The sequence below is a fragment of the Oncorhynchus nerka genome, linkage group LG27 (genome assembly GCF_034236695.1).
Source record: "Oncorhynchus nerka isolate Pitt River linkage group LG27, Oner_Uvic_2.0, whole genome shotgun sequence".
In the NCBI taxonomy this organism is placed as follows: domain Eukaryota; kingdom Metazoa; phylum Chordata; class Actinopteri; order Salmoniformes; family Salmonidae; genus Oncorhynchus; species Oncorhynchus nerka.
Genome location: NC_088422.1, coordinates 54,415,166 through 54,559,344, shown reverse-complemented (window position 1 = coordinate 54,559,344; position 144,179 = coordinate 54,415,166). Strand labels below are relative to the sequence as shown.

General features: G+C 42.9%; 1 protein-coding gene and 1 non-coding gene across 2 annotated transcripts; both read right to left on the bottom strand.

Annotated features, from left to right (window-relative positions):
* Window positions 1-54,077: 54,077 nt before the first annotated feature.
* Window positions 54,078-54,132, bottom strand: LOC115112574 (U7 small nuclear RNA). The gene has a single exon (XR_003860949.1). It is a non-coding gene; the product is annotated as a U7 small nuclear RNA (small nuclear RNA).
* A 1,577-nt stretch (window positions 54,133-55,709) lies between these two features.
* On the bottom strand, window positions 55,710-117,424 carry homer1b (homer scaffold protein 1b). The gene is made up of 8 exons (XM_029638667.2): window positions 116,656-117,424; window positions 115,662-115,793; window positions 105,432-105,527; window positions 104,160-104,305; window positions 73,546-73,702; window positions 73,297-73,407; window positions 66,717-66,797; window positions 55,710-57,889 (listed from the first exon to the last, which is right to left on the bottom strand). Exons 1-8 carry the CDS (start codon window positions 116,962-116,964, stop codon window positions 57,701-57,703), a joined length of 1,221 nt encoding a protein of 406 aa, XP_029494527.1. The 5' UTR covers window positions 116,965-117,424; the 3' UTR covers window positions 55,710-57,700.
* Between the last annotated feature and the right edge of the window lie 26,755 nt (window positions 117,425-144,179).

Here is a 144,179-nt window from a genome sequence, read left to right as displayed (position 1 = left end):
TTGAGAATATACAGTGCCTTCGGAAAGTATGCAGACTTATTCCACATTTTGTTACATTACATTTTTGTTCTAAAATGTTTTAAAACATGAATTTTCCTCATCAATTTACACAAAATACCCCATAACGACTAAGCGACTAAGTCTACCTGTGGTAAATTCGATTGATTGGAATTGATTTGGAAAGGCACATACCTGTCTATATCAGGTCCCACAGTTGACAGTGCCTGTCAGAGCAAAAAACCAAGCCATGAGATTGAAGAAATTGTCCGTAGAGCTCCGAGACAAGATTGTGTCGAGGCAGAGATCTGGGGAAGCATTGAAGGTCCCCAAGAACACAGTGGCCTCCATCATTCTTAAATGGAAGAAGTTTGGAACCACCAAGACTATTGCTAGAACCCAATGGTTACTCTGACAGAGCTCCTGAGTTCCTCTGTGGAGATGGGAGAACCTTCCAGAAGGACAACCATCTATGCAGACCTCCACCAATCAGGCCTTTATGGTAGAGTGGCCAGACTGAAGCCACTTCTCAGTAAAAGGCACATAAACAGCCAACTTGGAGTTTGTCAAAAGGCACATAAAGGACTCTCAGATCATGAGAAACAAGATTCTCTGGTCTGATGAAACCAGATTGAACTCTTTGGCCCGAATGCCAAGCCTCACGTCTGGAGGAAACCTGGCATGGGGGTGGCAGCATCATGCTGTGGGGATTTTTTTTTTCAGCGGCAGGAACTGGGAGACTAGTCAGGATCGAAGGAAAGATGAATGGAGCAAAGTACAGACAGATCCTCGATGAAAACCTGCTCCAGAGGTTCACCTTCCAACAGGACAACGACACTAACTACACAGCCAGGACAATACAGGTGTGGCTTCAGGACAAGTCTCTGAATGTCCTTGAGTGGACCAGCCAGAGTCCAGACTTGAACCCGAACGAACATCTCTGGAGAGACCTGAAAATGACTGTACAGCAACGCTCTCCATCCAACCTGGTACAGCTTGAGTGGATCTTGGCACGCGAAATACAGGTGTGCCAAGCTTGTAGCGTCATACCGAAGACGACTCGAGGCTGTAATTGCTGCCAAAGGTGCTTCAACAAAGTACTGAGTAAAGGGTCTAAATACTTATGTAAATGTGATATTTCCGGTTTTTATTTGTAATACATTTGCAAAATGTTCTAAAAACCTGTTTATGCTTTGTCATTATAGGGTATTGTGTGTAGATTGATGGGAGGGGGGGGGAACAATTTAGTCCATTTTAGAATAATGCTGTAACGTAACAAAATATGGAAAAAGTCAAGAGGTCTGAAAACTTTCCGAATACACTGTATAATAATGCTACAGTGATGGAATCATGCTTCACTACACACTTCACCACAATCCCATTCAGAGTCCTTATTGGGACCTAATAAGTCAAGCTTTTTATTCAGGTCCAAGACAAGTGGATAATTACAGCTGTGGCTTTTAACACCTGCCCTTAATGTTAATTCTCTTTCTCTCTCTCTGAGACAACAGTCAACTCCACTCAAGTAATTAGAGAGGGAGTGAACTATCATACCTCTCGGTTCTGGCCTACGGCCTAATGAACAGTTGTAAATTGACCGGCTGGTTAAGAGACTAATGTAGCAACCATCAGAATAAGAGGTTGTTTTCACACTGCCTCAGGGAACTAGGAGAGACCAGGTCATACTGGTCCGCTCTCTCTGTGTCTGTCTGTCTCTGTCTGTCTGTCTGTCTGTCTGTCTGTCTGTCTGTCTGTCTGTCTGTCTGTCTGTCTGTCTGTCTGTCTGTCTGTCTGTGTCTCTCTCTCTCCTGTCCCCTTTATGTGTCTACTACACACACACAGTCTGTTTACCTTTCACAATCTGAAGTAAACAAACCATGTGACAGAGGTCCATCCCCAGTGGTGTGTCACTCCTTGTTAGAGTCTAGAGGTGTGTGTGTGTGTGTGTGTGTCATGTAGCAAACGCAGATGTGGCGGCTCCAGTGTGGCGGCTCCAGTCCACTTGCCATTGATTATTCACAGACACAGAACCGATGCTCTTTTACTGTGACTGAAGGGGCGGGAGGGTGCTCTAGAATCACCCACGAAGGCACAATGTATTAAGCCAGTCAACAGCAGGAGTATTTTACTGTATATTACACCCACACCAGATATTCCTCTTTAATGTCTGAGCAGGAGGTAGTAGTACTTACACCTAATGGACAGGTGTGTTAAAAATAAATGTGCAATGCACTCATCTGCTTGCACTGATGGCAAATGTATCTCACTGTGTGGGTGTAAACACTTGCAGTTTTGTTTTAAAAACCTCCTACCCTGGCTCTTTGGGAGAGTTCTGCACTGACGTTAGGATCACTGGAGATGTGTCATCCATACTGTAGCAAAGAGCACCAGGTGTTGTCAATCGTTCAAAAAAATCAGGCCCTACTTTGTAACCTGAGAATACTGATATAGAAATGCCAATTAAAAGGTCATTTGTTGTTTAAATCATTAACAATATACAAATGGCTATAGGACAAAACATAACCTACATTTTAGCCCATAAAACAGTTTCTGAAACTAACTTTATGTTGTTGAAAATGCATTTCCAGGGTTGTCAACTGATTTCATGTTCTTCACATGCTCACCCTTCGTTTGGGGAATTGAGGATAAAATGAACAGTGGACTGAGACTGTAGACTGTATAATTTAAATTACTTGGTCTGGGCTCCCCCTAGCAGGACAACTGCTATAACTACACACATCCTCACAAAACACCAACCGAGATTAATTACATTGGAAAGTTTTGATGATATCAAAACAACAATATTGAACTGAGCTGTTAGCCTATTTACTTTTGATAACCACATGTTTTACTCTAGCAAAATGGAAAATAGCTTTAATAAAAAAAAGTGTGACATTAATGATTATGTTGGAGCACATAGCAAATTAACTTTGTTCAAGAAAAACCGATGATGATCCATGATGATCTAGATCGGTAAGGTTCTAAAGTAAGGTTACAATTGTCTGATGTAGACCACACATACACAACATGAGCAAAAGGATGTGGACACCTGCTCGTTGAACATCTCATTCTAAAATCATGGGCATTAATATGGTGTTGGTCCCCCATTTGCTGCTATAACAGCCTCCACTCTTCTGAGAAGGCTTTCCACTAGATGTTGGAACGTTGCTGGGGGACTTGCTTACTTTCAGCCACAAGAGCATTAGTGAGGTCGGGCACTGATGTTGGGCTCGCAGTCAGCGTTCCAATTCATCCCAAAGGTGTTTGACGGGGCTGAAGGCAGGGCTCTGTGCAGGCCAGTCAAGTTCTTCCACACCAATCTCGACAAACCATTTCCATATGGACCTCAGTTTGAGCACAGTGGCATTGTTATACTGAAACAGGAAAGGGCCATCCCCAAACTGTTGCCACAAAGTTGGAAGCACAGAATTGTCTAGAATGTCATTGTATGCTGTAGCGTTAAGATTGACCATCAGTGGAAATAAGAGGCCTAGCCCGAACCATGAAAAATAGCACCAGACCATTATTCCTCCTCCACCAAACTGTATAGTTGGCATTGGGGCAGGTAGTATTCTCCTCGAATCCGCCAAACAGATTCGTCCGTCGGACTGCCAGATAGTGAAGTGGAATTCATCCCTCCAGAGAACATGTTTCCACTGCTCCAGAGTCCAATAGCATCAAGCTTTGCACCACTCCAGCCGACACTTGGCATTGCGTATGGTGATCTTAGGCTTGTGTGTAGCTGCTCGGCCATGGAAACTCCTTTCATGAAGCTCCCGACGAACAGTTATTTTGCTGGCGTTGCTTCCAGAGGCAGTTTGGAACTCGGGAGTGAGTGTTGCAACCAATAACAGACGATTTGTAAGCGATACGCGCTTCAGTACTCAGCTGTCCCGTTCTGTGAGCTTGTGTGGCCTTCCACTTCGCAGCTGTTTCCACATCAAAATAACAGCACTTACAGTTGACCGGGGAAGCTCTAGCAGGGCGAAAATTTGAGAACTAACTTGGAAAGGTGGCATCCTATGACAGTGCCACATCTAAAGTCACAATGGTGATTGCATGACTGTGTGCTGGATTTTATACACCTGTCAGCAACAGGTGTAGCTGGAATAGTCGAATACACTAATTTGAAGGGGTGTCCACATACAGTACCATTCAAGGGTTTTTCTTTATTTTCACTATTTTCTACATTGTAGAATAATATTGAATACATCCAAACTACCAAATATCACTTATGGAATCATGTAGTAAGCAAAAAAGTGTTCATGAAATCAAAATATATTTTATATAATTGAGATTCTTCAAAGTAGCCACCATTTGCCTTGATGACAGCTTTGCTCACTCTTGACATTCATTCAAGCAGCTTCATGAGGTAGTCATGTGGAATTATATTTCAATTAACAGGTGTGCATTGTTAAAAGTTCATTTGTGGATTTTCTTTCCCTTCTTAATGCGTTTGAGCCAATCAGTTGTGTATTGACAAGGTAGGGGTGGAATACAGAAGATAACCCTTTTTGTTAAAAGACCAAGTCCATATTATGGCAAGAACAGCTCAAATAAGAAAAGAGAAACGACAGTCCTTCATTACTTTAAGACACGAAGGTCAGTAAATATGGAACATTTCAAGAAATATGAAAGTTTATTCAAGTAAAGTCGCAAAAACCATCAAGCTCTATGATGAAACTGGGTCTCATGAGGACCGACACAGGAAAGAAATACCCAGAGTTACCTCTGCTTCAGAGAATACGGTCATTAGAGTTAAATACTTTACACCACTGCTGCAGTTAAGTAAAAATACTGGAAAGTACTACTTAAGAAGTTTTCTGGGGTATCTGTACTTTACTTTAGTATTTCTATTCTGACAATTTATGTTTACTTCACTACATTCCTAAAGACAAATATGTACTTTTTATTCATTTTCCCTGACACCCAAATGTACATTTTGAATACTTAGCGGGACAGAATACTGGTCAAATTCACATACTTATCAAGAGAACATCCCTGGTCATTCCTACTGCCTCTGATCTAGCAGATTCACTAAACACATGATGTCTGAGTGTTGGAGTGTACCCTTGTCTATCCGTGAATTTAAAAACCAAAATATTGTGCCATCTGGTTTGCTTAATATAAGGAGTTTGAAATTATTTACACTTTTGATACATAAGTAGATTTTAGCAATTACATTCACTTTTGATACTTAAGTATATTCAAAAACAAATACTTTTAGACTTTTTCAAGTAGGACATTACTGGGTGACATTCACTTTTACTTGTCCTTTTCTATTAAGGTAGCTTTACTTTTACTCAAGTATGACAAATGGGTACTTTTTCCACAACCGAACTGCACCTCAGATTGAAGCCCAAATAAATGCTTCATAGCGTTCAAGTAACAGACACATCTCAACATCAACTGTTCAGAGGAGACTTCGTGAATCGGGTCTTCATGGTCGAATTATTGCAAAGAAACCACTATTAACACCAATCAGAAGAAGAGACTTGCTTGAGCCAAAAAACACTAGCAATGGATACTAGACTGCTGTAAATCTGTCCTTTGGTCTGATGAGTCCAAATTTGAGATTTTTGGTTCCAACTGCCGTGTCTTTGTGAAATGCGCAGTAGGTGAACAGATTATATCCGCATGTGTGGTTCCCACCGTGAAGCATGGAGGAGGAGGTGTGGGGGTGCTTTGCTGTTGACACTGTCAGTGATTTATTTAGAATTCAAGGCACACTTAGCCAGCATGGCTACCACAGCATTCTGCAGCGATACGCCATCCCATCTGCTTTGCCTTAGTGGAACTATCATTTGTTTTTCAACAGGACAATTACCCAAAACACACCTCCAGGCCGTGTAAGGGCTATTTGACGAAGTAGGAGAGTGCTGCATCAGATGACCTTGCCTCCACAATCACCTTACCTCAACCCAATTGAGATGGTTTGGGATGAGTTGGATCGCAGAGTGAAGGAAAAATAGCCACAAAGTGCTCAGCATATATGGGAACTCCTTCAAGTGTTGGAAAAGCATTTCAGATGAAGCTGGTTGTGAGAATATTAACAGTGTGCAAATCTGGCATCATGGCTACTTTGAATAATAATTTGTTTAGCACCTTTTTGATTCTATATGTGTTATTTCATAGATTTGACGTCTTTACTATTCTTCTACAATGTAGAAAATTATAAGAATAAAGAAAAACCCTTGAATGAGTAGGTGTGTCCAAACTTTTGACTGTTAATTGATGTGTTTCTATTCCATTAAAAATGAAAAACCCTCTGCGTTTCAGTTAGGATGGAACAGAAAATATGGCGCTGTACAACGTGACACTCATGAATTCAGTGTTGTCAGTTTGTAAATTCGGAGCGCGCACTGGATGTTCGGTCTGAGGAGTAGGGTTGATTTGAGCGTTCTGGCCTTACAACGGCAGTCAATCACCCAAGATAACGTTGGCTAGCTTGCTAGCTACTTCCAGACATAAATGAGACCACTCTGACCATTTTACTCACCCTAGCAGAGCTGGTAAGGCAGTTTTCGTGTTAACCAGAGCGTTGGTGACTGTAACTGCACTACTGGAAACAATTTAATTACGCTTTTTTTGCCAACAATTACCGACACCGGCCATATTCAACGGGTGTTGGGAGCTGGTAAATGAATTATTCTGCGCTCTGTTACACTCAGACGAGAGGGCTCTGAAATCGGTGTAGATAGCCAGAGCGAATTTACGAAAGCCCCCGAATGTCCATTGAGAACGCACAATGACTATACCATTTAGCTAAGCTAAGAATGACGGAAATAATCATGTCAATAAACGTTGGGTAGTTAGATAGCCTATAGTTAATATACTGGCAAGTTTGATGTATAACTACTAACGTGAGGTAGCTAGCTAACATACTGGTACATACTGCTATAATGATATAATATGTGATTCGTAAGGACAGTATAGCTAACAAATTGTCAGCCAACATAATGTGTACGGTAACTTATTTGAAAAGGCATTACTTTATTACATTGAGTAGCAAGCTGCCCCCATGGTCGTTAAGGCAAATCTGGTCTGTGATGGTATGGGAGTTTTCACACCTAACTCCGCTATTAGCCTATTCTTTAGTAAAGGTTGAATAGTCTATTGTTCAGCTATTAGTCCCCCACCCCAACTTGCAACCAATTGTTGTTGTTCCCATCTCTTTCCTTTCCCTCCTCCTCATTCTGTGCCTGAATGGCTCGCTTGTGGGCATGCTGGCATGATATGGTAGCATTTTCGGTTGTGCGTCAAGAATTCTGCATACAGTAACACATTTGTATGACAGTGTGGTTATTCACAGGCAAATTGTTATATGCTATGAAGGTATCTGTGTCTTTTTGTCGAGAGCAAAACTTTTTTTATTTTCAATCAAAAATAATTGCTCTGAAAGCAACCTTTTTCCCACATATATGAAGTCATAGCGGACTCAGGTAAGCAGCACTGGGCGTTCTTTCGCCCAACTTTTACATAGCTGGTAGTTAGCGCCTACGATTCAGTGTCAGTTAATAACATTCTACTATATTACATACATACCGTAGAATGATAAATCAGGCAATTATTATTCTCAAGCTAAACAAAAGCATTTAGCTACGAACGCCTGTTCTCGCTATTTTCAGTTGAATTAATCTAACTTTATTTCATGGCAACTCATAAGCAGGCCATGTCATATGTTTCATAGTCGATATATAATCATATTTCATGACAGCATAACTGTCACGAATTCTACCGAAGTCGGTTCCTCTCCTTGTTCGGGCGGTGTTCGGTGGTCAACGTCACCGGTCTTCTAGCCATTGCTGATCCATTTTTCATTTTTTGTCTTGTTTTCATTCCCTCATTTGCTTTGTCTTGTTTTCATTCCCTCATTACGTGTTGTGTATTTAACCCTCTGTTCTCCCCATGTCTTTGTGTGGTATTGTTTGTTGTAAGTGCTTGTGTACATTGTTGTCTGGTGCGCAACGGGTTTTGTACCCATTCTTTATTTATTCTGGATGCCGGTGGTTATATATATATATTAAACTGCTCCGGTTATTACCCAGTTCTGCCCTCCTGCGTCTGACTTCGCTGCCACCAGTTACGCACCCCTTATAGAATATCACACCCCAATATGGGTCAGCAAGAGCAGGTGCCCCTGGTATGGGGGTCGAGGAGCGCGTCCAGGAACACACAGTGATCTCGGCACCACCATGGACCGCGTCGTGCAAGCTATGGACCGCCGAGAGAGACTAAGAGTTCCTCCAGCACCGCCACCAGCACAACAGGGGCCTCCATTACTCGCTCCCCTTGCACCCGGTTCCAGTGGGATTCGCCTCGCCCTCCCCGGGGAGTGCGATGGGACAGCTGCCTGCTGCCAGGGTTTCCTGCTGCAGTTGGAGTTATACCTGGCAACCGTCTACCCGGCTCCTTCGAGCCATGAAAGGGTGTCCGCCCTCGTCTCATGCCTCTCGGGGAAAGCCCTGGAGTGGGCCAACGCTGTGTGGGTGGAAGGAGATGCGGTGCTGGACCACTTTGAAGAGTTCACCCGTCGTTTCCGGGTAGTCTTCGACCACCCGTCCGAGGGTAGAGCGGCGGGTGAACGTCTTTTCCACGTGTGGCAGGGGACGAGCGGGATGGAACGCCGGAACGGGATGGAATGACAGGGCCCTGATCGACCACTATCGCTGCAGTTTGGGCGAGGACGTCCGTCTACAGTTGGCCTGCAGGGACACCACCCTCATCTTCGTCCAGCTGGTGGACTTGTCCATTCGGCTGGATAACGTCCAGATCGGGGTCTGTCTGTTCCATCCCCTGCGCTCAGGGAGACGGGAGGAGGTTCCGTCTCGTGCACCATCTGTGGCCACAGAGGTCACTGTGGGTCGAGGGAGCAGGCAGGGCACTCTGGCGTCACCCCAGGTGAGATGGCACCATTCTCACCCAGAGCCCTCTGTTGCACACATGTTTTTGTTCGTTACTTTTCCCCGCATTCCCAGCATAAGGTGCTCGGTGATTCAGGCACGGCTGGGAATTTTATTGACAGATCATTTACCATAGGTTAGGGATCCCCATCGTTCCTGTGGCTATGCCCTTCCCAGTTCACGCCTTAGATAGTCGACCATTAGGTTCAGGGTTGATTAGGGAGGCCACCGCTCCTCTGGGCATGGTGATGCATGGGGGGTCACACGGAGAGAATCAGTCTCTTTCTCACTGACTCTCCTGCGTTTCCCGTAGTGCTAGGCCTAGCCTGGTTAGCTTGTCATGACACCAGGGACACACGCCGAGCATGTGTCCCTGGTGCGCAGGGTGCGTGGGTGGTGTTATCCGGGTAGCCGGAAAGTAGAGCATTGCAGTAGTCTAACCTAGAAGTAACAAAAGCATGGATACATTTTTCTGCATCATTTTTGGACAGAAAGTTTCTGATTTTTGCAATGTTACGTAGATGGAAAAAAAGCTGTCCTTGAAACAGTCTTGATATGTTCGTCAAAAGAGAGATCAGGGTCCAGAGTAACGCCCGGGTCCTTCATAGTTTTATTTGGGACGACTGTACAACCATCAAGATTAATTGTCAGATTCAACAGAAGATCTTTGTTTCTTGGGACAAAGAACAAGCATCTCTGTTTTGTTCGAGTTTAAAAGTAGAAGGTTTGCAGCCATCCACTTCCTTATGTCTGGAACACAGGCTTCTAGCTAGGGCAATTTTGGGGCTTCACCATGTTTCATTGAAATGTACAGCTGTGTGTCAACCGCATAGCAGTGAAAGTTAACATTATGTTTTCGAATGACATCCCCAAGAGGTAAAATATATAGTGAAAACAATAGTGGTCCTAAAACGGAACCTTGAGGAAAACCGAAATTTACAGTTGATTTGTCAGAGGACAAGCCATTCACAGAGACAAACTGATATCTTTCCGACAGATAAGATCTAAACCATGCCAGAACTTTTGGGTTTGCAATCTCTCCAAAAGAATGTGGTGATCGATGGTATCAAAAGCAGCACTAAGGTCTAGGACAGAGGACAGATGCAGAGCCTCGGTCTGACGCCATTAAAAGGTAATTTACCACCTTCACAAGTACAGTCCCAGTGCTATGATGGGTTCCAAAACCAGACTGAAGCATTTCGTATACATTGTTTGTCTTCAGGAAGACAGTGAGTTGCTGAGCAACAGCTTTTTCTACATTTTTTGAGAGGAGTGGAAGATTCGATATAGGCCGTTTAGTTTTTTATCTTTTCTGGGTCAAGGTTTGGCTTTTTCAAGAGAGGCTTTATCACTTTTAGTGAGTTTGGTACACATCCGGTGGATAGGGAGCCGTTTATTATGTTCAACATAGGAGGGCCAAGTACAGGAAGCAGTTATTTCAGTAGTTTAGTTGGAATAGGGTCCAGTATGCAGCTTGAAGGTTTAGAGGCCATGATTATTTTCATCATTGCGCAAGGTTAAACTGAGTTCCTCAGTTAGGTGGTTGACTGATTTCTTCCTCTGACGTCCTTGGGTAGGCAGAGGGAGTCTCGAAGGGCATCAAGGAATCTTTGTGTTGTCCGAGAATTTATAGCGTGACTTTTGATGCTCCTTGGTTGTAGTCTGAGCATATTATTTGTTGCGATTGCAAACATAATAAAATGGTGTTCCGATAGACCAGGATTATGAGGAAAAACATTAAGATCCACAACATTTATTCCATGGGACAGAACTAGGTCCAGAGTACGACTGTGACCGTGAGTAGGTCCAGAGACATTTTGGACAAAATCCACTGAGTCGATGATGGCTCCGAAAACCTTTAGGAGTGGGTCTGTGGACTTTTCCATGTGAACATTAAAATCACCAAAAATGTGAATATTATCTGCTATGACTACAAGGTCAGATAGGAATTCAGGAACTCAGTGAGGAACGCTGTATATGGCCCAGGAGGCCTGTAAACAGTAGCTATAAAAAGTGATTGAGTAGGTTGCATAGATTTCATGACAAGAAGCTCAAAAGACTAAAAATGTATTTTTTTTTTGTAAATGTAAATTTGCTATTGTAAATGTTAGCAACACCTCCGCCTTTGCAGGGATGCACGGGGGATATGGTCACTAGTGTAACCAGGAGGTGAGGCCTCATTTAACACAGTAAATTCATCAGGCTTAAGCCATGTTTCAGTCAGGCCAATCACATCAAGATTAGGATCAGTGATTTGTTTATTGACTATAACTGCCTTTGAAGTGAGGGATCACAATGTGAGGTATCACAATCTCTTTCAATAATGGCAGGAATGGAGGAGGTCTTTATCCTAGTGAGATTGCTAAGGTGAACACCGCCATGTTTAGTTTTGCCCAACCTAGATAAGAGGCACAGACGCTGTCTCAATGGGGATAGCTGAGCTGACTACACTAGTGGCAGACTCCACTAAGCTGGCAGGCTGGCTAACAGCCTGCTGCCTAGGCTGCACCCTATTTCATTGCGGAGCTAGAGGAGTTAGAGCCCTGTCTATGTTGCTAGATAAGATGAGAGCACCCCTCCAACTAGGATGGAGTCCATCACTCCTCAGCAGGCCAGGCTTGTTCCTGTTTTTGGGTGAGTTCCAGAAAGAGGGCCAATTATCTACAAATTCTATCTTTTGGGAGGGGCAGAAAACAGTTTTCAACCAACGATTTAGTTGTGAGACTCTGCTGTAGAACTCATCACTCCCCCTAACTGGGTGGGGGCCAAAGATAATTACTCGATGCCGACTCATCTTTCTAGCTGAAGCTATGTTGCACTTGGTGACCTCTGACTGTTTCATCCTAACATCGTTGGTGCCGACGTGGATAACAATATCTCTATACTCTCTACACTCGCCAGTTTTAGCTTTAGCCAGCACCATCTTCAGATTAGCCTTAACGTCGGTAGCCCTGCTCCCTGGTAAACAGTGTTTGATCGCTGGATGATTCGTTTTAAGAACGTTCTCAGAACCCGTAACGGGAGGAGTAGAGACAAGAGAAGGCTCGGTCTTAGACTCCAACTCGCTGCTTAATGGGGAAAACCATCCGGTTTACTACCGGAGGTTTATCCGGGGTTTTGGTCAGGTAGCAGCTCCCATTACCTCACTGGGGGCCGGTACGTTTGCAGTGGTCGGCTGAGGCGAGCAGGGCCTTTGGTCACCTGAGGGCTCTGTTTACCTCTGCTCCCGTGCTGGCCCATCCGGATCCCTCTTTGGCATTCATAGTGGAGGTGGACGCATCCGAAGCTGGGATAGGAGCCATGCTCTCTCGGTGCTCGGGTACACCACCGAAGCTCCGCCCCCTGTACCTTCTTCTCGAGGGGGCTCAGCATGGCGGAGCGAAAGTATGATGTGGGGGACCGGAAGCTGTTAACTGTCGTCAAGGCTTTGAAGGCGTGGAGACATTGGATTGAGGGGGCTAAACACCGTTTTCTCATCTGGACTGACCACCGCAATCTGGAGTACATCCAGTCGGCGAGGAGACTGAACCCTCGCCAGGCAAGGTGGGCCATGTTTTTCACCTGTTTTGTTTTCACCCTTTCTTACAGACCAGGTTCCCCGAACGTGAAGGCAGATGCACTGTCCCGGCTGTATGACACAGAGGAGCGTCCCATGGATCCACCCCCATACTCCCGGCCTCCTGCCTGTTGGCGCCGGTAGTGTGGGAGCTGGAGGCGGACATTGAGCAGGCGCTACGTGCAGAGCCCACTCCCCTCCAGAGTCCTGCTGGGCATCTGTACGTTCCGTCAGCTGTCCATGACCGGCTGATCTATTGAACCCACACGTCACCTTCCTCTGGTCATCCAAGCATCGGTCGGACGGTGCACTGTCTGAGTGGGAAGTACTGGTGGCCCACTTTGGCTAAGAACTTGAGGGTTTATGTTTCCTCATGCTCGGGGTGGGCCCAGTGTAAGGCTCCTAGGCACCTGCCCAGAGGTAAGTTACACCCCTTACCCATTCCACAACGGCTTTGGCCGCACCTGTTGGTGGAATTATTTTCCGATCTACCTCCCTCACAGGGTAACTCCACGATCCTGGTCAATGTGGACTGTTTTTCTAAGTCCTGCCATCTCCTCCCGCTGCCCGGTCTCCCTACGGCCCTACAGACTGCTGAGGCCTTGTTTACACACGTCTTCCGGCACTACGTGGTGCCTGAGGACATAGTGTCTGATTGGGGTCCCCAGTTCACTTCGAGGGTCATGGAACGTCTGGGGGTCTCGATCAGCCTTACCTCGGGTTTTCACCCCGAGAGAAACGGGCAGGTGGAGAGAGTTAACCAGGATGTGGGTAGGTTTCTGAGGTCTTATTGCCAGGACCGGCCGGGGGAGTGGGCAGCGTTCGTGCCCTGGGCAGAGATGGCCCAGAACTCGCTCCGCCACTCCTCCACTAACCTCTTCCCCTTCCAGTGCGTACTGGGGTATCAGCCGGTTCTGGCTCCTTGGCATCAGAGTCAGACCGAGGCTCCTGCGGTGGACGACTGGTTCCAGTGCATGGAGGAAACATGGGATGCCGCCCATGACCACCTTCAGCGTGCCGTGCTGCACCACCCAGGTGCGGCCCCGGTGTTCGGACCGGGGGACCGGGTCTGGTTCTCGACCCGAAACCTGCCCGAAACCTGCTCTGCCGGAAGCTGGGTCCACGGTTTGTGGGGCCATTTAAAGTCCTGAGGAGACTGAACGAGGTGAGTTACAGGTTACAGCTTCCCCCCGATTACCGTATTAACCCATCGTTCCATGTGTCTCTCCTCAGGCCAGTGGTGGCTGGCCCCCCCTCCAGGAGTCTGAGGTGCGGTAAGTTCCTCACCCCCCTCTGGACATCGAGGGAGCACCGGCATCCTCCGTTCGTTCCATACTGGATTCGAGGCATCGGGCAAGGGGACTTCAGTACCTCATGGACTGGGCGGGTTTATGATCCGGGGGAGAGATGCTGGGTTCCGGTGGAGGACGTGTTGGAACCTTCAATGCTGCGGGAGTTCCACCGTCTCCGTCCGGTGTCAGTGCGCTGCTGGAGCGTCAAGGGGAGGTACTGTCACGTCCCCTGCCGAAGTCGGTTCCTCTCCTTGTTCGGGTGGTGTTCGGCGGTCGATGTCACCGGTCTTCTAGCCATCGCCGATCCATTTTTCATTTTCCATTTGCTGTGTCTTGTTTTCCCACACACCTGCTTTTCATTCCCTCATTACGTGTTGTGTATTTAACCCTCTGTTCCCCCCATGTCTTTGTGTGGTATTGTTTGTTGTAAGTGCTTATGCACATTGTTGTCTGGTGCGCGACGCGTTTTGTACCCATTCTTTATTTATTCTGGATGCCGGTGGTTATATATATATATATTAAACTGCTCCGGTTATTACCCAGTTCTGTTCTCCTGCGTCTGACTTCACTGCCACCAGTTACGCACCCCTTACAGTAACGGTTAGCTATTTTTACAAAAGGATGAAAGGTATTTTCTTTACTTTCAGAGAGAATGCTGATCAAGTGGTCGAAAATGTAAATATTGCCAGATGTTCACTGTCTGAGGAACAGGCCGTAGAAGCTTTATTGCTGGCAAAAGTGTCCATAACCAGAGGTAATTAAACTGTTCTGTGTTATTTTTCTCTCTTCCTCTCTGCCTGTCTTGTTGTACATGGAACCTGTCTCATATGCATCAATTAAAAAACCCTTAAGATGTCAACTGCTCATTTTCAGTTTTACACCACATAAACACAGCCATTTTCACTGGACTATCTGTTGCTATCTGTTGCTGCCAAGTCATGATTTCCCTGGGGGTTAGCCTTGCAATAACCAAGTGGTAGCCCTCTATTTAAACGTTTCAGGTATTCTCCGATAGGTGTCTGCGTCACATACAGTATCGTTTATTGACATTATCTTCTTTTATTTGTCCTTATGTGTCTCTTTTTCAGCATAAAGTACTCTGTAGCCACGTAGTGTAGACACCAGGTGAGACCACACACACAAACAGTCTCTCTCCTTCACTTCATCCCTCTCCCCCTAAATCCTCTAGGTTATATCGGCTGTTTTGGTGAACCCCTCCCGCATATGAACTGGCTGACACAGAGGGCACAGCATGATCATAGGCGAGAGGTCACTTGGTCGGGTCAACAGGAAAGTATTATTAACTAGAGCTACCCCCCTACTTTGTGCAATTTCCGCCTGAAGACATACCCAAATCTAACAGCCTGTAGCTCAGGCACAGAACCAAGGATATGCATATTCTTGGTACCATTTGAAAGAAAACACTCTGAAGTTTGTGTAAATGTGAATTGAATGTAGGAGAATATAACACAATATATCTGGTTTAGATAAAACAATGAAAATAACCATACGTTTTTACTTTTTCTTTTTGTATCATCATCTTTAAAATGAACAAGATAAAACAAACATTCAGATAGGATGATGCGGACAATTTCAGTGAAAAATATAAGAGGGCAAGAGTACTTGTGTAAAGTTTCAGAATGATAACTTCCAAAATGAGTGTGCTACATTTTGACAGTAACGACAATAACGTCGTCAATATAAAAGGTAAACAAGAAATGCACTCTCTCGGGATTGCGCATGAAAAAGCTCTGTGACACGTCAGGGTCCACTCATTCAGTCTTACTCCCTCATTTATAAGAATACAAGCCTGAAACAATTTCTAAAGATTGTTGACATCTAGTGGAAGGCATAGGAACTGTAAATTGAGTCCTAAGTCAATGGATACTGTAATGGCATTGAATAGAAAACTACGAAACCAACAAAAAAAATACTTCCTGAATGGATTTTTCTCAGGTTTTCGCCTGCCAAATCAGTTTAGTTATACTCACAGACACTATTTTAACAGTTTTGGAAACTTTTTTTTATCCAAATCTACTAATTATATGCATATCATATCTTCTGGGCACGAGTAGCAGGCCGTTTAATTTGGGCATGCTTTCATCCAGAATTCCGAATGCTGCCCCCTACCTTAGAGAGGTTAAACAGCTTGGAAAAATCCAGAAAATGATGTCATGGTTTTAGAAGCTTCTGATAGGCTAATTGACATCATTTGAGAGGAGGTATACCTGTTGTATTTCAAGGCCTACCTTTCAAACTCAGTGCCTCTTTGCTTGACATCATGGGAAAATCAAAAGAAATGAGCCAAGACCTCAGAAAAAAACATTGTAGACATCCACAAGTCTGAAGGTACCACGTTCATCTGTACAAACAATAGTACAAAAGTATAAACACCATGCGACCACTCAGCCGTCATACCGCTGTGGAAGAAGACGTATTCTGTCTCCTAGAGATGAATGTACTTTGATGCGAAAAGTGCAAATCAATCCCAGAACAACAGCAAATGGCCTTGTGAAGTTACTGGAGGAAACAGGTACAACATTATCTACATCCACAGTAAAATGAGTCCTGAACCTGAAAGGCCACTCAGCAAGGAAGAAGCCACTGCTCCAAAACCCCCATAAAAAAAGCCAGACTACGGTTTGAAACTGCACATGGGGTCAAAGATCGTAATTTTTGGAGAAATGTCCTCTGGTCTGATGAAACAAAAAAATAACTGTTTGGCCATAATGACCATCGTTATGTTTGGAGGAAAAAGGGGGATGCTTGCAAGCCGAAGAACGTCATCCCAACCGTGAAGCACGGGGGTAGCAGCATCATGTTGTGGAGATGCTTTGCTGCAGGAGTGACTGGTGCACTTCACAAAATAGTTGGCATCATGAGGAAAGAAAATGATGTGTATATATTTAAGCAACATCTCAAGACATCAGTCAGGAAGTTAAAGCTTGGTCGCAAATGAGTCTTCCAAATGGACAATTACCCCAAGCATACTTCCAAAGTGGCTTAAGGACAACAAAGTCAAGGTATTGGAGTGGCCATCACAAAGCCCTGACCTCAATCCTATAGAAAATGTGTGGGCATAACTGAAAATGTGTGTGTGAGCAAGGAGGCCTACATACCTGACTCAGTTTCACCAGCTCTGTCAGGAGGAATGGGCCAAAATTCACCCAACTTATTGTGGGAAGCTTGTGGAAGGCTACCCGAAACATTTGACCCAAGTTAAACAATTTAAAGGCAATGCTACCAAATACTAATTGAGTGTATGTAAACTTCTGACCACTGGGAATGTGATGAAAGAAATAAAAGCTGAAAAAAATCAGTCTCTACTATTATTCTGACATTTCACATTCTTAAAATAAAGTGGTGATCCTAACTGACCTAAAAAACAGGGAATTTTTACTTGGATTAAATGTCAGGAATTGTGACAAACTGAGTTTAAATGTATTTGGCTAAGGTGTATGTAAACCTTCGACTTCAACTGTATGTATATTTTAGGCCTATATTTATTTATTTTTTATTTCACCTTTATTTAACCAGGTAGGCTAGTTGAGAACAAGTTCTCATTTGCAACTGCGACCTGGCCAAGATAAAGCATAGCAGTGTGAACAGACAACACAGAGTTACACATGGAGTAAACAATTAACAAGTCAATAACACAGTAGAAAAAAAGGGGGAGTCTATATACAATGTGTGCAAAAGGCATGAGGAGGTAGGCGAATAATTACAATTTTGCAGATTAACACTGGAGTGATAAATGATCAGATGGTCATGTACAGGTAGAGATATTGGTGTGCAAAAGAGCAGAAAAGTAAATAAATAAGAATAGTATGGGAATGAGGTAGGTGAAAATGGGTGGGCTATTTACCAATAGACTATGTACAGCTGCAGCGATCGGTTAGCTGCTCAGATAGCTGATGTTTGAAGTTGGTGAGGGAGATAAAAGTCTCCAACTTCAGATTTTTGCAATTTGTTCCAGTCACAGGCAGCAGAGTACTGGAATGAAAGGCGGCCAAATGAGGTGTTGGCTTTAGGGATGATCAGTGAGATACACCTGCTGGAGCGCGTGCTACGGATGGGTGTTGCCATCGTGACCAGTGAACTGAGATAAGGCGGAGCTTTACCTAGCATGGACTTGTAGATGACCTGGAGCCAGTGGGTCTGGCGATGAATATGTAGCGAGGGCCAGCCGACTAGAGCATACAAGTCGCAGTGGTGGGTGGTATAAGGTGCTTTAGTGACAAAACGGATGGCACTGTGATAGACTGCATCCAGTTTGCTGAGTAGAGTGTTGGAAGCCATTTTGTAGATGACATCGCCGAAGTCGAGGATCGGTAGGATAGTCAGTTTTACTAGGGTAAGCTTGGCGGCGTGAGTGAAGGAGGCTTTGTTGCGGAATAGAAAGCCGACTCTTGATTTGATTTTCGATTGGAGATGTTTGATATGAGTCTGGAAGGAGAGTTTGCAGTCTAGCCAGACACCTAGGTACTTATAGATGTCCACATATTCAAGGTCGGAACCATCCAGGGTGGTGATGCTAGTCGGGCATGCGGGTGCAGGCAGCGATCGGTTGAAAAGCATGCATTTGGTTTTACTAGCGTTTAAGAGCAGTTGGAGGCCACGGAAGGAGTGTTATATGACCAAAAATCCCACAATACAGACAGCTCCATGTGCTGATCCAGTGTTGCCGTTCCACAACTAACTGCAGCTCTTTGTTATCTTCGAATCCCACCGTAACTTGTCCGCTATGCAATCTGGTTTCCGAGCTGGTCACGGGTGCACCTCTGCCACGCTCAAGGTACTAAACGATATCATAACCGCCATCGATATAAGACAGTACTGTGCAGCCGTCTTCATCGACCTGGCCAAGGCTTTCGACTCTGTCAATCACCGTATACTTATCAGCAGACTCAACAGCCTTGGTTTCTCAAATGACTGCCTTGCCTGGTTCACTAATTAATTCTCAGAGTTCAGTGTGTCAAATCAGAGGGCATGTTCTCCGGACCTCTGGCAGTCTCTATAGGGGTACCACGGGGTTAAATTCTCGGGCTGACCAATTGTGCTAGTTCTCCCACTTAAAAAGATGAGAGAGGCAATTTTAATCATAGGTACACTTCAACTATGACAGACAAAATGAGGGAAGAAATCCAGAAAATCACATTGTAGGATTTTTAATGAATTTATTTGCTAGTTATGGTGGAAAAAAAGTATTTGGTCACCTACAAACAAGCAAAATTTCTGGCTCTCACAGACCTGTAACTTCTTCTTTAAGTGGCTCCTCTGTCCTTTACCCGTTACCTGTATTAATGGCACCTGTTTGAACTTGTTATCAGTATAAAAGACACTTGTCCACAACCTCAAACAGTCACACTCCAAACTCCACTATGGCCAAGACCAAAGAGCTGTCAAAGGACACCAGAAACAAAATTGTAGACCTGCACCAGGCTGGGAAGACTGAATCTGCTATAGGTAAGCAGCTTGGTTTGAAGAAATCAAATGTGGGAGCAATTATTAGGAAATGGAAGACATACAAGACCACTGATAATCTCCCTCGATCTGGGGCTCCACGCAAGATCTCACCCCGTGGGGTCAAAATGATCACAAGAACGGTGAGCAAAAATCCCAGAACCACACGGGGGACCTAGTGAATGACCTGCAGAGAGCTGGGACCAAAGTAACAAAGCATACCATCAGTAACACACTACGCCGCCAGGTACTCAAATCCTGCAGTGCCAGAAGTGTCCCCCTGCTTAAGCCAGTACATGTCCAGGCCTGTCTGAAGTTTGCTAGAGAGCATTTGGATGATCCAGAAGAAGATTGGGAGAATGTCATATGGTCAGATGAAACCAAAATATAACTTTTTGGTAAAAACTCAACTCGTCGTGTTTGGAGGACAAAGATCGCTGAGTTCCATCCAAAGAACACCATACCTACTGTGAAGCATGGGGGTGGAAACTGAAAATCATGCTTTGGGGCTGTTTTTCTGCAAAGGGACCAGGACGACTGATCCGTGTAAAGGAAATAATGAATGGGGCCATGTATCGTGAGATTTTCAGTGAAAACCTCCTTCCATCAGCAAGGGCATTGAAGATGAAACGTGGCTGGGTCTTTCAGCATGACAATGATCCCAAACACACCGCCCGGGAAACGAAGGAGTGGCTTCGTAAGAAGCATTTCAAGGTCCTGGAGTGGCCTAGCCAGTCTCCAGATCTCAACCCCATAGAAAATCTTTGGAGGGAGTTGAAAGTCTGTGTTGCCCAGCAACAGCCCCAAAACAGTCTATCACAGTGCCATCCGTTTGTCACCAAAGCCCCATATACTACCCACCATTGTGACCTGTATGCTCTCGTTGGCTGGTCCTCGCTTCTTATTCGTCGCCAAACCCACTGGCTCCAGGTCATCTATAAGTCTTTGCTCTGTAAAGCTCCATCTTATCCCAGCTCACTGGTCACCCACCCGTAGCATACACTCCAGCAGGTATATTTCACTGGTCATCCCCAAGCCACCATCTTAGCCAGGTAGCAGTTGTAAATGAGAACTTGTTCTCAACTGGCCTACCTAGTTAAATAAAGGTGAAATAAAAAATAAAAAGTTTTGCAGTCATTTCAGTTACTGTAGTAGGTGACGTGTATAGTGTTGAGTCGTCAGCATACATAGACATACTGGCTTTACTCAAAACCAATGGCATGTCGCTAGTAAAGATTGAAAAGGGTAAGGGACCTAAACAGTTACCCTGGGGAATTCCTGATTCTACCAGGATTATGTTTGAGAGACTTCAATTAACCTCTCTGGGATATGTGGGATGCTAGTGTCCCACCTGGCCAAAAGCCAGGGAAAATGCAGAGCACCAAATTCAAATAAATTACTATAAAGATCAAACCTTCATTACATCACACATGCAAGATATCAAATTAAAGCTACACTTGTTGTGAATCCAGCCAACATGTCAGATTTAAAAAATGTTTTTAGGCGAAAGCAAACAATGCTATTATCTGAGGATAGCACCTCCGTAAACAAAGAGAGAAACCATATTTCAACCCTGCAGGCGCGACACAAAACTCAGAAATAAAAACATAATTCATGCCTTACCTTTGACGAGCTTCTTTTGTTGGCACTCCAATATGTTCCATAAACATCGCAAATGGTCCTTTTGTTCGATTAATTCCGTCGATATATATCCAAAATGTCAATTTATTTGGCGTGTTTGATCCAGTAAAACACCGGTTCCAACTTGCTCAACGTGACTATAAAATATCTCGAAAGTTACCTGTAAACTTTGCCAAAACATGTCAAAATTATTTTTAGGTATGTTTTAACATAAATAATCAAAAAAATTGAAGACAGGATGACCTGTGTTCAATACAGGAAGAAAACAAACTGAAGCATGCTTTCTGGTCATGGGCCTCTATCTAACAGTACACTTCAAGTGACCCTCGTTCAAGATGGCCGTATTTCTTCATTACACAAAGGAATAACCTCAACCAATTTCTAAAGGATGTTGACATCCAGTGGAAGCGATAGGAACTGCAAGAAGGTCCCTTAAATCTGGATTCCCAATGAAAACCCATTGAAAAGAGAGTGACCTCAAAACAAAAAAATCTGAATGGTTTGTCCTCTGGGTTTCGTTTCATTTAAAGTGCTCCAAAGCTATTTTACTATCATTATTTAAATCATTTGTTTTTGTTTCATAGAATAGTTTATATTTCTTATTCTTTAGTTCAGTCACATGATTTCCCTCTCAATCATAAAATTGTTCAATTCCTCATGATAGTTTCGCATCTATAACTTTCTCACTCATTATTATTCACGACACAATACGTTATTTACTATTAATTTCTATTGTGCACAAAATAATCTAAAACACAACCAAAACAAACAGCAAATGCATCCAAAAAAATTGTAGAGTCACAAGCATGATGTAGTGCTTGATGTAGTGCTTGATTGTGCTATGAATATGGGACCAAACATGTAACCTTTTACCACTTTAATACACATGTAAGTGAATTTGTCCCAAAACTTTTGCTCCCTTAAAATGGGGCGACTATGTACAAAACGTGCTGTAATTTCTAAGTGATTCACTCGATATGGTTGAAACGCCTACTATTTAGAATGCAAGTAACAGTTATTCAGACATGGCCATGCTCAACTCCTCTCTATTGGGCCTTGCTGTGCCTCTACACATTGTTGGACCATACTCTGCTGTCATATAGTCTGCTACATTAGCTTGTAACACTGTTCACTACATTAGACTAACTGACAATAACACATGGCTGAAGTCTACATCATCTCATTTTACAGTACACTCCATTAGGCCCCATTAACTTCCATTAGCCATGTGTGTGTGTGTGTGTGTGTGTGTGTGTGTGTGTGTGTGTGTGTGTGTACCCGGTCTGTGGGTGTTCTTCCACCAGCGTAATGTGTCCTGCTCATTGATGGCCATGAGAGTGTTTTGAAGATCATTATACACGGCATTCACACTGGGAGAAAGAAGGAAAGAGGGGGAGAGAGAAAGATAGAAAGGGGAGGGAGAGAGGGGTAATGAGAGATCAGGGCACGTAAGAGATGAGATAAAGAAAGAACATCCATATCTGCACACACCCTTCTAGCAACAGTCTGACAAGAGGTGTAGCCTACCTCTCATTATTGGTGACGTCAGTTGCGGGTCACTGCTGATCCTTTTCCTCTCCTCCTGCTGTGATTGGTCAATGTAGTGAGGGGTGTAGCGGGTCACCTCCAGAGCATTCTCAAAGTGGGCTCACACCATTGGAGCAAGAGTTACACATTATTACACACTCCCACATACATAGTAGATAAAGGCAAGTTTCCAGTAGAACTGCCTTACCCCTATTTCTTGAACTGCATTGTTGGTTAAGGGCTTGTAAGTAAGCATTTCACAGTAAGGTTGAATAACTTTTGTATTCGGCGCATGTGACAAATAAGAACGCACTTGCCAGTTCACACAACATGGCTTACTTCAATGAAGATCCAGAGACACAAGTGATTGTAGATTGTAGTCCAGTTGGGTTAGGGGCTATCTTGAGTCAGAAGCAAAAAGATGGTTCACACAGGCCAGTGTACTATACTAGCCGTGCTCTCACAGATGTAGCACAACGCTATTCTCAGACTGAAAGAGAGGCCCTCACCATAGTCTGGATGTGCGAGAATTTATGTGTTTCATATGGCAAAGACTTTGTAATGGTAACTGGCCACAAGCCCTTAGATTCAATTTAAACCACAAGCGAGGATGGAGAGATGGTCACTGAGAATGCAGCCTTACAGATTCAAGGTTGTATACAAGCCTGGGCCTCAGAATGCAGCCGACTCACTGTCACGGTTGACTCTGAACCCTCCGGCATCTCTACACTACGGGGACGACCACATCTACTACGTACCCAAACAGCATCTCCACACTACGGAGACATACATCTAGTACAAACACGCAGTGCCATGTGCATTCACCCCATGAGAGCTGGAATAAATGTCAGCAAAGGACCAGGTTCTCGTGCCAATGGCAAAGTTGAAAGAGAACAGGACTCTTATCAAAGCAATCCCCGCTGCTCAATGAGAAGGGAAGGATTGGAGCACAGAACTACAAATGTTTCTTATGGCCTACAGGAAGGAGTACGCCACACTCAGTCACAGGCCGCAGTCCAGCTGAACTTTTGTTCAACCGCCAAATTAGAACCACACTGCCAAAGCTGTCAGCCGACATGCAGTCAGGAGCTGAACCACACGACAAGGTCATGATCATCTCTCCATTCTCCAGTCGGCTGCATTCTGAGGCCCAGGCTTGTATACAACCTTGAATCTGTAAGGCTGCATTCTCAGTGACCATCTCTCCATCCTCACTGGTGGTTTGGATTTTGGAGAATAAATTGAATCTAAGGGCTTGCGGTCAGTTACACGGCTTGCTGATGCTGAAAGGAAGGAAAAGGGCCGACAGATTTAGGAGAGCAACTGGGAGCACAATCCAGCAAAGTGACATTGTTCTGCTACAGCAACCGAAGCAGAACAAGTTGTCAACTACCTTCGAACCAGAGCCATACACTGTGGGCAGGAAGGGGAACCATGGCAAGAGGGCCATGCGACATGTTTATTTTGTAAAACTGTGGATACAACCACAGTCAGGACAATGGACTACAAGTGACAGAGACACTGACTGGGCAGAACCTGACACACTGCTTAGACAAGTGCCTGCACCTGACGAGGCTTTCAACTACAGCCTCGATCCTAAAGACTCAGACAACAAGCTATGCATCTGAAGGACTATGTTAGATAGACGTTGCCATAATAGGGCAAAATAATCTCCGTCAGAGTCTCAATGGCAGGTCAGTCTACCCCTAGCCATCACAGAAAAGTTCTGGCAAGAATTCTTGTCAAATAAACATTGTCAACAAAATAGTTCCATAAATGTAACCAGTATCATGGTTGGTAGTTTATAGAAAGTAAAAGTAGACATTACAGTATGTTGTTTAAAAAAAATTTGAAATACTGTATATGAGAGAGAGTTTATTTTGAATACTAGATAACGTTTTGTTACATTATAATGAATAGATCTACAGTTTGGAGATGTGTTACTTAGGGTCCTCTAAGAAGAGGAGGGATGTAGTGTATTAGCGACACCTGGTGGTGCAATACCAGGGAGGCACTATGAAGCACATATGAGGACGGATGGAGGCTATGCTTGGAGTATGCAGTTGGATGGGTTTTGAGACGAATAATGAACAGGTCAATGATTCCCATGAGTCTGAGTCAAATCGATACATTACACATAGTAATACTAACATTAAATGTGAGGTGGTGGTGGTCTAGGCGGAAAGGCAGGAGCCTGCAGTGGAGGAGTGGCTGTGGATGTTGAGGTGGTGCCCATGTCAGACAATGCCCGAGGGCCTGAAAGAGCCGAGTAGATAGCAGCTGAGCTAGACTGCTCTGCCCTCCCTACAGACACTGGTAGAAGCAGCAACAACAACAGATCCAGGAATAGGTGAGAAATGAATGAGGGAGGACGATATAAAAGAGAGAGACATACATGGACAGGTACAGTACTGTACTACAACAAGCAGGCTTAACATCCCCTCCCCAAAACACACACACCCACACACACAGACATGCATTTACTTATTTACACAAGGCTCATTCCATGGGAAACTAAATGTGTAAGCGTATTTGATCAGACCCTCTTTTGAGAAAATGTTTGAAGTTGACAGTTAGTCTGCAACTACCAGAAGATGGTAACATCTTCTTTCATCCCATCCTGACTGATGTAACATGCCTGCCTTTTAAACTCGTCTCCCACCCATTTTCTCCCATCTTCCCAACTATAGTCCTTGAGTATGCGCAACAGCACATAATTTGTGTGGTAGTCCTGGTTGTGGTCAGAAGTTGTGGTCATGGTCAATAGTTGTGTGGTTGTTGTCAGTAGTTGTATGGTTGTGGTCAGCAGTTGTTTTGTTGTAGTTACTAGGTGTTGTAAGCAGTTGTTTGGTTGTGGTCAGTAGATGAGTGGTCAGTAGTTGTGTGGTCAAAAGTTGTGCTGTGGTTGTGGTTACTAGATGTTGTAAGCAGTTGTGTGGTTGCGGTCAGAATTTGTGTGGTTGTGGTAAGCAGTTGAATGGTCAGTAGGTGTTTTATCATAAGTTGTGTGGTTGTGGTCAATAGTTGTGTGGTTGTAATCACTAGATGTGGTAAGAAGTTGTACGGTTGTGGTCAGAAGTAGTGCGGTTGTTGTCAGTAGTTGTGTTGTTGTGGTCAGAAGTAGTGCGGTTGTTGTCATTCGTTTTGTGGTTGTGGTCACTAGATGTGGTAAGAAGTGTGGTTGTGATCAGAAAGTGTGTTTGTGGTCAGCACAGCTGGATGGTCAGTAGGTGTTTTATCAAAAGATGTGTGGTCGTGGTTAGTAGTTGTGTGGTCGTGGTCCGAAGTTGTGGTTGTTGTCAGTTGTTATGGTCACTAGATGTGGTAAGAAGTTGCGTGGTTGTGGTCAGCAATTGAATGGTCAGAAGGTGTTCTATCATAATTTGTGTGGTTGTGATCAGTAGTTGTGTAGTTGTGGTCAGAAGTTGTGTGGCAGTGGTCAATTTTTTGCCCTCTGTCTTTTAAAAAATTTAACCAGGTAAGCTAGTTGAGAACAAGTTCTCATTTGCAACTGCGACCTGGCCAAGATAAAGCATAGCAGTTCGACACATACAACAACAGAGTTACACATGGAATGAACAAAACATACAGTCAATAATACAGTAGGAAAAAAAAGAAAACAGTCTATATACAGTGAGTGCAAATAAGTTCAAATAAGGGAGTTATTAAGGCAATAAATGGGCCATGGTGGCGAAGTAATTATAATACGGCAATTAAACACTGAAATGGTAGATGTGCAAAAGATGGATGTGCAAGTAGAGATACTGTGGTGCAAAAGGAGCTAAATAAATAAATACAGTATGGGAATGAGTTAGATGGGCTGCATACAGATGGGCTATGAACAGGTGCAGTGATCTGTGAGCTGCTCTGATAGCTGGTTCTTAAAGCTAGTGAGAGAGATGGGAATCTCCAGCTGCAGTGATTTTTGCAGTTTCTTTCCAGTCAGTGGCAGCAGAGAACTGGAAGGAAAGGTGACCAAAGTAGGAATTGGCTTTGGGGGTGACCAGTGAGATATACCTGCTGGAGCGTATGCTACGAGTGGGTGCTGCTATGGTGACCAGCGAGCTATGAGATGGTGGGGGTTTACCTAGCAGACACTTGTAGATAACCTGTAGCCAGTGGGTTTGGCGACAAGTATGAAGCGAGGGCCAGCCAACGAGAGCGTTCAGGTCGCAGTGGTGGGTAGTACAGTGCCTTGCGAAAGTATTCGGCCCCCTTGAACTTTGCGACCTTTTGCCACATTTCAGGCTTCAAACATAAAGATATAAAACTGTATTTTTTTGTGAAGAATCAACAACAAGTGGGACACAATCATGAAGTGGAACGACATTTATTGGATATTTCAAACTTTTTTAACAAATCAAAAACTGAAAAATTGGGGCTTTGGTGACAAAACGGATGGCACTGTGATAGACTACATCCAGTTTGCTGAGTAGAGTGTTGGAGGCTATTTTATAGATGACATCCCCGAAGTCGAGGATCGGTAGGATGGTCAGTTTTACGAGGGTATGTTTGGCAGCATGAGTGAAGGAAGCTTTGTTGCGAAATAGGAAACCGATTCTAGATTTAATTTTTGATTGGACATGCTTAATGTGAGTCTGGAAGGAGAGTTTACAGTCTAGCCAGACACCTAGGTATTTGTAGTTATCCACGTATTCTAAGTCCGAGCCATCCTGAGTAGTGATGCTGGATGGGCGGACAGGTGCGGGCAATGATCGGTTGAATAGCATGCATTTAGTTTTATTTGCTTTAAAGAGCAGTTGGAGGCCACGGAAGGAGAGTTGTATGGCATTGAAGCTCGTCTGGAAGTTAGTTAACACAGTGCCCAAAGAAGGGCCAGAAGTATACAGAATGGTGTCGTCCGCGTAGAGGTGGATTAGAGAATCACCAGCAGCAAGAGCGACATCATTGATGTATACAGAGAAGAGAGTCAGCCTGAGAATTGAATCCTGTGGCACCCCCATAGAGACTGCCAGAGGTCCGGACAACAGGCCTGCTGATTTGACACACTGAGCTCTATCAGAGAAGTAGTTGGTGAACCAGGCGAGGCAATCATTTGAGAAACCGAGGCTTTTGAGTCTGCCAATGTGGTGATTGACAGAGTCGAAAGCCTTGGCCAGCTCGATGAATACAGCTGCACAGTAATGTCTCTTGTCGATGGCGGTTATGATACCTTGAGCGTGGCTGAGGTGCACCCATGACCAGCTCGGAAACCAGATTGCATAGCGGAGAAGGTACGATGTGATTCAAAATGGTCAGTAATCTGTTTGTTAACTTGGCTTTCGAAGACCTTAGAGATGAAGGGTAGGATAGATATAGGCCTTTAGCAGTTTGGGTCTAGAAATCTCAGACGATACGAAAGAGGTTGAACAGGCTAGTAATAGGGGTTGCAACAATTTCGGCAGATAATTTAAGAAAGAGAGGGTCCAGATTGTCTAGCCCGGCTGATTTGTAGAGGTCCAGATTTTACAGCTCTTTAAGAACATCAGCTATCTGGATATGGGTGAAGGAGAAATGGTGGGGGCTTGGGCGGGTTTCTGTGGAGGGTGCCGGGCAGTTGACCGGGGTAGACAGGTGAAAAGCATGGCCAGCCGTTGAGAAATGCTTATTGAAATTCTCAATTATAGTGGATGTGTCAGTTGTAACAGTGTTTCCTAGCCTCAGAGCAGTGGGTAGCTGGGATGAGGTGCTCTTATTCTCCATGGACTTTACAGTGTCCCAGAACTTTTTTGAGTTTGTACTGCAGGATGCAAATTTCTATTTAAAAAAGCTAGCCATAGCTTTCCTAACTGCCTGTGTATATTGGTTCCTAACTTTCCTGAAAAGTTGCATATCACAGGGGCTATTCAATGCTAATGCAGAACGCCACGTCAGCATGTCACTTTTTGTCACTCTAAACTCAAAAACAGCTGTAACTTTTTATTGGTAGAAGCTATTACTAATCCTCTCTTTCCAACCAGAGGGGTACAGCCCACCCTTCTCTTTTGTGAAAGATAAACTAGCATTGCATGGCAACAGTAGCCTTGGCAACACTGCTGCCTTTTGGCTAAAGCAATAGAGAAGCATGCTAACATACAGTACGTTTGTGCTTTAATATTAACTAAATATTGCATTCTGACCATCAAAACATCTTTGCTAGATTCAAGCAAGGAAAGTAAACTTTATATTTTCAGTTGTTGGTAAATAACTAGTCTGCTAGCTTTTGAAATGATTTACTGCAGTTAGAAAGAGCAGTTGATGGGTTACTAAAACAGCTCTATCTAGAGATCGGTACACATGATTTCTAATCTGTTTTCAGATTTGACAAGCAGTGAAGTAGGCGAAGATTTTGTGAATACACTTGTCCAACTTGTTGGGTTAGTGGTCAAAACGGCAGTTGTTTGAATAAGTTGGAAGAAAATGGGGTAATGCAGTTACTAAAACAGCTATACTGTAAGCTCCGTAGACAAATATTCCATACACTAACTTTCTAATCCGTTTTCAGATTTGACAAGCAGTGAAGTAGGCGAAGAGTTTGTGAATATACTTGTCCAACTTGTTGGGGTAGTGGTCAAAGTAGCTGATTTTGTCAAAAGTTCCATGATTTCAAATACAGAGAATGGCAGTTGGAAGTGATGATGTCAAAATGGGGAGCTATAGAATGTTTTTAGAAAAAAGTAGAAAATATATCAAAATCTTGTATAGAACCAACTCGAGTGAGACCATGTTTTAAAGTTTGTACTACGTTTCTAGCTTAAACGGTGTAGGAGAGGTAGCGTGCTGAAGAAGACAAATAAGTAGTAGTAGTAGTAGGTTGAATATCTAAGCTGAGGCTTTTGCTGTGCAAGCCCCACAATTATTCCTAGTATAAATTGTAGCTAACTATATATTTTTTATCTCCTCAAACAGTGCATACCGGCCTCCCGAGTGGCGCAGCGGTATAAGGCACTGCAAAGTAGTGCTTGAGGCATCACTACAGACCCGGGTTCGATACCAGGCTGTGTCACAGCCGGCCATGACCGGGAGACCCATGAGGCGGTGCGCAATTGGCCCAGCGTCGGTTAGGGGAGGGTTTGGCCGGCAGGGATTTCCTTGTCCCATCGCGCTCCAGCGACTTCTTGTGGTGGGCCACACACCTGCAAGCAGACTTCGGTTGCCAGCTGGGCCGTGTTTCCTCTGACACATTGGTGCTTGTGGGTTAAGTGAGCAATGTGTCAAGAATCAGTGTGAATTGGCAGGGTTGTGTTTCAGAGAACACTTAGCTCTTGACCTTCACCTCTCCGGAGTCTATAGTGGAGTTGCAGCGATGGGACAAGACTGTAACTACCAATTGGGGAGAAAAAAGGGGTTAAAAAAATAAATAATAATGCAGTCCATACCCTTCCCTCCCCGTGCGTTGACTAGTGGGACTCAAATCACAATTTGCTACACTACTAAGTGTAGCCTACTGATTTTTCGTTGTTGTTGCCACATATACATTTCGCTGTTGTACAAAAGCATTTGGGATTTGAGATCAAATTCATGAGGCAGCAGAAGAGAATGTCACTTTTCTTTATTCATAAATAATAGTTTTCTCAATTTAAAGATGAAAGCACTTTGTGTCTTTTTACAACAACTTGTTAACATTCCAACTAGACAGAATGCCATCCTTGACTTTGTCATTACCCACCTAGAGGACTTTTATAGTACCCCTACAACAATGTCACCTTTGGGTCTCAGTGATCATAATATTGTAGTTATCACACCCAAGTCTCATTCTGTCACTAAAGCAACCAGGAAGAAAAATTCAACCAATGAAAGAGTCAAGCAGTAGAGCATTTAGTCAGTGGCTTTCCCTCCATAAATGGTTGGAAGTTACAAATGTGGAGAGCACACTGCCAATGCTATAAATGAAAAGTTATCTTCTGTCACCTCACCACTAAACCTGTCAGACCTACCTGCATTCTTGTCAGCTATGCCATTCTCTATTGATGAATCATGGCAAATGCACAAGAGACTACTCTCTTGTGATCCTGACCTCATCTGTGGCAGATTCATTAGGGAATATGCAGTTAAATCTAAACTATCTTGCCTAGCTAAGATTCTAGAATCACTGGCTATGTTCTTTTCTGCCTGAGAATTGTATTTTAAATGTGCATCAATCAGGTTTTACGCCAGGGTAAAGCACTGTTACTGCAACCTCAGTGGTTGTAAATTATATTGTCAACTCCTTTGGATGATTAAATTAAATGTGCTGCTTTGTGGACCTGTCAAAAGCTTTTGATACAGTTGAACATGTTATTTTATTGACTAAGTTGTGCTCAATATGCCTGAGGTCTGACGCCTGTTCATGGTTTCATGATGATCTTAGTCAGAGAACTCAGGCCATTGTGATTGATTAAGTCTGAATTTCTTGAAGTACATAAAGGTGTTCCACAGGGGTCGATACTTGGACCTGTTCTTTGACTGTTAATATAAATGCTGTTGGTCAATCTGCAAAAAATGTTTACATTTCATCTATATCCTGATGGTACTATCATATGCGCAATTGCCCCGACTGCTGACCTGGCTATGACAAGGCTAGAGTCCGATATTGCAGTTGTACAGGAAGCCCTTACTGATTTAAAACTCATTATAACTCATTACATTATATGGGCAAAACTAAATACATGTTGTTTCCAAGTTCTCATAAGGTTGTCTCAGATGGATTGCACCTTCACTCATCAGATGGTTCTATAATTGAACGAGTCCCTGTATACAAATACCTTGGTATTTGGTTTGACAATGATTTATTGTGTAAAAAAACAGAAGACTGAGCTTGTTAACTTCTTGGGGGCAGTATCGAGTAGCTTGGATGAATAAGGTGCCCAGAGTAAACTGCCTGCTACTCTGTCCCAGATTCTAATATATATGCATATTATTAGTAGCATTGGATAGAAAACACTCTGAAGTTTCTAAAACTGTTTGAAAGATGTCTGTGAGTATAACAGAACTCATATGGGAGGCGAAAACCTGAGACAAATCCAACCAGGAAGTGGGAAATCTGAGGTTTGTGGTTTCGTTTAAGTGATTGCCTATCCAATATGCTGTGTCTATCGGGACAGATTTGACATGTTTAACATGTTTCTGTGGACATTATGGAAACTATTTGGAATTTGTATTTGCGTTGTCGTGACCGCTCTTTCCTGTGGATTTCAGAACATAACGCGGCAAACAAACGATTAATTTGATTGCTTTTCTGATTTCCGTGACCAAGCTTCCTGATGCTAAGTGTACTTAATGTTTTGTTGTGCGATCGATACATTTACACAAACGCTTGGATTGCTTTCGACAGGTGCATTAACAAAAGGCTAAGCTGTGTTTTCCTATATTGCACTTGTGATTTCATGAATATAAATATTTATAGTAATATTTATTGAATGTAGCGCTTTGCTATTCAGCGGTTGTTGATGACACTTATCCTATTAGTGGGATTGCAGCCATAACAAGTTAAGAGCTTTGCACACGTGGATTGTACAATATTTGCCCATTATTATTTGTAAAATTCTTCAAGCTCTGTCAAGATGATCATTGCTAGACAGCCATTTTCAAGTCTTGCCATATATTTTCAAACCGATGTAAGTCAAACCTGTTTCTAGGCCACTCAGGATCATTCATTTTTTCTTGTTAAGCAACATGTCTAGATTTGGCCTTGTGTTTTCGGTTATTGTCCTAGTGAAAGGTGGATTTGTCTCTAAATGTCTGTTGGAAAGCAGACTGAACCAGGATTTTGCCGGTGCTAATAGCTGTATTCCGTTTCTTTTTATCCCTCCAAAAAAACTCCCTAGTCCTTGCCAATGATAAGCATACCCATAATATGATGCAGCCAACACCGTGTTTGAAAATATGAAGAATGGTTCTCAGTGATGTGTTGTGTTGGATTTGGCCAAACCATAACGCTTTGTATTCAGGACAAAAAGTTAATTTCTCTGGCACATTTTTTGCTGTATTACTTAAGTGTCTTGTTGCATACAGGATGCATGTTTTGCAATATGTGTATTCTGTACAGGCTCCCGTCTTTTCACTCTGTCATTTTGGTTAGTATTGTGGAGTAACTACAATGTTGTTTATCCATCCTCAGTTCTCATATTACAACCTTTAAGCGTACGGGAACTCAAGTCCTTTTGTTCACCCGATCTAGAATATCTCAATCAAATGTCGAACGTATTACCTCCCAAGAGAATTATCTTTGGTTATAGTCACAGCCGTGTATATTCCCCCTCAAGCCGATACCAAAACATCCCTCAAGGAACTACACTGGACTTTGTGCAAACAGGAAACTGCATATCCTGATGCCGCATTTATTGTAGGTGAGGATTTTAACAAAGCAAAATTGAGGAAAAAGCTACTGAAGATCAACACGTTGCCTGTAGTATTCACACTACAAAACTCGCTACCATTGTTACTCTCCCTTCCGGGATGGCTACAAGGTACTCACCTGCCCTCCCTTCTGTAAATCAGATCACAACTCCATTCTACTCCTCCCTTCCTACAGGCAGTGACTCAAACAGGAAGTACCCGTGCTAAGGTCTATTCAACACTAGTCTGACCAATCAGAATACATGCTTCAAGATTGTTTTGATCACGTGGACTGGGATATGTTTCCGGGTTGCTTCTGAGAATAACATTGACGTATACACGATTGTATACACAGGTGACTGAATTCATCAGAAAGTGTATAGGGGATGTTGTTCCCACTGACTCTGAAAACTTACCCAAGCCAAAAACTGTGAATAGATGGCAGTGCAAAACTGAAAGCGCAAACCACCGCATCTACCTATGGCAAGGTGACTGGGAATATGGTTGATTACAAACAGTGTAACTTTTCCCTCCGTATAGCAATCAAACAGGCAAAATATCAGTAGAGAGACAAAGTGGAGACTCAATTCAACGACTCAGACACGAGACGTATGTGGCAGGGTCTACAGACAATCAAAAGGGAAAGGGGAAAAAAAGGGAAAACCAGCCACATCGCGGACACCAACGTCTTGCTCCCGGATAAGCTAAACACCTTCTATGCCCGCTTTGAGGATAACACAGTGCCATCGATGCAGTCCGCTGCCAAGGACTGTGGGCTCTCGTTCTCCATGGCCGACGTGAGTAAGACATTTAAGCGTGTTACCCCTCACAAGGCTGCCGGCCCAGACGGTATTCCTAGCAGCGTCCTCAGAGCATGTGCAGACCAACTGGCTGGGATGTTTATGGACATATTCAATTTCTCCCTATCCCAGTTGCTTCAAGATGTCCACCATTGTTCCTGTACCCAAGAAAGCAAAAGTAACTGATTTAAATGACTATCACCCCAAAACACTCACTTCTGTCATCATGAACTGCTTTGAGAGGCTAGTTAAGGATCATATCACCTCCACCTTACCTGACACACAATACCCACTTCAATTTGCATAACGCGCCAATAGATCCACAGATGATGTAATCGCCATTGCCCTATTCCACCTGGACGAGAGGAATACCCATGTAAGAATGCTATTTATTGACTATAGTTCTGAATTCAACACCATAGTACCCTCCATGCTTATCATTAAGGTCGAGGCCCTGGGTCTGAACCCCGCCCTGTGCAACTGGGTTCTGGACTTCCTGACGGGCCGCTCAAGGAGGTGAAGGTAGGAAACAACACTTCCACTACAGTGATCCTCAACACTGGGGCCTCACAAGGGTGTGTGCTCAGCCCCCTTCTGTACTCCCTGTTCACCCATGACTGCGTGGCCACGCATGCCTCAAACTCAATCATCAAGCTTGCAGACGACAACTGTAGTAGGACAGATTATCAACAACGAGAAATCAGCCTACAGGAAGGAGGTGAGGGCCCTGGTGGAGTGGTGCCAGGAAAATAACCTCTCTCTTAACGTCAAACAAAACAAAGGAGATGATCATGGACTTCAGGAGAAAACAGAGAGAGCAAGCCCCTATTCACATCGACGTGACCGCAGTGGAGAAGGTGAAAAGCTTCAAGTTCTTCGGCGTACACATAACTGACAATCTGAAATGGTCCACCCACACAGACAGTGTGGTGAAGAAGGTGCAACAGTGCCTTTTCAACTTCAGAAGGCTGAAGAAATTTGTCTTGGCCCCTAAGACCCTCAGAAACCTTTACAGATCCACAATTGAGAGCATCCTGTGGGGCAGTATCACGCCTGGTACGGCAATTGCACCGGGGGCACACTGGTGAAATCCCTGAGAAATTTCTTCCTCTCCAGCAACTGAGTTAGGAAGGACTGGGTAGTGACAGTAATTCATTACTTCACCATGCATTTATTTTTTTATATATATTTTTTATTTACAAATTTACCAATTGGCACACTTCTTTGAGAGGCACTGAAAAACCTCCCTGGTCTTTGTGGTTGAATCTGTGCTTGAAATTCACTTCTCGATTGAGGGACCTTACAGATACGAATAAACACTGTGCTGCCCACTTCATTGACCTGTCCAAGGCTTTCAACACTGTGGATCACACCTTACTTATTCAGAAACTCTACGATTGGCTTAGATCTGGCTGTTTGTAGCTGGTTTGAGAATTATTTAAAAGATAGAACACAGTGTGTATTTACTGACGGCGTTAAATCAGGATGTCTAGACATTTCTAGACATGTTGTGTAATGCACCCCCACAACATGATGCTACCACCCCTGTGCTTCATGGTTGGGATGGTATTCTTCAGCTTGCAAGCCTCCCCCTTTTTCCTCCAAACATAACGATGGTCATTATGGCCAAACAGTTATTTTTGTTTCATCAGATAAGAGGACATTTCTCCAAAACAGTACGATCTTTCTCCCCATGTGCAGTTGCAAACCATAGTCTGGCTTTTTCATGGCGGTTTTGGAGCAGTGGCTTCTTCCTTGCTGAGCGGTCTTTCAGGTTATGTCAATATAGGACTAATTTTACTGTGGATATAGATAATTGTGTACCTGTTTCCCCCAGCATCTTCACAGGGTCCTTTGCTGTTGTTCTGGGATTGATTTGCACCTTTTGCACCAAAGTAAGTTCATCTCTAGGAGACAGAACGCGTCTCCTTCCTGAGCGGTATGATGGCTGCGTGGTTCCATGGTGTTTATACTTGCATTGTTTGTTTGAACAAATGAACGTGGTACCTTCAGGTGTTTGGAAATTGCTCCCAAGGACGAACCAGACTTGTGGAGGTCTAAAAAAAGGTATTGGCTGATTTCTTTTGATTTTCCCATGATGTCAAGCAAGAGTTTGAAGGTAGGCCTTGAAATACATCCACAGGTACACCTCCAATTGACTCAAATGATGTCAATTAACCTATCAGAAGCTTCTAAAGCCATGACATAATTTTCTGGATTTTTCCAAGCTGTTTAAAGGCACATTCAACTTAGTGAATGTAAACTTCTGACCCACTGGAATTGTAATACAGTGAATTATAAGTGAAACAATCTGTCTGTAAACAACTGTTGGAAAAATAACTTGTGTCATGCACACAGTAGATGTCCTAACCGGATTGCCAAACCTTTAGTTTAACAAGAAATGTGTTGAGTGGTTGAAAAACGAGTTAATGACTCCAACCTAAGTATATGTAAACTTCCAACTTCAACTGTACCAAAAGTACTTTCAGAACTAGGATAAACTGCCCTTAATTTTCATGCTCCGCAGAAATGGAATATGCTGCAAAATGAGCTCAACCTTAAACGCCTTGTGCCTTTAAATTAATTTAAAGCATTGATGTAGGATTTGCTTAAGGAGGAATATGCTTGTTGTTGTATTTGCCTGCGTTGGAGTGCTTCCATGTTTTTGTTGTGTTTTGTGCGCTGAGATTTTTAATAATGTAAACAGGGCACACTTGTAAAAGATAATATTTTTCCCCCTGACTATAAAGGTAAATAGAAAAATTGTGTAGCCAGCGGCGTAGCGCAGTTTTGCATGACATCACTGATAAGGGAATTTATATGTTTAAAGTAATAAGAAAATCTGAATGACATTTAAGAGTAATGACTAAAGTATTTCACCCTAATAGTTACAGAAGCGTAGAAAATGTTTTTAGACATAATACTAGAATATTGTGAGACAGTGAGAACATTGTGTTTGTGTGTGATAAAGAGGAACTGACAACATGTTTTTGTACTGTGAGACCAAGGACAGGAGATAAAGTTCCTCCACCCAGGGAGGAACAGATGCGCTTGTAGACTTGTAGGAGCTTGTAGGAGTTAAAAGGCTGTGCGCATTATATGATTTTTAGAACATTCTCGTGAATAAAGGACCATACCTTTTGCATAAGCTGAGTCTTTGCCTAATTATTATTAAACCCAGGGTCTTACAAACCTCGGGAATTGGTCAAAGCTGAATTGATTGATTGTCATGAGAATTTTCAATCCCAATGATAATAATCAATCACCCATGTTGATGGTGTACTGTATGTAATTATGTTTTATTTGATAATCATACTGTAAATATGGCATTATTATACATAGTAGAAGTGGACACCATATAGGGTTGAGTACTCTACAATACACATACGCCACACACAGAGAAAGAGAGAGATTAGAGTAATAATCTTTTATTTGTGATCTCTCTGTATGTGTGTGTGTGTGTGTGTGTCCTTTGAGAGTGATGAGGATATGTATCTGACCATCTGTCAGATTGCAGCATATGGCTGGGCTGGTGGGAGATTTGGAGTGAAAAATTAGATTATGCTTGGGCTCCAAATCTTCCTGGAAATCACACTACTGTGAGCCAGACAGTCAGTTAGAGTAGAGAGTATGCATTAGTGAAATACTCAGTGGCAGCAAAATGGCGCCCAACCTTAAAGTTGGCCTAATTTACCATCCATAATTATGTAAACAACTCTCCCACTCATAGGGCAGTTCACTTACAAGGACAGCCTACACCGGGTCCTCTCTATAGGAACACTGGTTACGACTGACTGAAATTATGTAAAAATGCAGGAAGTTGTTCCTCCCTCACACATATGAGTAGGCAATAGCATTGTAGGCTGTGAGGCGCTCTGCATTCCTCCTTTTTATCTCTCTCTCTGAGTAGGCATAGGCGTGGTGGCAAGCCCCCCCCACGCACACAGACAGACACACACACACGCACTCTAGAATTGCCATTACCTCTTTCACCAAAGATGTTCAGTTTACTCACTTTACTAAACCAGTACATCGATGATATTTAACTATTTTGCTTGTTTCTGTATCGATAACTTTCTTATTACTTATACTTCAACATTCAAATAAAATTATTCACCAAATATGATGAAGGGCACAAGTTTTCTATGATGAAGCAGCATACATGTAGACGTGTAGGTCCTAGGACCTGAACCCTAGGACCATGCCTCAGGACTACCTGACATGATGACTCCTTGCTGTCCCCAGTCCACCTCCAGTTTCAACTGTTCTGCCTGTGATTATTATTATTTGACCATGCTGGTCATTTATGAACATTTGAACATCTTGGCCATGTTCTGTTATAATCTACACCCGGCACAGCCAGAAGAGGACTGGCCACCCCTCATAGCCTGGTTCCTCTCTAGGTTTCTGCCTTTCTAGGGAGTTTTTCCTAGCCACCGTGCTTCTACACCTGCGTTGCTTGCTGTTTGGGGTTTTAGGCTGGGTTTCTGTACAGCACTTTGAGATATCAGATATCAATATATAAATACATTTGATTTGATTTTGATTTGAATCTGGGTTTGGAGGATGCCAGGAGAATGCAACCTGCCCCAATGCATAGTGCCAACTGCAAAGTTTGGTGAAGGAGGAATAATGGACTGGGGCTGTTTTTCATAGTTCAGGCAAAGCCCCTTAGATCAAGTGAAGGGAAATCTTAACGCTACAGAATACAATCACATTGTAGACAAATCTGTGCTTCCAACTTTGTGGCAACAGTTGGGGAAGGCCCTTTCCTATTTAAGCATGACAATGCCCCCATGCACAAAGTGAGCACAAATAACGCATCACAAATCACCCAGAAAAACAGGTACATTCCTCCACAAATAAGTCCCCGATCAATACTTTAAAAAATGCCAGAACAGCACCAGAATATCAGAATGAAATCTATTTAGAATTTTGTTGAAGGAATACAGTGCAATAAAATGAAAAGCAGATTTACCTAGCTTGGTGGAGACCTTAAGAAACTCAAGAGTTAACCAATCCTGTTAGGCAACTTAGGTGTCTGTACTTCAACATCATAGTTAGATAGGACAGACTTGTAAACATAAAGGGAGGAATGTAGAGATCTAAGGGTCTGTATCGAAGTCCAGCCAACCTTTTGATACTGGATGCAGTGATGAGTATCAAAATGTCACCAGTAACAAAATGAAGGGTACTATTTTAGATGGAATCCAAAGGTTTAAGAGTAGTAAAAGCTGTACTTTGTATTTGTATTCATATGGATCCCCTTTATCCCCTACTCCGGCAGTTATACAAACACTACAATATATTCATAACTGATTTCACAACACACTGTGTGCGCCCTCAGGCCCCTACTCCACCGCCACATACAGTGGGGAGAACAAGTATTTGATACACTGCCGATTTTGCAGGTTGTCCTAGTTACAAAGCATGTAGAGGTCTGTAATTTTTATCATAGGTACACTTCAACTGTGAGAGACGGAATCTAAAACAAAAATCCAGAAAATCACATTGTATGATTTGTAAGATTTGTAAGATTTCCCAATTCCCAGGATTTTTTTCCCATGTTTTTGCCTGCCAAATGAGTTATGTTATACTCACAGACATCATTCAAACAGTTTTAGAAACTTCAAGAGTGTTTTCTATCCAAATCTACTAATTATATGCATATTGTAGCTTTTAGGACTGAGTAGCAGGCAGTTTACTCTGGGCACCTTTTTATCCTAGCTACTCAATACTGCCCCCCTGCCCCAAAGAAGTTAAACAGACAGCACAGTGCTTTCAACATGTCAATACCTCTCACAAATACAAGTAGTGATGGAGTTAATCTCTCTTCCAATTTCAGCCAGGACAGATTGACATGCATATTATTAATGTTTGCTCTCTGTGAACATCCAAGGGCAAGCCATGCTGCACTGTTCTGAGCCAATTGCAATTTTCCTAAATCCCTCTTTGTGCCACATGACCACACGACTGAACAGTAGTCTAGGTGTGACAAAACTATTGCCTGTAGGACCTGCCTTGTTGATAGTGCTGTTAATAAGTTAGAGTATCGCTTTATTATGGACAGACGTCTCCCCATCTTAGCTACTGTTGTATCAGTATGTTTTGACTATGACAGTTTACAATCCAGGGTTACTCCAAGCAGTTAGTCACCTCAAAATGCTAATTTCTACATTATTTATTACAAGATTTAGTTGAGATTTAGGGTTTAGTAAATTATTTGTCCCAAATACAATGCTTTGAGTTTTTGCAATATTTAGGACTAAAACGTATTCCTTGCCACCCATTCTGAAACTAACTGCAGCTTTTTGTTAAGTGTTGCAGTCATTTCAGTCGCTGTAGTAGCTGATATGTATAGTGTTGAGTCATCTGCATACATAGACACACTGGCTTTACTCAAAGCCGTTCGTAAAGATTGAAAAAAGTAATAGGCCTAGACAGCTGCCATGGGGATTTTCTGATTCTACCTGCTTTAACGTTAGAGAACTTCCATTAAAGAACACCCTCTGTGTTTCGTTAGACAGGTAAAATCTTCATCCACAATATAGCAGGGGATGTAAAGCCAATACACATTCTTTTTCAGCAACAGACTATGATCGATAATGTCAAAAGCCACACTCAAGTCTAACAAATCAATTTCTCTCAGTCAATCAGTAATTTGTGAAAGTGCTGTGTTTGTTGAATGTCTTTCCCTATAAGCACCCTGAAAGTCTGTTGTCAATTTGTTTACTGTAAATTAGCATTGTATCTGGTCAAATATTTTTTTCCAAAGCTTTACTAAGGGTTGGTAACAGGCTGATTGGTCAGCTATTTGAGCCAGTAAAGGGGTCTTTACTATTTAAAATATATATATATATTTCACCTTTATTTAACCAGGTAGGCTAGTTGAGAACAAGTTCTCATTTACAACTGCAACCTGGCCCACTCCAATTCACATACCGCCCCAACTAATCCACAGATTACACAATCTCTATTGCACTCCACACTGTCCTTTCCCACCTGGACAAAAGGAACACCTACATGAGAATGCTGTTCATTGACTACAGCTCAGCTTTCAACACCATAGTGCCCTCCAAGCTCATTACTAAGCTAAGGACCCTGGGACTGAACACCTCCCTCTGCTATTGGATCCTGGACTTCCTGACGGGCCGCCCCCAGGTGGTGAGGGTAGGCAACAACACATCTGCCACGCTGACCCTCAACATGGGGGCCCCTCAGGGGTTCGTGCTTAGTCCCCTCCTGTATTCCCTGTTCACCCACAACTGTGTGGCTGTGCACCACTCCAACACGATCATTAAAACTTCTTATGGCTGCAATCCAGTTAGCGGGATCGATATGACAACAGCCAGTGAAAGTGCAGGGCACCAAATTCAAAACAACAAATCTCATAATTAAAATTCCTCAAACATACATGTATTTTATACCGTTTTAAAGGTAATTGTTGTTAATCCCACCACAGTGTCCGATTTCAAATATGCTTTACAGCGAAAGAGCCACAAACGATTATGTTAGGTCACCACCAAGCCACAGAATAAACACAGCCATTTTTCCAGCCAAAGATAGGAGTCACAAAAAGAACAAATAGAGGTCAAATTAATCACTAACCTTTGATGATCTTCATCAGATGACACTCATATGACTTCATGTATGTTTGTTTGATAAAGTTCATATTTATATTTAAAAAATCTGAGTTTACATTGGCGCGTTACGTTCACTAATTCCAAAAACATCCAGTGATTTTGCATAGCCACATCGATTCAACAGAAATACTCATCATACATGTAGATGATAATATAAGTTATACACATGGAATTATAGATATACCTCTCCTTAATGCAACCGCTGTGTCAGATTTTTTAAAAACTTTACAGAAAAAGCAAACCATGCAATAATCTGAGACGGCGCTCAGAAAAATAATCAAATTAGCCGCCATGTTGGGGTCAACAGAAACCAGAAATTACATGATAAATATTCCCTTACCTTTGATGATCTTTGACAAAAACTTAAAAAAGTTATATTACAGGTCGAAGAAACATTTCAAACTAAGTATAGAATCAATCATTAGGATGTATTTATCATAAATATTCAATAAAGTTCCAACTGGAGAATTCCTTTGTGTCTAGAGGAGCAATGGAACGCAGGTCGATATCATGTGGAATGCGCGTGACCAGGAAATGGCTCTCTGCCAGTAACCTGACTCATTCAGCTCTTATTCAGTCCCACAACACAGTAGAAGCCTCATTCAAGTTTCTAAAGACGGTTGATATCTAGTGGAAGTCCTAGGAAGTACAACTTCATTCCTATCCCACTGTGAATTCAATAGGGCCTGGGTTGAAAATCGACCAACCTCAGATTTCTCACTTCCTGTTTGGATTTCTTCTCAGGTTTTTGCCTGCCATATGAGTTCTGTTATACTCACAGACATAATTCAGTTTTAAACTTCAGAGTGTTTTCTATCCAATACTAATAATAATATGCATATATTAGGAACTGAGACTCAGGAGCAGGCTGCATCTGCACTCGGTCCAACAGGTAGTATTACATTTCATTACATTTCATTATAGTACAACGGTTTGATTTGTCTAATCTTATCAATTTCTTCTTAGCTAGCTACACAGCCGTCTTTGTTTCATAGATAATTGCGTAATTATCGTATTTCGTCGTCCTAACGCAGTCTACACTGCCCTGCAGCTAGCCAGCTAGCTAACGTCCACCGTTAGCTAGTCCACCGTCTACCGATTAGCAGCACAACTATTACACTCAACTGAACGACTTGATTAGTGTAGTGTTAGCTAGCTACATAGTTGTCTTTGCTGTCTTCGTACCCAAGATAATTGTGTAGTTTAGAGTGTGTAGTTTTATGTCGTCCTTAACATAGGAGACTCTGCTAGCTAGCCAACAGCTAGCCAACGTCTACCGAACAGAACTTCTGCACTCAACAATCCGGTCGCATTTCGCTTCGCTCCACAGGTAGTATCACATTTTTCATTTCATTTCATTACAGTACAACGGCTTGATTTGTTTGATCGTAGCTAGCTACATAGCTAGCTACACAGCCGTCTTTGTATCAAAGATAATTGTGTAGTCTAGAGCGATTTCCTAGGTTAGTTAGCCAGCTATTGTCGTTCTTTTAGCATAGCGTAACGTAATCAACACTGCTAGCTAGCCAGCTGCCCCGAATAGCAGCACAGTAGAAACTATTACACTCAACGGAACGACTTGATTAGTGTAGTGTCAACAACGCAGCCAATGCCAACTAGCCTACTTAGTCAACAACGCAGCCTCTGCCAGCTAGCCTACTTCAGCAGTACTGTATCATTTTAATCATTTTAGTCAATAAGATTCTTGCTACGTAAGCTTAACTCTCTGAACACTCGTGACGTGTAGTCCACTTGTCATTCAATCTCCTTTGCATTAGCGTAGCCTCTTGTGTAGCCTGTCAACTATGTGTCTGTCTATCCCTGTTCTCTCCTCTCTGCACAGACCATACAAACGCTCCACACCGCGTGGCCGCGGCCACCTAATCTGGTGGTCCCAGCGCGCACGACCCACGTGGAGTTCAGGTCTCCGGTAGCCTCTGGAACTGCCGATCTGCGGCCAACAAGGCAGAGTTCATCTCCGCCTATGTCTCCCTCCAGTCCCTCGACTTCTTGGCACTGACGGAAACATGGATCACCACAGACAACACTGCTACTCCTACTGCTCTCTCTTCGTCTGCCCACGTGTTCTCGCACACCCGAGAGCTTCTGGTCAGCGGGGTGGTGGCACCGGGATCCTCATCTCTCCCAAGTGGTCATTCTCTCTTTCTCCCCTTACCCATCTGTCTATCGCCTCCTTTGAATTCCATGCTGTCACAGTTACCAGCCCTTTCAAGCTTAACATCCTTATCATTTATCGCCCTCCAGGTTCCCTCGGAGAGTTCATCAATGAGCTTGATGCCTTGATAAGCTCCTTTCCTGAGGACGGCTCACCTCTCACAGTTCTGGGCGACTTTAACCTCCCCACGCCTACCTTTGACTCATTCCTCTCTGCCTCCTTCTTTCCACTCCTCTCCTCTTTTGACCTCACCCTCTCACCTTCCCCCTACTCACAAGGCAGGAAATACGCTCGACCTCATCTTTACTAGATGCTGTTCTTCCACTAACCTCGTTGCAACTCCCCTCCAAGTCTCCGACCACTACCTTGTATCCTTTTCCCTCTCGCTCTCATCCAACACTTCCCACACTGCCCCTACTCGGATGGTATCGCGCCGTCCCAACCTTCGCTCTCTCTCCCCGCTACTCTCTCCTCTTCCATCCTATCATCTCTTCCCTCTGCTCAAACCTTCTCCAACCTATCTCCTGATTCTGCCTCCTCAACCCTCCTCTCCTCCCTTTCTGCATCCTTTGACTCTCTATGTCCCCTATCCTCCAGGCCGGCTCGGTCCTCCCCTCCCGCTCCGTGGCTCGACGACTCATTGCGAGCTCACAGAACAGGGCTCCGGGCAGCCGAGCGGAAATGGAGGAAAACTCGCCTCCCTGCGGACCTGACATCCTTTCACTCCCTCCTCTCTACATTTTCCTCTTCTCTCTCTGCTAAAGCCACTTTCTACCACTCTAAATTCCAAGCATCTGCCTCTAACCCTAGGAAGCTCTTTGCAACCTTCTCCTCCCTCCTGAATCCTCCTCCCCCTCCCCCTCCTCCCTCTCTGCAGATGACTTCGTCAACCATTTTGAAAAGAAGGTCGACGACATCCGATCCTCGTTTGCTAAGTCAAACGACACCGCTGGTTCTGCTCACACTGCCCTACCCTGTGCTCTGACCTCTTTCTCCCCTCTCTCTCCAGATGAAATCTCGCGTCTTGTGACGGCCGGCCGCCCTACAACCTGCCCGCTTGACCCTATCCCCTCCTCTCTTCTCCAGACCATTTCCGGAGACCTCCTCCCTTACCTCACCTCGCTCATCAACTCATCCCTGACCGCTGGCTACGTCCCTTCCGTCTTCAAGAGAGCGAGAGTTGCACCCCTTCTGAAAAAACCTACACTCGATCCCTCCGATGTCAACAACTACAGACCAGTATCCCTTCTTTCTTTTCTCTCCAAAACTCTTGAACGTGCCGTCCTTGGCCAGCTCTCCCGCTATCTCTCTCAGAATGACCTTCTTGATCCAAATCAGTCAGGTTTCAAGACTAGTCATTCAACTGAGACTGCTCTTCTCTGTATCACGGAGCGCTCCGCACTGCTAAAGCTAACTCTCTCTCCTCTGCTCTCATCCTTCTAGACCTATCGGCTGCCTTCGATACTGTGAACCATCAGATCCTCCTCTCCACCCTCTCCGAGTTGGGCATCTGGCGCGGCCCACGCTTGGATTGCGTCCTACCTGACAGGTCGCTCCTACCAGGTGGCGTGGCGAGAATCCGTCTCCACACCACGTGCTCTCACCACTGGTGTCCCCCAGGGCTCTGTTCTAGGCCCTCTCCTATTCTCGCTATACACCAAGTCACTTGGCTCTGTCATAACCTCACATGGTCTCTCCTATCATTGCTATGCAGACGACACACAATTAATCTTCTCCTTTCCCCCTTCTGATGACCAGGTGGCGAATCGCATCTCTGCATGTCTGGCAGACATATCCGTGTGGATGACGGATCACCACCTCAAGCTGAACCTCGGCAAGACGGAGCTGCTCTTCCTCCCGGGGAAGGACTGCCCGTTCCATGATCTCGCCATCACGGTTGACAACTCCATTGTGTCCTCCTCCCAGAGCGCTAAGAACCTTGGCGTGATCCTGGACAACACCCTGTCGTTCTCAACTAACATCAAGGCGGTGGCCCGTTCCTGTAGGTTCATGCTCTACAACATCCAGAGTACGACCCTGCCTCACACAGGAAGCGGCGCAGGTCCTAATCCAGGCACTTGTCATCTCCCGTCTGGATTACTGCAACTCGCTGTTGGCTGGGCTCCCTGCCTGTGCCATTAAACCCCTACAACTCATCCAGAACGCCGCAGCCCGTCTGGTGTTCAACCTTCCCAAGTTCTCTCCGTCACCCCGCTCCTCCGCTCCCTCCACTGGCTTCCAGTTGAAGCTCGCATCCGCTACAAGACCATGGTGCTTGCCTACGGAGCTGTGAGGGGAACGGCACCTCAGTACCTCCAGGCTCTGATCAGGCCCTACACCCAAACAAGGGCACTGCGTTCATCCACCTCTGGCCTGCTCGCCTCCCTACCACTGAGGAAGTACAGTTCCCGCTCAGCCCAGTCAAAACTGTTCGCTGCTCTGGCCCCCAATGGTGGAACAAACTCCCTCCTAGGATAGGATAAAGTAATCCTCTCTCCCCCCCTCCCCTGAAAAGATTTAGATGCACTACTGTTCCACTGGAGGTCATAAGGTGAATGCACCAATTTGTAAGTCGCTCTGGATAGGCGTCTGCTAAAACTTTACTCAAATATTCCAATAAATGGACCGAACATACATAAAACAATAACGCACAAAAAACATGGGAAAAATAGAGGGTTAAATAATGAACATGTAATTGGGGAATTGAAATCAGGAGTTTAAAACAAAGACAAAACTAATGGAAAATGAAAAGTGGATCGGCGATGGCTAGAAGGCCCGAACAAGGAGCCTGAGAGGGACCGACTTCAGAGGAAGTTGTGACACCTATTCGCCCTCTGGAGGCTGAAAAGATTTGGCATGGGCCCTCAGATCCAAAAGTTTTACAGCTGTACAACTGAGAGCATCTTGATTGGCTGCATCACTGCTTGGTGTCAGAGGAAGGCCCAACAAATGGTCAGACTCCAGCCACCCAAGTCATAGACTGTTCTCTCTGCTCTTGCACGGCAAGCGGCACTGGAGCACCAAGTCAGTCCGGGTTGGAGCGAGCGAGCGGTCGCATCCGAGCGCTTCGGTCTGCAGGTAGTATAACTTTTCATTACATTTCATTACATTTCATTATAGTACAACGGTTTGATTTGTCTAATCTTAGCAATCTCTTCTTAGCTAGCTACATAGCCGTCTTTGTATCAAAGATAATTGCGTAATTATCGTATTTCGTCGTCCTAACGTAGTCTACACTGCTATCTGCCCAGCAGCTAGCCAGCTAGCAAACGTCCACCGTCTTCCGAATAGCAGCACTGTAAAAACTATTACACTCAACTGAACGACTTGATTAGTGTAGTGTTAGCTAGCTACATAGTTGTCTTTGCTGTCTTCGTATCCAAGATAATTGTGTAGTTTAGAGTGTGTAGTCTTAGAGTGATTATCTTAATTTACCGAGGTTAGCTAGCCAGCTATTTGTCGTCCTTAACGTAGGAGACACTGCTAGCTAGCCAACAGCTAGCCAACGTCTACCGAATAGAACTTCCTCACTCAACAACCCGGTCGCATTCGCTCCACAGGTAGTATCACATACATAGCTAGCTACATAGCCGTCTTTGTATCAAAGATAATTGTGTAGTCTAGAGCGATTTTCTAGGTTAGCTAGCCAGTTATTGTCGTTCTTTTAACGCAACGTAACGTAATCAACACTGCTAGCTAGCCAGCTAGCCCCCGAATAGCAGCACTGTTGAAACTATCACACTCAACGGAACGACTTGATTAGTGTAGTGCCAACAACGCAGCCACTGCCAGCTAGCCTACAAAGTCAACAAAGCAGCCACTGCCAGCTAGCCTACTTCAGCAGTACTGTATCATTTTAATCATTTTAGTCAATAAGATTCTTGCTACGTAAGCTTAACTTTCTGAACATTCGAGACGTGTAGTCCACTTGTCATTCCAATCTCCTTTGCATTAGCGTAGCCTCTTCTGTAGCCTGTCAACTATGTGTCTCTCTATCCCTGTTCTCTCCTCTCTGCACAGACCATACAAACGCTCGACACCGCGTGGCCGCGGCCACCCTAATCTGGTGGTCCCAGCGCGCACGACCCACGTGGAGTTCCAGGTCTCCGGTAGCCTCTGGAACTGCCGATCTGCGGCCAACAAGGCTGAGTTCATCTCAGCCTATGCCTCCCTCCAGTCCCTCGACTTCTTGGCAATGACGGAAACATGGATCACCACAGATAACACTGCTACTCCTACTGCTCTCTCTTCGTCCGCCCACGTGTTCTCGCACACCCCGAGAGCTTCTGGTCAGCGGGGTGGTGGCACCGGGATCCTCATCTCTCCCAAGTGGTCATTCTCTCTTTCTCCCCTTACCCATCTGTCTATCGCCTCCTTTGAATTCCATGCTGTCACAGTTACCAGCCCTTTCAAGCTTAACATCCTTATCATTTATCGCCCTCCAGGTTCCCTCTGAGAGTTCATCAATGAGCTTGATGCCTTGATAAGCTCCTTTCCTGAGGACGGCTCACCTCTCACAGTTCTGGGCGACTTTAACCTCCCCACGTCTACCTTTGTCTCATTCCTCTCTGCCTCCTTCTTTCCACTCCTCTCCTCTTTTGACCTCACCCTCTCACCTTCCCCCTACTCACAAGGCAGGCAATACGCTCGACCTCATCTTTACTAGATGCTGTTCTTCCACTAACCTCACTGCAACTCCCTCCAAGTCTCCGACCACTACCTTGTATCCTTTTCCCTCTCGCTCTCATCCAACACTTCCCACACTGCCCCTACTCGGATGGTATCGCGCCGTCCCAACCTTCGCTCTCTCTCCCCGCTACTCTCTCCTCTTCCATCCTATCATCTCTTCCCTCTGCTCAAACCTTCTCCAACCTATCTCCTGATTCTGCCTCCTCAACCCTCCTCTCCTCCCTTTCTGCATCCTTTGACTCTCTATGTCCCCTATCCTCCAGGCCGGCTCGGTCCTCCCCTCCCGCTCCGTGGCTCGACGACTCATTGCGAGCTCACAGAACAGGGCTCCGGGCAGCCGAGCGGAAATGGAGGAAAACTCGCCTCCCTGCGGACCTGGCATCCTTTCACTCCCTCCTCTCTACATTTTCCTCTTCTGTCTCTGCTGCTAAAGCCACTTTCTACCACTCTAAATTCCAAGCATCTGCCTCTAACCCTAGGAAGCTCTTTGCCACCTTCTCCTCCCTCCTGAATCCTCCTCCCCCCCCCTCCTCCCTCTCTGCAGATGACTTCGTCAACCATTTTGAAAAGAAGGTCGACGACATCCGATCCTCGTTTGCTAAGTCAAACGACACCACTGGTTCTGCTCACACTGCCCTACCCTGTGCTCTGACCTCTTTCTCCCTCTCTCTCCAGATGAAATCTCGCGTCTTGTGACCGCCGGCCGCCCAACAACCTGCCCGCTTGACCCTATCCCCTCCTCTCTTCTCCAGACCATTTCCGGAGACCTTCTCCCTTACCTCACCTCGCTCATCAACTCATCCCTGACCGCTGGCTACGTCCCTTCCGTCTTCAAGAGAGCGAGAGTTGCACCCCTTCTGAAAAACCTACACTCGATCCCTCCGATGTCAACAACTACAGACCAGTATCCCTTCTTTCTTTTCTCTCCAAAACTCTTGAACGTGCCGTCCTTGGCCAGCTCTCCCGCTATCTCTCTCAGAATGACCTTCTTGATCCAAATCAGTCAGGTTTCAAGACTAGTCATTCAACTGAGACTGCTCTTCTCTGTATCACGGAGGCGCTCCGCACTGCTAAAGCTAACTCTCTCTCCTCTGCTCTCATCCTTCTAGACCTATCGGCTGCCTTCGATACTGTGAACCATCAGATCCTCCTCTCCACCCTCTCCGAGTTGGGCATCTCCGGCGCGGCCCACGCTTGGATTGCGTCCTACCTGACAGGTCGCTCCTACCAGGTGGCATGGCGAGAATCTGTCTCCTCACCACGCGCTCTCACCACTGGCGTCCCCCAGGGCTCTGTTCTAGGCCCTCTCCTATTCTCGCTATACACCAAGTCACTTGGCTCTGTCATAACCTCACATGGTCTCTCCTATCATTGCTATGCAGACGACACACAATTAATCTTCTCCTTTCCCCTTCTGATGACCAGGTGGCGAATCGCATCTCTGCATGTCTGGCAGACATATCAGTGTGGATGACGGATCACCACCTCAAGCTGAAGCTGCTCTTCCTCCCGGCAAGACGGAGCTGCTCTTCCTCCCAGAGGGAACCTTGGCGTGACTGCCCTGTCGTTCTCAACTAACATCCATGATCTCTACAACATCACGGTTGACAACTCCATTGTGTCCTCCTCTGGATTACTGCAACTCGCTGTTGGCTGGGCTCCCTGCCTGTGCCATTAAACCCCTACAACTCATCCAGAACGCCGCAGCCCGTCTGGTGTTCAACCTTCCCAAGTTCTCTCACGTCACCCCGCTCCTCCGCTCTCTCCACTGGCTTCCAGTTGAAGCTCGCATCCGCTACAAGACCATGGTGCTTGCCTACGGAGCTGTGAGGGGAACGGCACCTCAGTACCTCCAGGCTCTGATCAGGCCCTACACCCAAACAAGGGCACTGCGTTCATCCACCTCTGGCCTGCTCGCCTCCCTACCACTGAGGAAGTACAGTTCCGCGCAGCCCAGTCAAAACTGTTCGCTGCTCTGGCCCCCAATGGTGGAACAAACTCCCCACGACGCCAGGACAGCGGAGTCAATCACCACCTTCCGGAGACACCTGAAACCCCACCTCTTTCAGGAATACCTAGGATAGGATAAAGTTATCCTTCTCACCCCCCCCCTTAAAAGATTTAGATGCACTATTGTAAAGTGGCTGTTCCACTGGATGTCTTAAGGTGAACGCACCAATTTGTAAGTCGCTCTGGATAAGAGCGTCTGCTAAATGACTTAAATGTAAATGTAAGTCTGGGACCAAAAGACACCTGACCAACTTCTACTCTCAAGCCATAAGACTGATGAACAGTTAATCAAATGGCTACCTGGACAATTTACATTGACCCACTTTTTTATCTATCTTAATTGTTTTGAACTGACTCCCTTGCACTCGCTCTATGTACACTCAGTAAACTCTACCCACACTCTCACACATACTACACTGACACACACACACACACACAATGCATATGGATGCCACACACACACTAACACACTTTCACACTTCACATACGCTGCTGCTACTCTATTATATATCCTGATTGCCTAGTAAATTTTACCCCTACCCACATGTACACACAAGTATTTAAAATTTGTGTGACTTTCCTCGTCTATCAGTGTCTCCGTGTTTTGTGTTTTTTATGTGGATCCCAGGAAGAGTAGCTGATGCTTCTGCATAAGCTAATGGGGATCCAAATAAACAGCACAGTTGTCACTGTATGACTTACTGTACAGATGAAACAATAACACTGGGTTGGGGAATCAGAAGTTCTTGAACTGATACTGTACAATAAACACACAGAGATGGACATGCTACTCAACTGCAACTTGTTACAAAGCAGAGCTTCATGACAAGCGTGTGAGCGGAAATCAAAAACTGATGCTAATATTGCCTGGAACATTAAACATCACTGGGAGACTGAACACACCTCAGTTCTCCTGCTGGAGGCTGTTTTATGCTGTTTGTGGAACACAACAGAGATGGAACACAACTCAGCCACTGTCAACAATTATGTGCTGGTTATTGATCCAAACTGAACTACCATATTCAATTAAGGACTAATATCTTTCCCAGACACTTCTGCCCCATGCTCAGAAGGTTTGGTGGGTAAAACATGGCCTTCCAATAGAAAATGTCTAATCACTCACCTCCCTTCAAACCTCCCTCCAAGCACATCCTATGTCTGATGAACGGTGCGACGCCTCACAGTTGCATGATTCGCCAAGATCAAATGTGACTCGTTTCAGGGAACTAGGCACAGGAGAGAAATTGGAACGTAAACGTTCATTTTTTTTATGTCGCATGCACACGGTCGCCAGGTGTACGGTGTTTCCTCCGACACATTGGTGAGGCTGGCTTCAGGGTTAAGTGGGCGGTGTCAAGAGGCAGTGTGGCTTGGTTGGGTCGTGTTTCAGAGAACGCATGGTTCTCGACCTTTGCCTCTCCTGAGTCCGTTCGGGAGTTGCAGCGATGAGACAAGACTGTAACTACCAATTGGCTACCATGAAATTGGGGAGAAAAGTAGAGAAAAGTAAGTAGTCATGCCCCAAGTGAGGTCGGAGAGCGTGTCAGACGGACGGAGCCGTCCCCTTCGCCCAGAGTGCATAAAAAGCCTTGGTAACAAAATGAACAATAGACCAGGAAACATGAGGCGGGAGCTAAATGTTTGGAATGGTTGGAACTTTGAAACTCAACATGAGAGATGGCAAGCTGCAGCTCATGTCCATTGTGGTCTGAATCCTGACTATCAACACGAGAGGAAGACAAACTCCCCTCTCAGACAATCACTGGTACAGATGATTATCTGTCCTGAGTAAAATATCTCAAACTCTTCCAACCATCCTACTACCCTTGTCAAATCACTGTAGTACACTACTCTCATCACCCCACTGGAACCATTGGCACGGCTGGCTTATCTTCAAATAAGCAACTTCAAGAGCGAATGGAACAGAGTGAAATCTGTAGTTCTGCTCAGGACTACACGATGGAGAAGGACACCCACTTTTTTTTACAGATGCATGAGGTTATGAGTGTTCAGAATGCTGATATGATGAGAAGTAATGATTAATAAGATGACTGTTTATCGATGAAATAGATATATACCTTTTATAGTTTAATTCGGGAGATGGCAACTCTTTAAACAACCTTCTGTGGTACCCAAATCCTAATGAGTTAATTGTTACATTGATTAATTTAGTCGGGTAACAAAACATAGTTAGTGGATGAAATAAAAAAGTCATCAGATTAATGAAAGTAAAGTCATGACACTGTACTGTACTGTATACCTTTGACTTGCAGCTCTGGGTAAAGTTGACTATTGGCTCTTTCCAAATCCGAATATGCACAATTAGAATGAACACAAAACTGACCATAGATCAGTGTCTTGGAGCAACTTCATCCTACTCTACCTGGACTCTCACACGGGTCCTGGATTTTGATTGGGCAGTCACTTCAGAAGTGCAACATGTTGCAGTTAGAGAATGAGTGATAAACAAATCTCAACAAGAAATGCATACATGTGATTGACCTAAACGGTCAAATTGTCTTTATTTGAACATTTAATGGTTTCACATTTATATAGCAATAGTTTTTCAAAAAATAACTTTTTTGCCTTTTCTCTGTTTTTCATATGTATTCAAAGCCTAATAAAACCTTGTATACCGAGTACTGAAGTTGCCTCTCATTCTGTGAAAAATTTAAATTGTGACATGTTTTATTATTTTGGCCTATATTTTAAAATTCCATTCATGGTGTTTTGTGTATTTTACTTATGTGTTGAATTTCCTGACATTCTGTGCAATTTTGTCAACGTATAATGAAGGTATGCTTCTGCAAACAGTATCACTACCTCCACCAGAGAAATACAAATTGACTCCATGGCAGTTATAGCCAGACCAATGAGAGCTATTATGTGTTTATAAAAGAAGCTACACAGTTTAGTCCATCAGCTGTTTTGAAAAATAAAACCCAACAATTTCCCAGTAGTCCATTCTCATGTCCATGGTTCTGTAAATTAAAGAAACAGACAGTGCATGGAACCCCTGAAATCTAAACCCAACATATTTCTGAACATGACCTAGTGAGCATACAATGTCATAATGATGTAATAGTTGTGGTTGAAGTCTGTTTTTTTATGTCAGATATCCAAATGTCTCAAGATGTCTTTTTCACGACCAATTGAATAAGTCTGGAAAAAGGATGGACATTTTCTTAAAGACGTAAAAAAAAAAAAAAATATTCCGCCTGTATACAACAACCAGAATATGTCAGCCTGATGTCATTTCAACCAATGTGTCACATTGCAAAGCTGGTCAGTCTAGAAACTATTTTAAGAACTTTACTTAAACAGTGATCCCTTCCTGTAGTATTATTATTACAAAATGGTGATTACAAAACTTTTGAAATAGTGTCAAAGCTCTGAATTCTCCATACAATTTGGCAAATTCATCTCCACCACAACCACATATTTCATCACAATTGCGTCATCACACCAGCAGTACACCCTGGCATCATTATCCAAAACCTACATCTAATTAAATAGCATCCTCAATTTTGTTCAAAATTACTTAAATAAAATCCAAAATATTGCCAGCTTTCTCACAGTTTTAAATACACTCATACTTAAAATAAGTACCATAAGTTACAAAATAGGATAACAAATTCTTATATCCTCTGCATTATCTCAGCAAAGCATTTCATTTACATCATTCATCTCAAAATTAAGATATTGATTTCTGTAATCCAAAAACATACAGCAAAGCAACAGAAAATTATTTTGCAGATTTAACCAACTTTATGGTTACACCCGAGCCCAAGTATAAAGTTATATTATACAGTATGTCTTATTTAATATACATAATATATACTGAATATAAAAATATATATAAACTAAGGACAGTTATTTTGTATTCATCGCAGTCCAGGTCCATGGTGAAGAACTGCCCACATGAAAAAATACTATAGTGTACTATGGTATAACAATACTATAGTATTCACTGTAGTGTTTTTTGCAAATTGTAGTATACTGTAGTATCTATTGCAGTGTTTCTGCAGACATTACTGTAGTATTTATTATAGCATTTTTGTATTATTATCTTTGACATTGAAGTGAAGGCTTTCTCCTTGAGAAAACCTACTGGAGAAATACTAAAAGAGAAAATGTTCCATAGCCTGCCTGCCAGTTCACCGCTCCTGCTGTTTTCTATACCCTCTAGTGAACGCATACTTGACATGTAGGTTTCTCATTTATGGGTAGCACAAATTGGGATATGGGGGTGGGGAATGGGCAGATATATGCTAATTATATACTACAGTATTTAATTAGTAGTATCTATATCAGGGGTGGGCAATTCCAGTCCTCGAGGGCCTGATTGGTCACAGTTTTGCCCCAGCTAACACACCTGACTCCAATAATCACCTAATCATGATCTTCAGTTTAGAATACAATTTGATTAGTCAGCTGTGTTTGCTAGGGATGGAGAAAAAGTGTGACACCAATCAGGCCCTAGAGGACAGGATTTGCCCACCCCTGATCTATATAGTATATACTACAGTGTTTTTTTGCAGATAATACTATAGTATTCTATAGTATACTACAACATTCTATAGCAGAGGAGGCTGGTGGGAGGAGCTATAAGAGGATCGGCTCATTGCAATGGCTGGAATGGAATAAATAAAATGGTTTCAAACAGCAAACATACGGAAACCACATGTTTGACTCTGTTCCATTTACTCCATTGCAGCCATTAAAATGAGCTCGTCCTCCTATAGCCCTCCCACCAGCCTCCTCGGTTCTATAGTATGTAAAGTCCTACACATGATCAAGGGATACTACAGTGTGTAGTATAGTATTCTACAGTATAGTTTACTACAGAATTCTATTGTAAGTACGGTAGTATTCTATAGTAAACCATAGTATTTTTTCATGTGGGTGTACCCAGTGTTTCTGAGACCAAAGAGTTTTAGGGTGCATCTCTTCCCCTTATTCCCCTTAAAGTGCAGTAGAGACACATGAATGGTACAGTTTTTCTTCTTTCCTTGCACATATTGCATTTATGCTTTGAGCCATATTATAATCTTTCGTTTTAAAGTGCCGATGCATAAATGTCATACTATGCTTTTTTTTATTGAAGAGTTACATAAATAAACTATACAACTATCTATCTTTCTAACTACCTATGTCTTTCTATGTATCTTTTAATAAGTAAAGCACTATATGAGGAATAGAGTGTCATTTGAGGTGCAGTCTTGGTGTCCGAGTCAGACCACTGAGTTGAATACCTGATTGTTAGATTAAAGTCTGTCATCCAGAGAATGTCTGGTTTTGCTCAGTGTGTATACAGGCCTCTTTGTGCATGTGTCTCTCTAGACACATACACACACTCCAACACACTCAAGCAGTGTAGAGTTCAGAACCCATTCAGTAACACACACATTGCCCCAAGCTTTGCAGGAAGATAAGGTCAGTTCTCTGTTCAGGAGGAAGTAAGGGTGGATTCAGAATGTGTAAGATTTTAAAACATTTAAACATCTTTCAAATGAACAGGGCTAACTCTGAACTGCTTGAAACGTTTCTCCAAACCCCAGGTCCAATGTTTCCTCAAATTTTGGGGGGCACTGAGCAAATTTTAGGTCGTGTGAGCTGAAAATTGAACATTGTGAGAATTCTGTGCAATTTCCAGCTTGCATTTACAGTGAACACTGAGGCTGTACACTTACAGTTTTAGAAAGGCTATTTATGGCTATTTGAACTTAATGGTAGGCCTACCAACACAACCAATGGAGCAAATCCCATAACATTTTCACATGGAAATAGCTTTTGTTTTCTATGCGCTACAGTAGCCTATATGTGTTGTTCAATGCAGGCCTACACTTCATGAGGCTTTTAAAAACGTTTTTACATTGACATTAATCAATAATTTTTTACTTGGTCTGTAACACCATGGGCCAAAAAGGTGATTGCATTGTGTTGTATGATGGAAGAAACCATTTCACAAAATAGAATTACTATTACCATACAGAGAATTAGACAATATAGGCTACCCCTCTGTCTATTGGCTTATTTGCATATTCAAGCCTGACTCAAAATACATTGCCCCTTTAATTAAGACAAAAGCTTCTTATCTGACTTGCCTTTCAACAAGTGCTTGAAATGTAGCCTACAAGGTTTGTGCTCTTGTTGGAAGCAGTAACTCCCCATTGCTGACCTATACTTATCTGTAACTGGTCTAATAACTAACTAACTATCAAAGAATATCAACAAATGTGCACTTGCACAGCTCTGCACTCTGATCTGAAATAATCTGAAAAGCGCATTCACTTGGTGATTGAAAGATGCTTGTGGGCTACCCCAGACAATATAATTATACTCTGTTGTGCACTGGCCTTGCCTACAACACAATCACAGACTTAATCTTGCAGAGTTTGATTTGTTTTGTTGCATTGAAAAGGGTGTGATATAATGTTGATTGAATCACAGGAAAGACGTTGATCTATATAGGGCAAACTCAGTGAATTTCCATCTCTTGCATCTCTGAGCACAGCATGGCATTTCTTCTGTGCTGCAGTCCTGGAGGAAGTGCGTGCAGTTTAGAGGGAACATTCCCCAGGTCTCTGGGGTTGGGCTGGTGGAATAAGAAGTGAGAAATCAACCAGTTGGGCTGGTGGAATAAGAAGTGAGGAATAAACCATAAAGAAATTTCCCAGTCAAGAGTCAGTTTCCCAACCTCTAAAACAGAGAGGTGCTGGGGCTGCCTTAATTGGCTTCATCTGCGCCCAGGGAGCAGTTGTTGTTGGGGCTTAACTGCCTTGCTCAAGGACAGAACAGCAGATATTTCCACCTTGCCGGCTCAGGGATTCTAACCAATAACCTTTCGGTTACTAGCCTAATGCTCTTAAGCGCTATGCAACCTGGAGTTCTAAATAAAGCATGACCAATGCTTCTGGAAGATTCTCTTGTCATAGTATACTATACTATTTTCATATTGCGAAGGTTCAGTCATACTCATGAAGACTTGAACATCAATGTAAACAGTACTCCAATTTACAGCAGCCTTTGTAAATCCTAGGCCAAGGTGTGTGTTTGTGTGTTGGACATGACTCCTGCTTCTGCTCTGTGGGTTTCAGTGGTTGATTTAGGGCTCTCCTGTAGTTCTGTGATTTTCAATAGCTCAGCGTGTTGTAATATGGTGCTGGCAACATTAGATTTGTGGGTTTTATTTCTGCATGGGCCAGATACTGAATACTGTATGTGAATTAACTGTAAAGCCGTATTCCTGTGAGTCTACCAGAAAGGGTTGCTGTTCTGTCAGTCTGCAAAGGATGTCGTTGCTCAGACATATGTTCAGAGAGTCCGCATGGGGCACCTGTTCTGTGTGTTCAACAGCTGAGGGCAGTGTGGCAGCAGCTGCAGGAGGTTATTTTGGAAGGAGAGGGTGCAGTTACAATACACCTAGGAGCCAATAAGGGGTGCTGTTCTATGTCATCAGCACTGGGTTATGTTGTTGTGTGGGTCTGGCAGCAGTGTATATTATTGTTCTATGGGTCTGGCAGAAGGTGAGAGTGCTGTTCTGTATGTCTAACATTAAGGGGCGCTGTGAGCCAGTGAGCTCTATAGGAGCCATGTCAATCATGTGGTGTATCTGTGTGGTTAGTTCTCTGACTCTGCCAGTAGGGGTCAGTGTGTCTATGTGTAATTCAGTGTGTTGGCCAGTGGTAGGTGGTGTGTGATTAACTAGCTGCCCTCTATGAGCTTGGCCAAGCTGTCCCTGAGCTCTGTCAGCTCAAATATCTTCCCATCCAGCATCTCCAGTAGGGTCCTTAGGCTCTTCCTGAAGTTCTCCTGCTCTTCCTGACTTTCTTCCAATCGCTGCTCAGCTCCCAGGAGCTGCTCCTCTAACACTCGCCCATGCAACTCCGTCTCCTGTGGAGGGAAGAGAGGGGGGAGAGAGCAAGTCTCAAGTCACAAGGCCCAAGTCTCAAGTCGAGTCCCAAGTAGAACGGGTCGAGATATATCTTGTTCAACAACAAATATTTTTCTATTTATTGAGGCTACAAGACAGCCCTTTTCACATTTTGATTATGTAATAATTCATTTGATTTTCATATTCTTGATCACCAAAATTTTGGGGAGCTGCAGATGTATATTCATTTATGGCAGTCCTCTCTCCCTACAATTTCACTTTTGCGCTGCACCCGATCCTATAGCATTTCAGCATATCAGCAATTTGTTCAGTGGTTTTCAAACTTTTTGACCCGTGACCACCAAAAAAGAGTGGTTCAAAGCTTGTGACCCCGCGCACGCACGTGCACGTGTGCACAATCGCTGCGCAAATGTAGGCTATTATTACAGCCATAAACGGTGACAGATTTTCACAATGCAAGAATCAGAAATAAACTGTGTTTTTCACCTGCATTTTGAGCTGAAAGTCATTCATGTTAGCAGTCAATATCAATTAGGGATATCATGTCACATTGTCACTTCTCTGGAGTCCAGAGCAAGCAGGATCATATGTGACTTGTTTCGGGAAACTAGGGGTACTAGGCGTCACTACCTAACAGGAGAGGCATTTTGCATGTATTTAATCAAATTTAGTTTTGGGGCGGAAATTCCTTCTGGAACATGTGAACTTTCATGTGCCTTAATAACAAACGTGTATGCCATCTATAAATACGAATAAAATAATTTACGATTCTAGTTGGTTTAGCCATGGAAAAAGACTGGAACCTTCCGGCTAGCCATAATTGGCTAAGATAATGGATGGGCTGGACATTCCCGAGAGATGACTTTGGATTGGTCTGCCATGTGGCACATGTCTGTCTATAATATGAGCTGAACAGTATGTGTAGGTAATCCTTTTTAACGCCACTTTTTTGAAAGATATCACGTAGTAGAACTGCAAAAGTTGCTCTTCACTTTCTGGAGGACCGAGTTTTGAAATCAGTGGAATTACAGTATGATAGTTAAGGAGATTTGATTGCAAATATACAGAGGGAGTCGAAAAGAGAACACACAGAAGGCTGTTGTATAGGTCACACATGGCATCCGTGACAGAGAGGGAGAAGTGTCCAACCATGTATACAGGTAAGATAGTCTAGCTAGCTACATTTTCAGATAGATTTAAGAAAGTCATTTTCCTTTCAAGTTAAAGTGCACCGTTAGCTAGCTATCATTATCTGACAGCCTCGCTAACTAACGTTACGTGTATGATCTGTGTAGTAATATTATTCGTATCTCAGAGCCACTTTATGAGTTGGGATTATGGTTCATTGTTTAGCTAGCTACTTACATGTCTAAACAAAATACTCCATTATGCAAGTAACTATTTCACTACATCTTCTGTATCCTGTGTATGTGACAAATAATCTTAGATTTAATTTGATATATTATGTGTTTACCAGAGACAGTAATGTGAAGAACATGACCTGCGCCAAAGTCAAATTAGGATATAACGGGTGTGTTCATAAATTCAAACTACAGTGCCAGAGTGCGCTCAGAGTGTGCTCTGGGCATTCGTAAATTCAGAGCATTGTCAGATTGTCCATTTGTATATTCAGAGCATTTCGCTCTCGGAGTGTTCAGAGTGACACTGGATGCTCTGGCCAATGATTAGGCAACTTCCAGATACAACTGAGAGTACACCTCACTCTGACCATTTTACTCGCACTAGCAGAGCTGATTAGGCTGTTTTCATGTTATCCAGAGCTTTGGTGACTAACTGTGCTGCTGGCAACAATTTAATTACACTTTTTTTGCCAACTTTTACTGACACCGGCCATATTCAACAGGTGTTGAGCGTTCGCAAATGTATCAGTTATTCTGCGGAGTATGTAGCCAGAGCAAATTTTCGAACACACCCAAAGCTAGGCCATTGAGACAGTGTCCAAGTTCTAAAATTCTCTAGTAGTGTCACGGCCATCAAAGGAAGTGGACCAAAGTGCAGCGTTGTGAGCGCACATATTCCTTTTATTTAGGATGATGCCGACAAAAACAATACAAACCAAACGTGAAGCTTAAGGGCTATGTGCCACAAAGTTAACTACCCACCAAGACAGGTGGGAAAATGGCTGCCTAAGTATGGTTCCCAATCAGAGACAACGATAGACAGCTGTCCCTGATTGAGAACCATACCCGGACAAAACAAAGAAATACAAAACATAGAAAAATGAACATAGAATGCCCACCCAAATCACACCCTGACCAAACCAAAATAGAGACATAAAAAGCTCTCTATGGTCAGGGCGTGACAAGTAGAATGCCCTGCTTTTATTTTGTCATGGCCCGCCATACACTAAATAATGAGCTTGTTGTGAGTTTATCTTCCTGTAATAATGAAGACAAATGAGCTAAAGTGAAGACATTGTTAGCTATATATGGTCATTATTTGAACTGATAGCAAGCTCTAGCTAACTAGCTAGAAATGAACTAAAACAATGTTTAGAAAGTTACATTTAGTTGCCTAGTTTGCTAGATTGACATATACTAAATTCATTTTTAAACGGTTGGGTTTATTGGTGTTAAAATACACTAGTTATGCTATTTTGTACACTAGGCTGCTGATGTCATGAAGCCTGTATTTTTTGTGATTCTACTTTTTCATAACGACAACAACAAATTTGAAGGCGGATGACAATGTTCATGATGTCACTGCGACAACTAAACTCAGAAAAAAAAGAAACGTCCTCTCACTGTCAACTGCGTTTATTTTCAGCAAACTTAACATGTGTATATATTTGTATGAACATAACAGGATTCAACAACTGAGACATAAACTGAAAAAGTTCCAGACATGTGACTGAGTAATGCGTCCCTGAACAAAGGGGGGGGGGTCAAAATCAAAAGTAACAGTCAGTATCTGGTGTGGCCACCAGCTGCATTAAGTACTGCAGTGCATCTCCTCCTCATGGACTGCACCAGATTTGCCAGTTCTTGCTGTGAGATGTTACCCCACTCTTCCACCAAGGCACCTGCAAGTTCCCGGACATTTCTGGGGGAATGGCCCTAGCCCTCACCCTCCGATCCAACAGGTCCCAGATGTGCTCAATGGGATTGAGATCCTGGCTCTTCGCTGGCCATGGCAGAACACTGACATTTTTGTCTTGCAGGAAATCACGCACGAACGAGCAGTATGGCTGATGGCATTATCATGCTGGGGGGTCATGTCAGGATGAGCCTGCAGGAAGGGTACCACATGAGGGAGGAGGATGTCTTCCCAGTAACACATAGTGATGAGATTACCTGCAATGACAACAAGCTCAGTCCAATGATGCTGTGACACACCGCCCCAGACCATGACGGATACTCCAAATTGATCCCTCTCCAGTGTACAGGCCTCGGTGTCACGCTCATTCCTTCGATGATAAACGCAAATCCGACCATCATCCCTGGTGAGACAAAACCGCAACTCGTCAGTGAAGAGCACAGTCCTGTCTGGTCCAGCAACGGAGGGTTTGTGCCCATAGGTGACGTTGTTGCCAGTGATGTCTGGTGAGGACCTGCCTTACAACAGGCCTACAAGCCCTCAGCTCAGCCTCTCTCAGCCTATTGCGGACAGTCTGAGCACTGATGGAGGGATTGTGCGTTCCTGATGTAACTCGGGAAGTTATTGTTGCCATCCTGTACCTGTCCCGCAGGTGTGATGTTCGGATGTAACGATCCTGTGCAGGTGTTGCTACACGTGGTCTGCCACTGCAAGGACGATCAACTGTCCATCCTGTCTCCCTGTAGCGCTGTCTTAGGCATCTCACAGTACGGACATTGCAATTTATTGGCCCTGCAGTCCACATGCCTACTTGCAGCATGCCTAAGGCATGTTCATGCAGATGAGCAGGGAACCTGGGCATCTTTCTTTTGGTGATTTTCAAAGTCAGTAGAAAGGCCTCTCTTCATAACTGTGACCTAAATTGCCTACCATCTGTAAGCTGTTAGTGTCTTAACAACCTTTTCAAAAGTGCATGTTCATTAATTGTTTATGTTTCATTGAACAAGCATGGGAAACAGTGTATAAACCCTTTAGATGATCTGTGAAGTGCTTTGGATTTTTAGAAATTATCTTTTAAAGACAGGTTCTTGAAAAAGGGCCATTTATTTATTTTTTGTTGAATTTATAAACCAGCCTATAGTCTTTAAATCTTTGGTTGTTTAGTACATAGCCTCACATTACATGGACTCAAAGAAGTTTGCTTTATTCACTGCTTCAGCACATTCTGCCAACCCAGATGTCTTAGCCGTGTCTGAATCCTGGCTTAGGAAAACCATCAAAACCCCTGAAATTTCCATCCCTAACTATAACATTTTCCGCCAAGATAGAACTGCCAAAGGGGGCGGCATTGCAATCTACTGCAGCGGTAGCCTACAGAGTTCTGTCTTCCTATCCAGGTCTATACCAAAACAATTTGAGCTTCTTCTTCTAAAAATACACCTTTCCAGAAACAAGTCTCTCATCGTTTCCGCTTGCTATAGACCACTCTCTGCCCCCAGCTGTGCCCTGGACACCCTATGTGAATTGATTGCCCCCCATCTGTCTTCTGAGTTCATGCTGCTAGGTGACCTAAACTGGGACATGCTTAACACCCCGGCCATCCTACAATCTAAACTTGATGCCCTCAATCTCACATAAATGATCAATGAACCTACCAGGTACAACCCCAAATCCGTAAACACGGGCACCCTCATAGATATCATCCTAACTTGCCCTCCAAATAAACCTCTGCTGTTTTCCACCAAGATCTCAGTGATCACTGCCTCATTGCCTGCATTCGTAATGGGTCTGCGGTCAAACGTCCACCACTCATCACTGTCAAACGCTCCCTAAAACGCTTCAGCGAACAGGCCTTTCTAATCGACCTGGCCGGGGTATCCTGGAATGACATTGACCTCATCCCGTCAGTAGAGGATGCCTGGTTATTCTTTAAAAATGCCTTCCTCACCATCTTAAATAAGCATGCTCCATTCAAAAAATTTAGAACCAGGAACAGGTATAGCACTTGGTTCACTCCAGACCTGTCTGCCCTTGACCAGCACAAAAGCACCCTGTGGCGTTCTGCATTAGCATCGAATAGCCCCTGTGATATGCAACTTTTCAGGGAAGTTAGGAACCAATATACACAGGCAGTTAGGAAAGCTAAGGCTATCTATTTCAAAAAGAGATTTGCGTCCTGTAGTACAAACTAAAAAATGTTCTGGGACACTGTAAAGTCCATGGAGAACAAGAGCACCTCCTACCAGCTGCCCACTGCACTGAGGCTAGGAAATACTGTCACTACCGATAAATCCACAATAATTGAGAATTTAAAAAATTTCCAAAATTGTTGCAACCCCTATTACTAGCCTGTTCAACCTCTCTTTTGTATTGTCTGAGATTCCCATAGATTGGAAAGCTGTCACGGGCATACCCCTCTTCAAAGGGGAAGACAATCTAGACACAAACTGCTTCAGACCTATATCTATTCTACCCTGCCTTTCTAAGGTCTTTGAAAGGTAAGTTAACAAACAGATTACCGACCATTTAGAATCTCACCATACATTCTCCGCTATGCAATCTGGTTTCAAAGCTGGTCATGGGAGCACCTCAGCCACGCTCAAGATCCTAAACGATATCATAACCGCCATCGATAAGAGACATTACTGTGCAGCCATATTCATTGACCTGGCTAAGGCTTTCGACTCAACAGTTGCAACATTCTTATTGGCAGACTCAACAGCCTTGGTTTCTCAAATGATTGTCTCGCTTGGTTCACCAACTACTTCTCCGATAAAGTTCAGTATGTCAAATCGGAGGGCCTGTTGTCCAGACCTCTGGCAGTCTCTATGGGGGTGCCACAGGGTTTAATTATTGGGCACTCACTTCTCTGTTTATATCCATGATGTCGCTCTCGCTGCTGGTGACTATTTGATCCACCTCCACGCAGACGACACCATTCTGTAAAGCTCTGACCCTTCTTTGCACACTGTGTTAACTAACCTCCAGATGAGCTTCAATGCCATTACAACTCTCCTTCCGTGGCCTCCAACTGCTCTTAAATGCAAGTAAAACTAAATGCAGGCTCTTCAACCGTTCGCTGCCCGCACCTGCCCGGCCGTCCAGCATCACTACTCTGACCGGTTCTGAATATATGTGGACAACTACAAATACCTATGTGTCTGGATAGACTGTAAACTCTCCTTCCAGACTCACATTAAACATCTCCAAATTTAAATCTAGAATCGGCTTCCTATATCGCAACAAAGCATCCTTCACTCATGCCGCCAAACATACCCTTGTAAAACTGACCATCCTACCGATCCTCGACTTCGGCAATGTCATTTACAAAATAGCCTTCAACACTCTACTCAACAAATTGGATGCAGTCTATCACAGTGCCATCCGTTTTGTCACCAAAGTTGGCTGGCCCTCGCTTCATACTCGTCGCCAAACCCACTGGCTCAAGGTCATCTACAAGTCTCTGCTAGGTAAAGCACCACCTTATCTCAGCTCACTGGTCACCATAGCAGCACCCACCCATAGCACGCGATCCAGCAGGTATATCTCACTGGTCACCCCCAAACCAATTATTCCTTTGACCGCCTCTCCTTCCAGTTCTCTGCGGCCAATAACTGGAACAAACTGCAAAAATCTCTGAAGGTGGAGACTCTTACCTCCCTCACTAGATTTAAGCACCAGCTGTCACAGCAGCTCACAGATCACTGCACCTGTACATAGCTCATCTGTAAATAGCCCATCCAATCTACCTCATCCTCATACTGTAGTTATTTATTTATCTTGCTCCTTTGCACCCCAGTATCTCTACTTGCACATTCATCTTCTGCACACCCTACCATTCCAGTGTGTAATTGCTATATCGTAATTACTTCGCCACCATGGCCTATTTATTGCCTTACCTCTCTTATCCTACCTCACTTGCACATGCTTTTTATAGATTTTTCTAATGTATTATTGATTGTATGCTTGTTTATTCCATGTGTAACTCTCTGTTGTTGTATGTGTCGAACTGCTTTGCTTTATCTTGGCCAGGTCGCAGTTGCAAATGAGAACTTGTTCTCAACTAGCCTACCTGGTTAAATAAAGGTGAAATAAAAAATATATATAAAAAAGATTTGAATCCTTAAAGAGATGGGTGGGGCTAAGGCTTAAGAGGGTGTGAACGATGCTGAATGGGTGTAGACAAAGAAGAGCTCTCCAGTAAGTTTACCAAAACATTTAAGGGCCATTTTCTCAAAAGTGAGGTTACAAGTTAATCAACTTTCAAAGCAGACTTTACTTTCCCATTGTTCCTCAATTGTAGTGTATGTATGATATATAATTTTCTAGCTCTGAGTTTCTACCTTTATCCAATGTAAAAAAAAACACAATTTCAAATTTTGCTACATAAGACCAAATCTTATCTCATGTATTGTCATATTATGTCTTGTTCCTGTTCTTTCTCTTCACTCCGTCTCCCCCTGCTGGTCGTATTAGGTTACCTTCTCTTCCTTTCCTTCCCCCAGCTGTTCCTCATCTTCTCTACCTTTTCTCTACCTCGTTCACCCTTTTCCCACCTGTTCCCTTTTTCCCTCTGATTAGGTCTCTATTTCTCTCTCTGTTCCTGCTTCTGTCTTTGTCAGATTCTCGTTTGAGTTTCTCATGCCAGAACCAAACTATCGTCTCGTTTGCTTCACCCTTGTCTCGTCCTGTCGGAATATGCCTGTTCATCTGATGCTACGTGTGATCAGGTACCTCTGTCCTCTACAACCCGCGCCTACCCAGAGAGACCAGCAGTCTGTCGCCGCTAACCCTGCTATTCTCCTCTGCTGCTAAGAAGGGGACTCTGCTGTAAATATCAGAAGGACTTTATGATTTATTTGTCGCCCTCTCTGCGGGTTGTCTATTTTGCCATTCTATACATCTGAAGAGGATCTATGTCTTCCCTGTGTTTTGACATTAAAGGACTCTGTTTTTGTTAAACCGCTTTTGGGTCCTCACTCACCTGCATAACAAAATCAAGCCAGTCGGTCACATAAGGCCTACCTTTATGCAGCGGAGGTAATGAGAGAAAATTGTTATTATATATGGGGTAGTTTAGTGTATGCACATAGATAGACAGCACAAAGATGTGTTTTCAAAGCTTGTTAAATTAGCAACAGCTAGCTCTGGTCCAGGGTGTTATGGGCTGCTTACTGATGTGAAACATAAACAAATGCACATTGGTACTGTTGTGTTCCTAACAGTTCCAAATAATTATCATCCATCATCCGCAACTTGTGTTGTGAAATCTGTTGTGAATGTATTGTAATGTTTTAAAAATTGTATAACTGCTGTCACGAGTGGCGCTCGGCGGTCGTCATCACCGGCCTATTAGCTGCCACTGATTGTCTTTCCTCCCCCTCCTTGTATGTTTATTGGTAGCACCTGTTTAGGTATGATTAGTTTGTCTTTATTAGACAGCCGGCCCGCCTGGTTGTTGTGCGGGATTATTTCAGTGTAACCTTCGGCTCTGTTGTAGAGGTACGTGTTAGTGCCTGGTCGTGACTTTTCCGTTGTACATTTTCATTCCCTGTGTTTGGGGTCGTTACTATTGTGAGTACCCTGTGGTGCGTTGGTGCAATTAAAGACGCACAGCATTGCACTCTCTGTCTCCTGCGTCTGACTCCACACCCACGACACCCGCAGCATTACAACTGCCTTCATTTTGCTGGACCCCATGAAGAGTAGCTGCTGCCTTGGCATAAATACAAATACAAAAGTCTAAAGCAACTGGTACAATGTACTCACCTGTAGTTTCTGTGTCAAGGAGTGTCTCTGCTCTAGCAGCTCGTTAGCGTTCTCCACTTCCTCTTTCAACCGCTCCATTTCCTGTGGGTGAGACAGGGAGTTTCAGAGAATCAAGATACACATTGTTACAGATTGTTATTTGCTATACAGTGCATTCGGAAAGTATTCAGACCCCTTCCCTGTCAAGGTGTGTCTAAAGGCGAAGTCAGGTGCAGGAGAGCAGAGTATTATAAATAAAGCGCACTTTATTAAAGTTCCAAAACGGGAGCACAACAAAACAAACGCGCTCAAAAACACGGAACAATAAAGTAAAGCGCTAAAGACCATCGTATGACATGAAAACAATTACACACAACACATGATGGGAAATATAGGGTTAAATACAATTAGATTGATTGGGGAAATGAAAACCAGGTGTGTATGAATACCAGACAAGACAAATGGATATATACAAAATGGAGCGGCGATGGCTAGAAACGTAGATCGCTGAACGCTGCCCGAACAAGGAGAGGAGCCGAATTCAGTGGAAGTGACATTCCCTTTTTCTATATTATGTTACGTTACAACCTTAAATAAAATGTATTAAATAAATAAAAATCAATCTACACACAATACCGGATATTGACAAAGCGAAAACAGTTTTTTTTAAATGTTTGCATATGTATCATAAATAGAAATACCTTATTTACATACAGTGGGGCAAAAAAGTATTTAGTCAGCCAGCAATTGTGCAAGTTCTCCCACTTAAAAGGATGAGAGAGGCCTGTAATTTTCATCATAGGTACACTTCAACTATGACAGACAAAATGAGAAAAAAAATCCAGAAAATCACATTGTAGGATTTTTAATGAATTTATTCGCAAATTCAGACCCTTTGCTATGAAACTCAAAATGTCCATTGAACATCCTGAGATGTCTCTACAACTTGATTGGAGTCCACCTGTGGTAAATTCAATTGATTGGGCATGATTTGGAAAGACACACACCTGTCTACAGTGGGCTCCAAAATTACTGGCACTGCACAAACAATACTTAAAAGAAATATAAACAACACAATTATAGAGATAAACTAAAAATACCAACATGTGAGAAATACTGTACTTTATTAATGTTTCAATGGAACACATCAAAATCATTTCTTGATTCAATGAAAAATCAATGTCTGGAGTGGGGATAAAATGGCGCCTGAGAGAGAACACTGTGTTTCAGCTCCCGTGGCATTTGTTAATTTCTCTTTTTATATTCATTTTCTAGCTTGAAAAAGTGGTAGAATTTGCTAAATAAGTTATCCTACAATGAGTCTTGACGGCTATTTCTCAAAGATTTCCGACAACATGACCAGCAGAACTACTAAGAACTCGACCAAAACCACCAACCCTGTCGATGTGCGGGAGGAGCTAGCTAACTTTAGCGAAGCTAACACCATTGCGGATCCAGGCACAATGGACCTGGTGATTCAAAGTATGACGGATAACATTACTAAAGTGATCGATGTTAAGATGGAAGCAATAGCAGGCCATTCAGCTGAACTACAGAGGGTTGTCAAGCGTGTGGATGAGGTGGAAGGAAGAATTGCTATTGTGGAAACTTCAACTACATCAATGGACACTAAGATAAAGGCACTTGAGAAACAGGTGCGCAAAATAGCGGAGCACATTGACCACTTGGATAATCGAGGACGCAGATGCAATATCCGTGTTGTGGGACTTCCGGAAGGTTCTAAAGGGACACGTTCAGTAAATATTTTATGGCTACCTACAAATGGACACTAAGGCTGGTCTTGTGAAGCTGGACAGAGCCCATCGCTCTCAAGCACCGATACCCAGTCCCAACCAGCGCTCACGGCCAGTGGTTATTAAGTTCCACAACTTCACCGACAAGCAACGCGTCATGGATGCGTCCAGACGTATTGGTTCTGATGGTAGTCAAGGTCCAAGGGTCTCATTCTTCAATGATTATTCCACAGCGGTTATACGAAGACGCAAGGCATTTGATGAGATGAAGGATCGAATCAAGAAAATGAAGATGGACTACGCACTGCTGTACCCGGCCACATTGAAGATTATGGTCAACGGATTGCCTAAAAAACGACACACCTGAAGAGGCTTCTGCGTTTATTGACTCTCTCAGTTAAATAACTTTAAGCTTCACCTCCGCAGCATTGGATAACTTTTTTATTTGAATCTGATCATGAAGCAGTGATGCGAGTTCTCAAGTTCTCCTGTTCAGTAATAGGGGAAGAGGCATTGCCGTGCCCTCTTCACGACTGCGTTGGTGTGTGTGGACCATGATAGATCATTAGTGATGTGGACACCAAGGAACATGAAGCTCTTGACCCGCTCCACTACAGCCATGTCAATGTGAATGGGGGCGTGCTTGGTCCTCTGTTTCCTGTAACCCATGATCAGTTCCTTGGTCTTGCTGACATTGGGGGAGAAGTTGTTGTCCTGGCATCACACTGTCAGGCCTACCAGCATTGTGTACTCAGCAAACTTAATGATAGTGTTGGAGTCGTGCACGGCCACGCAGTCGTGGATGACCAGGAAGTACAGGAGGAGACTAAGAATGCACCCCTGAGGGGCCCCCGTGTTGAAAGGATATGTTGCCTACCCCTCACCACTTGGGGGTGGCCCGTTAGGAAGTCCAAGATCCAGTTGCAGAGGGAGGTTGTCAGTCCCAGGGTCCTTACCTTAGTGATGAGCTTGGAGGGCACTATATGGTGTTGAATGCTGTGCTGTAGTCAATGAACAGCATTCTGACATAGGTGCTCCTTTTGTCCAGGTGGTAGAGGGCAGTGTGAAGTAAAATAGAGATGTATTATCTGTGGATCTGTTTGGACGGTATGCAAATTGGAATGGGTACTGGGTTTCTGGAATGATTGTGTTGATGTGAGCCATGACCAGACTTTCAAAGCTTTTGATCACTACAGATGTGAGTGCTTAAGGGCTATAATAATTTAGACAGGTTACAGTACCTTGGTGTTCTTGGGCACAGGGACTAGGGTGGTCTACTTGAAACATGTAGGTATTAGAGACTGGGTCAAGGAGAGGTTGAAAATGTCAGTGAAGACACTTGCCAGCTGGTCAGCATATAATCTGAGCACATCTCCTGATAGTACGTGAATGTTGACCTGTTTAAAGGTCTTACATCGGCTATGGATAGCATGATCCCAAGGTCATCCAGGACAGCTGGTGCTCTCATGCATTGTTCAGTGTTGGTTGCCTGGAAGCGAGCAAAGAATGCATTTAGCTCTTCTGGTAGGCTCGCGTCACTGGGCAGCTTGCGGCTGGGTTTCCTTTTGTAATCCGTGATAGTTTGCAAGACTATTGCCTGTTGCCTGTTTTCATTGCTCCGAGGTCATAGTCCGAATTAGTGTTCTCTGCCTTGAAAGAGGAAGCTCAAGCTCTTAGCTCAGTGCAGATGTTGCTTGTAATTCATGGCTTCTGGTTGGGATACAGTGCCTTCAATAAGTCATCTTTTTATAAATATATATATTTAACCCTTATTTTACCAGGTAAATTGACTGAGAACACATTCTCATTTACAGCAATAGGAATTAGTTACAGGAGAGATGAGGGGGGATAAAAATAAAAAGCATTATGTTTGGGGCAAATCCAACACATCACTGATTACCACTCTTCATATTTTCAAGCATGGTGGTGGCTGCATCATGTTATGGGTATGCTTGTCATTGGCAAGGACTAGGGAGGTTTTTAGGATAAAAATAAACGGAATACAGATATAAACACAGGCAAGATCCTAGAGAAAACCCTGGTTCAGTCTGCTTTCCAACAGACACTAGGAGACAAATTCAACTTTCAGCAGGACAATAATCTAAAACACAAGGCCAAATCTACACCGGAGTTGCTTACCAAGACAAAATGTAATGTTCCTGAGATTGCCTAGTTCCAGTTTTGGCTTAAATCGGCTTGAAAATATATTTCAAGTCTTGCTGTCTAGCAATTATCAACAATCAACGTGACAGAGCTTAAAGGATTTTAAAAAGACAAATGGGCAAATATTGTACAATCGAGGTGTGCAAAGCTCTTAAAGCCCAAAGACTCACAGCTGTTATTGCTGCCAAAGGTGCTTCTAAAACATATTGACTCAAGGGGTGTAAACACACACGTAAATGAGACATTTCTGTATTTCATGTTGAATACATTTGCAAACATTTCTAAAACACGTTTTTGTTTTGTCATTATGGGCTATTGTGTGTAGATGGGTGAGAAAAACAATGAATTCAATCCATTTTGAATGTAACACAACAAAATGTGGAATAAGTCAGGAGGTATTCATACTTTCTGAAGGCACTACAGGGAGTACCAGATTAATGTGCAGGGGTATGAGGTATTTGAGGTAGATATGTACATAAAGGCAGGGTAAAGTGACTAGGCATCATGATAGATAATAGTAGTAAAATAAAGAACAGAGTAGCATCGGCAAATGATGAGTGTAAAAGTGTGTGTGTATGTGTATTTTGAGTGTGTGTGTGTGTGTTGTGTCGGTATGCGTGTGTGTGTATCAATACAGTAACATGAGATTTGTATGTAAAATATTTACATTTTATCATTTGAGTCATTTAGCAGGTTAGACAACCAGATATCACAGTCAAATATATAGGATACGAACATTCAATTCTAGCTAAACAATAAATATATAGCATTTTGCAACAAAACCCATTTTAATACTAAAATGTATGAATAAGCAAATTTGAGAACAGTCATATTTTACACACTGATGAAGGTACCCATAAATATTTTCTGATGAAAAAACACAAATGTGAAAAATTGGTGAATATAGCATTGAACGTTACCCTGCTTATAAATATCTGGGTATCTGGATTGTCGACAAGCTATCTTCCAAAAATCATATTGATGGGTTAGTTAAAAGTTAAGAATTATAATGAGCTTCCTTTATAGGAATAGGGTATGCCTTTCATTAAATAGTAGAAAACAAATTGTTCAGTTGACATTCCGGCATTACACTATATCGTCTATATGAATGCAGCTACCACTGTATTGAAGGCAATGGACCCAGTGTGTCATAGCACACCAAGCTTTAATGCAGGCGATAGGTTCAGTACACATCACTGCATTCTGAATCAGAAAGTAGGTTGGCCATCTCCAGTCTCATAGATCAATGCCCTGCTCTCTTTTTGTTTATAAAGCCCTCTTGTGCAAACTTTCACCTTACCTTACAGACATACGAGTCACCAGACACGATCAGAGGGATGGCTAATGCTAGATGTCACAATGATCACTATAGGTAAATCTGCATTCAGTTATTTTACGACCTATGTATGGAATGATATGCAGAGCTCTCTGCACCTTGATGCTCTGGTGCCTCTAGAGCAGTTAAAGTTGTTAACCTTTTGTGACTAGGTGCCAGTATTTTCATTTTTGGAGAAAAAAAACGTTCCCGTAGTAAACGGGATATTTTGTAAGGACAAGATGCTACAATATGCATATAATTGACAGCTTAGGATAGAAAACACTCTAAAGTTTCCAAAACTGTAAAAATATTGTCTGTGAGTATAACAGAACTGATGTTGCAGGCGAAAGCCTGAGAAAAATCCAATACGGAAGTGCCTCATGTTTTGAAAGCGCTGTGTTCCAATGCGTCCCTATTGTGCAGTGAATGGGTTATCAACCAGATTACTCTTTCTCCGTATACCCGAAGGTGTCTACAGCATTGTGACGTAGTTATACACATTTATGTTGAAGAATACCCGTAGGCGGCGACATTGCGCAAGTGGTCACCTGATGCTCCCAGAGAGATTCTCGCGTAAAATACAAGAGGTAGCCATTACTCCAATCGGTCCAACTGAAAAACAAATTGTACCGATGGATATATATTATCGAATAGATATTTGAAAAACACCTTGAGGATTGATTATAAACAACGTTTGCCATGTTTCTGTCGATATTATGGAGCTAATTTGGAATATTCTTTGCCGTTTTCGTGACTGCAATTTCCGGGCGATTTCTCAGCCAAACGTGAAGAACAAAAAAGTTATTTCGCCTACAAAAATAATATTTTGGGAAAAAAGGAACATTTGCTATCTAACTGGGAGTCTCGTGAGTGAAAACATCCGAAGCTCATCAAAGGTAAACAATTTAATTTGATTGCTTTTCTGTTTTCCGTGACCAAGTTACGTGCTGCTAGCTGGACAAAATGCTATCGATAAAAATGCTATCGATAAACTTACACAAATGTTTGAAAATCTGAGATGACAGGGTGATTATGATTTTCATGAATAGGAATATTTTCAAGTAATATTTATGTCCGTTGCGTTATGCTAATTAGTGTCAGATGTTGACAACGGACCCGTTCACGGGATGGGGTGTCACTAGAGGTTAATTGAGGACCTCTAACCTCTTTGTTAGGGAATGTGTTTGCTTCTTAAATTGCTTGTAGTATTGTACGTTCTCATTATGTTTAATGGTTGAATGTTGTAAATGTTATAAATTGTGTTCATGCAGAGCTCCCTTGGAAAAGAAGCCTTGGTCCCAATGGGACCCCATGCTAAAATAAAGATCAAATAAAATAGGTGTCTGCAAATATGTCACACACGTACCTCTTCTTTATCCTTCAGAGTGCTTTCCAGTTCCTCAATGGTCTGGTTTAGCTCCGTCTTCTGGGATTTGATCACAGGGGTCTGGGTGTTCTGGCACTCTAGCTCAGTCACCTAGACACACATGCACGCACACACACAGAGACAAAATAAATCAGAAATAAGATACACACATAAATTGAACAAATACCATTGATGCGCCACACACCATTCCCATCTCCCATCTCTCTCCCATGTCTTCTGCCTCCTCACCCGTTTGTGGAGTCTCTCGGCCTCCTCCTGGTAGGCAGCCAGTTGTTGTTTCCACTGTTTTACGTTAGCCGTGGACTCCAGCAGAGTGGCTGTTAGCTTAGCATTGTTCCCTTTTAGAGCTGATAGCTCTGCCTCCCAGTGCTTATTGATGGAGGGGCTGGGAAAGAGGACACATTAACATGATTACTTTATAAGAACAGAACAAAAGGTAACATACTACAGTGGGGCAAAAAAGTATTTAGTCAGCCACCAATTGTGCAAGTTCTCCCACTTAAAAAGATGAGAGAGGCCTGTAATTTTCATCAGAGGTACACTTCAACTATGACAGACAAAATGGAAGAAAACAAATCCAGAAAATCACATTGTAGGATTTGTAATGAATTTATTTGCAAATTCTGGTGGAAAATAAGTATTTGGTCACCTACAAACAAGCAAGATATCTGGCTCTCACAGACCTGTAACTTCTTCTTTAAGAGGCTCCTCTGTCCTCCACTCGTTACCTGTATTAATGGCACCTGTTTGAACTTGTTATCAGTATAAAAGACACCTGTCCACAACCTCAAACAGTCACACTCCAAACTCCACTATGGCCAAGACCAAAGAGCTGTCAAAGGACACCAAAAACAAAATTGTAGACCTGCACCAGGCTGGGAAGACTGAATCTGCAATAGGTAAGCTGCTTGGTTTGAAGAAATCAACTGTGGGATCAATTATTAGGAAATGGAAGACATACAAGACCACTGATAATCTCCCTCGATCTGGAGCTCCACGCAAGATCTCACCCCGTGGGGTCAAAATGATCACAAGAACAGTGAGCAAAAATCCCAGAACCACACGGGGGGACCTAGTGAATGACCTGCAGAGAGCTGGGACCAAAGTAACAAAGCCTACCATCAGTAACACACTACGCCGTCAGAGACTCAAATCCTGCAGTGCCAGACGTGTACCCCTGCTTAAGCCAGTACATGTCCAGGCCCGTCTGAAGTTTGCTAGAGAGCATTTGGATGATCCAGAAGAAGATTGGGATAATGTCATATGGTCAGATGAAACCAAAATATAACTTTTTGGTAAGAACTCAACTCGTCGTGTTTGGAGGACAAAGAATGCTGAGTTGCATCCAAAGAACACTATACCTACTGTGAAGCATGGGGGTGGAAACATCATGCGTTGGGGCTGTTTTTCTGCAAAGGGACCAGGACGACTGATCCGTGTAAAGGAAAGAATGAATGGGGCCATGTATCGTGAGATTTTGAGTGAAAACCTCCTTCCATCAGCAAGGGCATTGAAGATGAAACATGGCTGGGTCTTTCAGCATGACAATGATCCCAAACACACCGCCAGGGCAACGAAGGAGTGGCTTCGCAAGAAGCATTTCAAGGTCCTGGAGTGGCCTAGTCAGTCTCCAGATCTCAACCCCATAGAAAATCTTTGGACAGCAACAGCCCCAAAACATCACTGCTCTAGAGGAGATCTGCATGGAGGAATGGGACAAAATACCAGCAACAGTGTGTGAAAACCTTGTGAAGACTTACAGAAAACGTTTGACCTCTGTCATTGCCAACAAAGGGTATATAACAAAGTATTGAGATAAACTTTTGTTATTCACCAAATACTTATTTTCCACCATAATTTGCAAATAAATTCATAAAAAATCCTACAATGTGATATTCTCGATTTTTCCCCTCATTTTGTCTGTCATGGTTGAAGTGAACCTATGATGAAAATTACAGCGCTCTCTCATATTTTTAAGTGGGAGAACTTGCACAATTGGTGGCTGACTAAATACTTTTTTGCCCCACTGTATGTGACGATCTGCTGTAATCAGGAGATGAGATCAGTCATGCTGAGACCAAGGTCTCTTTTACAGATGAGCCCTATATCAAACATACACATCAAGTGTACACTGTACTGTACACTGAGTGTACAAACATTAAGAACACCATCCTAAAATTGAGGTCACACCCCTCAACTCATTGGGGCATGGAAACTAGAAGGTGTCAAAAGCGTTCCACAAGGATGCTGGCCCATGTTGACTCCAATGCTTCCCACAGTTGTGTCAAGTTGGCTGGATGTCCTTTGAGTGGTGGACCATTCTTGGTACACACGGGAAACTGTTTAGCATGAAAATCCCAGCAGCGTTGCCATTCTTGACACAAACCAGTGCGACCAGGCATCTACTACCATGTCCCGTTCCATCAGAAGAAACACCTTGTGTCCTGTTTTTCAGGTAGTTTTCAAACCAAATGCAGGCTGCCAGACTGAGGCCAATTTCAGACAAGTCTACAAATTAATAATAAATGGTCAACAGTGTCGAAAGCCTTCAACAGGTATATGAAAAGGTCAGCACAATGCTGCCTTTTGTCCACGCAATTTACAGTCTCATTTATCACCAAAGAAGCAGCAGATATAATGCTATGATATGGCCTGAAACCCGACTGGTGGACAGTTAAAATACATTTTGAAGCTAGAAAATATCTAAGCTGAGTGTTGATTAAATATTATTTTTAATTGCTAGGCAAGATAGTTAATTTCAGAGGGGCAACCACCTTTGTGGAGAGGGAGTACATGGGCAGCCTTCCAGGCCTTAGTGATAGCACCCAAAATAATTGTCAGATTAAACTATGTGTCAATGATTCCACAATTAGGGGAGCAGAAAGCTGCAGTAAGAAAGATGCTAGACTCTGACACAACTTGATAAAGCAGAGAGGGAGATAAATTTCCACACTTCAGTGCATTAACTGTTTTCCCAAAATTTTGCCAGATCACCAGCAGAGTCTAAAAACATATATATAACAGTAACATGCAACAATTTAAAGATTTTACTGAGTTACAGTTCATATAAGGAAATCAATTAATTTAAATCAATCCATTAGGCCCTAATCTGTGGATTTCACATGACTGGGAATACAGATTTTCATCTGTTTAAAAGAAAGTAGGTGCGTGGATCAGAAAGCAAGTCAGTATCTGGCGTGACCACCATTTGCCTCATGCAGCGCAACAAATCTCCTTTTCATAGAGTTGATCATTGTTGATTGTGGCCTGTGGAATGTTGTCCCACTCCTCTTCAATGGTTGTGCGAAGTTGCTGAATACTGACAGGAACTGGACAAGCTGTCGTACACGTCCATCCAGTGCATCCCAAACATGCTCAATGGGTGGCATGTCTGGTGAATATGCAGGCCATGGAAGAACTGGGACAATTTCAGTTTCTAGGAATGTGGCTGTGCTTTATCATGCTGAAACATGAGGTGATGTCAGCAGATGGATGGTACTACAACGCTCACTAACAGGGATGTAAACCAATTTGTGCACAGAATTTGAGAGAAATAAGCTTTATGTGCGTATGGAACATTTATGGGATCTTTTATTTCAGGTCATGAAACATGGAACTAACACTTTACATGTTGTGTCTATATAATTGTTCAGTGTATTTCTTAATTGCCTGAAAAGCTGCCAATCAGCTACAATCCGTTCTTCTATTTTTGGCCAAGGCCTGATTTATCGTCATAACAAGATCTGAATGTTCTATAGCGAATCAAGGATTCGTTCAAATTTTAACTGCAAGGCGTTTAACACTAGATCCACTGGGCCTCAAGGGACCCTCCTTTTTTCTGACCACAACATTCTAACAGTGTAATTCATTAATTTCATATATGCTAGGGCAAAAACAAAATCACTTGATTGTGTTTATGAAGGTGTTAGGTAACATGTATATAGCCTCGTTATTATTATGTCATTTTCAATGTTTTTAAATAGGATATCCAATAGGCCTCCCTCTGTAGTAGTAGGATCTCGATGTTACCTCCTCTCCTTGGTGGAGCAACATGCTCAACGCCTGTGTATTTGAGGGAGGAGATGGGATGGTTAGCTTCAACAAAGTGAGCTGCTACTGGATAGTCAGTGTTCTTACACCTGATTGAGCTGCGGTGTTCAGCTATGCATTGTTTAAATTGTATTTTTGTTTGTCCTATGAAGGCTTTCCCACATGAACAGGTGATGAGATAGATTACTCCCTTTGTCTTGCATCAGATGATACCCCTGGCAGGGATTTTTCAACATGTATGTGTGTGTCTGAAGCAGGATGTTTTTGTAGTGCTATTATTGCACTGTGAGCATGAGCCACATTTATAGTTCCCATTTGGAATGGGTGTCAAGAGAGTCTGAGTGGGCTCAGGGTGCAGGTCAAATCTCACTAAGCTATCCCCAATATTGCGACCACACTTATAGACCACCAGTGGGGGTTATTTGATGAGGTGTTACATTTTTTGTCTGAATGCAGAATATGCCAGTGCTTTTTCAGGATTGTTTTCATTTTCTCTGAACACTTGGTGTACTTAGTGCAAAAGACTGTTGCATTGTTTTTCTTCTTTGGTTTAGTTTTCAGCAATTCCTGTCTTGGTTTTTTAGATATTTTCATCATTGCAACATCAAGAGTTTTTTGTACTTGCTAGTGTACAAGTTCGCCACATCAAAAGTGGCCAGCAGGGTGCCCTCTGGTATCCTTCCTAAGCCCTCTATCAATGAGATCATCTGACTAGTGTCTTTTATATTATATTCTCAACCATCAGTTTAATGCGGTGGTCCACAAATGTAGAAATGTTGAACGTCACAGAGTCAATTGCTGCTACAATGGATGTACCTGGGGTAGGAGACACTTGTGTTTTTAAGCGACTGTATGAAAGGTTGGTATCTTAGGAAATTTCCCACATTGAAATTCACATTCTTTGTTGCTGATTTGTCCTGATTCCAAACAGCTTTCCACTGTGGATGTGATATTATGCTGGAATTGTAGGCTAGGGTTATAATTCAGTTTGTGATAGAAGTCACCTTTAGATGGTTGTCGGCGACTTTCATTAATGGTCACATTTGTTTTGTATACAAATTCTTCCTCCTTTGTCACATTTTTTGGGGGATATTTGAATTATATTTTCTATGAACAAGTCTTATAAATTAATATATTATTTATACAGTTCCCCCTGTTGATGTTGCTTATTGTGCACTATGGTTGAACCAAAAGATTACATGTAACAAAAATGTAATGAAATTGTAAACAATTAAATATATATGTGAAATGTAATTAAACAATATTGTATATTGATGCTAATCTTATGCTAATGCTAGCAATAGCCTAATATATTCAATATGCTGTAAACTATTGTCTTTTAACCTCTTCAACCTATGGGGGCGCTATGTCATTATTGGATAAAAAGACGTGCCCGTTTTAAGCGCAATATTTTGTCACGAAAAGATGCTCGACTATGCATGGAATTGACAGCCTTGGAAAGACAAAACTCTGACGTTTCCAAAACTGCAAAGATATTATCTGTGAGTGCCCCAGAACTAATGCTACAGGCGAAACCAAGATGAAACTTCAAACAGAAAATGAACAGGATTTTTGACGCTGTGTTTACTAACGTCTCCTTATATGGCTGTGAATATGCTGTGAACGAGCTTATGCGCTCTGCCGTTCATCCAAGATGTCTGCAGCATTGTGGCGTATTTGTAGGCATATCATTGGAAGATTGGCCATAAGAGACTACATTTTCTAGGGGGCCGTCCGGTGGCCTTTGTCTAAATTGGTGCGTAATTCCCAGTGGCATTCATTTTACCTTGCGATACAGAAGGAGAAGGATACTTCCAGGAATGATACATCTTTGAAGAGATATGTGAAAAACACCTTGAGGATTGGTTCTAAACAACGTTTGCCATGTTTCAGTCGATATTATGGAGTTAATTTGGAAAAAGGTTCGGCGTTTGGATAACTGAATTTTCGTTTTTTTTTGGTAGCCAAACGTGACGCACCAAACAGACCGATTTCTCCTGCACAAAAACTCTTTCAGGAAAACTGAACATTTGCTATCTAACTGAGAGTCTCCTCATTGAAAACATCCGTAGTTCTTCAAAGGTAAATGATTTATTGAATGTTTTTGCTGGTTTTTGTGAAAATGTTGCCTGCTAATGCTAACGCTAAATGATAATGCTAAATGCTAACGCTAAATGCTAAATGCTAGTTTGCTATGGTAGAGAAGCATATTTTGAAAATCTGAGATGACAGTGTTGTTAACAAAAGGCTAAGCTTGAGAGCAAATTGATTAATTTCATTTCATTTGCGATTTTCATTAATAGTTAACGTTGCGTTATGGTAATGAGCTTGAGGCTGTAGTCACGATACCGGATCCGGGATGGCTCGACGCAAGAAGTTAAAGAATGGGCAAGAAAAGTTATTGTTAAAGTAATGGACTTATACAAATGAAAAAGGGGCTAATGTCGTTTGAGGAACTAAAGTGAAGATTTAACTTACCCCGAGCTGACAAGGTACAAAATCTGTCGTTCTGCCCCTGAACAGGCAGTTAACCCACTGTTCCTAGGCCGTCATTGAAAATAAGAATTTGTTCTTAACTGACTTGCCTAGTAAAAAATAGATTTGGGTTTGACTCCCTCATATCTCAAAATCCAGTAGTCCACCTTTCTTTATCTATTTCAAGCAATTCCTTTGGCTTCACAACGTTTTATTTTTCCCAAAGATCAGAAAGATAAAAACAACTTAACTACAGTTGAAGTCGGATGTTTACATACACTTAGATTGGAGTCATTAAAACTTGTTTTTCAACCACTCCACAAATGTCTTGTTAACAAACTATAGTTTTGGCAACTTGGTTAGGACATCCACTTTGTGCATGACACAAAAGTCATTTTTCCAAAAATTGTTTACAGGTTATTTCACTTACAGTGAATTGCATCACAATTTCAGTGGGTCAGAAGTTTACATATACTAAGTTGACTGTGCCTTTAAACAGCTTGGAAAATTGCAGAAAATGATGTCATGGCTTTAGAAGCGTCTGATAGGCTAATTTGAGTACATTTATCTGGTGTCCCGCCCGGTGTCCTGTGTTGAAATTATTGCGTAATCTGTAGGTCCATGCGCGTTCCAGTTCTTCAGAAGAGAAAGTCAACTGCCACGAAGGATTTTATCGTCGATAGATATGTGAAAAACACCTTGAGGATTGATTCTAAACATCGGTTTGCCATTTTCTGTCGATATTATGGAGTTAATTTGGAAAAAAGTTTGCGTTTTAATGACTTAATATATATATATATATATTTTTTTCCTTACCCAAATGTGATGAACAAAACGGAGCGATTAGTCGACACAAATAATATTTTTTTGTAAAAACGGAACATTTGCTATCTAACTGAGAGTCTCCTCATTGAAAACATCTGAAGTTCTTCAAAGGTAAATGATTTTATTTGAATTATTTCCTGGTTTTTGTGAAAATGTTGCATGCTGAAAGAGAGGCATAACCCTATGCTAGGCTATCAATACTGTTACACAAATGCTTGTTTAGCTATGGTTCAAAAGCATATTTTGAAAATCTGAGATGACAGTGTTGTTAACAAAAGGCTAAGCTTGAGAGCAAATAGATTAATTTCATTTCATTTGCGATTTTCATGAATAGTTAACGTTGTGTTATGCTAATGAGCTTGCGGATAGATTTACACAATCCTGGATACAGGTTTTTTTTCGTAGCTAAACGTGACGCAGAAAACGGAGCGATTTGTCCTAAACAAATAATCTTTCAGGAAAAACTGGACATTTGCTATCTGAGAGTCTCCTCATTGAAAACATCCGAAGTTCTTCAAAGGTAAATGATTTTATTTGAATGCATTTCTGGTTTTTGTGAAAATGTTGCCTGCTGAATGCTAACGCTAAATGCTATGCTAAATGCTACGTTAGCTATCAATACTGTTACACAAATGCTTGTTTTGCAATGGTTGAGAAGCATATTTTGAAAATCTGAGATGACAGTGTTGTTAACAAAAGGCTAAGCTTGAGAGCAAATTGATTAATTTCATTTCATTTGCGATTTTCATGAATAGTTAACGTTGCGTTATGGTAATGAGCTTGAGGCTGTAGTCACGATACCGGATCCGGGATGGCTCGACGCAAGAAGTTAAAGAATGGGCAAGAAAAGTTATTGTTAAAGTAATGGACTTATACAAATGAAAAAGGGGCTAATGTCGTTTGAGGAACTAAAGTGAAGATTTAACTTACCACAAAAGCATTTTTTTTAAATACTTAATTGAGAAGCTTTATTTTTTCCAGTGTAAAACAATCGGCCTTCAACCTCCTTTGACCCCTTTAGAAACGCTCTCTGTTAAAAGGTGACACTTTTTCTTTGCACTGAAACATGCTGGGGGAAATTAAGGTTTTAACTAATTAAGCAACAAGGATTATGATCTACAAGATCAGTCTCTATGTGTAAAATAAAAAGTGGATTCAAAACAGTGACTTTCGCCAAAAGGTGACTAGTTTGCATCCCTGTAATATGTGTTATGGGAGAGGTCAAATTACGTTATTATATGGGAAAAGCTACTCATAAAGACAACTCTGATATCCAGTAATAGTACCAAAAGACTCAAAAGTGAGTTTACAAGTTTATCAAATTCCAAAGCAAAATGACTTTCCCATTGTTGCTCAACTGTAGTGTATAATATAACATTTTGTAGCTCTGAGTCTCTACTTTTATCCACTGTAAAACACATAATAACATCAAATGTTGCTACATAGACCGATTTGAGCCGGTCGGTCACATATATCACCCCTGTGGATGATCCACAAATTTGACCCTAATACATCTTAGACCTGTGTGTTACATGTAACACACATTTAGGCACCTTGTGTATCAGTGTGCTGAGATACAAACGTTTTGGAGCTCAGTACTGCGCTATATCTCTGAGTCTAACCTAATACCACTAATCCCTAAACTTTGCATCCTAAATCTTTTCCCAGAGAATATCTCTTTACATATGAGATAAAATAAAATTGTTGACCGCTGTCTATTACAACCTAGATGTTCAATTGCTCAATTGTTCAATTGTAAATCTGCATATTCTCTAGTTTTTAGGTGAATATTGGCTAAAATTGAAGAGTAATCTGCATTATCTTATTATGTTTTATTATTGAAAATGTGATGTCTTCATTTTTTTAATTTTTTTATGTGATTTTATGTACGTTATGTTTTTGTCTCTTTGGGTTGGGGGGTATGCATGGAGGGGGGCATATTTCTGAAATTGTTAATTGTCCTATTTGGAACGAATAAATATGTGTTTAATTAAGAAAACGAAAATATCACATTTACATAAGTATTCAGACCCTTTACTCAGTATGTTGGCAGCAATTACAGCCTTGAGTCTTCTTGGGTACACCTGTATTTGGGGAGTTTCTCCTATTCTTCTCTGCAAATCCTGTCAACCTCTGTCAGGTTGGAGGGGGAGTGTTGCAGCACATCTATTTTCAGGTCTCTCCAGAGATGTTCGATTGAGTTCAAGTCCGGGCTCTGGGTGGGCCACTCAAGGACATTCAGAGACTTGTCCCGAAGCCACTCCTGCGGTTGTTGTCCTGTTGGAAGGTGAACCTTTGACCCAGCCTGAGGTCCTGAGTGCTCTGGAGCAGGTTTTCATCAAAGATCTCTCTGTACTTTCCCTCAATCCTGACTTGTCTCCCAGACTCTGCTGCTGAAAAGGGTCTTCCGTCTGGCCACTCTACCATAAAGGCCTGATTGGTGGAGTGCTGTAGAAATGGTTGTCATCTCTCATGTCAACAGAGGAACTCTGGAGCTCTGTCTGACTGACCATCAGGTTCTTGGTCATCTCCCTGACCAAGGCCCTTCTCCCCCAATTGCTCAGTTTGGCCAGGCGGCCAGCTCTAAGAAGAGTCTTGGTGGTTCTTGGTTTTTGCTCTGACATGCACTGACAACTGTGGGATCTTATCTAGACAGGCATGTTTCTTTCCAAATCATGTTCAGTCAATTGAATTTACCACAAGTGGACTACAATCAAGTTGTAGGAGTATCTCAAGGATGATCAAAGGAAACAGGATGCACCTGAGCTCAATTTCAAGTCATATAGCAAAGGGTATTTCTGTTAAATAAGGTATTTCTGTTTTTATTTTGAATAAATGTACAAACATTTCTAAAAACCTGTTTTCGCTTTGTCATTATGTGGTATTGTGGATAGATTGAGGAAAACTATTAAATTAATTAATCTTAGAATAAGACTCTACCATAACAAAATGTTGAAAAGGGGAACTTTCCAAATGCACTGTAAGTGTGATATGTGACTCGTTTCAGGAAACTAAGTGTATGTCGCACGTCTTCACCGGAGAGGCATTTTATCAAAATGTGTTTTTTTGGGCAGAAATGTCTTCTAGAACATGTGCCTTAATAACACATTTGTATTCCTTCCACAAGTACAAATTAAAATGTTAAATTATGAGCCTAGTTGGTTTAGCCACATAAAAAGACAGGCACCTTCCAGCTAGCCATGACTGGCTGAGATAATGGATGTCCTGGACATGACGGGAGATGAGTTTGGATTGGTCTGCCATGTAGGATTCTTCTGTTTATAAAGTGAGCGGCTGAGTTTGTGTTGATAGCCCTTTCTCCACGCCATTTTTGAAAGATATAACGTTAGCCATCGAGAACTACAAAAGTTTTACTACTTTTCTCAACAACATTGATGCCCTGAATTTAGCAGGCGCATTTGACAGATCGGTTGGAAAAAGTGATGGGCTACTTTCTGTACACACCACAGTCAGTGTGAACCGGAGTGACTTGACACAATACTTCCCAAACAAGATGTAGCTACAAACTAAATGGAGTTGAATGGTTCCAGTCTGCCATGAAACGTTCATCCATGTATACAGGTAAGAGTCTAGCTACATTTTCAGATACTGTACGTTTCTAATTTTGTCAGAAAATCATTTTCATTGGAAAAGCGTACAGTTCGCTAGCTAGCGAATGTTAGCTTGCTAGCTTGCTAGCTAAAGTTAGTTGTATGATCTGTGTAGTATTATTTTTTGATTCAGAAATCCATTTGCATTGTTAGTTATAGCCTGGTTGGTTAGCTTTAGCTACCTGCAGATTCATACTACAGCTATGACAATGTTTGTATTGGTAGTAGTATGAGTTGTGATTATGCTGATTCATTATTTAGCTAGCTACATGTCTAAACAAAAGACTCTACCTTGCCAGATGATTACATGGCCCATCAAGTTAGCCAGGTGTGTCTGGGGGTGATTATGGCCATCTATTGTATTTCATGAACATGTGTACATGTCTAGACAATAGTGACCCATCCACTTAGCTAGATGTGGCTGGGTGGTTGTTATAGCACTTCATTCACATAACCAATCCATTTAAAGTGTGTCAAGTAAGCGTCAGCTAATAATGATCAAATATTTATTAAATTATTTTATCTGGATACTCTGTTTTTGATATTGCTTCTATGCAAGTAACCATTTCACTGTATCGTTTACACCTTGTGTATCCTGTGCATGTGACAAATACAATTTTATTTTATTTGATAAATTGTGTGTTTACCAGAGACGGTAATGTGAAGAACAACATGACCTGCACCAAAGTCAGATTAGGATATAGGCCAAGGACTAGATAACTCCAGGTATAAATACACTTTATTGTAGGCTACTATTTTTAACACTTTTAATCTTGAAATCTTTGGTTGTTTACTACTACTAAACTACACTACCTTACTCACTCTGTTTAGCACATGGGCTCACATGTCAATTCTTAAAGAGATGGGTGGGGCTAAGGTTTAAGAGGTTGTGAACGATGCAAAAAGTTGGTACAAAACCCGTCGCGCACCAACACACAAACATACAATCAAACAAACAATCTCCGACAAGGACATGAGGGGAAACAGAGGGTTAAATACACAACATGTAATTGATGGGATGGGAACCAGGTGTGAAGTTAGACAAGACAAAACCAATGGAAAATCATTTTAAAAAATGGATCAGTGATGGCTAGAAGGTTGGTGACGTCGACCGCCGAACACCACCCGAACAAGGACAGGGCCCGACTTTGGCGGAAGTCGTGACACAAGGCAGAACACAGAAATATTACTGGCAAACGCTTGGTAATTAATACCGGTCCAACCTGCGGTCCTGTGCCAGCAGCCACTAAGCATAAAAGCAGGCCAACCAGTCAAATAGTAAAGAATAATACACGTGGTCCTTTGGGAATACAAACTTGCAGGCATTAAACATGCCCACAGTATACTGGTAGGGTATCCTATTAAGGCATGGAAATATAAAGTTCAGTGGCTAGTCTTAGGTAGCGACTAGACTAATTAGTACTGCACCATCTAGGCTGTCCAGCCGCAGCTAGTTGGTAAAAAGCTAATTTTGCCATGTCAATAAAATACTATATTGTCCTTGTAAAAACATGCCACCACACGCCATCCTTGTTTATAAAGTTAAGTTACTGGAAGAATAATTGTCCATTTTGGCAGGTTGGAGGCACGTCTCTCATCAAGAGATGAGTTCACTAGTTAGGTGGTCCTTAGTCACGTTAGAATGCCTAGTGTATTAGGGCCAGGGGCAAAGTACGGGCCTACAAAGGCTAGCTAGTCATATACCGTCTGTCCTGTGGATGGATGTAGGTGCGTGACGATGTATTCTTTGGCCCTGGTTGGGTCCACGAATGTCTTCTGCTCGCCGGAGGGAGTAGTGATCTTTAGCACTAGTGGGTAGAGAATGCTGAACTTGGACTCCCGGCAGCGATCTAGGAGCCCCCTCACCTCGTTGAAGGCTGACCTCTTTGTGGGTGATGGGAGCCGTTCGATGATGCCTTTCGAAAGACACCATCCTTCTACTGAAAGTAGTGGAATTTGACTATGATAGGTCTGGGCGACTCCCCATTCTTCGGTGCGGACTGTAGGCTTCTGTGCGCACGGTTAAGGGTGTGGGCGTAATCGAGGCCTAGGATTTCCTGTAGCTGTTTAGATACGAACAGGCTAGGCCGCAATCCGCCTCACAATCAAATGTAGACCGCATTATCTACCAAGAGAATTCTCTTCGATTATAATCACAGCCGTATATATCCCCCCCCCAAGCAGACACATCGATGGCTCTGAACGAACTTTATTTGACTCTTTGCAAACTGGAATCCATTTATCCGGAGGCTGCATTCATTGTAGCTGGGGATTTTAACAAGGCTAATCTGAAAACAAGACTCCCTAAATTTTATCAGCATATCGATTGCGCAACCAAAAACCTTGGATCATTGTTACTCTAACTTCCGCGACGCATATAAGGCCCTGCCCCGCCCTCCTTTCGGAAAAGCTGACCACGACTCCATTTTGTTGATCCCTGCCTACAGACAGAAACTAAAACAAGAGGCTCCCACGCTGAGGTCTGTCCAGCACTGGTCCGACCAAGCTGACTCCACACTCCAAGACTGCTTCCATCACGTGGACTGGGATATGTTTCGTATTGCGTCAGATAACAATATTGACGAATACGCTGATTCGGTGTGCGTTCATTAGAACGTGCGTTGAAGATGTCGTTCCCATAGCAACGATTAAAACATTCCCTAACCAGAAACCGTGGATTGATGGCAGCATTCGCGTGAAACTGAAAGCGCGAACCACTGCTTTTAATCAGGGCAAGGTGACTGGTAACATGACCGAATACAAACAGTGCAGCTATTCCCTCCGCAAGGCTATCAAACAAGCTAAGCGACAGTACAGAGACAAAGTAGAATCTCAATTCAACGGCTCAGAAACAAGAGGCATGTGGCAGGGTCTACAGTCAATCACGGACTACAAGAAGAAATCCAGCCCAGTCACGGACCAGGATGTCTTGCTCCCAGGCAGACTAAATAACTTTTTTGCCCGCTTTGAGGACAATACAGTGCCACTGACACGGCCTGCAACGAAAACATGCGGACTCTCCTTCACTGCAGCCGAGGTGAGTAAGACATTTAAACGTGTTAACCCTCGCAAGGCTGCAGGCCCAGACGGCATCCCCAGCCGCGCCCTCAGAGCATGCGCAGACCAGCTGGCCGGTGTGTTTACGGACATATTCAATCAATCCCTATACCAGTCTGCTGTTCCCACATGCTTCAAGAGGGCCACCATTGGTCCTGTTCCCAAGAAAGCTAAGGTAACTGAGCTAAACGAGTGCCCCGTAGCACTCACTTCCGTCATCATGAAGTGCTTTGAGAGACTAGTCAAGGACCATATCACCTCCACCCTACCTGACACCCTAGACCCGCTCCAATTTGCTTACCGCCCAAATAGGTCCACAGACGATGCAATCTCAACCACACTGCACACTGCCCTAACCCATCTGGACAAGAGGAATACCTACGTGAGAATGCTGTTCATCGACTACAGCTCGGCATTTAACACCATAGTACCCTCCAAGCTCATCATCAAGCTCGAGACCCTGGGTCTCGAACCCGCCCTGTGCAACTGGGTACTGGACTTCCTGTCGGGCCGCCCCCAGGTGGTGAGGGTAGGCAACAACATCTCCACCCCGCTGATCCTCAACACCGGGGCCCCACAAGGGTGCGTTCTGAGCCCCCTCCTGTACTCCCTGTTCACCCACGACTGCGTGGCCACGCACGCCTCCAACTCAATCATCAAGTTTGCGGACGACACAACAGTGGTAGATTTGATTACCAACAACGACGAGACGGCCTACAGGGAGGAGGTGAGGGCCCTCGGAGTGTGGTGTCAGGAAAATAACCTCACACTCAACGTCAACAAAACTAAGGAGATGATTGTGGACTTCAGGAAACAGCAGAGGGAACACCCCCCTATCCACATCGGTGGAACAGTAGTGGAGAGGGTAGCAAGTTTTAAGTTCCTCGGCATACACATCACAGACAAACTGAATTGGTCCACTCACACAGACAGCATCGTGAAGAAGGCGCAGCAGCGCCTCTTCAACCTCAGGAGGCTGAAGAAATTCGGCTTGTCACCAAAAGCACTCACAAACTTCTACAGATGCACAATCGAGAGCATCCTGGCGGGCTGTATCACCGCCTGGTACGGCAACTGCTCCGCCCACAACCGTAAGGCTCTCCAGAGGGTAGTGAGGTCTGCGCAACGCATAAACGGGGGCAAACTACCTGCCCTCCAGGACACCTACACCACCCGATGTTACAGGAAGGCCATAAAGATCATCAAGGACATCAACCACCCGAGCCACTGCCTGTTCACTCCGCTATCATCCAGAAGGCGAGGTCAGTACAGGTGCATCGAAGCTGGGACCGAGAGACTGAAAAACAGCTTCTATCTCAAGGCCATCAGACTGTTAAACAGCCACCACTAACATTGAGTGGCTGCTGCCAACACACTGACACTGACACTGACTCAACTCCAGCCACTTTAATAATTGAATTGATGTAAACAGGGAAGTGAACAGGGAGTACAGGAGGGGGCTGAGCACACACCCTTGTGGGGCCCCAGTATTGAGCATGAGTGAAGTGGAGATGTTGTTTCCAACTTTCACCAACTGGGGGCGGCCCATCAGGAAGTCCAGGACCCAATTGCACAGGGCGGGATTCAGACCCAGGGTCTCAAGTCTAATGAAGAGCTTGGAGGGAACTACAGTGTTGAATGCTGAGATATAGTCAATGAACAACATTCTTAGGTATTCTTAGGTATTCCTCTTGTCCAGATGGGATAGGGCAGTGTGCAGTGTGACGGCGATTGTATCATCTGTGGACTTATTGGGGCGGTAAGCAAATTGAAGTGGGTCTAGGGTGACAGGTAAAGTAGGGTGGAGGTGATATGATCCTTGACTAGTCTCTCAAAGCACTTCATGATGACAGAAGTGAGTGCTATGGTGCGATAGTCATTTAGTTCAGTTACCTTTGCCTTCTTGGGTACAGGAGCAATGGTGGCAATCTTTAAGGATGTGGGGACAGCACACTGGGTTAGGGAGAGACTGAATATGTCCGTAAACACACCAGCCAGCTGGTCTGCTCATGCTCTGAGGACGCGGCTAGGGATGCCGTCTGGGCCGGCAGCATTGCAAGGGTTAACATGTTTAAATGTCTTACTCACGTCGGCCACGGAGAAGAAGACTACACTGTTTGTATTCGGCCATATTCCCAGTCACCTTTCTATGGTTAAATGTGGTGGTTCGTGCTTTCAGTTTTGTGCGAATGCTGACATCTATCCACAGTTTCTGGTAGGTTTTAATAGTCACAGTAGGTAAAACATCTCCAATACACTTCCTTATAAACTCACCTCACCAAATCAGTGTATACGTCAATATTATTGCCTGAGGCTACCCGGAACATGTCCCAGTCTGCATGATCAAAACAATCCGATTGGTCAGACCAGCGTTCAATAGTCCTTAGCACGGGTACATCCTGTTTGAGTTTCTGTCTGTAGGAAGGGAGGAGCAAAAGTCAGAGTAGCAGTGACCCAGTGTTTTACCAGTGCGAGTGCTACAGTCAAAATGCTGATAGAATTTAGGTAGCTGGTAAGTTGACGTCACTCTGATATCCAATAGTTCTTCCCAGGTGTATGTAATAACACTGAATACTTTATGGGTTAACAATGTAAGAAATAATACATAAAAAACATCAAACATTACTCCACAGTCCATCTTCCTCACCCGATTCACCTGTTAGGGTAATACTCATTCAGCCCGTATCTCAGCACATATGGATATGCAGCTGTTAGAGTGGAAAATAAAGACCTTAACGCTGAGAGTCCTTTTGAATAGGAGTGATTTCTCCCACACACTCTGCAGTATCTCCTCTTAGTGGCATGCACACACACCACACACACACACACACACAATGTAGTATTCCATAATGACAAACTCTCACAATGCCTTGGGATCTTACACAACACAGCCACCCCCTCAGTGTGTGTGTGCGTGTGCGTACCACATGACGCAGATGAGAGAGACAACACCTCGTCCCACACACACCCACTGTGAGGCTGTCACCTCCACACACAGCCACACAAATGTAAAAACCGCTCACACGCCTCAACCAGACTCAAAGAGAGAGAGAACATGTGAGGTGAAGGAAGAGAGAGAGAAAGGCAGAAGAGATGGAGAGACCAGGAGAGAAAGGGAGAGCTTTCACAACAGAAGGACCTGACAGTTATAAGATGAGGAAGACTTCTGTTATTTTACTTAAACCCACTTGCTTGTGAACTGGATCCATCTACTCTGCAGACAGCGACACACACACACAGAGAAAGCAACACACATCGAGAGACCTCAGCATGGTAAGTGAGCTGTTCCTACATCTGAGAACATTAGCCTTCACATATGAATAGCATCACCTGAAACATGCTCTCCGCCTGTGTTGCTATATGAATGCAAATATCCCCATGTTGGGCAATCAAGTTTTATTGTGTTTCATTGTTCTTGGCGTGACTGTATCCCTACTAGAAGTGTCAATCTAAAGATACAGCTATTCTGTGACAGTGGAGCCTGTTATGTGGTAAGGTATTAGTATAATGTTTCTGGTCTGCCAATTAATATGAACAAAAAAATGTGTTGTTTTATATACTGTATACATGTTTTATTTTATTGGACACAGGAGAGATATTGGGGAAGATAGACAGAGAACATGTCAGAAAGGCAGTGGTGAATGATTTGAACCCACGCCGACACCATGTGTACAAACATGCATGTGCTGTAGGGGGTGGCACTAACAGTTAGACCGCCAAAGCCAATGGGAACAACTGGTTAACATTATACTCACTTTAAATACAAATATCAATCATGTATGTCACAGAACACAATCAGTATGGTTACAACAATAACCATACAACGCATACATACAGTGCCTTCAGAAAGTATTTATAGCTCTTACAACTTTTTGCCTACACACAATATCCCATACCGTCAAAGTGGATTTTTTGTTGTTGTTGTTGACATTTTCAGAAATGAATTACAAATAAAAAGCTGAAATGTCATGAGCCAAAAGTATTCAACCCTTTTGTCATGACAAGCCTAAATAAGTTCAGGAGTAACAATTTGCTTATTAACAAGTCACATAATAAGGTGCGTGGACTCACTCTGTGTGCATTAATAGTGTTAATATGATTTTTGAATGACTACCTCATCTCTGTACCTCATATATACAATTATCTGTAAGGTCCCTCAGTCGAACTTCTGAAGTGTTTTGTGATTCTTTCTGGGTAATCGCGTCCGACTTCTTCACTGTTGAAAACATCTTTAGTTTGTCAATGAAGTTTGAAATTAATAAAGTTCCATTGTAACGCTTTATTTGACACTTGCATCTGAGCATCACAGTTATGATAGAACCATTATTCCTTTATAATGCCATGATGACTGCAAAAGAGCTCCGTGAATATCTACACTACAGTGTTAGAGGAATCACTCCGTTCAGCCCAACGGGCTAGTTTAGGAGACCATGGAGAGAAAACTAACTACAGTCGTGGCCAAAAGTTTTGAGAATGACACAAATACTAATTTCCACAAAGTTTGCTGCTTCAGTGTCTTTAGATATTTTTGTCAGATGTTACTATGGAATACTTAAGTATAATTACAAGCATTTCATAAGTGTCAAAGGCTTTTATTGACAATTATATGAAGTTGATGCAAAGAGTCAATATTTGCAGTGTTGACCCTTCTTTTTCAAGAACTCTGCAATCCGCCCTGGCCCATTCTTGCATAATCAATTATTGCATAATCAATGCTTGGAGTTTGTGGGTTTTTGTTTTTCTACCCACCTCTTGAGGATTGACCACAAGTTCTCAATGGGATTAAGGTCTGGGGAGATTCCAGGCCATGGACCCAAAATATCGACTGTTCCTGGATGGTTGGGAGAAGTTGCTCTCGGAGGATGTGTTGGTACCATTATTTATTCATGGCTTTGTTCTTAGGCAAAATTGTGAGTGAGCCCACTCCCTTGGCTGAGAAGCAACCCCACACATGAATGGTCTCAGGATGCTTTACTGTTGGCATGACACAGGACTGATGGTAGCGCTCACCTTGTCTTCTCCGGACAAGTTTTTTTCTGGATGCCCCAAACAATCGGAAAGGGGATTCGTCAGAGATAATGACTTTACCCCAGTCCTCAGCAATCCAATCCCTGTACTTTTTACAGAATATCAGTCTATCCCTGATGTTTTTCCTGGAGAGAAGTGGCTTCTTTTCTGCCCTTCTTGACACCAGGCCATCCTCCAAAAGTCTCGCCTCACTGTGTGTGCAGATGCACTCACACCTGCCTGCTGCCATTCCTGAGCAAGCTCTGTACTGGTGGTGCCCCAATCCCGCAGCGGAATCAACTTTAGGAGACAGTCATGGCACTTGCTGGACTTTCTTGGGCGCCCTGAAACCTTCTTCACAACAATTGAACCACTTTCCTTGAAGTTCTTGATGATCCGATAAATGGTTGATTTAGGTGCAATCTTACTGGCAGCAATATCCTTGTCTGTGAAGCCCTTTTTGTGCAAAGCAATGATGACGGCACGTGTTTCCTCGCAGGTAACCATGGTTGACAGAAGAAGAACAATGATTCCAAGCAACACCCTCCTTTTGAAGCTTCCAGTCTGTTATTCAAACTCAATCAGCATGACATAGTGATCTCCAGCCTTGTCCTCGTCAACACTCACACCTGTGTTAACGAGAAAATCCCTGACATAATGTCAGCTGGTTCTTTTGTGGCAGGGCTGAAATGCAGTGGAAATGTTTTTGGGGGATTCAGTTCATTTGCATGGCAAAAAAGGACTTTGCAACTCATCTGATCACTCTTCAAAACATTCTGGAGTATATGCAAATTGCCATCATACAAACTGAGATAGCATATATTGTGAAAATTAATATTTGTGTCATTCTCAAAACTTTTGGCCACGACTGTACATGGAGTGTGATCAATGCTTACTTTACAAAGATGTTAAGACTATTCTAGCCTTGATTTCCACGCTACAGACCGAATGTCAGACACTATACAGCATCTAGCTTAGCGAGATTAAGGGCATTCTTTTTTGAAGGAATCAGGAAATAACTATTCTCTTTCACCTCACAGGCAGTTGGGAATTGGGAAGGATCGGGTTTCTTTCTCTTTCTGTATAACTAAATAAAGAACACCATTGTAAAACATATGTGTAAAAATAAAATATCTTGCAGAAAAAACACCATTACTTTTGCTGACAACAAAGAAGAAATGATGCAGTAATGTGGAGAAGATGGGCGTCAATTGTGTCGTTTAAACAGTTGTAACTGTATAAAGTGGTTCTTTAAGTGTGTTGTTGTTGTTTACCAGGAGAGTTGGTCAGGTAAGTTCTCCTATTATGGACCTTCCGCTGCTGAACCCAGGTAATACATCACCATGATAACACCAGAAGGACATCCAGATGTTCAACTGGCCAATTGAATCCTGATTTATGATTTAAATCTCTGCTTACACACACCTTTGGCACACACACAGCTACACCCGCTATAACACAATACCTAGGCCTGGATTCAATCAGAACCGTGCTAAAGCGCAGCTGTGCTACAAAGCAGCTGTGCTACATACACATTAACATCATCAATGTCTTCATTTACCCACACACACAGCCCCCTACATACAGTGGGGAGAACAAGTATTTGATACACTGCCGATTTTGCAGGTTTTCCTACTTACAAAGCATGTAGTCTGTAATTTTTATCATAGGTACACTTCAACTGTGAGAGACAGAATCTAAAACAAAAATCCAGATAATCACATTGTATGATTTTTAAGTAATTCATTTGCATTTCATTGCATGACATAAATATTTGATCACCTACCAACCAGTAAGAATTCCGGCTCTCACAAACCAGTTGGTTTTTCTTTAAGAAGCCCTCCTGTTCTCCACTCAATCAAACAGACTCCAAACAGACTCTCCACAACCTCTCCACAATTGCCAAGACCAGAGAGCTGTGTAAGGACATCAGGGATACAATTGTAGACCTGCACAAGGCTGGGATGGGCTACAGGACAATAGGCAAGCAGCTTGGTGAGAAGGCAAAAACTTTTGGCGCAATTATTAGAAAATGGAAGAAGTTCAAGATGATGGTCCATCACCCTCGGTCTGAGTATCCATGCAAGATCTCACCTCGTGGGGCATCAATGATCATGAGGAAGGTGAGGGATCAGCCTAGAACTACACGGCAGGACCTGGTCAATGACCTGAAGAGAGCTGGGACCACAATCTCAAAGAAAACCATTAGTAACACACTACGTCGTCATGGATTAAAATCCTGCAGTGCACGCAAGGTCCCCCTGCTCAAGCAAGCGCATGTCCAGGCCCGTCTGAAGTTTGCCAATGACCATCTGGATGATCCAGAGGAGGAATGGGAGAAGGTCATGTGGTCTGATGAGACAAAAATATAACTTTTTGGTCTAAACTCCACTCGCCATGTGTTTGGAGGAAGAAGAAGGATGAGTATAACCCCAAGAACACCATCCCAACCGTGAAGCATAGAGGTGGAAACATCATTCTTTGGGGATGATTTTCTGCAAAGGGGACAGGACGACTGCACCGTATTGAGGGGAGGATGGATGGGGTCATGTATCGCGAGATCTTGGCCAAAACCTCCTTCCCTCAGTAAGAGCATTGAAGATGGGGCGTGGCTGGGTCTTCCAGCATGACAATGACCCGAAACACACAGCCAGGGCAACTAAGGTGTGGCTCCGTAAGAAGCATCTCAAGGTCCTGGAGTGGCCTAGCAAGTCTCCAGACCTGAACCCAATAGAAAATCTTTGGAGGGAGCTGAAAGTCCGTATTGCCCAGCGACAGCCCCGAAACCTGAAGGATCTGGAGAAGGTCTGCATGGAGGAGTGGGCCAAAATCACTGCTGCAGTGTGTGCAAATCTGGTCAAGAACTACAGGAAACGTATGATCTCTGTAATTGCAAACAAAGGTTTCTGTACCAAATATTAAGTTCTGATTTTCTTGACGTATCAAATACTTATGTCATGCAATACAATGCAAATGAATTACTTAAAAATCATACAATGTCATTTTCTGGATTTTTGTTTTGCATTCCGTCTCTCACAGTTGAAGTGTACCTATGATAAAAATGACTGACCTCTACATGCTTTGTAAGTAGGAAAACCTGCAAAATCGGCAGTGTATCAAATACTTGTTCTCCCCACTGTATGTCAGCAATGGTGGTAAGCAAAACTAGGTCTATGACGACGTCGCTACGGAAACCACACCGGAGAGGGAAGTTCATCAGACTGTGAGCATAAAGAAGATGGTACAGGTAAACACACATTCTTTGCAGAGCAAACAGGTAAATACAGGTAAACACAGACCCAGACATATCTACTGGACTTCCACAGACTGGAAATAACATCCCATCACAGATGTCAAGAAGCTCCTGGCATTAACTACAGTTAATGTTAATGCTGTTACATGAGGAGCTGTTCTTGAAATCATAACTCTTGAAAAAGAGTGCATTTCAATGAGACTAATCTGGATAAACTAAATAAACAAATGTTAAATAAATAATCAATCACAAATAACACAGAGACCATCAGCTACACACTAGTGTAAATCCTGTCAGCTATACTGTAGTTAATGCCAGGAGTTTCACCAGCCCAGAAGTCTGAAAACAAGCAGCACACACAGCAAAATTTGATCGGTAAATAGAACACTGTGCTTGTTCAACTAAACACTTTTGAACTGTTTATATGAGAAACACCAGAAAGTGTTGAATTTACACTTTTCAAAGTGTTGCCCTTTTAACACCGATACTTTCCAATGCCAAAGCCTAATATATTGACAAACAAATTAATATTTGAAATAAATATGGTACCAGTCAAAAGTTTGGACACACCTACTCATTCAATGGATTTTCTTTAAGTGTACCATTTTCTACATGATATAACACATATGGAATCAAGTTGTACCCGAAAAGGTGTTAAACAAATCAAAATATATTTTATATTTGAGATTCTTCAATGTAGCCACCCTTTGCCTTGATGACAGCTTTGCACACTCTTGGCATTCTCTCAACCAGCTTAATAAGGTAGTTACCTGGAATACATTTCAATTAACAGGTGTGCCTTATTAAAAGTTAATTTGTGGAATTTCTTTCCTTCTTAATGCGTTTGAGCCAATCAGTTGTGCTATGACAAGGTAGGGGTGGTATACAGAAGATAGCCTTATTTGGTAAAAGACCAAGTCCATATTACGGCAAGAACAGCTCAAATAAGCAAAGAGAAATGATAATCCATCATTACTTTAAGACATGGTCAGTCAATCAGGAAAATGTCATGATCTTTGAAAGTTTCTTCAAGTGCAGGCGCAAAAACTATCAAGCTCTACGATGAAACTGTTTCTCATAAGGAACGCCACAGGAAAGTAAGACCCAGAGTTACCTCTGCTGCAGAAGATAAGTTCATTAGAGTTAACAGCACCTCAGATTGAACATCAACTGTTCAGTAGACACTGCGTGAATCAGGCATTCATGGTCGAATTGCTGCAAAGAAACTTCTACTGAAGGGCACCAATAAGAGAAGAGTCTTGCTTGGGCCAAGAAATATGAGCAATGGACATTAGACCGGTGGAAATCTGTCCTTTGGTCTGATGAGTCGAAATTTGAGATATTTTGGTTCAAACCGCCATGTCTTTGTGAGATGCAGAGTAGGAGAACTGATGATCTCCACATGTGTGGTTCCTACCGTGAAGCATGGAGGAGGTGTGATTGTGTGGGGGTGCTTTGCTGGTGACACTGTCAGTGATTTATTTAGAATTCAAGGCACACTTAACCACCGTGGCTACCACAGCATTCTGCAGCGATACGCCATCTCATCTGGTTTAAGCTTAGTGGGACTATCATTTGTTTTTCAGCAAGACAATGACCCAAAACACACCTCCGGGCTGTGTAAGGGATATTTGACCAAGAAAGAGAGTGACGGACTGCTGCATCAGATTATCTGGCCTCCACAATCACCCGACCTCAACCAAATTGAGATGGTTTGGGATGAGTTGGACTGCAGAGTTAAGGAAAATCTGCCAACAAGTGCTTAGCATATGTAACTCATTTCAGGAAACTAGGCGTATTTTGTGGGTCACTATTTCACTTGAGAGCCATTTGAACAAACTTTTTTCAAATCAAAATGCATTTTTTTGGGCAGAAATGTCTTCTGGAACATGTGAACATTCCTGTGCCTTAATAACAGACTTGTATGCCATCTGTAAATACGAATAAAACTGTTAAATTATGAGCCTAGCCACAGAAAAAGTCACCAACCTTCCCACTAGCCATGATTGGCTGAGATAATGAGTGGGCTGGACATGCAGAGAGATGAGTTCGGATTGGTCTGCCATATAGGACATTTCTGTCTATTTGAGCTGGTCAGTGTGTGTTGGTAATCCTGTCTAACATGTTTTTTTTATGTATTACGTAGTAGAACTGCATGTGTTGCTCTCCACTTTCTGGAGGACTGAGTTTTGAAATCAGTGGAATTAGAGAATGATAGTTTAGGAGATGGAGAAAACACCTGTCTGCGGATTACATCTTAAAACTAATGGCAACCATGGCATCATCATTTCAAGTTAGTGTACTGTTAGCTAGCTAGCTAACATTAGCTGGCTGGCTCGCTAGCTAATGTTACGTTTATGATCTTACTATTTGGATCTCAGAGCCATTTGCGTTGCTAGTTATTGCCTAATGTTCGCTAGATAACATTGAACCTGTTTTTTTTTTAACTATCTGCAGATACATGCAGGGTAGAAACGTCATGAGTTGGGATTATGGTTAATTGTTTACCTAGCTAGCTAGCTAGCTACTTGTCTTAACAAAAGACTCCCCTATGCAAGTAACCATTTCAATAGAATGTCACTACGACAACTGTTGATAGACGTAGCCCGAGATTTACCAGCTATCTACTCAGATTTCAGAGCGCTCTCGTCTAAGTGTGCCAGAGCGCAGAATAACTGATGAATTTATGAACGCCCAACACCAGTTGAATATGGCCAGTGTCAGTAAACGGTGGCAAAAAAGTGTAAATTGTTGCTAGCGGCACAGTTTCAGTCACCAACGCTCTGGATAACATAAAAACAGCCTCACTAGCTCTGCTAGGGCGAGTAAAATGGTCAGTGAATGGTTCTCATGTTAGCTTGAGTGCTTGACTGTTGTTGTTAGGACAGAATGCTCGGATCAACTATTAAAGAGATGGAAGGGGCTAAAGCTTAAGAGGGTGTGAACGATGCTGAATGGGTGTAGATAAAGAACAGCTCTCCAGTAGGTACCAAAATATTCAAAGGCCATTTTCTCAAAAGTGAAGTTACAAGTTTATCAACTTTCAAAGCAGAATTACTTTCCCATTGTTCCTCAAAGCAGTGTATGATATACAATTTTGTAGCTCTATGTCTACGCTTTTTTTTCAATGTAAAAAACACCATTTCAAATTTGCTACTTAAGCTACATAAGACCGAATCACAGAGGTCGGTCACATATGTGGGAACTCCTTCAAGACAGTTGGAAAAGCATTCCTCATGATGCTAGTTGAGAGAATGCCAAGAGTGTGCAAAGTTGTCATCAAAACAAAGGGTGGCTACTTTGAAGAATCTCAAATATAAAATATATTTTGATTTGTTTAACACTTTTTTTGTTACTACATGATTCCATACTTTTCATTTCATAGTTTTGTTGTCTTCACTATTATTCTACAATGTAGAAAATAGTAAAAATAAAGAAAAACCCTGGAATGAGTAAGTGTGTCCAAACATTTGACTGGTACTGTATATTTTAAGATATATTTACATATGACATATAAGTTATAAGTTTACATATATTTACATATAAGTTATATATTTCATAAATATATTTTGGACAAACAGTGTACATGTAAATACATTTTTAATTCCCCAGCATATACAGTACCATGTCAAAAGTTCAAGTTCAAGGGTTTTTCTTTATTTTTACTATTTTTTAATAATAGTGAAGACATCACAGCTATGAATAACACATATGGAATCATGTAGTAACCAAAAAAGTGTTAAACAAATCAAAATATATTTTACACTATGTCTGCATTGCAGTCTGCAAGTAAAAGTTGTAACAAATATCATTAGTAAAGTAGAGATACCACAAAATCTACTTAAGTACTACTTTAAAGTATTTTTACTTAAATATTTTACACCACTGCTGCCGGGTTGGGAAGACTAAAATATGAGACTACCTAAAGCATCTAAACTGAAACAACCATTCCAGTAACGGGTGCGTTAAGTTCAAGTAACAGATTGGGGGGTGGCACAGTTTAAATGTGGCGTTACTGCTATTACCCCTTTCTAATGCATTGAATAACAGATTCACAAGGTGGAACAATAGATAATCCCCAAAAAGGAGTCATATTAGTGTGTAGCACAAACTGTTCGGATGCTACAGACAGAAGTTGTCAGAATGGCTGTACCAACATCAGACAAGTCCCAAGACGCTTGTTCAAAACAGAGAACACCATCTTGTTCGTGAAAGTCTCATCTTTCCATAGAGGGGTCATACTTGTTTGTAGGCCAAACTGTTCAGAGAAGACCAATGTTTCAAGGTCTGACAAACACTGCTCTAGCTCTGCCCCTGCAGATGTGGAAGTGCAACATCGGCGGATGAGGTGGATTAAGACACATCCAATGTAAACTGATGTCTCTAGCTTAAACTGACGAACTTTGATGGGGATGTTTCTTATTATACTAATTATAGAATGTATTTTTTTCAATATCTATGCCTTTGATAGACATAGATATTGAAAATAAAAAACATTTCTAAAAAGCAACCTGCAAAAGAGCATGCTGGGAAATATGATAATGATGGGCGTAGTTTTGGTTTAACACTTGTTATTAACACCAACATAGTTTTTTTAACTAAACACCTGAATCAACACTAGAAATGTAACACAGAAAAATCAACACTAGGTAACACTGGCCAATTTAACACCCTGATTGAACAACAGCTTAATAAGCAACAACAGCTGGTGTTCACAAAGTAACACCACATCACGTGTGTGTGTGTGTGCAGGTGTTTGCATGAGTGAAAAAAATCAGTCCTGACTCCCACACAATCAGCAATCTGCACCAAAGTGTTTGTGCTTGTGTGTGTGTGTGTGTTTAAAGAGCACCTCTGCAAATTTTCACAAAACGGACTGCACTACAGAGGGGGTTAATACAGTTGCTGAATATCAGCTAATAGACAAACTGATAAATCTAAGAAAAAAAAGAAGAAAACAAAACATTGATAAATTGATTGATGACTTTAATCAATATGAACCACAATCATAGTGATTTTTATGGCCAGGGAATACATCATTTTTGAATATCAGTAAGGTCTTATTCATTCTACACAGTGAAATGTCAATAGTCTCCAGTGGGTACTCGAAAATATGATGAATGCCCTACTGGGATGCTTGACTACACATACAGTATTTGAAATCTGTATTAGTGTGGTCATTAAAATTGTTCATGATTATTTATGTTGAAAATAAAGTTTTATTTGTCTTTATTGTGTAATAAAAAAGTACAAATCAATTCTGGTTATTGGTGCAGTATTTTGGTGTAGTGTAGTGTATGGTGTTTGTCTGTGTACGTGCATACGTGTGTGTGTGTTCGTGTCTGCAGTAAGCTCATGTTTAGGTTGCAGTGACACACACACACAGGCCCTTAGACACTGCACCTCTCGCTCTCCCTCTCTCCTTCTCTCCCTCCCTCTACCCCACCCCCCACTGCATATGTTATACAAGAGTTACATAAATCCTCTATCAACCCCTTCAGGAGAATAACCTTAAAACTCGTCCCTGCATGGTAGGACTTGGGCTATTTAATTAAATATTCAGTCATCATTATTCAATATCTATGAACATAATCAATATGTAGTATCTAATCATAGACCCAGAAATGTATAGACGACAGCATTCTTTGCCCCACATCTTGACATACTGTAAACTACTGTATGACATCATAAAAACAACATGCCAGTTTAAATAAATGTGAATACAAGAGAGGTAAGACAAGTTGTCCTTTAAGAGATGACACAAAATCACAAGAATATACACAGATTAACAACAAGTCTCTGAGGGCCAGCTAACCAAGTTCAATTTCTAAACAACATAATTCTTACAAGTAATGCATAGAGATCAATGGAAAAATTGTGGAAAGTGCCAACTGGACTAATATCATTTATTAGAATCTATTTAGAAAAGCTATTTTTGCAATAGAGATGGAGCTATAATAGTATTAAAATAAAGACATTTTGATATAATAACGTAATCTATTACTATAACATTTACACTGAACAAAAATATAAACGCAACATGTAAAGTGTTGGTCCTATGTTTCATGAGCTGAAATAAAAGATCACCGAAATTTTCCATGTGCACATTTCCCCTTTGCCAAGATAATCCATCCATCCAACTCCAACGTCTCTGCGGCCTCACAACCGCAGAGTACGTGTATGGTGTTGTGTGGGCGAGCGGTTTGCTGATGTCAACATTGTGAACAGAGTGCCCCATGGTGGCAGTGTGGTCATTGTATGGGCAGGCATAAGCTACAGACAACGAACACAATTGCATTTTATCATTTGCAATTTGAATGCACAAAAATACTGTGTTGTGTGTGGCCCATTGTGAGGCCTATTTTTTTCAAGGTATCTGTGACCAACAGATGCATATCTGCATTCCGGGTCATGTGAAATCCATAGATTAGGGCCTAATGAATTTATTTAAATTGACTGATTTCCTCATATGAACTGTAATCTTAGAAATTGTTGCATGTTCTGTTTATGTTTTTTGTTCAGTATAGTAAGAGAACCAAACAAGGCAGTATTTTTCACTCAAGGGGTCAGTCACATTTGAGGAGTTTTTTAGTGACCTCTGTTTTTAAATGAGTGAGATATAATAATACAGGTGTATAAGTCTGATAGCAAGAGTGTGATTTCTCTTAACTGAAGTCATAGTACAGATGTTGAAAATGTGATTCCATCAGTGTGCTACAGTAAAGAGGTGCTATAGTCAAGATGTTAGTGGCCTAGTAGCTATAGAGGTTGGTGTTGGTAGGGTAGGAAAGAGCTCCTATTTCAGAACCTGTATAGCAAGCAATCAGAAAGAGCAGACCCGACGGGATTTATACTGCTCCCTGGAAAGAAAAGATACAAATAGAGGGGGTTTTAGAAAAACGTGAGTCTTCATACAATAAAGTTTAAACAAAACCAAGATTTGAAATTATATATGTGGCACACACACACACACTTACCCCATCATACACACAGACACTGAGTGACACTCTTTCTGTCCTTCCAACTATATACAACTACTGCCCAGTGCCCAAACACACACCTTATCTTATTCAGCCTTGCACACTTCTGTCTTATTCTGCAAACTGGAAGCATCTACCATTTATGCATAATATTGAATTGCATCCCTCAAAACAGCCTCAATTCATTGGGGCATGGACTCAACAAGGTGTCAAAAGTGTTTCACAGGGATGCTGGCACATTTGGACTCCAATGCTTCCCACAGTTGTGTCAAGTTACTTGGATGTCCTTTGGGTGGTGGACCATTCTCGAAACACACGGGAAACTGTTGAGTGTGAAAAACCCAGCAGCATTGCAGTTCTTGACACCTTCAAACCGGTGCGCCTTGCACCTAATACCATACCCCGTTCAAAGGCACTTAAATCGTTTGTCTTGCCCATTCACCATCTGAATTGTGCACATACACAAGTCATGTCTCAATTCTCTCAATGCTTAAAAATCCTGATTTATAACCACTCTCTTCCACCTAAATCTACACGGATTGAAGTGGATTTCACAGGTGACATCAAAAAGGGATCATAGTGTTCACCTGGTCAGTCCATAACCAGGTGAGCATGCCCCCATTCTCATCGACGGGGCTGTAGTGGAACAGCTTGAGAGCTTCAAGTTCCTTGGTGTCCACATCACCAACAAACTATCATGGTCCAAACACACCAAGACAGTCGTGAAGAGGGCACGACAACGCCTGTTCCCCCTCAGGAGACTTGATTTGGCATGGGTCCTCAGATCCTCAAAACGTTCTACAGCTGCACCATTGTGACTGGTTGCATCACTGCCTGGTATGGCAACTGCTCAGCCTCTGACCGCAAGGCACTACAAAGGGTAGTGCGGTACGGCCCAGTACATCACTGGAGCCAAGCTTTCTGCCACCCAGGACCTCTATACCAGGAGGGGTCAGAGGAAGACCCAAAGAAATCGGCAAAGACTCCAGCCACCCTAGTCATAGACTGTTCTCTCTGCTACCGCACGGCAAGCGGTACCAGAGTGCCAAGTCTAGGTCCAAGAGGCTTCTAAACAGCTTCTACCCCCAAGCCATAACAGCTAATCAAATGGCTACCTGGACTATTTGCATTGTCCCCCCCACACCCCCATCTTTACGCTGCTGATACTCTCTGTTTATTATCCATGCATAGTCACTTTATCTCTACCTACATGTACATATTACCTAAATCACCTCGACTAACCGGCACATTGACTCTGTACCATTGCCCCATGAATATAGCATCACTACTGTTATTTTATTGTTGTTTTTTATTGTTATTTTTCGATTTGTCTTATTTAATTATTTGTTTTTATTTTTTAACTCTTATTTTTCTTAAAACTGCATTGTTGGTTAAAGGCATTTAAGTAAGCATTTCACTCTAAGGTCTATCTATACCTGTTGTATTTCGGCATGTGACAAATAACATTTGATTTGATTTTGACATTGCAAGTGTTTCGTAAACTCAGTGTTTACACCCACACACACCCACAAACACACGCACGCACACAGCACAACCCCTTATTAACACCCCTGTGTGTGTTACCTGTGTGTGAAAGCCAGTGCATTCTGAGACGGTTCAGGACGGGGCTCGGGTGTGATGTCACAGGGGTCATCTGTCCCGTTGATGTTGTCCATGGCGGGAGGAGTCACAGGAGTCAGAGGTGAAGAGAGTTCACCTGCTGGCGACTCCTACATACAGGACAAGCAATCAATCCATCAATCAACATATAACTAAATAATTGTTTACAGTGCTTCTTATAAACCCATTAGTCTGAAAGTGCTGAACAGTGATTCTGGATTTATCTAGCAAGGAGCAAGAATGAAATTAGTTCAAATGAACCAAGTCATTTTTTCATGAGGAGATTCAGCAGTCATCTTCTTCCTCTGTTCGGCGTGAGAGAGAGATCGAGAAAATTGGAAATAAATAAATAAAGAGAAAACAAATAGAGAGAGACGGATAGGAGAATCTGGTGATAAGCTCCTAGCTCTGTATTACCAAGAGGACATTACTGAGCTGTTCTGCCTGCCAAAGCTTATTGTAGCTCAGAGAAATTGCAGATAAACGTTTATCTTCATTTCCCAAACAATTAAGCCTATGTGACCAAACTAAACATTTACACACTTTAATTACATGAAACAAAACAATTAAGGGGTTATAAACTGGCCATTGTACACACTCAAAGCATGCACCACTTAGGCCTGACGGACAGAGATAACTGAGACTTAATCACTGTAGGAAATTACTTTCAGGACATTCCCATTGAAAGTATAATTTCATAAGTTACATTTATAAGTGGCCTTATTGAAGAAGGCTGGGTTAAGGCATGCTTATCATACTCTCAATGCTGTTCTCAGACTTCTACATGTGCAACAATGTCCATTTCCATTGTGCTGACATATTTAGTGTAGCATCAAATCATTTTTGGATGGAGGAATCGGATGGAGGAACCATTCATCAGCATCCTGTTTTCTGTGCATGTAATGATGTGATGTAAACTGATGCAATGTGTAGTAAAATAGCAGGGTTTCCCTGGACTAGGGAGGGTGTTAAGCTGGTTTTTGAAGTGTTGGGACTCTGGGGATTGAATCTTAAAAACAACCTAATTTCTTCCATTTCTGTTCAAAGGAGGACAATTAAATATGCAGCGAAAACACAATAATCTAACAAATGCAGGGATTTCCAAGTTCATATGTTTGTTGCGTGGTTCTCTTTTTTTCCAGCTGTTAACTTATGAAGTACCACAGGAGAGTGTTGTGACCTTTTTAGTGTGAGTACCTAAGAGGGAGCAGTGGCGGTGTTTTTAGTGGTGAATACCTGAGAGGGAGAGGTGGCTAGTTCCATCTTTCCATCTTGACTTTTTCCCTTGGCCTGACGTGCTGCCTCCTTATACTCTGAAAACTTCTCTGCAAACTGGAGAGAGAGACAGAGACTGGTCACATACTCTGAGAGGTAGAACGTCAATTTCTAGTTCTAATACAAAATATTTGTCACTTTAGGGTACACCTGTGCACACACAAAACAACACACTAGTATGTTAGTATTAAGAGGGTAGAGGAGGTTGTCATTAGCGACCAAATGGGAGGCATCTGATTTGACGTCCAACATTTGGGCTATGGAATGGAGGCCCCTACCCATAATGCTTCGGTAGAAATGTGAGCGATGTACGTCAACCAGAGAATGGCACAGTAACCCTTACAGTAAAACCCATGCCAGTGCGCGGACACAGGCATGCACATAGAGACATAGTAATTTCATAGGAACATTAGAAACATCAATAAACACACACAAACTGGGTAAACTCCTCTTTCTCGATTCGCTCTCCCTCTCTCTCCCTTGTGGGAGGGGCTTAATTTATATTATGCCACCAGCCGTTCTCTGTCACACCTTGATCCAAAGTGACTTACAGCTTTGTCATACATTGTGTCATGACTCTATTGTGAGGATCCAAAGGATCAGGTTACAGTGGATCAGCTCTACAGAGCTCTCTCTCTCCCACAGGGGGAAGAGGGATTGATGTGGGGTTTTTATGACACCTTACATCAATCATAAATTGTAAGTCAGCAGACTCCTAGTCATATAAACCCCTACTAGAATATCTAACAGTTAGTCATATAAACCCCCTACTAGAATATCTAACTTGAGTTTAATGGCCCCGACAGACATGGCCACTTCGCGTTGCTAGGAAACTATGCAGTATTTAGTTTTTTTACGTGTTATTTCGTACATTGGTACTCCAGGTAATCTTAGGTTTCATTACATACAGTCGGGAAGAACTACTGAATATAAGAGCAACGTCAACTCACCATCATTACGACCAGGAATATGACTTTCCCGAAGCGGATACTGTGTTTTGCCTTCCACCCAGGACAATGGATCGGATCCCAGCCGGCGACCCAAAACAACGACGCCGTAAAAGGGGCGAAGCGGTCTTCTGGTCAGGCTCCGGAGACAGGCACATCGCGCACCACTCCCTAGCATAAATACTCGACAATGTCCAGTCCCTTGACAACAAGGTTGATGAAATCCGAGCAAGGGTAGCATTCCAGAGAGACATCAGAGACTGTAACGTTCTTTGCTTCACGGAAACATGGCTCACTCAAGAGACGCTATCGGAGTCGGTGCAGCCAGCTGGTTTCTTCACGCATCGCGCAGACAGAAACAAGCATCTTTCTGGTAAGAAGAGGGGCAGGGGGGTATGCCTTATAATTAACGAGACGCGGTGTGATCATAACAACATACAGGAACTCAAGTCCTTCTGTTCACCTGAATTCCTCACAATCAAATGTCGACAGCATTATCTACCAAGGGAATTCTCTTCGATTATAATCACAGCTGTATATATTCCCCCCCAAGCAGACACATCGATGGTCCTGAACAAACTTTATTTGACACTATGTAAACTGGAAACCACATATGCTGAGGCTGCATTCATTGTAGCTGGGGATTTTAACAAGGCTAATCTGAAAACAAGACTCCCTAAATTCTATCAGCATATCGATTGCGCAACCAGGGCTGGTAAAACCCTGGATCATTGTTATTCTAACTTCCGCAACGCATATAAGGCCCTCCCCTGCCCTCCTTTCGGAAAAGCTGACCACGACTCCATTTTGTTGCTTCCACCCTACAGACAGAGACTAAAACAAGAAGCTCAGGTCTCTTCAACGCTGGTCCGACCAATCTGATTCCACGCTTCAAGACTGCTTTGATCACGTGGATTGGGATATGTTCCGCATTGCATCCAACAACAACATTGACGAATACGCTGATTCGGTGAGCGAGTTCTTTAGAAAGTGCATCGGCGATGTTATACCCACAGCAACGATTAAAACATTTCCAAACCAGAAACCGTGGATTGATGGCAGCATTCGCGCAAAACTGAAAGCGAGAACCACTGCTTTTAACCAGGGCAAGGTGACCGGAAACATGACCGAATACAAACAGTGGAGCTATTCCCTCCGCAAGGCAATCAAACAAGCTAAGCGTCAGTATAGAGACAAAGTTGTTGCAATTCAACGGCTCAGACACAAGAGGTATGTGGCAGGGTCTACAGTCAATCACAGATTACAAAAAGAAAACCAGCCCCGTCATCTTGCTCCCAGACAGACTAAATAACTTCTTTGCTCGACAATACAGTGCCACTGACACGGGCCGCTACCAAAACCTGCGGACTCTCCTTTACTGCAGCCGACGTGAGTAAAACATTTAAACGTGTTAACCCTCGCTGCAGGCCCAGAAGGCATCCCCAGCTGCATCCTCAGAGCATGCTGGTTGGTGTGTTTAAGGACATATTCAATCAATCCTTATCCCAGTCTGCTGTTCCCACATGCTTCAAGAGGGCCTCCATTTTTCCTGTTCCCAAGAAAGCTAAGGTAACTAAATGACTACCGCCCTGTAGCACTCACTTCCGTCATCATGAAGTGCTTTGAGAGACTAGTCAAGGACCATAATCACCTCCACCCCACCTGACACCCTAGACCCACTCCAATTTGCTTACCGCCCCAATAGGTCCACAGACGTAGCAATCGCTACCACACTGCCCTAACCCATCTGGACAAGAGGAATACCTATGTGAGAATGCTGTTCATCGACTACAGCTCAGCATTTAACACCATAGTACCCTCCAAACTCGTCATCAAGCTCGAGACCCTGGGTCTCGACCACGCCCTGTGCAACTGGGTACTGGACCTCCTGACGGGCCGCCCCCAGGTGGTGAGGGTAGGTAACAACATCTCCATCCCGCTGATCATCAACACTGGGACCCCACAGGGGTGCGTTCTCAGCCCTCTCCTGTACCTCCTGTTCACCCACGACTGCGTGGCCATGCACGCCTCCAACTCAATCATCAAGTTTGCGGACGACGCTACAGTGGTAGGCTTGATTACCAACAACGACAAGACGGACTACAGGGAGGAGGTGAGAGCCCTCGGTGTGTGGTGTCAGGAAAATAACCTCACACGTCAACAAAAGGCTGAAGAAATTCAGCTTGTCACCAAAAGCACTCACAAACTTCTACAGATGCACAATCGAGAGCATCCTGTCGGGCTGTATCACCGCCTGGTATGGCAACTGCTCCGCCCACAACCGTAAGGCTCTCCAGAGGGTAGTGAGGTCTGCACAACGCATCACCAGGGGCAAACTACCTGCCCTCCAGGACACCTACACCACCCGATGTCACAGGAAGGCCATAAGGATCATCAAGGACAACAACCACCCGAGCCACTGCCTGTTTACCCCGCTATTATCCAGAAGGCGAGGTCAGTACACGTGCATCAAAGCTGCGACTGAGAGACTGAAAAACAGCTTCTATCTCAAGGCAATCAGACTGTTAAACAGACACCACTAACATTGGGTGGCTGCTGCCAACATACTGACTCAACTCCAGACACTTTAATAATGGAAAGTGATGTAAAAAATGTATCACTAGACACTTTAAACAATGCATACCCTTGGAAATAAATTCATTAAAAATCCTACAATGTGATTTTCTGGATTTTTGTTTCTCATTTTGTCCGTCATAGTTGAAGTATAGTTGAAGTATACCTATGATGAAAATTACAGGCCTCTCTCATCTTTTTAAGTGGGAGAACTTGCACAATTGGTGGCTGACTAAATACTTGTTTGTCCCACTGTATACTGTACTCGATACCATCTACTGCATCTTGCCTATGCCGTTCTGTACCATCACTCATTCATATATCTTTATGTACATATTCTTTATCCCTTTACACTTGTGTGTATAAGGTAGTAGTTGTGGAATTGTTAGGTTAGATTACTCGTTGGTTATTACCGCATTGTCCGAACTAGAAGCACAAGCATTAACATCTGCTAACCATGTGTATGTGACAAATAACATTTGATTTGATTTCTGGTCTCTAGTATGGGTGATTGGAATATTTGTCTGCCTTATGAAGAGTTTATCGCTCAAAACTACAACATCCAACAATGGACACAGGGACAATTATTTCATCCTCCGAATTTTGGTAATGATAAGAGATGGAATGTGGAAGATTGACTACTTTGTGATGTCATTAAAAGTTAAATGAAGACGTTATAACGAAAACAATGTAACTTGATGGGTTTTCATAATGTGTATCTCATGTTGACATACTTTACGTTGTGCAGAAAATATCCAGATTAAAGAGAATGTTTTGTTAAAGAGAAGACTGTGATTTTAGTTATCTAACGAGATCATAGTAAATTCTGATACATTGCCTCATAACTAGCTACGCCCCAGGGAACGGAGGGAGCGTGTCAACAAGAAAGAAATTCCCCCTTTCTACTCAAGGTTATAAAGCACTTGAGTTAAGAATTAACATATCAAACTAGAAGGTCTACGATTAGTCGCGACACCGAAACGCAACATGAGGTTGAAAAAGACAAAAGAACCTCTTAACCTCTTCAACCTATGGGGGCGCTAAGTCATTATTGGACAAAAAAATGTGCCCGTTTTAAGCGCAATATTTTGTCACGAAAAGATGCTCGACTATGCATATAATTGCCAGCGTTGGAAAGAAAACACTCTGACGTTTTCAAAACTGCAAAGATATTATCTGTGAGTACCCCAGAACTGATCTTACAGGCGAAACTAAGATGAAACTTCAAACAGGAAATGAACGGGATTTTTGACGCTGTGTTTTACTAACGTCTCCTTATATGGCTGTGAATATTCTGTGAACGAGCTTCATCCAAGATGTCTGCAGCATTGTGGCGTATTTGTAGGCATATCATTGGAAGATTGGCCATAAGAGACTACATTTGCCAGGGGGCCGTCCGGTGTCCTTTGTCTAAATTGGTGCGCAATTGTCAGTAACACTCATTTTGCCATGGGATACAGAAGCAGAAACACACTTCCAGGAATGATACATCATTGAAGAGATATGTAGAAAAACACCTTGAGGATTGATTCTAAACAACGTTTGCCATGTTTCAGTCGATATTATGGAGTTATTTTGGAAAAAGTTTGGCGTTCTTCTAACTGAATTTTCGTTTTTTTTTGGTAGCCAAACATGACGCAGAAAACGGACCGATTTCTCCTGCACAAATAATCTTTCAGGAAAACTGAACATTTGCTATCTAACTGAGAGTCTCCTCATTGAAAACATCCGAAGTTCTTCAAAGGTAAATGATTTATTGAATGTTTTTGCTGGTTTTTGTGAAAATGTTGCCTGGTGATGCTAACGCTAAATGCTAATGCTAAATGCTAACGCTAAATGCTAACGCTAAATGCTAGTTTTGCTATGGTAGAGAAGCATATTTTTGAAAATCTGAGATGACAGTGTTGTTAAAAAAAGGCTAAGCATGAGAGCTAGCATATTGATTTCATTTCATTTGCGATTTTCATGAATAGTTAACGTTGCGTTATGGTAATGGGCTTGAGGCTGTAGTCATGATCCCGGATCCGGGTTGGCAAGAAGTTAACAAACAATGCCACGGTTGAGTAGCTGTTCTTATTATTGTATCTAATCAGAGATTTACACCAGAGAACGAAGGAGATGGCCATACAAGAACAAGGCCGAACCTCTCTCACAAAGTGGAACTCGGCCCACGAAGGCCTGGGCCAAACAGAGAAACACCAAAGAGATACTCAACGAAGACCTTCAACATGTAAATACATGCCTTACACTTCTTACCCATAAGATCGTTAGTTCGGGGCAAGGTATCAGGGCAAAAGTAAGTGCAGTTTACAAATGTATCCAAGTGTTGTTTCTCTTTCTCTCTCACTCTCGCTCTTTAAATCTCCATCTTGTGTAACACGTTATATTGTCTTACTCCGCTAGGGACCTGTTGTCATCGCATTATTTCTAATCAATATCCTATACCGTGTGTGTGTATGTAAATCTTATGTTATCATTTAGCTTGTTAGTAAATAATTAAATCAATTTGTGTGGTACGGAATGATCAGTGAGACCCGGGTTTGTGCAGATTCACGGAGTCTACGACTGATATGAGGAAATTATTAATTGATGACTGGTATGATATGTATATACAGTTGAAGTCGGAAGTTTACATACACTTAGGTTGGAGTCATTAAAACTCGTTTTTCAACCACTCCACAAGTTTCTTGTTAACAAACTATAGTTTTGGCAAGTCGGTTAGGACATCTACTTTGTGCATTACAGAAGTAATGTTTCCAACAATTGTTTACAGACAGATTATTTCACTTATAATTCACTATATCACAATTCCAGTGGGTCAGAAGTTTATATTAAACAGCTTGGAAAATTACAGAAAATTATGTCATGGCTTTAGAAGCTTCTGATAGGCTAATTGACATCATTTGAGTCAATTAGAGGTGTACCTGTGGATGTATATCAAGGCCTACCTTCAAACTCAGTGCCTCTTTGCTTGACATCATGGAAAAATCTAAAGAAATCAGCCAAGACCTCAGAAAAAATAAGTCTGGTTCATCCTTGGTAGCAATTTCTAAACACCTGCAGGTACCACGTTCATCTGCACAAACAATAGTACGCAGGTACACACACCATGGGACCACGCAGCCATCATACCGCTCAGGAAGGAGACGCGTTCTGTCTCCTAGAGATTAACGTACTTTGGTGTGAAAAGTGAAAATCAATCCCAGAACAATAGCAAAGGACCTTGTGAAGGTGCTGGAGGACACTGGTACAAAAGTATCTATATCCACCGTAAAAAGAGTTCTATATCGACATAACCTGAAAGGCCGCTCAGCAAGGAAGGAACCACTGCTCCAAAACCGCCATAAAAAAAGCCAGACAACGGTTTGCAACTGCACATGGAGAAAAAGATCGTACTTTTTGGAAAAATGTCCTCTGGTCTGATGGTCATCGTTCTGTTTGGAGGAAAAATTGCTTGCAAGCTGAAGAACACCATCCCAACTGTGAAGCATGGGGGTGGCAGCATCATGTTGTGGGGATGCTTTGCTGCAGGCTGGACTGGTGCACTTCACAAAATAGATGGCATCATGAGGAAAGAAAATGATGTGGATATATTGAAACAACATCTCAAGACATCAGTCAGGAAGTTAAAGACATCTCTTCCGAAGAGGAGAGGCGAAAAGGATCAGAGGACCAATATGCGGCGTGGTAAGTGTCCATGGTTCTTTTAATACGAAAATGTACAGATGAACAACTGAATACAAAAACAATAAACGTGGAATGAACGAAACCCAAAACAGTACCGTGTGGTGAAAAACACAGACACGGAAACAAACACCCACAAACACACAGTGAAACCCAGGCTACCTAAGTATGATTCTCAATCAGAGACAACTAATGACACCTGCCTCTGATTGAGAACCATACTAGGCCGAAACATAGAAATACGCAAATCATAGAAAAACAAACATAGACTGCCCACCCCAACTCACGCCCTGACCATACTAAATAATGACAAAACAAAGGAAATAAAGGTCAGAACGTGACAAATGACCCCAAGCATACTTCCAAAGTTGTGGCAAAATGGCTTAAGGACAACAAAGTCAAGGTATTGGAGTGGCCATCACAAAGCCCTGACCTCAATCCTATAGAAAAGGGCAGACCTGAAAAAGCATGTGCAAGCAAGGAGGCCTACAAACCTGACTCAGGTACACCAGCTCTGTCAGGAGGAATGGGACAAAATTCACCCAACTTATTGTGGGAAGCTTGTGGAAGGCTACCAGAAACGTTTGACTCAAGTTAAACAATTTAAAGGTAATGCTATCAAATACTAATTGAGTCTATGTAAACTTCTGACCCACTGGGAATGTGATGAAATAAAACAAAGCTCAAATAAATCATTCGCTCTACTATTATTCTGTAATTTGACATTCTTTAAATAAAGTGGTGATCATAACTGACCTAAGATAAGGAATTTTTACTAGGATTAAATGTCAGGAATTGTGAAAAACTGAGTTTAAATGTACTTGGCTTGAGGTGTATGTAACCTTCCGACTTCAACTGTATTCTTGAGTTAGCTTTGGAAACGGTAACTCATTGAATAAACTTTTCCCATGGTGCCCCAGATTCCTAAGTTAGTTGTTACATGACTAATTTAATCAAGTATTAACTAAACGTAGGAGGCAATTATTTGATGAATAGCAGTCATCACATTAATGATAGTCATGTCACGACAATTGAGTAAGTTTGTATTCAGTAATACAGTATGCGTCCCATGCATCTGGGAGTCAAAGCCACAAATCTGGTGGCACCATGCTACTCCAACCAACTGGATTCACTAGTTTTAGTGTAGTCTTGAGGGACACCTATGTCTTCCCACTAGGAACAAATCAAATCAAATTGTATTTGTCACATGCGCCGAATACAACAGGTGTAGGCCTTACAGTGAAATGCTGACTTACAAGCCCTTAACCAACAATGCAGTTAAGAAAAATACCACTAAAAAATAAATGAGGGTAACAAATAATTAAAGCACAGCAGTAAAATAACAATAGCGAGGCTATATACAGGTGGTACCGGTAGAGAGTCAACGTGCGGGGGCACCGGTTGGTCAAGGTAATTGAGGTAATATGTACATGTACTGCAGGTAGAGTTATTAAAGTGATTATGCATGGATAATAACAGAGCGTAGCGGCAGTGTAAACAGGGGGGGGGGGGGGGGGCATTTGATTAGATGTTACGAATCTTATGGCTTGGGGGTAGAAGCTGTTTAGAAGCCTCTTGGACCTAGACTTGCTGCTCCGGTACCGCTTGCCCTGCAGTAGCAGAGAGAACAGTCTATGACTAGGTGGCTGGAGTCTTTGACAATTTTTGGGGCGTACGCACTGCCCTCTGTAGTGCCTTGCGGTCGGAGGCCGAGCAGTTGCCGTACCAGGCAGTGATGCAACCCGTCAGGATGCTCTAGATGGTGCAGCTGTAGAACTTTTTCTTCATGGTGCAGCTGTATAACCATTTGAGGATCTGAGAACACATGCCAAATATTTTCAGTCTCCTGAGGGGGAATAGGTTTTTTCGTGTCATCTTCACGACTGTCTTGGTGTGCTTGGACCATGTTAATTTGCTGGTGATGTGGACACCAAAGAACTTGAAGCTCAACCTGCTGCACTACAGCCCAGTCGATGAGAATGGGTCCTCCGTTTCCTGTAGTCCACAATCATCTCCTTTGTGTTGATCACGTTGAGGGAGAGGTTGTTGTCCTGTCTGTGATCAGGCCTAACACCGTTGTGTAATCTGTAAACGTAATGATTGTGCTGGAGTCGTGCCTGGTCGTGCAGTCATGAGCGAACAGGTAGTACAGAAGGGAACTGAGCATGCACCCCTGAGGGGCCCCCCATGTTGAAGATCAGCGTGATAGATGTGTTGTTACCTACCCTAGTCCCCTGGGGTGAACAGATCATACAATTTCATAGAAATTACATGGAAACAACGTTGATTCAACCAGTGTGTGCTCAGAGGGTTCATTATTACTGGATTACTAGTGGAATATTGATTGAGAATTTATACCCAATGTTAATATCCCTAATCATGAAATTAAGACATTAATGATTATAAGACTAAGAACATCATTATTCTGCTTATTCTCTCTGTGTGTGTGGGTGTGTATATGTGCGTGGGTGCGAGTGTGTGTGCGCGCGTGTGTGGATGCGTGTGTATGTGTGGGTGCATGCGTATGTGTGTGCGTGCGTGCGTGTGTGGGTGCGTGTGTGGGTGGGTGCCCGTGTATGTGTGGGTGCTTGTGTTTTTTTTAAATTTCACCTTTATTTAACCAGGTAGGCCATTTGAGAACAAGTTCTCATTTACAACGCGTGCGTGCGTGCGAGCGTGCGTGCGTGCGTGTGTGTGTGTGTGGATGGATGGATGGGTGCGTGTGGGTGGGTGGGTGCATGTATGCATATCCGTCTTGTCTGAGAGTTGGGCTGCTGTGTGCATCCCCCGGCTCACGACATAGCTTAATCATACTGCAGAGGAAAGAAGCACCCGCCCACATACACACACACTGACACACACACATAGTGCCTCATTAGAGCTAAAAGTGGAAGAGCTACCCGGCGAGAAGAAAGAAAGAACAGTGAAGAAGAGAGAGAGAAAGGGCAGAGGGAACCACTTTTAAGGGATGCGTGTGTCTGTGTACCTTGGTCAGGTGGTGTTCAGTAGAGAAGCCCAAGCCATAAACAGTATTAGCTCTGCTGTCGGCCCACTGGCCAAACTTCTGAGACGTCTTTGTGAAGGTCATGTTGGGGCTGATGGTGCTGTTGATTATCGCCTACAGGAGCAAACACACACATTAGATCAAATTACAACAAATCAAACCCACAAGATTAAAATACCCAGAGAGGAGAGTGGACTCAAGTCCAGACCTAAAATGGACCCTGTCCCTATCACACAGTAAGACATTCACGCACACCTATTAGGGCACTCCTGGCTCTGTCTGACACATGAGCTGAATAAAACACATTCTAGATTCCGGCACTCGGCTGAATCATGCCAGTGTTAGCTATGCTGTCCACCCACTGACATGTTTGTACATTAGATTGTCCATTAACACTAGACAAACCCACTAAACTGGATGTGTTAAAATGGTGCTAGTTATCTTTCCCTTGGCTTTGGATGATGGTGCAGTCACCTTGTGTTTAATGTCTTTAGAACGTTTTAGAGCTTTCCAATGAACCAAATCATTTTCCGAGCTACAGCCTACAAAAAGTAATGACCCTTCTACTATGCTTTTTAAAGATACTTGTCTCACATGTAACTTACTGGCCTGCTACACTAGACACGTAACTTTTTAGGAGTGTGAGACGCTCCAATTCAATGAAAACTGGGCGGAAGCAGTGCGGCTCTGCAAGATGCTCGTGCTGCTCAGCGTAAACTTACGCTCTGGTTCAATTTTCAAGATTTCGGGCATGCAGCTCACAATTGAGAACGCTCACACTGCCCATGCTGGACAAAAGTTATGCTTCCAGTGTAGAAGGTGAAAAACCTACTGCTTTTGCAATATCACAGTGCAGCTCCTATGTTGTACTCAACCAACCAAAATGAACTTCTAACAATGTCCATAAAGACCTGCACAGTGTTTTCAGCATCTTAGGAGAGTTGTACGTGTTATAAGCACTATAAGTAGCCTTTACCTTGGTGCCGTCGAGGCTGATGATGCGGTAAACGTTGCGGGTGCTGTCATAGAAGTAGGACACAGTGACAGCGTGTTTACTGGTGGGCACCCAGTTCTTCTTGGTGTTGGGGTCAATCTGGAACGCATGGGCCCGCGTGCTGTAGATCGGCTGCTCCCTGAAGGGGGCCAAGAAGAAGTGGTGAACCTCTTTGTGCCTTAACACCATTGTCTGGCCAAACTCGCCTAACCCAAAGTTACTGTTGCCGTTGTTGTCCGGGGAATGGGATCGTCCCGGTAACCGAATCACCAACTCGCCACCGCCTTCCATGACAACCACAGGGAGGGCAGCGTGTGGTTAAAGTTCACCAACTGATTGACTGACAGTCAATGCGCACACACACACACACACACACACACTTACTGCCTACACACCACCTTCTCCACACACACTATCTTCTTATACACACAGACCTCCTATAAACATACACAGACCTACTACACCCACACACAGGCCACATACACACCAATCATGCTGCACATACTAATACATGCCGCAGGTAGCATAGTGGTTAAGAGCGTTGGGCCAGTAACCGAAAGTTCGCTGTGTTGAATCCCCGAGCCGACAAGGTAAAAAAATCTGTAAATGTGCTCTTGAGCAAGGCACTTAAACCTAATTGCTCCTCTAACTCTCTCTGGATAACAGTGTCTGCTAAATGGTACTTCCTATACATGTAGGCTATACAAGTGCACATCCACGCAGTCTCTCCTCTGAATGGCAGTGCTGTCTCTCCCTGCTCTGATTTGGGAATGCCAGTGGTATGGTGAGAGAGGGGCTACAGGCTAAATATAGAGAACCGGCTAAATATAGAGAAAAGTTATGAAATCTCACATAGTATCAAACGTGGCTGTGGGGTCATAGAAGCTGCCGGCACAGTGATTTGAGCTATCCAAATGGCCAGCAATACACTTGAATTTAAAAGAAATAGTGGTGCAAGGCTTTATCGGCTTTTCTACAGAAATGTTAGGTGATCGACTAGGAATGCCTTGTAGATTAACCAGTCGACTGCGATCGACCGGTTGATAACCACTGCCGTACATAATCAACCAAGAGAGGGGGAGGAGGAGAGAAGGGAGGGAGGGAAAGCAGTGGTTGTAAATGTGAAGTTCGAAAGCCTGAGGAAGTTCATATTGGAAACTTTTCTAATACATATGAATGGAGTGCAGATTGCCAGCGGCTGCCAGTGAAAGCATTTATTGGCTGTGAGTAGATTTTTCAAAAACATCCACCACTCCTATCCCTCTTCAGAAGCAAGTAAGCTAATTTACTGTGCTAGCATCACTAGCATGGAATATTTTTGAAAATGGAAATTTCGGAAATTTTTAATCTCCACTTCTGTTTGAACGTGCCTATTCCAGTTGTTGGGAGAGGCAAATGTGTCAAAATATTTATGATATTTCTACTGGAATCTTATATCAAAATCCTATTGGACTACGTTTTCCTATTGGAAATAAAAAGTGATCCTATAGGATTCTTGCAGTCCTATAGGATATTGTGTCACCTGTATCAGAATCCTATTGGAATCCTATTGAACTACTTTTTTCCTATTGGAAATCAAAAGTAATCTGATTGGATCCTATAGGTTTTTGACAAGTCTGGTAGGATTTTGTCACCCTAATCAGAATCCTAATTTTTGTTTTATTCACCTTCAAGAAAACCTGAGTGACTGATGACGTCACAGCTAGCACGGGCATGCAGTGTTAAATAAAGAGTTCAGCTCGCCACCTGTGGCTGCGCATAGAATCTCTGGTGTTCTAACATCATCATTTAATGCACGCATTTTTAGGCTTTCGACCTGGCCAAGGCTCTGTCAATCACCACATTCTTGTCGGTAGACTCAACAGCCTTGGTTTCTCAAATGCCTGGTTCACCAACTACTTCTCAGACAGAGTTCAGTGTGTCAAATCGGAGGGCCTGTTGTCCGGACCTGTGGAAGTCTATGGGGGTGTCACAGGGTTTAATTCTCGGGCTGATTCTTTTCTCTGTATACATCAATGATGTCACTCCTGCTGCTGGTGATTCTCTGATCCACCTCTACGCAGACTACACCATTCTGTATACGTATGGCCCTTCTTTGGACACTGTGTTAACTAACCTCCAGACGAGCTTCAATGCCATACAACTCTCCTTCCGTGGCCTCCAACTGCTCTTAAATGCAAATAAAACTAAATGCATGCTCTTCAACCGATCACTGCCCGCACCTGCCCGCCCGTCCAGCATCACTACTCTGGACGGTTCTGACTTAGAATATGTGGACAACTACAAGTACCTAGGTGTCTGGTTAGATTGTAAACTCTCCTTCCAGACTCACATTAAGCATCTCCAATCCCAAATTAAATCTAGAATCGGCTTCCTATTTCGCAACAAAGCATCCTTCACTCATGCTGCCAAAAATACCCTGCCGATTCTGATGTCAGACCATAGAATTAGGAATTAGAATACTAGAGTTGACATGAACCTTCTTATGATGGTCCAAAGGTCAGCCATGTTGGTCAGGAAGTTGTACAACCATGGTTTGCCAGTGCTGTGATAGTGTAAAACAATGAATGTGAAGAATTTATTGGCACTGTATGTGTTAGCTAGCTAGCCAGACAGATTTAGAGGAATGATTCCATTCATTTTTCAAATTAACTGCCAATATGCCAACATTACATTCAAACAATTCAGTCAATCCACTATGGAACGCTGTTTGGGTCTTTGTGTGTCAAAAAAGATACATGTCAAATAACACTATTTGACGCCTCAAATAAGCTTTTAATTTGACATGTCAAATAACACAATTCTATTATTGATTGTTGTTTTTGCTGAATTTGCATGTACAAGCCAAGCACCATCATTACGATCACTGTCAAATCTGTACAAAACTGTGTTGATAATAAGGCATTATTTGTTCGACCGAATGGGAATACGTCTGTGTGAGCATTTGAAATTAGATCAAGATCAAACGAGCAGGATAAAAAAAGTTTGCAAATATCTTTGATAGAGCTGTTATTAGCAACTTCTGGGGTTGCTAGCTAGCTCGCTAGCTTTAGCTTGGTACCTAGCTAGCATCAATGCAACCAGCCTGAAAACAATGACCAGTGGAAACTGTAGACATTTTCAATATTGTTAGCAATGATTTAGGAATCCATGTGAGTAAGTATTAGCTAGGTAGCCACTTGTTGTTATCCTATTGAAATAACTAGCTTGCCAGGTACTTAACCCTGTTGCCCAAAACTAATGTTATAAGCAGCCAGCTAGCTTCCTCTGACTAGTATGGCTTGACCAGACTGGGTTATGTGTTATGAAGCTAGTCATAATAAGGGGTAGCCACAATAGTGGAATTCGCATTTCACCTTTAAGATAAAAGTTCCCATTTGAAAGTGATGAAGAAAGTTACAATTGGTGGAATCATGCCATATTTAGACTAGATCATGTTAAACAAGGTTGCAGTATTGGAATGTGGAGCAATGAAATGGGCTGTCAGTCTACTCGGTGACTCCCACAGAACACAACTGTGCAAATATTAGCGTCTTAGCTCTTATTGCAGGACTTTGACTGTGGGAAATCAAATTACATTTTATTAGTCACATGCACCGAATACAGGTGTAGACCTTACAGTGAAATGCTTAAGCCCCTAACCAACAGAAATAAGGATACGAATATGAAATAAAAGTAAGAGGTAATTAAAGAGCAGCAGTAAAATAACAATAGCAAGACTATATACAGGGGGGTACCGGTACAGAGTCAATGTGCAATAGCTTGAGACTTCCTTAGATATTGTGCACCAGCTGCTATTTACAAAAATACATATTCTGCCGCTCCTTGTCTTACCAGACACCGTTGTTTTATCCTGCCTGTATAGCGTCAGCCCCAACTCCGTGAAGCATAAGATATTACAGATTTGAATGTCCCGTTGGTAGTTTATTCTTCCGCGAAGGTCATCGATTTCATTCTCCAAAGATTGCACGTTTGCTAGCAGAATGGAAGGAAGTGGAGGTTTATTCGATCGCCTATGAAATCTCAGAAGGCAGCCCGCCCTCTGGCCCCTTTTTCTCCACCTCGTCTTCACAGGGATCTGGGCCTGTTCCGGAGAAAGCAGTATATCATTCGTGTCGGGCTCGTCAGACTCGTTAAAGGAAAAAAAGGATTCTGCCAGTCAGTGGTGAGTAATCGCAGTCCTGATGTCCAGAAGTTATTTTCGATCACAAGAGACGATAGCGGCAACATTATGTACAAAATAAGTTACAAACAACGCAAAGAAACGAAAAAAAAACACAATCTGTTGGGGACAAGGAAAAAAGTCAACCTTCTTCTCCGGTGCCATTGTTACCTCCCCAGTCAGCCTATTGTGTGTATTGACATTCATATTGTACTGTACAGCTCTCACAGACCTGTAATTTCTTCTTTAAGAGGCTCCTCTGTCCTCCACTCGTTACCTGTATTAATGGCACCTGTTTGAACTTGTTATCAGTATAAAAGACACCTGTCCACTACCTCAAACAGTCACACTCCAAACTCCCCTATGGCCAAGACCAAAGAGCTGTCAAAGGACACCAAAAACAAAATTGTAGACCTGCACCAGGCTGGGAAGACTGAATCTGCAATAGGTAAGCAGCTTGGTTTGAAGAAATCAACTGTGGGAACAATTATTAGGAAATGGAAGACATACAAGACCACTGATAATCTCCCTCGATCTGGGGCTCCACGCAAGATCTCACCCTGTGGGGTCAAAATGATCACAAGAACAGTGAGCAAAAATCCCAGAACCACACGGGGGGACCTAGTGAATGACCTGCAGAGAACTGGGACCAAAGTAACAAAGCCTACCATCATTAACACACTACGCCGCCAGGGACTCAAATCCTGCAGTGCCAGACGTGTCCCCCTGCTTAAGCCAGTACATGGCTAGGCCCATCTGAAGTTTGCTAGAGAGCATTTGGATGATCCAGAAGAAGATTGGGAGAATGTCATATGGTCAGATGAAACCAAAATAGAACTTTAAAAAAAAACTAAACTCATCGTGTTTGGAGGACAAAGAACGCTAAGTTGCATCCAAAGAACACCATACCTACTGTGAAGCACGGGGGTGGAAACATCATGCTTTGGGGCTGTTTTTCTGCAAAGGGACCAGGACGACTGATCCGTGTAAAGGAAAGAATGAATGGGGCCATGTATCGTGAGATTTTGAGTGAAAACCTTCTTCCATCAGCAAGGGCATTGAAGATGAAACGTGGCTGGGTCTTTCAGCATGACAATGATCCCAAACACACCACCCGGGCAACAAAGGAGTGGCTTCGTAAGAAGCATTTTAAGGTCCTGGAGTGGCCTAGCCAGTCTCCAGATCTCAACCCCATAGAAAATCTTTGGAGGGAGTTAAAAGTCTGTGTTGCCCAGCAACAGCCCCAAAACATCACTGCTCTAGAGGAGATATGCATGGAGGAATGGGCCAAAATACCAGCAACAGTGTGTGAAAACCTTGTGAAGACTTACAGAAAACGGTTGACCTCTGTCATTGCCAACAAAGGGTATATAACAAAGTATTGAGATAAACTTTTGTTATTGGCCAAATACTTATTTTCCACCATAATTTGCAAATAAATTCATAAAAAATCCTACAATGTGATTTCTGGATTTCCTTTCTAATTTTGTCTGTCATAATTGAAGTGTACCTATGATGAAAATTACAGGCCTCTCTCATCTTTTTAAGTGGGAGAACTTGCACAATTGGTGGCTGACTAAATACCTTTTTTTCCCCACTGTATTTGAATTTATTAAGAATCCCCAGTAGCTGCTGTACTCTTCCTGGGGTCCAGCAAAAAATAAGGCAGTTATATACATGATAATAAAACATGTAAATATTAAAATACATTTTACGACAGATTTCACAATACATTATTTGGGTGTTTTGGATTGATAAAGATCTAATGTTTAAAAAACATATGGAAGAGCTAGTTAAAACGCTATGATTTAAAGTGGGCTTCTTTTTTAGTAATAGATCTTGACAACTTTCCTGCTAGTTTTGGACTATGGTGACACCATTTTAGCAAAATGCAGCAGACACCACTCTAAAACCTTTGGCTACAGTCTCCATAGCGCACTTCCCTTCATCACAGGTGACAGGTTTAATATTCATCACTACATCCTGTATCAAAGGGTCGGCTGGACCTCACTAAAGTCCCGTACATAACTTCAATACTCCCTGTTTGTTCACAAAGCTATTCTGAAAAATCTTCCAACCTACCTATTTTCACTGTTTAAAATAAACAAATATGATACACCAAACCGGGATGGTTAACTCTCGAGGTTAAAATAGTCCATACCGATCGGGGTAGATCCACTTTCAGTTCTAATGCCTCCCATTCTTGAAATAGCCTGCAGATCTCCTTGCATCTTGATTCCCTGGTGCCGCCAGGGCAGTTTAAGACTCCAGTATTAGTGTGTTGAATGAGAATTGCAGATGTTTTGATTGAATGAAGAGATTGTTATGAGTTGTACCTTGAATTTTTTAAATATTTTCTATCCTTGTTAGAATGATAATTTTGTACTATTGTATTACTGTGCTTAGGGCACCTTTGAAAATGAGACCCTGATCTCAATGGGTTTCGCCTGACTAAATAAAAGTTAAATAACAAATATCCCAAGCACAATAATTAGGATAACATGATGCATTTTCTTTATTTCTCTCTTTTTACATATAATATCATATAGAGTGTATTCGGAAAGTATACAAACCCCTTGACTTTTTCCATATTTTGTTACGTTACAGCTTTATTTTAAAATGTATGAAATAAAACATTTTCCTCATCAATCTACACACAATACTCCATAATGACAAAGCGAAAACAGGTTTTTAGAAATGTTTGCAATTTATTTTTAAAAAACAGAAATAGCTTATTTACATAAGTATTCAGACCCTTTGCTAGGAGACTCTAAATTGAGCTCAGGTGCATCCAATTTCCATTGATCAACCTTGAGATGTTTCTACAACTTGATTGGAGTCCACCTGTGGTGAATTCAATTGATTGGACACACCTGTCTATATAAGGTCACACAAGTGCCAGTGCATATCAGAGAAAAAACCAAGCCATGAGGTCAAAGGAATTGTCCGTAGACCTCTGAGACAGGATTGTGACGAGGCACAGATCTGGGAAAAGGTACCCAAAAATGTATGCAGCAATTGAAGGGCCCCAAGAACACAGTGGACACCACCATTCTTAAATGGAAGAAGTTTGGAACCACCAAGACTGGCCAAACTGAGCAATCGGGGTCGGGGAGGTGACAAAGAACCCGATGGTTACTCTGACAGAACTCCAGAGTTCCTCTGTTAAGATTAACCTTTCAGAAGGACAACTATCTCTGCAGCACTCCACCAATCAGGCCTTTATGGTAGAGTGGCCAGACGGAAGCCACTCCTCAGTCAACTTGGAGTTTGCCAAAAGGCACCTAAAGGAACAAGATCCTCTGGTCTTATGAAGATTGAACTCATTAGCCTGAATGCCAAGTGTCACGTCTGGAGCAAACCTGGCACCATCCCTACGGTGAAGCATGGTGGTTACAGCATCATGCTGTGGGGATGTTTTTCAGCGGCAGGGACTGGGAGCGGCAAGGGACTGGGAGAAAAGTGAAATACTTACTTACAAGCCCTTAATCAACAATGCAGTTTTAATAAAAATAAGTATTTACTCAAAGAAACTGAAGTTTTAAAAAAATACAATTAATTAAAATATAAAGAAAATAAATATAATAATTAAGGAGCAACAATCAAATAAGAGTAGCGAGGGTAAATAATCAATGTGCGGGGGCACAGGTTAGTCGAGGTAATTGAGGGGGGACAATGCAAATCCGGCTAGCAAGTCCGGCTAGCCATTTGATTAGCTGTTCAGGAGTCTCATGGCTTGGGGGAAGAAGCTGTTTAGAAGCATTTTGGACCTAGAATTGGCGCTCCAGTACCGCCTGCCATGCGGTAGCAGAAAGAACATCAGAAAGAACCCACTAGGGTGGCTGGAGTCTATGGTAATTTTTAGAGCCTTCCTCTGACTCCGCCTGGTATAGAGGTCCTGGGTTGCAGGAAGCTTGGGCCCCAGTGATGTACTGGGCCGTACTCACTACCCTCTGTAGTGCCTTGCGGTCGGAGGCCGAGCAGTTTCCATACCAGGCGGTGATGCAACCAGTACTCTCGATGGTGCAGCTGTAGAACTTTTTGAGGATCTGAGGATCAATGCCAAATCAAGTCACCTGAGGAATAGGCGTTGTTGTGCCCTCTTCACGACTGTCTTGGTGTGCTTGGACCATGATAGTTTGCTGGTGATGTGGACACCAAGGAACATGAAGCTCTCAACCTGTTCCACTACAGCCCCATCGATGAGAATGGGGGCGTGCTCAGTCCTCATTTTCCTGTAGTCCACAATCATATCCTTTGTCTTGATCACGTTGAGGGAGAGGTTGTTATCCTGGCAGTGTCTCTGACCTCCTCCCTTATAGGCTGTCTCATCGTTATCGGTGATCATGCCTACCACTGTTGTGTCATCAGCAAACCTTAATGATGGTGTTGGAGTCATGTTTGGACATCCATTCATGGGTGAACAAGGAGTACGGGAGGGGACTGAGCACGCACCCCTCACGGGCCCCCGTGTAGATGATCAGCATAGCAGATGTGTTGTTACCTACCCTTACCACCTGGGAGCGGCAAGTCAGAAAGTCCAGGATCCAGGTTAAGAGGGAAGTGTTTAATCCCAGGGTCCTTAGCTTAGTGATGAGCTTTGAGGGCACTATGGTGTTGAACGCTGAGCTGTAGTCAATGAATAGCATTCTCACGTAGGTGTTCCTTTTGTCCATGTGGGAAAAGGCCGTGTGGAGTGCAATAGAGATTGCATCATCTGTGGATCTGTTGGGGCAGTATGCAAATTGGACTGGGTCTAGGGTTTCTGGGATAATGGTGTTGCTGTGAGCCATGACCAGCCTTTCAAAGCACTTCATGGCTACATATGTGAATGCTACGGGTCGGTAGTCATTTAGGCAGGTTACCTTGTTGTTCTTGGGCACAGGGACTATGGTGGTCTGCTTGAAACATGTTAGTACAGACTCGGTCAGGGACAGGTTGAAAATGTCAGTGAAGACACTTGCCAGTTGGTCAGCGCATGCTCGCAGTACACGTCATGACAATCTGTCAGGCCCTGCGGCCTTGTGAATGTGGACCTGTTTAAAGATATTACACACATTCGACTACGGAGAGCGTGATCACAGTCGTCCGGAACAGCTGATGCTTTCATGCATACTTCAGTGTTGCTTGCCTCAAAGCAAACATAGAAGTTATTTAGCTCGTCTGGTAGGCTCGTGTCACTGGTTAGCTCGCGGCTGTGCTTCCCTTTGTAGTCTGTAATAGTTTGCAAGACCTGCCACATCCGACGACTGTCGGAGCTGGAGTAGTACGATTCATTCTTAGTCCTGTATTAACGCTTTGCTTGTTTGATGGTTCATCGGAGGGCATAGCGGGATTTCTTATAAGCCGTCCGGGTTAGAGTCCTCCTTGAAAGCGGCAGCTCAAGCCTTTAACTCAGGGTTGCCTGTAATCCATGGCTTCTGGTTGGGGCATGTACGTACGGTACAAGACACAAGACACAAGTAATTTTTCCAACAATTGTGTACAGACAGATTGTTTCACTTATAATTAACTGTATCACAATTCCAGTGAGACAGTAGTGTACATACAGTAAGTTTACTGTGCCTTTAAACAACTAGGAAAATTCCAGAAAATTATGTCATGGCTTCTGATATACTAATTGACATAATTTGAGTCAATTGGAGGTGTACCTGTGGATGTATTTAAAGACCTACCTTCAAACTCAGTGCCTCTTTGCTTGAAAACATGGGAAAATCTAAAGAAACCAGCCAAGACCTCAGAAAAATAATTGTAGACCTCCACTCTGGTTCACCCTTGGGAGCAATTTCCAAACGCCTGAAGGTACAACATTCATCTGTACAAACAATAGCACGCAAGTATAAACACCATGGGACACGCAGCCGTCATACCGCTCAGGAAGGAGACGCGCTCTGTCTCCTAGAGATGAACATACTTTGGTGCGAAAAGAGCATATCAATCCAAGAATAACAGCAAAGAACCTTATGAAGGTGCTGGATGAAAAAGGTACAAAAGTATCTATATCCACAGTAAAACAAGTCCTATATCGGCATAACCTAAAAGGCTGCTCAGCAAGGAAGAAGCCACTGCTCCAAAACCACCATAAAAAAGCCAGACTACGGTTTGCAACTGCAAATGGGGACAAAGATTTACCTTCTGGAGAAATGTCGTCTGGTCTGATGAAACGAAATATAACGTTTTGGCCATAATGACCGTCGTTATGTTTGGAGGAAAAGGGGGAGGCTTGCAAGCTGAAGAACACCATCCCAACCGTGAAGCACGGGGGTGGGAGCATCATGTCGTGGGGGTGCTTTGCTGCAGGATGGACTGTTGCACTTCACAAAATAGATGGCATCATGAGGAAAGAGAATTATGTGGATATATTTAAGCAACATCTCAAGACATCAGTCAGGAAGTTGAAGCATGGTCTCAAATGGGTCTTCAAATGGACAATGACCCCAAGCATACTTCCAAAGTTGTGGCAAAATGGCTTAAGGACAACAAAGTCAAGGTATTGGAGTGGCCATCACAAAGCCCTGACCTCAATCCTATAGAATATTTGTGGGAAGAACTGAAAAAGGCTGTGCGAGCAAGGAGGCCAACAACCTGACTCAGGTACACCAGCTCTGTCAGGAGAAATGGGCCAAAACTCACTAACTTATTGTGGGAAGCTTGTGGAAGGCTAGCCGAAACGTTTGACCCAAGTTAAACTATTTAAAGGCAATGCTACCAAATACTAATTGAGTGTATGTAAACGTCTGTCCCACTGGGAATGTGATGAAAGAAATAAAAGCTGAAATAAATCACTCTCTCTACTATTATTCTGACATTTCCCATTCTTAAAAAAAAGTGTTGGTCCTAAATGACCTAAGACAGGTATTAAATGTCAGGGATTGTGAAAACTGAGTTTAAATGTACTTGGCTAAGGTGTATGTAAACTTCCGACTTCAACTGTATATGTAACGTACGGAGATGACTGAGTGACACCACGAAAAATACAGCGCTATACAGAACAAAAGCAGAAAAATACTAAGTGCACACTTCCAAACAAGTTGAAATTGAGCAGTCATTTGAAAGAGTAAGAACATTTCAGCGAAACAACTCAAAGGTTGAAATACATTAATGCCAAGATAATGGAATTCATTATGCTTCATATGGGCGTCACGACTGACATTTGGACCAGCGATGTCGGCCACATGAGCATGCTGAGTCTGACAGCACAGTGGGTCAGTGAGAATTTCGTACTGAGGAAAGCCGTATTGCATGCTCAAGAATTTGCTGGTTCTCATACCACTGCTGCCATTTCAATGATATTTGAGAACATGCTTGAAACTTGGAAACATGAACACACTCCTAGCGCCATTCGAACAAACTGTCTCAGAGAAATAAGCTAATCAAATTAATCATCTGCAGCAGGCGTGATACCCTCGGTCAAGGCATTGAAACACCTGCTCAAAAAAACTGCCGACACAGACCGTGGGGTTAACTTACAAAAGTACTCGATGCGATTCGGTGGTATGCTCTCTGAGCCTCTTTACTGTATCGCCACCATGCTCGATGCTAGGTACAAGGACCGCTACTTCGATGCAGACAAAAAACAGAGTTTACGTGAAATGTTACATAGACAGTTGGACAAGATGAAAACGGACACAGTGACAGTGCGCACCGAGGAAGAGAGGCCACGGACAGACAGAGCTGAAACCACTGCTTGACATGTATGATGAAATCCTGGTTGAGAATGAAACGACTGAACAAATGAACAACGAAACAGCACAGCACGTAAGGGAAAGAAACAGGTTTTGATTATGTTTTACTGGTAATGGGAACATACATAAATGCCAACAAAATAACTTTTTGGTCAGCGTGGTGTGTGTGTAACCTGTATTTAACTAGGCAAGAACAAATTCTTATTTACAATGACTGCCAAACCCGGGCGACACTGAGCCAGTTGTGCGCCGCCCAATCATGGCCGGATGTGATACAGCCTGGATTCGAACCGTAGTGACGCCTCTTGCACTGAGATGCATCGTGTGTGTGTGTTAACTATTTAACTCTACTAGAATGCTTAAAAGGGTGCCACAATTTTAAATATTGGTTATTGGTATCGGTATCGTTTTTTAGGCAAGGAAAATATTGCATATCGGTATCGGCCAACAATGTAATATCGGTGCATCCCTAATCTTAGTGTATTGTTATTTCTCATTTGCAGTAAAGTCAAGTCAACAAATAACATTGGAATGATTTCTTAAATTTTTTTTTAGCTGTGAGTTAGGTTCACATTAACCACTTTTTATTTTACACACAGAGACTGATCATGTAGATCATATTCTTTGTTGTTTAATTAGTTAAAACCTGCATTTCCCCCTAGCAGGGATTTTTTTTGCATGTTTCAGTGCAAAGAAAAGTGTCACCTTTTTGGGCCCTCACACGTTTTCCTCTTTCCTTCATAAATACACACACACTTCATTTGAATTACAACCTGTCACCCCCACTTATAGTCCCTCTCTGACCTTCTCTCAGTCTATGCCCTCTCCCACTTACTCTGCTCCCTCTGCTGGTCTCCTTGCCCCCAGCCCCCACAAAAAAACTCCTAAAAACATACTTCTTCAGGGATGCCTATAATTTATAGCCTATGGTCCATGATTTACTCTGTCCAAACCACCCTTCTGTTCCTTCCCAGTATCCCTATGTGTCCCTGCAACCCACACCCTTACCTTAAGCCGGGTCCGTATCCTATTCCCATCCCTACCCCCTAAACCTAAACCTCTTACCGTATCCTCTACCCAACCCCTCCATCCTTTTTTTATCTGTGCTGTTCAATCTGTTCCTTTAATTTAAATTGCATTTCAATTGATACACTTGATTTTATGTAGGCCTACTTTTGATGTAAGATGTCCTTGAGAGCCCTGAATGGTGTCTGCCAAATAAGATCTATTATTATGTATTAAACATTTGAACAGCCATTTGCATCAGAGGCAAATGGAGAAGTGTCATCTGCTGTCTGGGAAACTATTCTTGTGACAAATGATCTGTCTAACATATTTCCCTTATCTGTTGTGTTTAGTTAGTGGCGACATCAGCCGTCCCCAGCTCTACAGTACTCTGCAAACTCCACTTTTGCCACTTAGGCCTATATAGACTTTCATTTTTTTTGACACACTATCTAAAGTGAGAACTCCTTGACACTCACTCTATCATAGGAAGAGATGGGGCTAGTGAAAAGGTAATTCACCAGAGAGCTCTCCCTTTCTCATCTCCCCCTTCCCTCACTCATCCCTGTATAGGAGTTGTTCCTCTCCCCTGAGCTGTTTATTCATTTAACAGAGTAGAGCTTAGAGCTCAGAGGCTCTTATTTTAACCAGAGAGGGGTCATTAATAAGAGAGATGGGTCCACCTCACACACACACACACACACACACACACACCACACACACACACCACACACACTGTCAAATACACAGTGTCCTCAGGAGTCCATCACATCATTGGATTACTCACAGAAAAACTGCACTACGGGTTCAATAATAATCTTGACACTGTATATTAAGGACAGGTGTGGTTTTAACATCCAATGGCAATGTCTGCAAGGGGAACTAGCTTGCCGGGATGTGTCGATTTCAACACGGTTAACACCCCTGATACACATTAACCCATAATAAGTTGTTCCTATATTTGCAACTGACTGATTGTAACTTAATTCCCGTTACAATCCCACTGTATTTGTCTTTGGTGGAGACATTCTAGTGTGTTCAATGACTGAAGAGGGTTTGGGGAAAAGGTTGCATATTTATATCCATTTATTGATACCATTAATGATGCCAATCAAGCTAGCAAGTAAGCAATCAATCCATCAATCAAATGTAAGGTGGGGAGGACAGAGGCCGGGCTGGCTCGAAGTCAAGCAGGGCTGGACTCCTGATAAGTGGGCTTTGTAGAAGTGTTAACTCTGTTTAAGTATACTACAGGTTTCCATTCCATCCTTCATCAGTAGTCACAGCGGAGAATACCTGTACCTCTGTAGCAGCTAGCAAAGCTTGCTCATATGTATTCATGAGGGGACCACCACCAAATACAGAGCCAGGAATTTGTGGAGCTAAGGGAGCTAACTCTATCCATCTCTCTCTCCTCAACTTTCTGTCAGCTGATTTTATAGCACTCAATCGCATCAAAAATGGTTTGTTTTAATTAACTGTATCTTAATGTGTATATTGTCTATATTTACGTGTACCTATACTTGCCTGTTTGTGCTTGTTTTTTTATTGAGCAGGGCAAGTTAAATAAAGGTAAAATACAAGTTATAAAAGAGACTTATTAGAAGGTAAATCAACTTTCTTATACACACAAACACAGTGAGAGATGAGGAGATGGCTGCTGTGTTACGAGCTCCGGCCCAACTTTGCTATTTTGTGGGTATATCTTTTTGCACGAAATGTGACTCATTTCAGGAAACTAGTCGTGCGTCACTACTTCACCAGAGAGCCATTTGAACGTAAACTTTTTTTTATCAAAATGCCTTTTTTTGGCGGAAATGCCTTCTGGAACATATAAACTTTCATGTGCCTTAATAACAAAAGTATATTGCATCTCTAAATACGAATAAAATAGTTCAATTTCGAGCCTAGTTGATTTAGCCACAGAAAAAGACAGGTACCTTCCCACTAGCTATGATTGGCTGAGATATCGGATTGGTCTGCCATGTAGCCCGCTTCTGTCTATAATATGAGCTGGTAGATAGTAGTGTAGATAGTCCTTTATAACGCATCTTTTTTGAAAGATATCACTTTGTAGAACTGCAAAAGTGTTGCTCTCCACTTTCTGGAGGACTGAGTTTTGAAATCAGTGGAATTAAGAGTATGATAGCCAAGGAGATGGAGAATATTTTGGCGTTTGATTGCAAATGTGCAGAAGGAGTCGGAAAAAGAACACACAGAAGGCTATTGTATAAAACACCTGTCTCTGGATTATATCTTCAAGCTAAGGGGAACCATGGCATCCGTGACAAAAAGGGAGAAGTGTCCATCCATGTGTATGGTAAGATAGTCTAGCTAGCTACATTTTCAGATAATAAACATTTAAACTAGTCATAAAGTAGTTTTCATTTCAAATTAAAGCGTACCATAGATCCATTTGCATTGCTAGTTATGGCCTACTATTAGCTAGCTAACATTGAACCTGGTTGCTTAGCTACCTGCAGATTCATGCAGGGTAGTAAGGTTATGAGCTGGGATTGTGGTTCATTGTTTAGCTAGCTAGCTACATGTCTAAACAAAAGACTCCACTATGCAAGTAAACATTTCAATAGAATGTTCATGATGTCCCTGCAACAACTGTCGATAGACTTAGCTGGTAAATTCGCTCTGGCTACGTACTTCGATTTCAGAGCACTCTCGTCTGAGTGTGCTAGAGCGCAGAATAACTGATGAATTTACAAAATCTCAAAACCGTTGAATATGTGTCAGTAAACATTGGCAAAAAAACATAATTACATTTTGCCAGCAGTCACCAACGCTCTGGATAACATAAAAACAGCCTAACCAGCTCTGCTAGGCGAGTAAAACGGTCAGAGTGAGCTGTTCTCCTGTCTGGAAGGAACTAGCCAGTTAGTTTGGGTGTTAGACTGCTGTTGTGAGGTCAGAACACTCGGATCAACCAGAGTGTCCAGTGTGCGCTCTGAATGCTCCGAGAGCGAAAGGCTCTGAATTTACAAATGAACAATCTGACATCTAATCAAATGGCTACCCAGACTATTTGCATTGCCCCCCCCTTACAAACCAGACAAGTTTCACCCCCCCCCCCCCCCCATGTTACTCTCTGTTATTATCTATGCATACTCACTTTAATAACTCTACCTACATGTACATATTACCTCAATTACCTCAACTAACCGGTGCCGGTACCCCCTGTATATAGCCTCGCTATTGTTATTTTACTGCCGCTCTTTAACTACAGTGCTGTGAAAAAGTATTTGCCCCTTCCTGATTTCTTATTTTTTTTGCTCATTTGTCACACTTAAATGTTTCAGATCATCAAACAAATTTAAATATTACACAAAGATAACACAAGTAAACACAAAATGCAGTTTTTAAGTGATGATTTTATTTATTAAGGGAAAATAGCTATCAGAATGGAAGACAGTGGTGGTTTATTCGATTGCCTACGAATTCTCAGAAGGCAGCCCTCAGAAGGCAGTAATCGCAGTACTGATGTCCAGAAGTTATTTTCGGTCATAAGAGACGGTAGCAGCAACATTATGTACAAAATAAGTTAAAAAATAAACAACGCAAAGAAACGAAGAAATAAACAAACATTTTTAGGAACACGTAAAACGTCAATCTTCTTCTCCGGCGCCATCTTTACATCACATACTCGGCGGAAATTAAATATGAGTTAGAAAAAGAAATCACCATCTTAGAAAAAGGCAAAGAAGAATATAAAATTTCTGAACTTAGGCAGAAATATGATCTTTCACTTTTGAAGAGAGCCAACAACTACATGTTAAACTCACAGCCCTTAAAAAATCCACGTAAGGATACAAATGCTTTAATTAGAAACAACAATGCTATTAATGACAATTTTAAAAGCTTCTATAAAAATCGATATAAATCAGAATTAAACAGTTGGACTGATCTTACAGCCTTCTTAGCTATCACCAGACAAAAAAATAGAACAAATTAATATTGCAACACTTACAACAAAGAAAAGCACCAAGTATTGGACAGCTTTCCCATAAAATTGTATTGAACATTCTAGACAAAGTAGCACCCCATATTTACACAGGACAACATACATCACTCAATTCAGTACTTCCTGGTTCTATGTATTTGTATATTTTAGGGATCCCCATTATTATTAAAAGCAGCAGCTACTCTTCCTGGTATCAAACATACATTACATATAAAACAAAATATAAAACAGTACATCATATAATATTATTACATATTTCTGCCCAATGACCACTGATCTTTTTGAAATCTAGCTGGGTAGATAGCCAATGAGCTGAGGTAAACGCCAGTATGTAATGGTTTTGGGTTGGACCACCATTTCTTGTTTGTAATCGCACGCGTAAGGAACTCCATTCTCGCCTTGACTATCAGAGGAGTTGCTGTGAGGCTTGTTACACGCAGCTGTATTTCGGAAAGTTGTATTTTCAACGATTTCATTGAAGATATCATGGCGAATAAATCAAGAAAAGCGAAGTCAAAGTCTAACGTGAAAGTGAGACAGATTTTTTGTTTGAGGAATCTTTGAGTGTTATGATTCAAACAGGAACTGAGGAGCTGTTTCTGCAAGGACAGGACGTACTTCTGGACGGGTAAGTGCTAATGCCATTTTATGGAATATAAATATATATATAAATATATATTTTTTTTTTTGCAATGAAATGTGTGGTTTGTTTGGGTGTGTGTGTGTGTGGATATATTTTCCATGTCAGATTATATTTTCCATTTTTTTATTCAAATGGAATGGAATAGAACAGCAAACACACACACATGGCCACTGCGCCTGCTACTCCTCTTCATTTCCATATGAAATAGCCATTGGGTGCTGTTCAGGGGAGGGCAGGCCTACAACAATGGCCGGAGTTGAATGGAACAGAACTTCACCTTAGTGACTGTTCCCTCTGCTCTATACAATACATATCTGTTTATTTTATGTGACGATAAAAGGATCATACAATACAAATATTTGTTTAATGTTTTCTTTCACAGTGTATTTTATGTTTTTCACCCAGCTGTATTGAGTGTTATGTTAACATGCATAGCAGCTGATGCTGGCTATTTAATTGGGAATTAAAGGGAAAGTGCCCTATTGGAAGGAGCTGAACTGAGACGGTTCAGAAAAATTCAGGGCCGTCACAATCTTCAATGTCACTTTCCAAACTTGATGAGGATGGCTCGATGTCAGGCTCAAAATGCTTCAAATTTGCCCGGATGGCCACCAATTTTTCAACTCTTGTGTTGGTCAGCCTGTTGTGTGCTTTGGTGTGTGTTCCCAAACAAGGACCAGTTGCGCTGATGTTGGTGGGATTTGGAGGATTATGAATGCAACAGGGGGAAAAGCCTCAGATCCACAAAGTCCCTTCCACCAGGTATGTTGAGATATGTTGAGATGAGTGAGATATGTTGGGGATTAATCAGAATTAGTTGGGTAACATAGATAAGATGTTTTATTTTCATGATATGCTTGTGAGTTACTTCTCATCAGAATGTATTTTGTTGTACTATAGTGGTGGCCATTTGCAGTCATCTGTTCTGTGTCATGGTTAAGTTACTTGGTCCGCAGAGAGGGGAGAGGTCAAGCTTGTCATCATGTGTAAACTTATATTTTAAACCATGTGAAGGGATGATTGATGGGGAACCAATTATCTCTTGGCTCCACAATGTCATTGTGCCAGTCTTACATCGGCCACGGACAGCATGATCATACAGTCATCCGGAACAGCTGGTGCACTCACGAATGGTTCAGTGTTTCTTGCCTCAAAGTAAGCATAGAAGACATTTAGCTTGCTTGGTAGGCTTACGTCACTGGGCAGCTCATGGCTCGGTTTTCCTTTATAATCTGTGATGGTTTGCAAGCCATGACACATCCGACAAGCATCAGAGCCGGTGTATTAGGATTCGATCTTAGTCCTGTATTGATGCTTTGCCTGTTTGATGGTTAGTCGGAGGGACAGCTCTAGCCTTTAACTCAGTGTGGATGTTGCCTGTAATCTACTGCTTCTGGTTGGGATATGTAAGTATGTATGGTCACTGTGTGGACGACGTCGTTTATGAAGTTATTAATGAAGCTGGTGAAGGTGTTGTAAACTCCTCAATGCCATCGGATGAGTCCCGGAACATTTTCCAGTCTGTGCTAGCGAATCAGTCCTCTAGCTTAGCATCCGCTTTATCAGACCACTTCTGTATTGAGTGTGCCACTGGTACTTTCTGTCTGTTGTTTTTGTGAGGAGGAATCAAGATAGTTATGGTAAGATATGTCAAATGGGAGAGCTTTGTATGCGTTTCTGTATGTGGAGTAAAGGTGATTGAGTTCTTCCTCACTCTTTAGTTGCACAGGAGACATGTTGGTAGAAATTAGGTAAAACGGATTTCAGTTAAAATCACCGACCACTAGGAGCACCACCTCTGGATGAGCATTTTCTTGTTTTCTTATGGACCTATACAGCTTGTTGTGCAAGGTCTTATTGCCAGCATAGGTTTGTGGTGGTAAATAGACAGCTACAAAAAATATAGATTGGTAAATAGTATAGTCTACAGCTTATTCTAACTCAAGTGATCAGAACCTCCTTAATATTATCAATCGCACACCAGCTGTTGCTAACAAATACACACACCACCACCCTTGAGCTTACCCAACGCTGAAATTCTGTTCTGCCGATGCATAGAAAACCAGCCAAGTTCTGAAAAACATAAGATAAAACAGTTCTTCAGGTCCCGTTGATAAGATCGTCTTGAACGTCGCTAGTTCAGTTTGTTCTCCAGTGATTATACACTGAACAAAAATATAAACGCAACATATGAAGTGTTGGTCCCATATTTCATGAGCTGAAATAAAAGATCCCAGAAATTTTAGACGCGCAAAAAACGTATTTCTCTCAAATTTTGTGCATAAACTAATTTACATCCCTGTTAGTGAGCATTTCTCCTTTACCAATATAAATCAATCCACCTGACAGGTGTGGCATATAAAAAGCTGATTAAACAGCATAAACATGCCTCCTGGGTGGCGCAGTGGTCTAAGGCACTGGGGCTTGGTTGGGTTGTGTTTCGGAGGACGCATGGCTTTCGACCATCGTCTCTCCCGAGCCCGTACGAGAGTTGTAACGATGAGACAAGATAGTAACTATTAACAATTGGATGCCATGAAATTGGGGAGAAAAAGGGGGTAAAACATTTCAATTTTAAAAACCAGCATAATCATAATTGCTGGGTAGAATAAAAGTGGGGGTGTTTATTGCTGTATACATACAGTAGGTGGGTTGCAGAACTTGCAGAACTTACTCTGAAACATACAAGCTGTGTTTCCATTGTCAATTTATGTCTGCAATTGCATTAATAAAGGTTTAATTGATTTACTTAAAGAAGATATTGTCTGACTGCTGATTTCACCAATAAGCCAATGATTGACAAGGAACAAGGAACCTACCCCGACAAAATCCTGAGGCCTATTGTGAGGCCCATTTTTTTAAGGTATTTGTGACCAACAGATGTATATCTGTATTCCCAGTCACGTGAAATCCATAGATTAGGGCCTAATTTATTTATTTCATTTGACTGATTTCCTCATATGAACTGTAACTCAGTAAAATCTTTGAAATTGTTGCATGTTGGATTTATATTTTGTTCAGTATACATTTGCCAATAGAACAGAGGGTAGAGGTGGATTATTTACTTGTCGTCATAGTTTCACAGGGTACCAGCCCGTCGGCCTCTATATTACCGTCTCTTTCTCTTCCGAGTGTCAGGGATTAGGGCCTGGTCCGGGGTGTCCTGTGCTGCCGACTAATTGAAGTAGAAATCTTCAGAGTGGATGAACTGCCTGCTACCGGACACCCCAACTCTTTGACTGGAAGGAGAGCGAGTGTGCAAATTTGTTTGAGTGAATTGTTTGTCGTAGAAAGTTAAATTTAACAGGCTAGAGTCTATTTTGTTTAACCTCTTCAACCTATGGGGGCGCTATGTCATTATTGGATAAAAAAACGTGCCCGTTTTAAGCACAATATTTTGTCACGAAAAGATGCTCGACTATGCATATAATTGCCAGCTTTGGAAAGAAAACACTCTGACTGTAATGGTTTTCTTCATCTGAACGAGAGGCGGACCAAAGCGCAGTGTGGTTGTTTTGATTCATGTTTTAATAAATCACTTCACATGAACAAACTAACAAAAACAAGAAATGTGAAAACTCAAAACAGTCCTATCTGGTGCAAACACAGAGACAGGAACAATCACCCACAAACACACAGTGACACCCAGGCTACCTAAGTATGATTCTCAATCAGAGACAACTAATGACCCTTGCCTCTGATTGAGAACCATACTAGGCCGAAACATAGAAATACCCAAATCATAGAAAAACAAACATAGACTGCCCACCCAACTCACGCCCTGACCATACTAATTAAATACAAAACACAGGAAATAAAGGTCAGAACGTGACAGTACCCCCCCCCAAAGGTGCGAACTCCGGCCGCAAAACCTTGACCTATAGGGGAGGGTCTGGGTGGGCGTCTGTCCGCGGTGGCGGCTCTGGCGCGGGACGCGGACCCCACTTCACCATTGTCTTAGTCCGCCTTATTGTCCGCCTCCGTGGCTTTCTCACCATGGCCACCCTTCTCAATGACCCCACTGGACAGAGGGGCAGCTCGGGACAGAGGTGGGGCAGCTCGGGACAGAGGTGGGGCAGCTCGGGACAGAGGTGGGGCAGCTCTGGACAGAGGTTGGGCAGCTCTGGACAGAGGGGCTGCTCGGGACAGAGGGGCTGCTGCTCGGGACAGAGGGGCGGAAGCTCGGGACAGAGGGGCTCTGGCGGCCCCTGGCTGCACTGGCGGCCCCTGGCTGACTGGCGGCACTGGCGGCCCCTGGCTGACTGGCGGCACTGGCGGCCCCTGGCTGACTGGCGGCACTGGCGGCCCCTGGCAGACGGGCGGCACTGGCGGCGCTGGGAAGACGGGCGGCACTGGCGGCGCTGGGCAGACGGGCAGCACTGGGCAGACGGGCGGCACTGGCCCGAGGGGCAGCTCGGGACAGAGGGGCAGGGGCTCTGGCGCCTCTGGGCTGAGGGGCTCTGGCGCCTCAGACTCCGGCAGCAGCACCGGACAGGCGGGAGACTCCGGCAGCAGCGCCGGACAGGCGGGAGACACCGGCAGCACTGGAGAGGAGGAAAGCTCTGGTAGCGCCGGACTGAGTAGCTCTGGTAGCGCTGGAGAGGAGGAAGGCTCCGGCAGCGCTGGACAGGCGGGAGCCCCTGTAAGGATGAGCCGGAGAGACAGCCTGGTGTGGGGGGCTGCCACCGGAGGGCTGGTGCGTGGAGGTGGTGACGGATAGACCGGGCCGTGCAGGCGCACTGGAGCTCTTGAGCACCGAGCCTGCCCAACTTTACCCGGTTGAATGGTCCCGGTCGCCCTGCCAGTGCGCCGAGGTGGAATAGCCCGCACTGGGCTATGCAGGCGAACCGGGGACACCGTGCGCAAGACTGGTGCCATGTAAGCCGGCCCAAGGAGACGCACTGGAGACCAGATGCGTAGAGCCGGCTTCATGGCTTAAAAATGGCACTTGGCTCGATGCCCACTCTAGCCCGGCCGATACGCGGAGCTGGAATGTACCGCACCGGGCTGTGCTCCCTCACTGGGGACACCGTGCGCTCCACAGCATAACACGGTGCCTGCCCGGTCTCTCTAGCCCCCTGGTAACCACAGGAAGTTGGCTCAGGTCTCCTACCTGGCGTAGCCATACTGCCTGTGAGCCCCCCCCCCCCCAATAATTTTTGGGGGCTGACTCTCGGGCTTCCATCCGCTCTGCCGTGCTAGTTCCTCATAATGCCGCCTCTCTGCTTTTGCTGCCTCCAGCTCGGCCTTGGGGCGGCAATATTCTCCTGGCCCACCCAACTCACGCCCAACTCAATAGACTGCCCACCCAACTCACGCCCTGACCATACTAACTAAATACAAAACACAGGAAATAAAGGTCAGAACGTGACACTGACGTTTTCAAAACTGCAAAGATATTATCTGTGAGTGCCCCAGAACTGATCTTACAGGCGAAACCAAGATGAAACTTCAAACAGGAAATGAGCAGGATTTTTGACGCTCTGTTTTACTATCGTCTCCTTATATGGCTGTGAATATGCTGTGAACGAGCTTATGCGCTCTGCCGTTTGTCCAAGATGTCTGCAGCATTGTGACGTATTTGTAGGCATATCATTGGAAGATTGGCCATAAGAGACTATATTTGCCAGGGGGCCGTCCGGTGTCCTTTGTCTAAGTCGGTGCGTAATTCCCAGTGGCAATCATTTTACCATGCGATACAGAAGGAGACGCATACTTCCAGGAACGATACATCATTGAAGAGATATGTGAAAAACACCTTGAGGATTGGTTCTAAACAACATTTGCCATGTTTCAGTCGATATTATGGAGTTAATTTGGAAAAAAGTTTGGCGTTTGGATAACTGAATTTTCTTTTTTTTTTGGTAGCCAAACGTGACGCACCAAACGGACCGATTTCTCCTGCACAAAAAATCTTTCAGGAAAAACTGAACATTTGCAATCTAACTGAGAGTCTCCTCATTGAAAACATCCGAAGTTCTTCAAAGGTAAATGATTTATTGAATGTTTTTGCTGGTTTTTGTGAAAATGTTGCCTGGTGATGCTAACGCTAAATGCTAACGCTAAATGCTAAATGCTAGTTTTGCTATGGTAGAGAAGCATATTTTTGAAAATCTGAGATGACAGTGTTGTTAACAAAAGGCTAAGCTTGAGAGCAAATAGATTTATTTCATTTCATTTGCGATTTTCATGAATAGTTAACGTTGCGTTATGCTAATGAGCTTGCGGATAGATTTACACAATCCTGGATACAGGTTTCTTTCGTAGCTAAACGTGACGCAGAAAACGGAGCGATTTGTCCTAAACAAATAATATTTTTGTAAAAACTGAACATTTGCTATCTAACTGAGAGTCTCCTCATTGAAAACATCTGTTCTTCAAAGGTAAATTATTTTATTTTAATGTTTTTCTGTTTTTTGTGAAAATGTTGCCTGCTGAATGCTAACGCTAAATGCTACGCTAAATGCTGGTGGTGGTTGAGAAGCATATCTTGAAAATCTGAGATGACAGTGTTGTTAACAAAAATCTAAGCTTGAGAGCTAGCATATTGATTTCATTTCATTTGCGATTTTCATGAATAGTTAACGTTGCGTTATGGTAATGAGCTTGAGGCTGTATTCACGATCCCGGATCCGGTATGGCTCGTCGCAACAGGTTAATAAAAAAGGATTGGGTGTATTTACAGATATTTTCAGTCTCCTCTACACCACATGCTGGATGCCGCACTAATGTGTCACCGTCAAGTCAACACTCCTTGACTTAATGGCCAATGCCAAAGAGCAAGACTGGGGCTTCTGGTGGATTTAGCATATTGTACTGTAACCGATCCTGCTGCCCATCAATGGAAGCACGTCACCCGCCGTAGGCCAAATAAAGGGAAGTGGCCTGTGATGAGTTGGGCTTCTTTGGTGTTGGGAAATGCGTTGGGCAGACCGCACCACCCTCTGGAGAGCCTTGCGGTTGCCGGTGGTGCAATTGCGTGACCAAGCAGTGATACAGCCCGACAGGATGCTCTCAATTGTGCATCTGTAAAAGTTGGTGAGGGTTTTAGGTGACAAGCCAAATTAATTTAGCATCCTGAGTTTGAAGAGGCTCTGTTACGTTTTCTTCACTACACTGTCTGTGTGGGTGGTCCATTTCAGTTTGTCAGTGATGTGTACGCCAAGGAACTTGAAGCTTCTCCACTGCAGTCCTGTCAATGTAGATATGGGGGTGCACCCTCTGCTGGTTTCTTCAGTCCATGATCATCGCCTTTGTTTTGTTGACAGCATTACATTGGTATTCCTCTTGTCCAGATGAGATAGAGCAGTGTGCAGAGTGATGGCGATTGCATCGTCTGTGGATCTATTGGGGCGGTAAGCAAATTTAAGTAGGTCTGGGTTGCAGGTAAGGTAGAGGTGATATGATCCTTGACTAGTCTCTCAAAGCACTTCATGATGACAGAGGTGAGTGCTACGGGGCGATTTGTCATTTAGTTCAGTTACCTTTGTCTTCTTACTTACAATGACGGCCTACCCCGGCCAAACCCAGACGACGCTAGGCTAATTGTGCGCCGCCCTATGTGACTCCCAATCACGGTCGGATTTGCTACAGCCTGTTTTTGAACCAGGGACTGTAGCGACACCTATTGCACTGAGATGCAGTGCCTTAGACCGCTGCATCCATGTGTGTATGTTAACTATTTAACTGTACTAAACTCAGCAAAAAAAAGAAACGTCCTTTTTCAAGGATTATCAAGGATAATTTGTAAAAACCAAATAACTTCACAGATCTTAATTGTAAAGGGTTTAAACACGTTTGCCATACTTGTTCAATGAACCATAAACAATTAATGAACATGTACCTGTGGAGTGGTCGAAAAGACACTAACAGCTTACAGATGGTAGGCAATTAAGGTCACAGTTATGAAAACTTAGGACACTAAAGAGGCCTTTCTACTAACTCTGAAAAACACCAAAAGAAAGATGCCCAGGGTCCCTGCTCATGTGTGTGAACGTGCCTTAGGCATGCTGCAAGGAGGCATGAGAACTGCAGAAGTGGCCAGGTAAATAAATTGCAATGCCCATACTATACTGTGAGACGCCTAAGACAGCACTACAGGGAGACAAGACGGACAGCTGATCATCCACACAGTGGCAAACCATGTGTAACAACACCTGCACAGGATCGGTACATCCGAACATCACACCTGCGGGACAGGTACAGGATGGCAACAACAACTGTCGAGTTACACCAGGAATGCACAATCCCTCCATCAGTGCTCAGACCATCCACAATAGACTGAGAGAGGCTGGACTGAGGGCTTGTAGGCCTGTTGTAAGGCAGGTCCTCACCAGACATCACCGGCAACAACGTCGCCTATGGGCACAAACCCACCGTCGATGGACCAGACAAGACAATCAAAAGTTGCTCTTCACTGACAAGCCGCGGTTCTGTCTCACCAGGGGTGATGGTAGGATTTGCGTTTATTGTCGAAGGAATGAGCGTTACACAGAGGCCTGTACTCTGGAGAGGGATCGATTTGGAGGTGGAGGGTCCGACATGGTCTGGGGCAGTGTGTCACAGCATCATCAGACTGAGATTGTTGTCATTGCAGGCAATCGCAATGCTATGAGTTACAGGGAAGACATCCTCCTCCCTCATGTGGTACCCTTCCTACAGGCTCATCCTGACATGACCCTCCAGCATGACAATGCCACCAGCAATACTGCTCATTCTGTGCGTGATTTCCTGCAAGACAGGAATGTCAGTGTTCTGCCATGGCCAGCGAAGAGACCAGATCTCAATCCCATTGAGCACGTTGGAGACCTGTTGGGTCAGAGGGTGAGGGCTAGGGCCATTCCCCCCAGAAATGTCTGGGAACTTGCAGGTGCCTTGGTGAAAGAGTGGGGTAACATCTCACAGCAAGAACGGGCAAATCTGATGCAGCCCATGATCAAATAAAATAAAATAAAAATGCATTGGTCACATACACATGGTTAGCAGATATTAATGCGAGTGTAGCGAAATGCTTGTGCTTCTAGTTCCGACCGCAGTAACATCTAACAAGTAATCTAACAATTTCACATCAACTACCTTATACACACAAGTGTAAAGGAGTGATTAAGAATATGTACATATAAATACATGGATAAGAGATGGCCGAATGGCATAGGCAAGATGCAGTAGATGGTGTAGAGTACAGTATATACATATGAGATGAATAATGTAGGGTATGTAAACATTATATAAAGTGCAATTGTTTAAAAGTGACTAGTGATACATTTATTACATCCAATCCTTAATTATTAAAGTGGCTAGAGATTGAGTCTGTATGTTGGCAGCAGCCACTCAATGTTAGTGATGTCTGATGGCCTTGAGATATAAGCTGTTTTTTAGTCTCTCCGTCCCAGCTTTGATACACCTGTACTGACCTCACCTTCTGGATGATAGGCAGTGGCTCGGGTGGTTGTTGTCCTTGATGATCTTTTTGGCCTTCCTGTGACATCGGGTGGTGTAGGTGTCCTGGAGGGCAGGTAGTTTGCCCCGTGTGATGCATTGTGCAAATCTCACTACCCTCTGGAGGCCCTTACGGTTGTGGGTGGAGCAGTTGCCGTACCAGGCGGTGATACAGCCCGACAGGATGCTCTCGATTGTGCATATGTAAAAGTTTGTGAGTGTTTTTGGTGACAAGACAAATTTCTTCAGCCTCCTGAGGTTGAAGGGGCACTGTTGCGCCTTCTTCACCACGCTGTCTGTGTGGGTGGACCATTTCAGTTTGTCCGTGATGTATACGCCGAGGAACTTAAAACTTTCCACCTTCTCCACTACTGTCCCATCAATGTGGATAGGGGGGTGCTCCCTTTGCTGTTTCCTGAAGTCCACGATCACCTTTGTTTTGCTGACGTTGAGTGTGAGGTTATTTTCCTGACACCACACTCCAAGGGCCCTCACCTCCTCCCTGTAAGCCGTCTCGTCATTGTTGGTAATCAAGCCTACCACTGTGGTGTCGTCTGCAAACTTGATGATTGAGTTGTAGGTGTGCATGGCCACACAGTC

What these genes read in the sequence shown, in the direction of transcription:
- homer1b (XM_029638667.2), bottom strand. Translation starts at nt 116,964, where the DNA reads ATGGAAGGCGGTGGCGAGTTGGTGATTCGGTTACCGGGACGATCCCAT. An exon ending in TAGCCACCTCTCCCTCTCAG is followed by an intron (nt 104,306 to 105,431) that starts GTATTCACCACT and finishes TCCTGTATGTAG; the next exon opens with GAGTCGCCAGCAGGTGAACT. An exon ending in GCACTGGCTTTCACACACAG is followed by an intron (nt 73,703 to 104,159) that starts GTAACACACACA and finishes CCTCTTTCCCAG; the next exon opens with CCCCTCCATCAATAAGCACT.